The sequence below is a fragment of the Echeneis naucrates genome, chromosome 8 (genome assembly GCF_900963305.1).
Source record: "Echeneis naucrates chromosome 8, fEcheNa1.1, whole genome shotgun sequence".
Taxonomy (NCBI): domain Eukaryota; kingdom Metazoa; phylum Chordata; class Actinopteri; order Carangiformes; family Echeneidae; genus Echeneis; species Echeneis naucrates.
Window position 1 is genome coordinate 14,913,014 of NC_042518.1, and position 132,721 is coordinate 15,045,734.

The 132,721-nt window shown below is 42.0% G+C and overlaps 11 protein-coding genes across 15 annotated transcripts; 3 read left to right on the forward strand and 8 right to left on the reverse strand.

Moving 5' to 3' along the window:
* Nucleotides 1-8,455: 8,455 nt before the first annotated feature.
* On the forward strand, nt 8,456-11,232 carry gadd45gip1 (growth arrest and DNA-damage-inducible, gamma interacting protein 1). Its single transcript, XM_029508328.1, has 2 exons — nt 8,456-8,852; nt 10,250-11,232. Exons 1-2 carry the CDS (start codon nt 8,461-8,463, stop codon nt 10,551-10,553), a joined length of 696 nt encoding a protein of 231 aa, XP_029364188.1. The 5' UTR covers nt 8,456-8,460; the 3' UTR covers nt 10,554-11,232.
* Nucleotides 10,903-21,565, reverse strand: LOC115047396 (tetratricopeptide repeat protein 39A). 3 transcript variants are annotated; one of them, XM_029508302.1, is made up of 18 exons: nt 21,338-21,565; nt 20,613-20,720; nt 19,993-20,124; nt 19,641-19,693; nt 18,749-18,816; nt 18,546-18,610; nt 18,339-18,438; nt 18,186-18,251; nt 17,959-18,070; nt 17,784-17,851; nt 15,883-15,942; nt 15,437-15,598; nt 15,266-15,357; nt 14,157-14,277; nt 13,954-14,065; nt 13,760-13,874; nt 13,110-13,226; nt 10,903-11,692 (listed from the first exon to the last, which is right to left on the reverse strand). In XM_029508302.1, exons 1-18 carry the CDS (start codon nt 21,370-21,372, stop codon nt 11,584-11,586), a joined length of 1,695 nt encoding a protein of 564 aa, XP_029364162.1. In that variant the 5' UTR covers nt 21,373-21,565; the 3' UTR covers nt 10,903-11,583. The 3 variants fall into 3 exon arrangements, with proteins under 3 accessions (XP_029364162.1, XP_029364163.1, XP_029364164.1); XM_029508303.1 differs by having other exon boundaries at nt 11,584-11,692; nt 17,962-18,070; XM_029508304.1 differs by having other exon boundaries at nt 11,584-11,692; nt 20,613-20,717; nt 21,338-21,372.
* A 4,805-nt stretch (nt 21,566-26,370) lies between these two features.
* Nucleotides 26,371-31,180, reverse strand: tspan34b (tetraspanin 34b). The gene is made up of 8 exons (XM_029508325.1): nt 30,955-31,180; nt 29,117-29,194; nt 28,573-28,788; nt 27,611-27,685; nt 27,422-27,529; nt 27,203-27,334; nt 27,015-27,107; nt 26,371-26,925 (listed from the first exon to the last, which is right to left on the reverse strand). The coding sequence occupies exons 2-8, from the start codon at nt 29,171-29,173 to the stop codon at nt 26,866-26,868; spliced, it is 741 nt and encodes a 246-aa protein (XP_029364185.1). The 5' UTR covers nt 29,174-29,194; nt 30,955-31,180; the 3' UTR covers nt 26,371-26,865.
* Nucleotides 31,181-35,484: 4,304 nt separating this feature from the next.
* znf653 (zinc finger protein 653) lies at nt 35,485-40,918 on the reverse strand. Of its 2 annotated transcripts, none has more exons than XM_029508299.1 (10): nt 40,623-40,918; nt 40,473-40,513; nt 39,579-39,713; nt 38,782-39,296; nt 38,500-38,677; nt 36,815-36,899; nt 36,569-36,686; nt 36,348-36,462; nt 36,170-36,269; nt 35,485-36,029 (listed from the first exon to the last, which is right to left on the reverse strand). In XM_029508299.1, exons 1-10 carry the CDS (start codon nt 40,916-40,918, stop codon nt 35,852-35,854), a joined length of 1,761 nt encoding a protein of 586 aa, XP_029364159.1. In that variant the 3' UTR covers nt 35,485-35,851. The 2 variants fall into 2 exon arrangements, with proteins under 2 accessions (XP_029364159.1, XP_029364158.1); XM_029508298.1 differs by having other exon boundaries at nt 39,405-39,713.
* A 145-nt stretch (nt 40,919-41,063) lies between these two features.
* swsap1 (SWIM-type zinc finger 7 associated protein 1) lies at nt 41,064-44,461 on the forward strand. Its single transcript, XM_029508323.1, has 2 exons — nt 41,064-41,516; nt 42,467-44,461. Exons 1-2 carry the CDS (start codon nt 41,253-41,255, stop codon nt 43,034-43,036), a joined length of 834 nt encoding a protein of 277 aa, XP_029364183.1. The 5' UTR covers nt 41,064-41,252; the 3' UTR covers nt 43,037-44,461.
* On the reverse strand, nt 43,346-48,593 carry epor (erythropoietin receptor). Its single transcript, XM_029508308.1, has 8 exons — nt 48,353-48,593; nt 48,050-48,185; nt 47,661-47,827; nt 46,908-47,059; nt 46,642-46,798; nt 46,378-46,465; nt 46,175-46,262; nt 43,346-45,972 (listed from the first exon to the last, which is right to left on the reverse strand). The coding sequence occupies exons 1-8, from the start codon at nt 48,453-48,455 to the stop codon at nt 45,229-45,231; spliced, it is 1,635 nt and encodes a 544-aa protein (XP_029364168.1). The 5' UTR covers nt 48,456-48,593; the 3' UTR covers nt 43,346-45,228.
* A 1,828-nt stretch (nt 48,594-50,421) lies between these two features.
* Nucleotides 50,422-60,921, reverse strand: rab3db (RAB3D, member RAS oncogene family, b). 2 transcript variants are annotated; one of them, XM_029508326.1, is made up of 6 exons: nt 60,549-60,921; nt 58,881-59,007; nt 57,073-57,309; nt 53,223-53,341; nt 52,513-52,637; nt 50,422-52,388 (listed from the first exon to the last, which is right to left on the reverse strand). In XM_029508326.1, exons 2-6 carry the CDS (start codon nt 58,926-58,928, stop codon nt 52,201-52,203), a joined length of 717 nt encoding a protein of 238 aa, XP_029364186.1. In that variant the 5' UTR covers nt 58,929-59,007; nt 60,549-60,921; the 3' UTR covers nt 50,422-52,200. The 2 variants fall into 2 exon arrangements, with proteins under 2 accessions (XP_029364186.1, XP_029364187.1); XM_029508327.1 differs by lacking the exon at nt 58,881-59,007 and having other exon boundaries at nt 60,549-60,916.
* Nucleotides 60,922-64,848: 3,927 nt separating this feature from the next.
* On the reverse strand, nt 64,849-66,865 carry tmem205 (transmembrane protein 205). Its single transcript, XM_029508329.1, has 4 exons — nt 66,769-66,865; nt 66,097-66,210; nt 65,843-66,006; nt 64,849-65,705 (listed from the first exon to the last, which is right to left on the reverse strand). The coding sequence occupies exons 2-4, from the start codon at nt 66,194-66,196 to the stop codon at nt 65,403-65,405; spliced, it is 567 nt and encodes a 188-aa protein (XP_029364189.1). The 5' UTR covers nt 66,197-66,210; nt 66,769-66,865; the 3' UTR covers nt 64,849-65,402.
* Nucleotides 66,866-67,443: 578 nt separating this feature from the next.
* Nucleotides 67,444-68,965, forward strand: elof1 (elongation factor 1). Its single transcript, XM_029508330.1, has 4 exons — nt 67,444-67,663; nt 68,070-68,201; nt 68,301-68,371; nt 68,803-68,965. Exons 2-4 carry the CDS (start codon nt 68,086-68,088, stop codon nt 68,865-68,867), a joined length of 252 nt encoding a protein of 83 aa, XP_029364190.1. The 5' UTR covers nt 67,444-67,663; nt 68,070-68,085; the 3' UTR covers nt 68,868-68,965.
* Nucleotides 68,966-71,632: 2,667 nt separating this feature from the next.
* Nucleotides 71,633-79,798, reverse strand: cnn1b (calponin 1, basic, smooth muscle, b). Its single transcript, XM_029508320.1, has 7 exons — nt 79,780-79,798; nt 74,945-75,066; nt 74,760-74,826; nt 73,735-73,872; nt 73,249-73,365; nt 72,835-72,981; nt 71,633-71,878 (listed from the first exon to the last, which is right to left on the reverse strand). Exons 2-7 carry the CDS (start codon nt 74,992-74,994, stop codon nt 71,633-71,635), a joined length of 765 nt encoding a protein of 254 aa, XP_029364180.1. The 5' UTR covers nt 74,995-75,066; nt 79,780-79,798.
* A 6,642-nt stretch (nt 79,799-86,440) lies between these two features.
* tlcd4b (TLC domain containing 4b) lies at nt 86,441-103,232 on the reverse strand. Its single transcript, XM_029508324.1, has 7 exons — nt 102,939-103,232; nt 99,807-99,959; nt 95,978-96,067; nt 92,674-92,732; nt 91,411-91,505; nt 91,212-91,285; nt 86,441-91,089 (listed from the first exon to the last, which is right to left on the reverse strand). The coding sequence occupies exons 2-7, from the start codon at nt 99,950-99,952 to the stop codon at nt 90,741-90,743; spliced, it is 813 nt and encodes a 270-aa protein (XP_029364184.1). The 5' UTR covers nt 99,953-99,959; nt 102,939-103,232; the 3' UTR covers nt 86,441-90,740.
* Nucleotides 103,233-132,721: the final 29,489 nt, after the last annotated feature.

Consider the following 132,721-nt stretch of genomic DNA (forward strand, 5'->3'; position numbering starts at 1 on the left):
TGTAGTTTCATGCACAAAATCTGGACTCTAATGGCCGACTAGATGACTTATGAAAATGCATAAAAGTGAAAACACATTGTTGGCTCCTCTCTCTGCAGCTTCCCCATGAGAAAAGAAGCCAAGCCTCATTTAAAGTGCGGCGCCTGGGCCGTGTCGCTAGGCTCAGTAATGTGCGGCTTTAACCTGGTAGTTTCTTCCTGGAACGTGGCCGTTGCTAATGAGCCCGCTCGGACAAAGGTGAGTCCTAAATGAGCAGAAAGAAAAGTAAACAAGCCAGGTGACCAACTGCAAATAAGCGAACATCAAGTAGCCTGGATGGTGGATTTGTCTTCAAATCCAAACTTGCTCACAAGAAAAACCAGCAAGTGTCTATGTTGTAAAGAGTCGTTGAGGCTGCAGTTTTTGTTTTTGGGACTCTTATAACACGCAGGTGCTCTTTTCAAAGGCAGCCCACTCCGACAGATGCTTCTTGGCCACTGTTGAATGTTGGGTTCCCGGGGTGTTTGTTTGGGTCCTGTTTTGTATTCTCAGTGTCGATGCATGCTTGATACCTATTCCTCTTTTCTTCTGTTATTTAAGTTTTCCAATACTTACAGCCTGTGCAAAGACAGACGCAGGTCACTTTTTCCATTCACAAAAAGAAAAAGAAAAGAAGCTAAGGGACACGTAAATACTAGTTCACGGACCTTATATAGGCATGCTATGATGTAGGAAAAAAATTCCACAGCACGCAGTTCATTGTTATAAATCTATATGTTAGTGACATCATAGTTGAACTTATTCCTCTACAACCTCGTGAGTTAAGATCCTAATTAAAAAGCAGGTTTTCAGTTTCACACTATATTCAAACCATGTCCGTGCTCTTGGCCCGCAATCTTTCATCGTGTGTGTGTGAATTCATCAGTGTGTCAGATGGAGCCTGTTGTGCCAGGCGGCCGGGCAGCAGCGGTGCCACTCTGTGTGGTCAGGGCACAGTGTGTCCTCTCAGCTGCTGTTTCGAATTCACAACTAACTCGACGGCAGCAGCATCCTCACTCATTCACTGCAGCAGATGGTGGCGAGCTCGCTTGTTCGTGTGTGCGCGCCGAGAGGCAGCCGTGGGGGAGCAAAGCTGCCGTGTCCAGCTTCATGTGCAGGCAACAAAGAAGGAAGGACAATTGAAATGAAACTCTCGAGTCAGAGGGATCAAAGAACCTACAAAAAATAAAAAAATAAAAAAATAAATAAATAAAATAAGTCAAAGACAGGATGCTTGTAGCCTGGGTTTGTGTAAAATCTCCCATATCACTGTGTATCCTCCAGAGAGGCTGCGGTCAATTTCATCAGAGAGTAATCCTTCAGATTATATCCCTGCATAGTGGACAATGAGCATATTGTTGTGATCGTGTTGCTGTAATCCAGCTCAGCACCATATGCAATCAACTGCAACGCTCTCTGGAGAGCTGCAGCAGTGAATAACACACTGTCCAGTCTTAACACTGCAATCCATCTGCCACCGACTCTCTGTGGCTGAAAATATCTCCACTAGAATCAAAGGAGAGAGCGCCCATTATGGCGTTTTCTTCAAAAACATTATGCTGTTTTCAGAGAACAATCCCAGTCTGTTTTTTGTTCATTTATTATTCAAGGTGATGCCAGAATGCAACTGCAGATTCTGCGCCAGAAAGGACCTCAACATGGTGCAGCCACTCAAGCCTCCTGGAGTCTAATGCAAACATGATTTCAATTTTGGTTGTAACCTCCAGTGCACAGAGAGGAGATAGATTAAAAATGAGGATGGGGTGAAGCCATCTGTTTTGCGGTAGAACCAGAGAGACAGAGGAAGGAATCTGGAGGAGCCGGGGCTCATAAAGAAAAGGCAGACTCAGGCCAAATTGTCAGTCAGTTGGTGGATGAGATGTCATGCTAGCCAGACATGCTAGACAGGCGGGCCGTGTAGCCTGAGGAGGAATCCGACCATTTAATGTGCCTCTGCAACCCAGCTGATTCACCACTACACCATCCAGTCTAATAGGTTTTGTTCTGGTGAATCACTCCAGGTTTCCTTAATGGAAAAGCCAAACATACTGCTCTAACATTGGGTGACAAGGGCACCTTGGGTTTGCAGATGTTCACGCAGATGACAGATGGCGCCGGCGCAGCTAAGGGAGCAATGGGAACGATGTCGGCGCCAGGCTGGTGCCACATGTACCGCCCCTCCCTCTTAAATTCCCCCCTCTGTACTGCAGAGCTCCCCATCCCAAAAAATCTCCAAAATGAGGGGTGTATCTGTGTCTGAGTGTCTGGACCAGTGCATGAACGTCCATCTCCATGTGACTCAGTACCCTGCATTTAGTGCTCAAGGGACTGTCCAGCTAGAACACATGTGCATCACAGGTGAGCGGGTGATCATGACCGTGAATAAACCAGCTTGGACCTCAAATAATCACTAACATCACGACATCGAAGAGGAAAATACTTTACTGGTCTTAGGTGCATGAGAATGCGTAAAAAGGTTCTTGAAGTTGTACACGTTAACAGGCTGAAGGCTTCATTTACAGAAAAGTTGTTCAGTTGTGCTAACAACAACTGAAGCATCTTGTCTGCTTGCTGTAGCAAGACACTTACTTTATCACTTCAGCTCAGTCACCACATCTGCCCTAGTTCAACAAACAACACACATACGGACATGAATCCATGATGTCGTCAGCAAAAACACGTGTGACATATTTCCAACTTAGACTCGCAGAATGCTGATCAGCTCCTACATTAGGGACTTTCGGCAGTGATGTCTGAAGAGACGAGCACGGCGTGATGTCAAAATTTACGTTCAATGTCAACACTTCCTACAGGCCAGCTGTCTGCTTCAGACAGACTTGTTTGGCATTTCCCATCATCCAGGCGAAAAGGTATGCACGGTTGATGTGGCAAATCCAATTTGCTGGACTTGTTTCTGTGATAGAATAATAAACAAACTCCTCTAAAGCATATATGCTCTCAGGCCATTTTAAGAGGGATATTGCAGCATATGTGCAGAGCGACCACATTGAAGTAGCTGTTTGCAAAATGTTGCTTTGTAAGTTTGATTTTCACTACTATAGCAACATATTAGAATATGTACAGGCACCATAGCTGTCGGTGGATATGCTTGTCATCAGGTAACCTATGACGCCACAACATTGGAAGGAACACTTGGTTTTAGTTGTGAGAAGTGAGAAGAGACACCATCCTTCAAATGTTCAAGCTGAGTATCAAGCTGCACACTGAGAGATAAATCCAGAGCTGACAATTCTGCTATGTTGACTTACTAAACTGTGTTTGGATGGTTGTTGTTCAGGGGAAGAGTTTAGCGAACAGTTCGTTTTATTGTGAGACCTGCTGGCCGAACTCTATGGTGGATCTGGAAAATACATGAAACTGCAGCACTGGAGAAAAGTTTTGGTTATACTACACATAACTGCCCTATCACCACCACTGTGGTGGTTTGGCAAAAATAAAGCACATTCAGCGCCTCTGGCAGGAGGTTTCATAGAAACCAGCAATATTTTACAATCATGCCAACTGGAAGTACAAACAGCGAAAACTCTGTTGACCGAGTGACAGCAGTAAAACAGACAGTCTGAGTGTATCGGCAGAGAAAGAGGGTGATTAGATCATCTGATGCCAGAATGAGGCATTCAGACATGTTGTGTCAGACAAGAGCATCAACAGTGCTGCAGTGGTATGAATTGAAACGGTTTTCCAACATCAGACTGTGTTTCGAGCCATCAGGAAAAAAAAAAAAAAAAAAGAAGAGGAATGCGAGTTAAGCACCAGCTCCTCACGCAGAAACACAAGCAGCCCTGGAACCCCAGGAAGCCGCAGAGATGAGGAGGATGGCTGTGAACAGGTAGAACTGATAATTGCCCCATTCATCTTCACAGGACCCCGACTCCATCTTATGAAGGTGCTTGAGAACACAGGCCTGCATTTGATGAATCTTCCCTTAAATTAGCAGTCACTGGTGGATCGAGTGCTTCCATCACTCCGTATGCTGCCATTCATCATCTCATTAAGACCCTGCTCTGAGCTGTGCAGGCCTGAGGACTCCCAAAGAGAAAGGAGAAACTGTGAGCTCCATCATAACTGAACATTTCAGGGTTGTTATCACGGTTGTTTACAAATCTGTCAAATTGGGCACATACACAGTTTTTATAAACTACAATCTGTTCAATTCCCAAGCCTGTTTGATCATTTGTTGGAAAAAAAAATCTTAATGTATCAGGGGCAGAGAGTGGCACAGTTGTTTACTACCACGGGAATCCATTGCCATTACAGATCAGCAACAAATGCCAAATCCTTACGTAAACCTAGTGTGTGTATACGTTTATAGGACTGTGTTTCTCTTCAGGTGTTTAGATGAGTGTGCGACATAAAGATTTGTGATGCACGATAATTTTGGTAAAATGTTATAGCCATTATGTGGCAGGAAATGCAGTGGGAGTATGGAGGAGTCCCAGCTCGCCATTTTTACTGCCCTTGTTGCTGCAAAGTGAGCAGAAAAAAAGCTCGCTCGTGGTTACGCAGCCTGCACTCGGCTCGCCACACCACTGCCCTTCTGCCCAGGTGGATGAAGACACAGCTACCTCTGCATTTTTTTCCGAGACTCACAGGACAAAGTGGCAGGCCACTGCTGCCACCCTCCTCCCTACTTGCTCCTTTGTCTACCCCCTCCACCCAATCGCACTCAAAACACATCACTGACTGGATCTCCATGTGGTATATCTATTACCATAAAATACTGTGCTGCTCCCCACTGAAAGCTCACTATCCTCCTCTGCCTTCGGCTTTCCCCTCACACACATCAGCCCCAAACACCACCCGTACTCCACCACCTCCCTCCCACCCCAAGCCCCCTTCCTAAAACCGCTTACGCTGGCAGTTCTGAATTGGGTTAGGTCCAAGTTTAACATTAGGAGGGGGTGGCGGTTGGGGTGTTTAAAAAGCAGCCTGCGGAGAGCTGCAAGAGTGATCACAGCCATGACTTAAGCGCCAGTAAAAAAGAAAAAAAAAAAAAAAAAAAGAAAGAAAAAAATCTGCACACTCCTCATTGCTTTGTTGTGAGCATGATGGTCCTTTTTTCCCTTTTACCACGAATTAAGAAATCAGTAGAATAATGTAACACAGACATGCAGGTTTTATGTTCGAGGAAGAAGCTTAAGTTGTCTATGGGCAATTTACATCCATGTTGCCAAGGACAACATTAGTTACTTTAGGATTATTAATTTCTGCGTGATGTTCCTGCAGAGAGCAGTAATTTATCACCAGTACTGCAGGGACTCGTCTTACCAATGAGCTTTTTTTCATCCTTTTCTCTCCGACTTTGTGCAGTATAGCCAGTGTGCTGCCATTACCAGGAAATGGAGATATTTTGGGGCTCAGCTCTCTTTTATTTGGAATTTGTACTCATCCCTTGTTCTGGGGGAAACGCTGACAAATCTCATTCTTGGTGCCAGATTCGGAGTAAAACCCTGTCATTGTTTAAGGCCAACAAAAGACTGGTTCATTTAGACTCAATTTATTATGATTTCTTCTTTGTGTCAACAAATAGTAACACTGGCTTGGCAAATTGCTTCACAGTAGATACAAAACCAAACCTTGGCTCTCTTGTGTGTGTGTGTGTGTGTGTGTGTGTGTGTGTGTGTGAGAGAGAGAGAGAGAGAAAGAGAGAGACAATATTCTGTTATTTCAAAGTAAATCCCATGATATATTTTAACATGACAACTCAGTAAAATACTCATGACTCTTCTGTGCAATTCATTAAGTTCAGAAAAGTATTTTTCAACATACTGTCTTATGTAAGTATCTAAAGCGCAGCTGCATGTGGGCACCACTTGTGAAATCATGGGGTGCGATAACAGGATTAAATGGGTGCAATGAAGCAAAGGTCACTAACATGAGACTGACGCTCCTGCAAATTTAAACACGGATTTTGCATGTGTTTATGTGAATGTGGAAACAGTTCAAATTTTATTATGTGGGTCACATGGACATGGCCACTGTTGATGCTTTCAGGCATCTTAATCTTAAATTGAAATTATTAAAGAACAGTTAGCTGCAAGGACGGATTGCTGACAAAAAACTGAAAGTTCAAAGAGTAAAACTTGAAAATTTGGGTGAACAAATATTTTCATTTAATTAATCTTTTATTTTAAACATTCATACTAATCATTCGTGAAATGATGAATGATTTATTTCCTGTCAGACACTTCATCAACTTAAAAGACATTTTTTGTCAGTTACATGACACAATAAGTCTTATTTCTATTGCAGTATTATACCAGTAGAATGAAACAATAATTATTTTTATCTGGAAAATCTGTTCAAGTCAAACATCCAAAAAGGTGAACGCAGAGAAATTTTCCTCCTTTGCAGATGAGTATAAAAACAGCCTTTGTGTGCATGTCTTTCTGCACGCTGAAGAAAAATCATCAAAATGAACTAACAACAAGCAGAACGTGTATTAACCTGAAAGGAATAGTCAAAATTGTATTGGTCACCTATTTCTTTAATGTGGAAAAATAACCCCCCCCCCTCTCCCTGGCACCGCAGAACCAAAAGGAACAGGCACTAATGTTGGTATAAAACCTTCATGAGCCCAAGTTGTCAACACCAGCTCAGGGGTGCACGAGTTGAGATCAGACGCTCCTTTGACCACAGTTAAGTTAGAGTTGTAAGGCTCTATTCTTCACGGATGGCGAGATGTGCCATTGGGTTAGAATTCAGAACAAGCCTGACTTCTTCGACTAAAAGATCTGTAGTTCATCTGCCAAAAACAAATGTGGCCTTTCACATTTGACCAACACAGGAGGCTCATGGGCTGGGCTGGACCATCACTGTTACACCTCTGTGAGGTGCAGTTGTACCTCACACAACACAAGCACACTGTTCTACACATGAAGTGCATCTGTTAACAGAAATGCCACTGCTAAGGGGAAGAGTCATAATTCAGTGAACATGTTCTGTGTAACTTCCTCCAACATGTATTAACATACCAACTATCCCTCCTACTCACATACTCACTCAGAAATAGATCTGTCATCTTGCCACCATCCCCTTATCATCTAACTGCTAACAAGCCTGTTTGCCTGTGACTGACGTTGATGTGATCCCTAAAGCCCCGGGCTTGGCACCAGTTCGCTCCTAAGCCAAATTAAGCCTCTGTCATGCCCACCCCCACCTCCAGCCTAGTGCTACCCCTGCCATGGGAACCCTAAATCTTTAATGACGATGGAGAGCTCTGCACGCTCCCACAACACAAAAGCGATGACATCTGTCTCTGTAAGTGCTGCACTCCAGAGCAACCCCATTTGTTCTATCTCTGTGTCTTGAAAAGAAATCAAATATAAAAGTTGAGGGAGGGCGGAGGCTGCTAAAAGAAGAAGCGGGGGTGGGGAGGTGGAGCTCAGGAGGTTAAAACAAAGATCCTTTCTTTAAAAAGGTTTATTCCTCTGCCCACTGGTCCCTAAATGTTCAAAGAAGGTGTTAAAAGACTCTGAGCGTCCCTTCTTGCTCCGGTGTCCTGGCTACAGCCCACCTGCTCACAACTTCTTTCAAGTGACCCGGGATGTTGGGTGAAAAACATGTCCCCAATGACGCAGGCAAACTCCAGGAAACCAGTCCCTGACAGTACTGCTTAAGAGAGCTTGATTCACAAGGCTGAAAACCTTTTGACCTCCGGCCACCACAATCCTCCCACACAACAAACTTAAGAAAACTAATTTCTCTCAAAGCCATTTCAATGGATATTAATGAAACAGCTCCAGGATGCACTGGGAAGGATTATCATCATTATGACCTGGGGTCATAAGTCATTTAAGTGGAAAATGTCTTCAATAAATATGATACAGCACAAAACAAAAATTGAGGTGCGTTTGTTTTAACACAGTGCAAGATGTGTCCCCTCCTCAGCCTCAGGCCTGATTAAAAAACTTTGTCCTCTATTACTCCAGAACCAGCAACAACGACAATATGATAGCAAACGGAATAAAGTAGAAAATACTCACATGCAAGACGCTGGAAATTGATTATGGTAATTCATGGGGGAAAAATACGGGGGAATATTTTTGTGTGTCGGTGTGCTTTTTGTGTGTCATCAATCAATCAATCAATATATTGGCGGGTCCATATTGTTTTCTTCTTCTTTCTTTACCCTTTCGCGGGCAGCTCAGGTGAATTGATTACCGCCACCTGCTGTGTAGGAGTTTTTATCTGCCTCCACAAGGAAAACGAAACCAATCTCTCTACATTACAGTGCGAACATGTATATACATGTTTACATGTATTTTTTTCATGCCGTTTTGATTACTGTAATTTATTTTATGCTTCATTCGCCCTCAGTAAACACATCTTGGTGTCAGAATGACCGGCCTGTCATTGTGAGCAGGCAATGCGGTGGTCACCTATTAGCTCGGTGCGGGTCCTTCCAGTGGACGAAGGAAGATGGCGGCGTCCATACTATACAGGAGGGCGGCGGTGTTATGTAGGACTGTGAAGGGCTTTTCATTTCCAAAACCTGCAAACTTTCCATGTGGGCTTCTATTTCAGGCCGCGTCCTACAACCCCAAACCCCTGAGGCTAAACCTCCGTCAGCCCTATATCCCTGACAAAGACAGCCCGGACACGCCGGAGTGGCAGAAGACGGCCCGGTATGACGGGAAGCTCTACGGGCGCTACGGCTCAGCGTCGGGCATCGACCCCGCGTCACTGTGGCCCAGCCACGAGCAGCTGGACAGGATCATTGCAGAGGAGAATGAGTGGCACCCTCCGTTAGACGTGATGCTGAAGAACATAGAGGCTAAGGAGAAAGAAGAAACGCAGAAAAGATTGGCAAAGTAAGTCATGCTAACGCGGCTAGTGCGTCTATTATTCGGACAGGCACCTACAGTTCGCACCTTTTATTCCGCGCTGAGTTAATGAATGCCGAAATATTTGATCAAAACATAAGAAGACGTTAACCCTTAACTGCCTCGCTACAATGTGCCTCTTCTTCGTTAACATGACATCTGAGTCACCGTGTTAAGAACGAGGATTTGAGTAAAATGACAACAAATCAACCAAAAAATACACAAGGTCGTTCAACAGCACTTTTACCTGTATTCATCTTGCAGTTACCTGAATGAGACCGACGTGTTTCTTGTTTTTACAGTATACCATGTTTTTTAATATCGAACACGCTTCTTATCTCGTTCTTACATTTTTTTTATCATGTCTTTGTAAGTTTTTTTTTTTTGCACAATCTTGCCATAAACCTTAAATTGCTTCATGCCACTTAATATGTGGAATTTGAACTAATCTGTAGTTTATGAAATGCTAAAATCGCTGTAAGTTTTGTGACAGATAGGCCGAGCAGTGCAGAACCATGACGACCTCTCTACCAACTTTATGACATTGTGACCCAAACATCCCAACAAACTAAAACATATAAAGAGTTCATTTCAAACATTTTTCATTTTTCTTGGTCAGGCTGTGTCTTTCACAAACTCTGATTTGAGGCCTTACTTGTGCTGCTGATACCAAAACAAAACCTCAAAACAAAAAACATTCGGCACATTTTCTAGAGTGCAGTAGACCTAATCACTAAATACATGTGTTCAGTATGGGCAGGGACATCAGGTACAGAGGTGCACTGGAAGCACATAGAAAGTATTAGTTAGGGTAATGTGAAAGGAAATGGTCTGAAGATTAACTGCTCTGATCACATTTGTTGGCTTGTTTCTTCATCAAGGAACCACAGACCAGAACAGTGCGGACCTTGTGAATATCATCTGATTACAAATTTGACTGAATATTTTATACCAGCCATACTGACCAGATTAAATAATTACATGTTCCTGGTTTGTGCTAACATGCTAGTCTCTATCAGGCATATTGTTTATTCTGTCCATCCTTGTTTAGCAGATTTGTATATTTATATTTGCTGATACGCAAATGAGCACTAAACACACAGATCAAAGTTTTGTAAGTATTGGCTCATAAACAATGACGTAATCCACATTTCAGAAGTTTGACCTGATGGTGGCAGTAGATGAAAGAGCAGCTCCGCTTATTACAATTCATCCTTAGGGGGAACATAAATGTCTGGAGCAGATTTAACAGCAATCCCTCCATAATCCAGTAGTCATTAAAAAACTTCACCCAAAACCAGAGTGGTGGACTGCCCCATCACACAACTATGCTCCAAGCACTGCCCGAACATCTGGTATACTCATCTTTTCTATTTCCACCACAGAGAACGACTCATAGCAGCAAACATGGCCAAAATGCCCAAGATGATCGCTGACTGGCGGAGAGAAAAGCGTGAAGCCAAACTGAAGCAAAAGGAGGACAAGGCTCGCCGTGACAAGTTGCTGTCTGTGGCCAGAGAGCGATTTGGCTATGCAGTAGACCCCCGCAGCCCCAAGTTTTTGGAAATGGTTGAAGAGATAGAAAAAGAAGAGAAGAAGAAGAAAAAACTAATGAAACGCAGATTGAAAGAAGAGCAAATGACAGCAGCTGGTGTCACACCACCTGCCCCCTCGTCAGCCTCAGACTAAGTCCTTTTAGACATAAATAACTGTTGGGCTTCAGTGTGGCTGCAAATCAGTAGGAAATGTACTTTATAACACACTTCAGTGGGACACTTCTATCTGAGGAAGAGTTTGGTCCTTGTTTTTGTGTTCTAATCCAGGTGACAACAGATGTCAAACATCTGGATCAAACAATATCCTTCCCATTTTTCTATTTAAAAAAATCATCCTGAGTTGCTTGTCTATTTGTTTTGCATATTTGGAATTTTTTGGCTTAGCAAATAATTAAGCTGTAATGAAATAAATTAATTTCACTGTAAATGTCATTTTGCCTAAAATATTTTGAAAGAAAAACCAATAACATTAAGAATTGAATTTTTATGTGATTTATTTTTGTAATAATTTTAGAAGTGACTACACACACTGATCCAGACATGTCTAAACACTGACACATTGTGATGGTGAAAGTGAGGTAAGGCACAGAATTATTAGTCAGTTGATGTCTAAATTAGTCTAAAAAAACCATTTAGTGTAAAATCTTTTAAGCATTTGCGTGAAACATCATGAACATCTTAAAATCAGCTTGAAACAGTATGCAGTATGCTTAGTCAGGTTTTGTATTAATAGAGCTCTTATCAAGTCATTACATTTACTTAAGTCTTAAAATTAATTACATTTAAAATGTAAAGTTTCTATCAATCAACTATAATAAAGATTTATTGGTCTTTAATTTTCCATGGAAGTTATAAAGCATTATAAATGCCCACTCAAGTCTATCTTAAGCTCTGGCAGATAGTGAAATTAGAGGAACTTCTCTTCACCATGTCCGTGCTCACTGAGGGGACGTGACAGCCCACATAAAGATTCAGGTCATACTGTTGTGCAATGAGACAAAATACCATAAAAGGTATCCCAACACACGTAAAATACTCAGTGTGCACCTGGTGACAAATGCACACAAGTTAAAAACTGTGGACCAAATTTAAAATGGCCAACGGTGTGAGGGAAATGAAGAGTCCACTGTGGAGAGCTCCTTCAGTCATGAAGAACTGTGCTGTTACAGATGAGTATCCTCGTCTTCACCAGGGTCAGCCTTGAGTTTGGCCAGAGCAGCGTGCACCCTGAATTGTGTCCGAGACTCCATTGAGTAATCTTTGTAGTTTTGTCTGAAATGAAAAGAAGAAAATGGCAGATGTGTTAGATAGTGGATTTGCTTTATTTGCATGTGCTATAATCTTGATACCTGGTCCAATTTCCAGTGAGAGCCAAGGGCTCGTATTACATAAATGCAGAGACAATGGCACCTTCAATATGAAGTGGACAACATCACCCAGGTGAGCGGAGAAGGCTGAGGACAGACTGTGCAGACCTGTATCAACAGGCAGACAGCGACCTCTAGTGTTTGTGTATGCACATTCACTGTCCAACTGAGCGCTGTCATTCATAACTGGCAGTAATGTTCAGTTCTTGTGTTGGGCCCAGCCTCAACAAACTGAAACAGAAACTGGCAGTTGTGTATTACATGACTAAACTGAAATGTGTATCTTAATCTATACAATCCCAAATTGTATAGAAACTCTAAATTGTGTGTAAGTGTGAGTGTGAGTGGTTGTTGGTCTCTGTCTGTCTCTGTGTGTTGGCCCTGTGATGGACTGGTGAGCTAGGATTGGCTCCAGCACCCCCCACGACCCGGAAATGGACAAACAGTTAAAGATGAATGAATGAATGAATGAATGAATAAATGAATGGAGTTGTTTACACATATTAACCCAAATGTTTCATTACCCCTGTCCTGGTGTTAGTGTTGTCTACCAAAAGCTGAAAATTGACTTGCATCCAGTTTTAAGATATACTTTTGTCATTATTTCAGCCATAGATTTTAAGTGACCTTTGATCTGATGGCTAAAATCTTTATATAAATAATTTTAGTCAGTGGACACCTGGATGTTAAGTTATCAGAGAAAAAAAGAAAAAAAAACCAGAGCAAACAGCTCAGCCCCGAATGTCCAATGAGGAGCGTCAGATCTTTAAAGTGAAACTGTTTTATCTGTTGTTTCTATTGGTTTAAACCTCCTGCATGTCTGGGCCATCAGATAAACAATGGAAACAAACATTAGCAGCAGTCTTAGCTCCCATCCCCTCCCGGAAACTTTGTGACTTTAAATGTGAAGCTTCTCTATTCTGTGATTTGAATGGTTATTATCAGCTGTTTGTTTGGGGGAGGAGGAGGAGGCCTCTGGATAATTCTCTATGTAAAAACCTCCTGATAATCTGGCACTGAAGGAGTCCAACAAATTATTTTTAACGATGGTGGCAAAGACACCGGCTCCCATTATCCCATGGTCATTTATGACGCCGTCTCCTGTTATTGCTTTAACTGACAAGCCCTTCATGCAGAAGTGAGAAACTGTGGGTCCAACTCTTATTAAAAACAGAGCACATCTGTATCAAAAGCTGATAGTGTTTAGACATGAGAGTTAAAAACGACATTCTACTTGGTGATTTTAGTGAAGCTGTGCAGCAGGACTTCAGTTTCTCCGACGGTGCATGCTGCAATGAAGCTGCTGTGGAACAGAAACTTACTTGGCCTTGCGCAGCAGTTTAACAGCTTCCTCCCTCCTGCCCTGGTCTATGTAGAGCAGACTGAGCTCCACCAGAGAGTTGGGCACCAGGTAGTGGTCAAACTTGATCTTCTTTTCACTGAGCACACACAGTCAGAAGGTGAAACACTTAATGGATGCTGTGGCATACGGTCTCATTTAGCTGAAATGTAAATTCAGAGCCATGCACAGTGCTGCATGTGACATGCTCAGTAACACAAACTGTTTTTTGTTTTTTTTTTCTGTGCAAGTCGGTGACTTTGCTTTTGAAATGAATGAGGAAGCAAATGATTCTCACCCGACCAGTTGGAATCATAAACATGTCAGTGTGATTGAAAATCGTGACTGCATTACAAACATTCACTGGTGGTAAGAGGATCATGTAACTACATTCATACAGTTTCCAGCGGCCCTTGGATATTATTTTGAAGCACAGACACGAGGAAGGATTTTCCTCCTGTTCAACTGTGTGCTGAGTTAAGGAATCTTGACATGATATGTCCAGTCAATGGTCCCAACAAAAAAATAGAAGCTCAATTCGCATCAGCTCAAAAACTGACTAGTTTGTTCATAGAGAGCTAGTGTAATTTTTAGATTATATTTTCTATGTGAAGTGAATCTGGTGCAGCTCACCTGGAGCACACTTTGTTGAAGCATTCCTCAGCAGCCTGGAGTAGGCCTTGGTTCTTCAGACAAAGACCCTTCAGCAGCTGGATCACACAGCAGTCATCCACTGAATACTCATTTCCTGTGGAAGACAGAGCACACACTTTTAGCCGTATGGTAAGTGTGTGTGCGTGGTGGTGGTGGTGTATTCATTCTCTCACCGGGAGACTCCAGGAAGGAGCGCTCCGCCTCCAACAGGGTCTGCATTATGCCTTCAGTCAGCTCTGGACGTTTCCTGATCACATTGAATCCGTTCCACATATACATCATTTCCTGAAATGCCAGTTAAATAAAAAATGTTGGACCCGAATCTGTGAATCTCACATACATCCCATTGTGTTAGTTTCTGTGTGTCAAGCTTCACCAGAACTGGCACTGGCAGCTTCACTGGGGAGGGGGCCTTGTAGCGTCTGGCTTTACGAATAGCAAACTTCTCCGTCGGTGGAGACTTCCCTGCAATCTTCTGCTTGAACGTGGGCACTTGTCTAAAGACACAGGAAAGAAAGCATGGACTCTGGACAATTTGCATGCATTTGCTTTTATAAATGTATTTCTTCATGGAATTTCAAGCTTTTGAAAGGAGCCATTTATATGTTCAACATGAATTCTAGTTGTGTGCAGCTGGTCTTTGTTGTTTGATAAGAGCCATTGTTGTGTTTACAGGACACCAACTCTACACTATATCTATAATACACCATCCATGTTATTTCTCCAGGGCACATGGAAGTTTAGCGTGAGCTGCTATCAAAAAGTAACGTGGCTGCCTGGTTTGCATGGTAACTATGGTAACAGAAGAAGAGCTGGAGAGTAGGAGAATGACGTCTGATGCTGAATTCACAACCTTCCTCCTGGAACGGTCAGTAAACAGCTGTTAATGCTAACGTTAGCTATGTGGCAAAATCAAAACTTAGAAAATGCTCATTAAGCATAAATGTGACATCATCATCGCATGTAGAAAATGAGGTGATGATGAGGTCAGTTGCAAACTCAGAAAAGAGACAATTGTTCTGCCATGATCTCAACATCATCATGCTCCTCCACTCAAAAATGATTCAGCTTCTTGTTACTTCACACTGATATTTGACCAGCGTTGCTGTGCCGAATCATGTGTACGCAGAGTGTGATGACAGCCTTTACAGACTCACCTTAGACACACACACACAAACCTCTGTCACACTGCGACATCTCAACTACTTCGGTAGCCAGTCTCCAAGAATTTCAAACAAGCTAATTTAAAAATATGGGAGTGGAAAAATTACAGATGATAGGTGATGTGCAAAACTGTCCCAGATTTCTTTGCAGCATTAGTCCAGGAAGATGTAGCCCTGATTTACCTCCTCAGAGACAATGACTGTCCAATAACACTTGCATATCAGCCACTCTTCTACACACACACACACACACAGGCAGGTAAAAGGTGAGCATACTGTGAGTGTACCGATAACAGCGGAGTGTTTCTGAGACCAAATTCACCTGAAGAGCTGTACCTCGTCCTCCCCAAATGGCCTGGCCTCATCTTTAGGCAGCATGCTGAGGTAGGCAGCTTTCATGTACACATACATTGCCTAACAGAGAAATGTAAAGATGGTATTCACGACCTTTGTTCTTCAGCATTAAAATAAGTTCTCATTGTCAGCTGTGCACCTTGGACCAGCGGCTCTCCTGGCTCAGCAGGTCTGCGTAGAAGTACGCCATCCTCCAGGCTTGTTTGTAGGTGAAGCACCACATCAGCTCCCAGTAGCACATGTGGTGGAACTGCTTCCAGGCCTGCTGGGCCTTGCAGCCATCTTCGAAGAGCGTCACGGCCTGGTAGTGGTGAAACGGACACCATACAGTAGAGCAGGGGATGTTTGACAGTGACACTGCTTTCGAGGTGCATCACGTATCAAATATGACCATTTATGTTGGTCTGTTAGAGCGCGTGTAAGAGAACTGGCTCATGCTTTACTCACAAATAAGCTCTACTACTGATGATTATGCAAGCTTGGCAGAAAAATGCTGTATCAAAAACATTACATGCAAAGGTTTAAAAAAAAAAAAAAGTCTCTGTCAATTCAAACATGTTACTGACACATGACATTGAAACACACCTCCTCAATATTCCCCTTGATCTCTTCAGTCCTGCCTGCAAAGAAGAGGAATATTGCTCCCTGGATAGAAGAGGGGAGAAAAGTGGAAATCAGAAAATGTCATGCCATTCTTTAAATATCATAATTGCCTGTTAACTTACTGTATTAAAATCTCGTCTGTTTGCCTGAGGAGCTACTGTACAACTATTACTCTTGGGAGTGTTTGACAGGATTCTTGTATTTTAGTTTGGTAGGCTCTGTCAGAGCTCTGAGTTTGTTCTCTGGGATGGGCTGGCATGTAGGTAAAAGGTGGAGTAGAAACACGGATTGGGAATGAACAGGAGTGAGTCGAGCACAGTGATAGCATTAAGGTGGGTGCGTCCATATAAATGAAGGAAAGGCGATGTCTGGATTCAGGGCGCATTTGAGTGGAAGGTGAAGTGATGATCAGACCATGTTGCCAAGATGTTAGTGATTTGTGTGTGTGACCATCTGATAGACTGGGTGGAAATAACTTGAGAGGGAGGGATCGGTTGACATACAATAACAAACACGAGGGCATACAAATAGAATGATTGACAGGACAATAATCCAAAGAAGCGTAGGCAGCACTCAGGGAAAAGAGAAGAAAGAATGCACAAGGAAATACAAACCAACAAAAGGAACAATATGCAGTACAAAGACTGGAATACACAGGCATTCAGGTTTCTCACAGACTCAACCACATTTTTAGCGATTACAATTAAATTCCCTCCACTTTTACCTTCCCAAGATGTGTGAACATGATGACACTGCAGGTGTAGCTCCCCCCTCTATCACAGTTCCTGTCTCTCACTACGGCTTAGTAATAAACCTCATTAGACACACACACGGTGACACAGCTAAAACCAAGTTTGAGTAAACCAGAGAATGAGCAGAAGAGCAGAAAGGTTGTCAATACCCACCCAGCTAGCATGAAAAAATGACAGCTAGGGCAAGCATGCTAGGTCAGAGTGATCACAGCTTTTGGCAAGATTGCCACTTTTTAAGATTTTGAGAGGACGTAATCATTAATTAATGACAAGATAAACAAAAGGGGCAGCACAGCATTACTGTGGTTAGCGCTGTTGGCCAATGATAAAAACATTGCAGGTTCGGGTTTGCATGTTCTCCCCGTACTTGCGTGGGTTTCCTCCGGGTACTCCGGTTTCCTCCCACCATCCAAAAACATACATGTTTAGGCTAAGTGGTGCATCCAAAATGTCTGTAGGTCTGAGTGTGAGTGGTTGTTGGTCTCTGTCTGTCTCTGTGTGTTGGCCCTGTGATGGACTGGTGACCTGGGTGACCCGGAAATGGATAAGCATGAAGAACATGAAGGAATGAATGAATAATAACCAAATCTACCTAAATTCAATTAAAAGTTGTGTGAAACAACAACAATCTTGGGATTTGGTGACTTAATTCAATAAATAGTGATTAAAAAGATAAAAACTGTAAGTTTATACAAGCTAGAGAAACTTAATCAACTGGTCTCGTAACTGTCCTGAAGCTGTCCCTCTCAAGTTTGTCCTTGGATAAATAAAACAGGCAGTAAGCTACAACTTCCTCACTTTTGTTCCCTCAAAGGTCAACACTGTCAAGCGTGCCACTGGTTGAAAGTAAACCTGAAAGGAAAAAGTTCATTGTGGATATTTCTAAGAATCTTGGTAATTCCACTGACGTGAACTGATTCCTTCAGTTTTAAATGGTTTTGCCAGCTGCTGTAAATGGAATTTGTTACATAACACCCAAACCAGAACATCCCAAACTTCTCCTGACGTAAAAAAAAAGGGGAAAAAAAAAAAAAAAAGAAGAAGGAAAAAAAGTCATTACCCGACAGAAATCCCCAGGTTTTCCCAAAAAGTAATATAATCTGTTAACAGATTTTCCTTGTTTTTACTCACCCGCGGGTAGCGAAGGCGGAAAGGTTTCAGCAGCTGCTCAGCTTCGGCTATCTCCCCTTCACCAGTCCCTTTTGTGGATGAAACAGTGATATGATGTAACAATGATGAGATTAAATGTGATGATTTGAATACTCTGGATCTCAGATGTATATCATTTTTGGATGCGGTACAGCACTACCTAGTATGAACGTGAGAAAGGTGTAGTAGCAGAGCAGCAGCAGAGCGCACAACATGGACCGTAGATTCGTCCCATTGGCGCCATCACTCAGCAGAGACAGGCCATATTCCTGCAGGACAACACGTGGAGGAAATGTGTGACCACCTCGTCTACATGAACTAACATTAGTGCGTGAGTCATGTAATGAGGACATTCATAGTGAAGGACAACAATAGAAATCAAACCTTATCTCCTGAAAAGCCTGCAAACTCCAAAACTCTGAGTATCCGAGGAGGAAACAGAGAGAGTGTCTGCAAATTGAGAAAAAGAGTCGATAGATATGTGACTACACAGCAGACACGGTCAGCGCAGTGTTGTACGCTACTTTAGTGACATACCAGATTAAAAGCTCCTACTCCAAATGATATTCCTCCTTCTAAATGAATGTGACTGGGTCCTTTCAGACAGTTGTGAGATTTTATGAAGGAATGCAGGTCTCTGGATGGGGAAAGGCAAAAAGGTCACACTCCCAACATCAGACGCCGTTGAATGACTGACATACACCCAACATCTGTCCTGTTTGCCTTGTTTACTTGTTAACTTACTTGTAAATCAGGTAACTGTTACGTACTTTGATGCCTCCCTTGATAAAACTCACCATGTTCTCATCCTGTGAAAAATACATTTATTTTTCAGAGATAAAATAAATGAAACACAGTATTACGTGGAATTCATTGACTGTAGATGTAATGTCGATTAAATCGAAAAAGAATATGGAGGGGTGTGGTGGGCTGTTACTTTACTGCACCTGTAGGAAGGTGAGAGCAGCTCTTTGGAGTTGGCACTCCGCGTAACACACTTCAGCATGAAGCTGCACTGGAAGAACACATCCATGCACAAATAAATCTCACATTGTGATCGACGAGGCAAGGCAGCATAATAATTCAGCCGCAGGTTTATTCTACGCTTCACTGACTGACTTCATCACATTTGATGTGTGGATTGAGTGGAAAACGTACACAAGTAAAAATCCTAACAACAATTAAATCCTCTCCAACAGATGCAGAAAATGTTCCTTTCTTCCTGAGAGGAACTCTGGATGCTGACTGTGTATTCAGTTTCCAGCTTTTCCCACCATCGCTGGCATGCTAACAATGCTGAGGTATCCTTTCTAGCCGCTCTCCCTGCTTTGGTCCAGACTGAGATATCAATAACTTTTGAATGGCAAAGGCATGGTATTTTCTCCAGAAAATCCTCTGGCTTTACAATTGTGGTTTTCAGCTACTTTTTTGATTACTTTCAAGTTTGGCACAGAGATACTTGTTCCCCTGAGGATGAATTGTAGTTGTTTGGGGGATCCCCTGACTTTTCATCTGGCATCACCATCATTTTAAATTATTACTTTGGTTTTTGATCGAATACCTATGGAACTAAAGACATTTCCATCTGCCTTTTTGGTACTCTGATCTGAGTTCATTGGTAATTCTCAGCAGAGAGCATGCTAACATGCTAAATTGAGATGGTGAACAACGTTAAACCTCCTAAACATCACACTGTCAGCACAGTCACCGTGAGCACATCGGCATCCTGATGCTAGGACTTAGCTTAAAGCACCAGGGTGCCCAAGATGTTAAAAAGAAACTCCCCTTTAGATGTAGTGGAAATATACCCTCAGCCAGATTAGACTTGAAGCTTTTTACCTTCAGTAAGGGATTCGGACTTGTTGGTCAAACCTGGAGATTTCTGTCGAAACCTGAAGCAGAGGCAGCATTTCAGTTTCAACACAGGATATTGTGTTAAAAGTCCTGCTCCAATGACCACACCTCTTTCTGACACAGCAAAGATCCATAAATTACACTTCTCCTGTAATGTTATCTTAACCACTTTATTGTGGCTTCTCTCATAAAGACACGCAGTCAAATAAGTCCAGATGAGCCATGTAAATGTTCTCATCTAAATTTGCCTCTTACAGTAAAGTTGGGCATCTCTAATGACAGACAGCTCGTCTCCATTGGAAATAATCCACAGTCGGCTTTGACAAGAAGTGCTGACCTCTGACAGACCTCCTGGGCATTCTTCATGGTATTTCCTGCGTTGCTGATGTCATCATGCTGGAAAGTCATCATAGCCTGCATTTCCAGCACTGTGGCATAGATGAGAGCATGGTACATACTCTCATTTACTCTACATGAGGAAACAAAAAGTTGGAGGATCAATATCACACACGTCAGAGTGACCAAACAGAGCTAATGCCCGGGGGACAGCTACTGTTTGGCCAGCACATTTTACTGTCAAGTAAAGATAAGAGTAAATATCTATCAGCCTTTTTTCTTTCAATCTGCACCACCATCCCTGTCTATCTTGTCCACAGTGTTTATTTTGCGGGGCTGCCATTCTCTTAGCTGTTCAGTCAGTCAAACCTTGGGCGTCAGCCTCGGCAAACACTTCATATCCTGGAGAACTGAACCTTGAAGTCTTGGCTGACAGGAAGCACTCTACTTCACAGTTCACTACACTGAAATCTCTTAACGTTAGCAGAAGCTAAATACTACTGACATCACACTAAAAAAGTGCTCAAGTGGAGAATAGAGTACATGACAACTTAAGCTCAACTAGTAACGGCTGGATCAAACCTCTGGAGAGACAAACATGACTCAGGATTATTCTGTTACCTTGGCTGCAGCCTCTCCAGACTCTCATTGAAGCGGTTGTTCAGGAAGAGATCCAATGCCTCCATACATTCATCCAAGCACTCCTTTAAGGTCATCTGTGAGGAGCTGCTGCACAATAGAAATATGGATTGATAATAACAAAAACAAACCTAGCATGGTCACAGCAGATGCAAATACGCTAACAAACATGCAGGATCCATGAGTGCACTCATGATCACTAAACGTCTGGGTTTCTCTACTGAACACGGTGCTGATGGTCTGTTTGGAACTCAGACTGTCAGAAAGAGACAAGTTAGAAGGGAAATTAGAGTTGTGTCACAGTTGTATCAACAACACAATGTTAGTTGAGTTTTGGAAAAAAAAAAAAAAAAAAAAAAAAATATATATATATATATATAAACCGAAAGCATAAAGAACTACGCTGGGCTCCTTCCTGGTGCACTAGGTCCCCTCCCCAACAACTTCAGGCACTTCAATCCACCTGCAACTCTCAGAAATTCATCTGTCATTGGCGGAAAGCAGAAACAATGGTTTTTTTTATTGACGTTTCCTGCAGCATGTGAAGGTAAATAATAGAATTTTTCTGTCCTGCATAGCTCTTTTTGCTGTTTGTTTTTTTTTATATGCCGAACCCAACACGGTGTGAACAGCTGAGCCAATAAAGAACCAGGATATGATCCTGAGGGTTTCTGAGCTCCAGTGAATTTTCGGCTGTGTGAACTCACTTGACTGCAGCATTTGTGCCTTTCCCATTGGACATGTCTCCTCTCCGGGCGGCTCCGACACCTGTTGGCTTCACCAAAACCAAGACGCATTCAGGACTGGCCCCGTAAAGACAAACACTCAGTGTAAAGCGGCGGCATGGGAGCTGGCATGAAGTGAGAAATACTGTCCTGTAGTCTGAAGTCAGGTAAAGTGCTCAGCTGGGTCGGAAGGAAACGCGTGCACACGTGTGCGTCTGGATCCGACAGTGCGAGAGCGCGCACCGGGAGCTCGCCTGGCTCCTCCTCTGACTCCTCTGACACGCACGGTGTGAACCTGAATTACAGGATCAGCTGTTCAGGGACGGCAGCCGTCTTGAATTCGTGTGTTGTGCCAAGTCCATGTCGGTGGGAACTAACAGACCCCCACAGCGATGTCATCAGATCAACAGACAAACTTCCTAATATCAAATGCACTGGGCTAAAAGTCTAACACTGGCAACTGAGCAAAATAAATCACAAAGAAAAATTAATTAAACATTGTATTTTTAACTGTTCGTGTCTGCAAGCTGACTTTTTTTTTTTTTTTTTTTTTTTGGGGGGGGGGTGATTAGTTCCACAATATGACATATGGATGTAAATATTAAGCTCACTATGAAGGAGATGAGCTCTGCCTGAGGGGAGTGGGAGACAAAATGCCAAGTAGGCTATTATTTCCCTCCGGGGCCCACCAAATGGGCTAAAGGATGAGTTCGTTATTGATAAGAAATGAATGAGTAAAGTGTGTTTTTACACAGCAGACATTTGAGGGCACTATTGTCATATTTATGCCAGTGTAGTGTGAGCAGGAGCATCTGTTCCTGCATTCATCACTGACCCTGCAGGTCTTATTGCTCCATGTTATATTCACTGTTCATAACAAATGTAGTTTATATTCTCTAATTGGATGTTTTATTCCAGTTCATCATCCCTGCAGACTGTCATAGCAATACAGCTTTGGAGTGCAAATCAACTCTTGGTGGCTCATTCACATATTTTTATGTTGTTTATTTCTTTATTTCTATTGCTGGGTGATGTCCCATAACCAGCTTTGGTTGTGGGATCATTTTGGGAAGAGTCAGCTGATGGTAGCAAACATTGTAAGGTTCCTGGGATACTGGGATTTCACATGACCTGGCAAAGGGGAGAACTGTGTCCATATCACAGGTGGGTTTTTCTTTTTTGATGCTGAGAAACAATGAAGCATAACACTTTGTCTACTCCACCTGCATGGAGGATTCAGAATCAGCTTTATTGGCCTAGTATGCATGCACAAACAATGCATTTGTTGAGCTTTCCTGTGAATGTACAGATGTAAACATAGGGTAGTAAAACTAAAATTTAAACCTTGAATATAAGAAGACTGAAAGTGAAAATTGAAACAGAATTGAACAAGACTAAAACATTGAACTAATATATACAAGACTGTGGACAAGTTATTTTTTTAAGTGTAAAGACAGTGTTTACACAAACATTTAGTTTTCTATTAGCACGGAGGGACCAACACTTTACTCTACTCTTACTTCCTGGCTGCTGTATTAGAATGAGATTCATGCATTATGCCATCTGATAATTCCATGTAAGTATGACGGATGTCTGCTTACTTCACATCGCTTTGTAGTCCTTTGAATTATTCATAGTATCATATGCCATTACGTTTATCAGAAGATGAAAAATTGTAAAATTCGTATAAAAGTATTGAACACTTAATGACAAAGAGCTGAGCTCTGGTGTTGGTCAGGTGATGAACGATGTGATGAATGTGGTCTGTTTCTCAAAAAGTCGCCTTTAATATTTTTCACTTTCCCCACACAGACATCCGGTATCATGACGTCAATGTATTTCAGTAACCTGAGTTAACTTCTAATCGGCTTCGAGGGCAAGCAGGGACACACCCCATTTTAGTCAATGACTGTTGATCAGGACTAACTGTCTTTAGCCATTCCATCATCACCTGTCTGATTTCACATACCCAGTCCAATCATGTCGATGAGGTTTATCTGAGAGATCCACTTTTTTTACTGTAAAATCAACAAGAACTCTGCAGAAACCGACCTGATTTCACTGGTATATGAGTGCCAGTGCAATTTACATTTAATCATTGGGAGAAGCGAATAAAGTCTAATTTTACTATTATAAACAATTTTTTGTTTTATTTGTTTATTTTTTCATTGATATGCAACCAGAATAGCATTGAGAAGTTTGTAGGAGCACTGGTGGTCCAGTGGTTTTAGCGTGTGCTGTGTAATCACAGCATCCCTGGTCGGAGTCTGACCAGAAGGGGTCCCATGTTCACTCATCACTGATCCGACTGACTTGCACTTTGTTCTGACCTCATAGGATCCTTTTTTCAAAGCATCAGCTGGCAAACCTCAGTCTTTCCTTTCCACCATCTAGAAATGCTGTAAAATTATTAAAATCCAGAACGTCTAAGTTTTAGTTAAGGGGATGGTTGTAACACTTTTTAAATATACTCCGTGACACGGAAACGGATAAGATGTAGAAGATGGATGAATGGATATGTTGGGCCATCTGAACGTGATATGTCATAATAATACGACCTACATTCCACTTCTTTTCTTGTTCTGAGATTAGCACTGCTTGCACACTCCAACACGACTAATACGAATGATGGCTGAAGATCTTGGAAAGGCTGGTGTGTAAACAACTGTTGATCATAATATTAGTTATTTAGTAATTGCAAAAATTGCTATTGGAAAGTGCTCAAGGCAACCAGACTAGCTGCTTAGCATTGTGATATGTACTTAATGTAGTTGCTGTCATTTAATAAACCGCTCCAGGAGGGGAATTCCACTTTTCACAATTTGGCATTCCTTCATCTCACAATGAGTCCATTTCCTGCGACTAACATATCGAAGCAGCTGTCTGATCCATCTTCATTCAGTTTGTCAAAAGCGGGCTGCCAATAGCTCGCCAAACTCCATGCATACATCATGATCATCAGTGAATCAAGTTCACATTTTCTTGGTAACATACTGTTTTCTTTATCAACAAGATTGCAGCTACAAATTAAAGTTTCACTGAGGAGATTTCACACAACTAGCGGTTGTAAAGTAACTCCTGCAGTTAAAGCATCGTCTGACATCTTGTGGACAGTATTTGTACTTACGTTCTTCACTGCATACAAGTGACAACTACCTCAAAATGTACAAATCAGTTATTGACCCTTGGATTATTTTGAAGTTCATTTTAAGGAGGTCCTTTTATTCATCAGAAAGCCTGTACTTCCTCCTTGGTGTTGGACTTGACATTACACCAGCCAAATCAAGTACGGTACTTATTTTCTATTTTAGCCTGCATGTGAAAAAAACTACGTCAGCAGCTATATTTTATCTTTTAGTTACCAGCAATTGCTCATACATCCGTTATCTATTATCTCTACCCTATATCATTGCTGGGCTCCAAGCCGGGGTTCAAACCTACTTTCTTGTTAACCTCTGTGCCACCATGCCACCCTATCAGCACTTAATATTCCCGTTTGTTCTCGAGTTTCCTTTTTGGTTGTATTTTCTGCTCACTGTTGGAGAGTCATGTAGCTGCACTGGAACTTACTTTCTTTATGAGTCAATGTTCTGTATTTGTTTTATGCCTCCTGCCTCATCCAGAAACAATAGAATGAGTCAGCAGAGAGCCAACTAAACACCTTCACTTTGCATTGTTCAGACAGTAAACTGTGTGTATAATTGCTTATCTCAACCCCAGAATTACTCACTGTCATTCACAGGCAACACATATAATGCACCAGAATGGACAAGACACCCTCCTCTCCTTTCCCCCAATCTTAATGCCTCACACCACATCCAGGGTCACAGGGTCATGGGTCAGGGCAATGCTTCCTCAACGGGGATTGAAAAAGCACAGGAAAACATGGCATGGCTCGGGGGGCCTGGTCTGGGGGCTCGCGCTCTTCTGTGTCCTCGTGGCTGGGCTTCATCTCCTGGCGCTGTGTCGTGATGGGGCCACAGGGCCACAGGCCCCCACCCAGACAAGCTCCCCCCCGGGCATGTGCACACACACCATCAGAAGCCACCCAACTACTACTCACACACACACACACACACTGTTGCTGACACTGTCACAGGAGCTGCCAACTACTCCTAGATGTGTCAGTCATAGCGCAGGGGTACGGATATTATTCTGTGATGAAAAATATCCTCATTCATGAAATTTCATCGAGAGTTTTACATCGAGGCACAGCGCATGTTTACCAGGGCCCCTGACCTGACACTGGGCCCTGGTGATGGTCTCACTCATATTTAGGGAATGCCCACATTCATGTGTGGTGTCACTTGCCAGCTCATGTTGGGTCCCATCATGAAGAATTGGTAATCCTGCTGAAAATGTGCTGAGCTTTTCTTTCATTCTCTCACTGTGCGCCCTATCTTTGACTCGGCTCCTCTGTTGGGACACCCTCACCTACCTGGACTCCCATCTCTCTGGAGATCTACACAGAAACCCTCTGGACTCTTAATCCTGACTGAGGTGGCAGGAAAAGCACAGCAACCATCACTCCACCAGTTCCTACCAGCAGCACCTGCTTCCCTTCCCCTGTCCATCCTTCTGCACCTTCTCTGTCCTTTATCCCCCTGTATTCACTGAGGTGTAGCACTGCCCTCCCTGCCACACAAAGATCATTCCACTCAATGAAGATCAGCAAACTAGCTTGCTAGCAAAAGCCTATTCATCAAAAATAGAATGTGCCCCAAGTGCTGCATTTTTTTAATATTAATAAATACATATTAATATTAAATATTTAAATATTAACTAAATAAAAACAATTCGCTTAATCTTGATGTAAACATACATTGCTATGTATTCTTATCCTTGATGACTTCAAAAATTTAGTGCCACCAAGTGACACTAAAGCACAACTAGGCCATCGTATCTTGCTCAAGCAGGGAGGATTTTGCAGCTTTTTTTTACCCGCTTTTTGTCGCTTTTCCAAATGAAAAAAATCAGTAATGCCGCACAACCGCAAAAAGTCACCAGTGTCCAGAAACATTTTGTACTTTATTTGAAAATAGATCATCATACAACATACATACAAATAATGCATCTCTTTTGTTGCTATTTTACAAGCTGCTTTGTGACAACAATGCTCACAGTATTGGCTCCTGTATCCAACAGACCAGCCTTTGTTTCATTATCACAGTCAACAAGTTATCATGTAATTCCTCGCTGACTGGCCATGTGTCACAGATAAGAGCTATGCTCGACATTGAAAATAATCTCTGATGGAGTGGACAGTGTGTGTAGCATGTTTTATAGTGTGTAGGTAGTATTGGTTCTTATAAAGCATTTATTAGATTTATTTTGTGAAAATAGATGTTAAGTCAGTCAGTAACTGTGATTGCACAAGATCAGACATCAACTGTTTTCACTGATGAGGCATTTTTGTGAGGTGAAGGCGTAGCCCTTCACTCCTCTAGAGATGAAGCAGGAAGCAGAGAGGCTCCAGTGATTAGAATGATCCCACTAAAGTTTTCATCATCTTAAGCGCTCCTGGATTTTATTTGGCAGAATAGGATCATGGAGACCACCATGGCAAATACCTGAGAAAACCAGAGATGATTTGTTTTATCATCCCGCTGATGAATCTCATTCACAGTTAATGAAGGAGCAAGGAGAGGGGAAGTCATACCTCCAGAACTGCGATCCCCAACGCCACCGCCACAACAACCAGTGCGTTGCTGTCAATCAGATTTTTGATCATTGGGAAGCAGCCAGTAACAAACTAAGGAAAAGGAAGAAGAGAGGCAGAAGGGGTAGTTATTTAGTCAAAACGGCTTCGGAACATATTTTACTTCTAATTTTATAGTCCAATAGTACCATGTAAGCTGCTGTCTGATTACATGGCGAGCTGAAGCCTGGACAGCACTGAGGTGGGTATTGATCGCCGTGACTGACATAAAATGGAGATTCCACAAAGTCAGAGGCATTGTAGAATCCGCAGCATTTTAACTGAAATATGGACACAATAACAGAAGTTAAACAACGTGCTGAAAACATGACTTATTGGAAAGAGGACAGTTCTTCTCTGTGCTGTACCGTGGTCATGGTAGTGTTCCACAGGCCTGTAATATCTGAATTCTTCCCATAGTCTGCCTTGATGTTCTGAACTGCTGCTGTGCCGAGCTTCTGGATCAGCTCGTCTGCCTGAAATACACACGCGCACAGTTTGCTTATAATCCAGCTAATACCCTCTGTGTGCAAAGGTCAAAGTCTTTCGTAACTTACCAAGGGTCTAAAAACCAGAATCACTATTGCTCCTGCGACCTCTGCTATGAAGACCAGCATGATGATGATAAAAAACTGCGGAAAAGAGCAGAATGCATTTAAATTGAATTAAAACTAACATTTCCTGTAGCTCCTGTACCTCTGAATGCAACAACAGCTATTTGTGAGTTTGTCTGTCACTGACTGTGGTGTCTTGCTGGGAACAGGTGGTGCTGCTTGTTTGCTGCAACACAACTCGTGGTTGTAACGTTGCTCACAATGCAACTGAAGAAGTTATAATAAGCCCTTTGACCAGTACTTTGTCTTCAGAGCAGATTGGAGGCCACTGTCACTTTCTAACTACCGTGCTAATGTCAGTAAAACAGATGTGACGGAGAGTTAATCTTGATGTTTCTTTCTAGACAGATTTTGGTGGATAAAGGAAAGAAGTTTGATGGTGCTGAATTGCAACATTTCTTCCAGACTAGTAAGTAAACAGCCGTTAATGCTGACACTAGATATGGAGTGTTAGCAAAACTTGTTCCATTAAAGTAGTGGTTTTAAAATTTCTTTTACATCAACAACTCCTAAAGTGACACAAATGAAATACTCCTTTGATACGATATTGCCCCAGAGTCCCTTCTCTGATGAGATTCTTGCTTTTAGGTGTTTAATTGCTGAACGTGTTTGAATCGTATGCCAAAACAGTCATACATTGTGTCACTGCGTTACTTTTGGATGGAATCATACTGAAAGTGAAGATTTTCCTCTCGGCTAAGGACTCCCAGGATTCCCATCAAGGACCCCCAGGGGCTCCTGAACTACACTTTGAGAGCCCCTACTTTAAAAGGAAGTGTTTTGGAAATGCATTATCTATCTTTCTTATAGCAGCTTTGCAATCTGTATGACAGTAACATATTTTTAAACTTTAGACTATTTCTTTAACCAAAGAAACCTTTTTTAACTAATTTGCAGGCACCTACCAACAGTAGCATACACTTGCTCTCTCTGACAGCTCCACAGCAGCCTAGAAAGCCGATGACAACCAGTAGTGCACCTATTGCAATCAACAGGTAGCCCACATGGAGCACTTGACCCAGCTCGGACGGCGCGTTTTCAATTTTCCCGAGGAAGCTGAGGATGGAGCTGCTGTCCACCTTCACCCAAATCCCCACTCCCAGGATGGCAGCGCCCGCCAACTGATGAGATACAAAGCCAAAGTGGGGAAATGGGGTAAATCTTCGACATTTGACATGTGAAGGTCAATTTTTTTGCCATGGGTCCCACTACTCAGCCTGTAAATTCAAACATGTACATGCAGGTGAAAAATAATTTGTTCTAGTTAAAGCATGTTCAGTGTTGCAAATGTCGTAAAAGGCTCCAGCGGTTCATTGCATACCAATGGGGCAATGCATATTTAGATATTTTTTTAAACCGCAACTTACTGTTGTTTAACACAAGGAAAAGGTAAAATGGAAGAAAATTAAATCATGCTTGAATTGTTCCTTATCAGACATTAAAACTTACAAAGATGATGCCGTTGAAAACAAACATCATGACTTTAAGGAATCCAAAACAGCCCATCTTTGCTTCTGATTGTTCAACCTGTAGAGGAAACAGAAACAAATATCAAAAGACTTGGGCAACCAACACTCTTTATCATGCTGCATGTGACATGCCACTTGGGCATACGACATGAATCATCCTGCTGATGTGTTGTCCTGCATGTCACTAAGTCAGTATGTGCAGTGGGACTGTACTGTTACCTGTGTGAGGCGGGAGGCTGAGAAGAAAGAGGAAGAAGACCTTCATCTCCCCCTGATAGCTGAATAACTAATCTCACTCACAACACTCACGTCCCAAGAATCATTCGTTTCCACTCCAAGGACTTTAACTGCACACACGTCACCTTACAAATAGTTTGCGTTAGTGTTTGTTTTGCTTAGTGCTAATGTGATGGGTAACTGTTGAGGAAGTACGCTGCACACCATTTTGTGATTCAAGTGATAGCCAAATTACATGACAGTATGCAAATGAGGACAGACAGTGAAGTGAAGCACATTGTTGTTTTCCTTTACTTCTCTCTTCGTGCATAACAGGTTGTGCTGCAGTATAAATACGAACTCATACACCTAAAGATGATATGGTTGACATAATATGGGCCCAAAGTACAACATAATGAACTCACGAGGTGAGTCCTTATGAAATGAAAACTCAGCGGCTGATACATCACAGGCAGGAAGACACGAAATAATATCCCATGGACCCCCTTTATACATGTGGCTGGAGAACAGAGTTGTTGACATTTGTTGTGCATCTGTTTTCGCACAAATGCATAACATTCATCTTTCTCCTGCTCCTGCTGCAAGAACGTAAATAACACTATTTTACCCCTGAATCATCTCTTCCCACCTCCTTCTTTTATGGCCGATGCTTCAAGATTGCCACTTTCAAATATGCTGTGTGTGTGTCTGTGTTTAGACCTCCCAGAAGGGGGACAGTGTTCTTTGTGTGATGTGACAAAACAGACAAATTGTTATCCCAGAGGACAATGACAGAGCAGAACCCCACTGTGTAGCGAAAGGCTGCTTTCTGAAAGCTGGGATCTCCCTCATTGTCTCTTCTCTCTATTATTTAACTCCAACCTTTGTTGTTGTTTTTCATCCTCTAATGCCTCCCTTAAAAAATCGAATACATCGAATGACCCATAAACAGGAAGTAGCCTGTCAGTTCATTCAGCCAACTCATTATGATACAGTAAAGCTGGCTGTCATCAAGTCAATCATATGTGTGGGGGCGTAGATCCTTTCAGGAAAAAAAAAAACAACAAAACACAGAGCAGTTGCCTTGACTGCCATAAAGTCCCTCTATCCCTCACTCCTTTGAGCTTTCCCCACTTCCTCATGGTCAATGATTGCACTCTGATGCTGAGAAGTCGGCCTGGTGATGTATTAACCAGCCACAGTCACATGCAAAGCGATTTATGAACCACGAGCCATGTAGTTCTTTGTTATGTATTTGGTAGAAGCTCTTCCGATGCTGTATGTATGTGGCACACTTAGTGCCACATGATACATGTTGGCGGATGATGTATAGTTGTCGGTCTTGCATCTTAGCGCAGACTGAATCCTCAACATTTTCTCAGACTGTCCAGCTTCCATCAAAAACACAGAAGAATCTCAGTGGACGGCTTTGAGAGGAATAATTACAGGCAGGTCTCAGGAGACAAAGGATCATTGTTGGATGGAGCCCTCCCTACATTGGCATGGCAGATGAAAAAGGACCGAAGGAGCCAAAGTTCTCAAGAAGATGATGCAAATGTCTAACCTTAAACGACAGCCAGTCTCAGCTTGGTCTTTTCTTACCTTTCACAGGAGAGATCCAAGGATGTGCTGCGAGCCTGGGCCACCCCTCCGTCTCTACCTTCAGTCTGGTGATGGAAGCTGTTCCTGTGGGAGCCAACTGAGATAATAAGGAAAGAGGAGTGTATTATTCTTCTGCTCTCTGAAAATGAGCCACAATACACCCTCTGTCTGCCGCTTCCTGTGGCTCTGTCACTCCGTTGGATAGAAAAAGAGCTTCTAAGTGACTTTTTCCTCTCTCTGCACTTATTTTAGGAGTCCAGGCTGGCTATAAGTACTGAGAAGGGAGGAGGGGAGAGCAGGTGGGTGTGACCTAACAGCTTCTGAGTAATAACACGCATCACCATGGAGTTAGGCTGTTTGGTGCTGTGGGAGGGAGGGAATAAGAGAGGGAGAGCGCTCACCTGTGTGCTCTTGTGTCTCTGAGCAGAACTTCCATCCTAGTTTTGCATTTTGTGTTTGACAAAAGATGAGCTGGCAGCTCAGGACTCTTCATGTTTCCTCAACATAACTCTGTCTCATGGGGTCCTCCTGCATTAGTCTTATGGCCGCTGCATTTTTCATTAACAAAAGCTTCAAAAAAAAAAAAAAAAAAAAAACGCTCTTTAGTTAAATATAAATTGTCACAACAATTCTTAATGGTTTTCCTTCACAACACTCGAACAAATGATCTGGTCTTTCAACTCATGGTCACTTCTGCTATTAAAGCCTGCAACAGCTTTCAGTGTCTACTTCTCTAAAGCATCCAGAGAAAAAAATGTGTTACCCTACGTTTAAACATACCAGCTGAAACTGATGATACGTAATATGACAAAAAGCTCCAGGTCCAAGCTACTAAATGGACTCTTTGAGATTTGAAATGTCCGCTGCGCTCCTCAAGGTCAAAAATGAAGTTGTTCATTGGACAAAATCTTTTTATCCTCAATGCTAATGTGTTCTAATCTGCAGGACAAAAATAGCCCTTATCAAAGCAAACAATTACACTGATACAAAACATATGACTCAATGAGAACTTCTGGTTTAGTTTATCTTAACCGAAGCTACATTGTTTTAAACATTGTTTTATTCCTTTAAGTGTTGGAGGAAACATTTTCTCAGGCGTTCCACGGGAGTCGATCTTGGCTCACTGCCCTTAAACCTCCTCTTGCTCTTGGTTGTTTGAAACACAAAATTATAATACAACAGACAATACAATAAATCACTCACATCTCAGTTCTATAAACAAGCAGCTATACCGTATCTAGATTAGCCAATATTTAGATCTTGCTTTGTGATTAAATGAAGATGATAAGGCGATGTCTTTATAACTATCTATCTCTGAAGGAGCGAACTTTCATTTTAGGTTGTGTTAACCATATAACCATCCATCCATCCATCTTCATCCGCTTATTCGACCATATAACCTAAACTGATTGTTTGTTTCTTTTTCAGAGAAACTAGCTGGTTCATTCATGTCCACTGGTCAGTCTACAACTGCAATGTGGGTTGGGAAAGCGCTTACTAAACAATTTACTCCCAGGCTGGACTACTGTAACTCATTACTATCTGGATGTCCAAACAAATCTGTAAGGCCTTCAGTTGATTCAGAACGCTGCTGCACGAATATTAACAGGAACTAGGAAAAGAGCTGACATCTCTCCTGTGTTAGCTGCTCTTCATTGGCTGCCGGTAAAATTCTGAATAGAATATAAAATCCCTCTGTTAACATATAAAGCTCTTAATGGCCAAGCTCCATCATATCTTAGAGAGCTCATAGTCCCTTACTGTCCTAGCAGGCCACTCCGCTCTCTAGATGGAGGTTTACTTGTGGTTCCTAGAGTATCCAAGAGTAAATCTGGAGGCAGATCGTTCAGTTATCAGGCTCCTCTTCTATGGAACCAACTTCCAGTATCAGTCTGGGGGCGAACTCTTTAGCAATTTTCAAGACCAGGCTTAAAACTTTCCTGTATGACAGAGCTTATAGTTGAAAAGTTCATTTACTCTTTAGCTATGCTGCTTTAAATCATTTTATAAAGAGTTTGGTCTAGACTTACTCTATATGTAAAGTGCCTTCATATAACTTGATAACTATGATTTGGTGCTATTTAAATAAATCTAATTTGATTTGATTTAAACTGTAGCAACAACATGACCCCTAATGCCACACTGGCGCCTTTTTTCCACAAGAGAAGAGAATTTGTTTGCATTGGTGACGTGTTGGAGGTGTGCTGCTTTTCATAAACCTCACACTTCGGTAGAATACTCTCCTTGATCATTATCCTAACGACAAAGAAGCGCTCCAGAAGATTCCATATTCAGCCCTCACATGCACATGCAAAACTGAACATAATACTGCACTAATTTAAGGGTTTTCTTTTGACTGAACAAACAATCGTTTCGAGCTTTTTTTTTTTACATTTCTGACCCGCTCCTCGACTGTGATTTGTTTGTTTTTTAAGGTGTGTATCTGTGTGCAGTTTGTGTTTGTGAGCTAATGGTTCATAATGGTCCATCAGTGCCTGTTGAAGGATACATTTCTTTTATTGCTGTTTCCTTGTAGTTGGTCTATTGTATATTTATACTTACGCTGCATGTAACACTGCCCAGAAAATGGCCAGTGGGAGGAAACTAACTCAGCTGGAAAAACCAGGGATGAAGATGAAGAAAGCATGGTCTGCATGAAGAAGCTGAACAAATCCTCTCATATTCAAATTTATTGTCAAAATCCGTTTCAAATATTTCACCTTTAAATCTAAACTTTCCCTCCTAGTAATGACCCCTCTTAATAATCCCAGAGTCACACAGTATGTTGTCAGAAGTAAAACCTTCTATTTACACACCCATAAACCATTCACAAGAGCAACGTTCAGCTGAGTAAAAGGGTCCAGCATCAATCATATAGCATGAATAGGCGTCATGACACTTAAACCTTTCATGCCTTTTCACTGCCGCTGTGCACCACAATTACACATAACATACGCACACAACATACTCACTCTAGGTGCATTATGCAAGAGGCAAGAACAAATTTCATGTTAATGACTATTTGCGTTACACAGATGTACTTAAAAAAAAAAGATTACAAAAAAAACAAAAAAACAAAACAGTCATGCTTTTTATTTTAGTGATTCATCATTTACAAAACTGACAGAGAGAAAAAGTGCATTTACATGGAGACTAAACTACAGACAGAATGCAGGGGACACGAGGGGACTGATGTGAAGTTTCCTGAGAGATTGTCACATTAAACTAACAGGATTTCTCTTTAGCACCTGTGAGTCAGGACGCTGGGATGATGACAACAGACAAGAGGAAAACGTATCAACACGGCTCTGCCAGCCCATACAGCAGATGCTCAAATTTCAATGGCCAAAATGAAATTACCTATATTTGTGTCACTGCAAGCAGTGCGGGTGGTGCGGCACGCTGTTTCACAGCATTATGTAAATTTTTTTTTAAAGTTGTTTAAAATATGTTTTTAACACATATGCTGTATGTACTAATATCATTACCCGCCACACTGTTTGGTGTCTATAATGTTGTTTATTGGTGTATTAATGGGAAGGGCAGTCATATTTAAAGCACCACAGCATTATTTTGCTGCCGTAAAGAAATTCTAACACTTTTGTCATATTTTTAAATGAACCCTAACCCTTCTGCCATGGTTTTGGTGACAGATTAACTGCTTGAAATGTGTGTTAACTTTAAAGACAATGGATTGTTAAATTTAGACATAAGAAGAAAAAAGCATGGTCCTCTTCTCAGCTGGCAACCTAGATTTTAGTGGCTGACATGACAACTTTGTGTAGTAGATTTTATCCTCTCACTCAAGCATGATAGTTATGCTTTCTGACATGAGTTGCAGGAGTTGCTGAAAGCCCCGCCTCCCTGTTGAACTTATAATGCTTCAATCTGACTTGTTTTCACCCAAGAAGGGTCATATGAACTCAAAGGCGTAAAGCCTCATGAGGGCTGTGGATCCGGAGAGGGGATCCATGGAGTAGTGCTCCATTTGAACATGGGCTGAGGACTGATCACCCCCGGCAGGGTCACCTGGGCAGCGGTGTCTGATGATCAAAGACCCAAAACACCTGCTGACCCCAGGTTCATCACTGAAGAGGTGCCTAAGTAACACCAGAACTCACTGTTACATAATGTAAGCTGCCCAGCTTACACACAGACAAACAAAATAGGAGGTACAATAGCATCATTCATGTTTTTCAATAATGCAAATGTGATGTATAATACTTACTTAATGTTGGCTTCAATATGATAGTCTTTCATTCTGGATGAACTGGGGAGAGTTTAAACAATGGATGTGCTGGTTGTGAATTCTAACTTCTAACCTGTAAGCCCACAGTAACGTACTATGAAAGTCAGCTGCCCTTGTAAATAACTGTGGGTTAATATTATGAATATTAAGCTAGTTATTTGTCCATTCTAACATTTGTAGCTTATTTTGGAGCAGACAAATTTCTCATTTAATGCATTCCTAATACAAACCATGAATTTGGTTTTAGGAAAAAAAAAAAACAAACAAACAAAACCCACAGGCTATAATTTATATGTAAACGAGCATCTCTTTAGCTACAGCCATTCACAATACCTCACCATGTAGAAAAATCCAAAGTCTAGCTATGGTTGTTTAGTTAAGATTTCTGGACCACTGTTCAGGACAGGGGTTTAATGAATGGTCACTTGGACATCATTGATCAGTGAATGTAGCTCTCCTTTCCTGCTGTGGCCAGCACAGCTGTTGGACAGGCTCACTTTGCCTTTACCCATTGCATGTGGGTACACAGGTGAAGCTCATATCATCAATGATACAAGAGGGAAGACAGCCATAGAACAGGAATTCTTCCTTTGGTAACAGAGGGCCGACCCGTATGTGTAAATCTTCCATCAGCAGTGCTGGAGCAGCTCAGGTTGCCTGCTTGTCTGGGTGACTCTTTAGCTTGTGGAATTTTACACTGTCCAGCTTCTCAAACCTTTTGTCACAGAACTCGCAGGTGAAATTATACTGGGCCTCTGGGGTGTGCTTCTTCATGTGCCAGTTCAGGGATGCACGCTGGCGACATTGGTAGCCACAAATTTCACACCTTACAGATGGCGTGGGGCGAGAAGACCAGACAGACGGAACAGGAAGAAAAGAGATGAGTGACGATGAGTTTTACCTCATGTCAAATAAAATCCTGACGTTTGAGAACTATGAGAAATGTTTTCAGTGTTATGAACTCACTGGAGTGGTGTTTCTCCTGTGTGGGTCCGCCTGTGAACCTCCAGATGATTCTTTCGTTTGAATGATTTTCCACACGTCTCACAGATGAAATCTCTCACCCCTGTTAAAAGATCCAGTTGCATTTAAAGTTTAGCGACAATGACATTCTGACATGACAAGTGTGCCTTCGTGAGCGCACCTGAATGAATGATCATATGGCGATGCAGGTGGTTGGATAGGTAGAACTTTTTTCCACACCCTGGATGAGGACAAACCTTGGTCCTCCCTTTCCTGTGGACTAGGTTTACGTGATTCTACAGAGAATGAGAGGAGGAAAAAAACACCCCAACATATTTCAATCTTCTACAAACCAAACTAGCATTAGCAAGCATGAAGACTGAATAAAAGTGGTTGTGGTACCTGAAAGCTGCTAATAGCTACATAGACTTGACTGCAGCCTTCGTATGGACAGTGGAACATCTTCAGCATCCCATCAGCTTCAATGACTGGGCCTCGTCTGTTTCTCTTTGACCTGACGCTGTAGGCGACACGACGGGAGACAGGCGTTCATATCACTGCAGAGCTTCTATCTCTGAAATCCTCCCTAGTCAATCAGTCTGAAAACACTTCACTGTGTGTGTGTGTGTGTGTATGCGGGCCACAAACCTGCTCAGACTCCTCTGCAGTTCTCTGTCGCTGCTCAGCTCCAGAGCGTCAACATTGGGCTGCAGCAGCTGTTTGTCACTCAACCCTGCAGATACACAGCGGAACACCTGATTAGAAGATCGCAATTATGGCAGATATCAGCACAATCTCAACATCTCCTGCTGCATGTGGGCTGGAAGCCTCGCTCAAATCCACATTAGGTCTTAGAGGGGAAAACAACAACAAATAGTACAACAGAACATTGCAATACAGGATTTGAGCACCAATCATTGCTCTGAATCTGGTTAATAGGAACCGTTTGACCCTGTAATTTGTAAATGGCTAGATTTTGGAGTAGAATTCCTTTTAATTAAAATTTAACTGAATTTTTTTGAGGGAATTTTCAGAAAATCATCAAAAGAAAATGTGATCATCGTTGTGTTGCTGATGCCACGCAAACATCAGTAGTCAACCAAACAGCTTGTGGCACTCATCCTTCATTGTAACCATCACAGAGGTAGATGGTACAAGGTGGTAATGATTAAAAGAGCACCAGTGAAAGTTCTTTGTAGAAAACAAGATGGGAATGGGATGACTCTACATGTTTCTTTTGTTAATGTGATGAAGGCAACATTCTGTGAAACAGCACAGCTTCTGGTGTATGGAACCAGATCTGCTCCAGTGTTATTTGTGGAAACAGATTGACAATCTGTGTGTAAATGAATAAATGTGCAAATCAGCAAATAGCTGACTTTCTGCAAATACTATACTATATGGGTAAGATGACAAAAAATATCTTGACAAAGAATATATAGTTTTACAAATGTCTGTTTGAGCGTTGTAAATATCACAACAACATTCACGAATTGATAACATTTATAGATTTTTGTATTGGGGCAATTTGTCTATGTGCAGCCTGTTTTTGAAAGTTTATTACACATTTCCATAACGTAAGTTGAACTGCATGAATAATGTGGAAACAAATCTGGTTCCATACTGGTGCTATTTTTGATCTTCTCACTGCCAAATAATTTCATTATTTAAGCTGTTTTGCTATATTTATAATTAAAGGGGCAGAATTAGTATATAATAAGGTGGTGAGCAGATGTGACTGCTGAACAGCTCTGCATTAAAGACCAGTCTGGTTTCAGGCTTTTTTGTTTCTCAGCATTTAGTCATAACTGTAATCGACAAAGTGCATGTTTTTGACATCTTGATTGTCCTGAGCTGCTACCTCCCCTGGACTTCTGTACTTGTTGTTTAGCTGATGAACTGCGGTGTGGAGTTATTTGAGTGCATTTACATCCATTCACAGTATCCTGGGTATGGAGCTTATCTCATTTCAGGTGAAGTGGCAGGATTTTTGCATAAAGCATAAATGACCACCTGCTTTTTGGTCCAATGATGAATCCTACAGTGTGTTTGACAAGTGAACCCTGAGGGTCACAAAAGTGGTGAAAGATCTTTTCAAGCGATAATATAACATTCAAATCTTGACTTGATGTCTGAACCTGACTTGAAAATGTTAAACAGTAAATTCAGGGACTGAGACTAAGCTTTGCATATCACTGGTACCAACACATGAACACCTTTTTGAAGTCCATGACTCTGTAAGAATGTGGAAATTCAGACACTTCTGTTCAGCCTAGTACTCCAGACATACAAGAATACTAGAGTAAGCAGACTCAGTTCTGAGTGTAGCACACCTGTCATGGAGTCTTCATCCTCTGCTGTTCTGATATTTGAGTCACATGAGCACACCTGGTTGTAGGTGACGCCGCCGATGACAGTGCAGGTGACTTCTTCCACATTTCCTCCACCCATGTTGAGCTGAATACCCTCTGATGCCAGGGCCTCATAGCTGGGGCCAGTAATGATGATTAACTGGGAATGACAAGGAAATGAAGAGACAATAATAACTGACACAAATTCCTTATCATGTACAACTACCTCTTTTAAATATCTCTACAAGATGCTAGTTCGTGTACCTGTGAGCCTTCCAAAGCTGTCCTCTGGTCAGGAATCTCACAGCTGGTCACTACTGTCTGCAGAGTCTGAGGGTCAAACAGCTCACTCTGCTCTTGTACTTGCATGGGTGGTGGGACTGAGACCTGTGCCTCAGCAGCCAGTTGGACAGAGCCACTCAAGCTCTGGGACAGCACCGAGTCCTCATCCATCTTGTCCAGTTTATCAGCTAAAGATGCTGTTACAGTAACACAGTCGAAACTGTGATGCATATTCCTGATTTCTCCTTCTGTGTGTCTCTCAGCTTCATCTCGGCCTTGTCTTAGATCTTCAGCCTCCTCTTCCTCCTGAAATCCTGCAGCTGGGGAGCTTTGCTGTCGCTCCATGACCATCTCCATCTCCCACACAGGCTCCCCCGTCAGTGAAACATCTTTGGAAGAATCCTCTATGCTGGGCTGGTGGTTTAGAGCTGTGGCCTTGCTGATTGGGCTCATTGTTGTCTGCTCAACCTCAGAAACATCCAAGTTTTCTCCAACATCTACAGAAAATTTGATGAAAAATTAGAAGATTTGAATCACCAAAAAACTGAGGTGTCAGCAGCCACTGCTTAAACCTTTTGGATGACTTCAAGTTACAAAGTTGTCACCTTTGAAATGTTTGTGAGCCTCCTTTCTTCTCCTTTTGCTCATGGTTGTTTTAGCCGCCACCATGTCTGTTTTCACTGCACTCTCCTCTCCGTTCTCTCCCTCCTCCTGTTCGGAGTCACTTGCCTCCCTTGGTGGTGAGAAAAGGTATTGCACAAATGAATGGCTAGACTTACATTGCCAAATAGCAGCAGTAGAGAAGTTGGGATGGGGCTCCAGGGCCTTAAGCTGGGGCTCGTGAGGGCAGGAGTGGGAGTGCTCCTGGTACCAAGACACCAGGCTCTGGAGGCTGGACAAACGGTCCTTTTGGCCTAAGAAACAAGGAAAATTGACAGATGAATGTGGAATATAATTCAAAATACTTTGGACAAATCAGATTCTACATGTATATCCACACGCCAGATGTTAATGGGTTGTTAATTTCTCTTGGATAAACATCAGAGTAATTACTGTAGTGCCTGTGTTAGTTCTCTTATATAATTATAAAGAAGCCCATATCTGTCAAGAATAAAAAAAAAAAAAAAAAAAACATAAAAAAGGTAGCGACTGGTTTTTGGTTTAGAGGGTTTCAAAAACTGCTAAGGATCATTATTGATCAAGAGTTTTACTTTATGTCAATTTAGAAGATTATAGAATTTATGGCTCAGGAAAATACTTTTGACTCAGACAACAAAAAGATGTGGAACTTCATGTTTGAGGTTGGAGCTTTGGCTTTCATTTCTCTTTAATATATAAACAAGATCATCAACATGTTTGGAGATTCATTGTATGCCAGTTGGCTAACTGATCCAGACGACTGTGGATCTAATGGCAGGATGTAAATCAAGATTTGCCATCTCCATATATCTGCAGCCCAAGCGAAATCCTTCCACTATCCCACCAGCATGTGAGCAAAAAAAAAAAAAAAAAAAAGCTAAATGCAGTAATGATCAGATTTCGCCCACTGATTAAATATAAACAACCTCAAGATGATACAGTAGTAACAGATGCAGATCACACACCGCCACTTGTGTTAACAAACACAACAACAGTTCAAACATCGCCCTCTCTACAACAACAGCACTGCTCACCTTTTTTCTGTTTTATCGTGACTTCTGGGAAAATCTTCTTCCTGCAAAGCACAATGACAGATTGCTGACACAGTGAAGTGGAGCTGAAACCTCGATCCCGCAGCAGCAGGGGGTAATGTCAGCGGGTAGAGATCCAGTGCGGTGACTCACCCGCAGTATTTCTGCTGGTACTTCTCTCCGTAAGTGGAGTTGAGCAGGATCAGGTACTCCGCCAGACCGGCATCACTGAGACTGGTCCGTCTGCGGAGCTCACTCCACAGCTTGTGCGACTCTCCCAGGTACACCCTCCGCACGTCGTACTTCTTTCGGGATTCAAGGCGCCTCTGAGCTCGGTCAGAGTCTGTGAGTCTGGGCCGTCCCCTGCAACGCCTCAACAGCCCTCTCCCTTGGTCTCCAGCTGGGTCCGAGTCCAGGGGAACCTCCAACTCTGCCAGACTCTGCGCCATCTTGGATGTAACAGCTGATGTGATTACCGGAGGTCCCGGAAGTTGTATCAGACCTCACAGGAAACACCGACAGAGGAGACCCTTGCTATCTCCGGTCATTCACAACGGGGTTGTAAAGTTTGCGGAAAAAGCATCTACACAGTTGTATACACCATGGGTGCATGTTTTTTGAAGTACTGGTAGAAACATCCCGCCGCGGAATACTTTGAGCTGACGGAACCGTTTCCACACGGACCTCAGCAGCAGAGACACCAGCGTGCAGCATTGTGAACTGGACGCGGGAAACGTGAGCAATAGCAGAGAAGTAAAAGTGACGCGCTTCTAAATATTGGACATGGCGGACATCTTAACACTTGTATTTAAGACGCTCATGTGCCAGCAGGCCCCGAAGCAGGAGGCCACCGTCAGCCCGCTTACCGCCTGCAGCGCCGTGCTGGTCGGGGAGCAGAGTGTGAGCCGGTCGGTGCTGCTGCTGGCGGCCGTGACAGCCGCCTCTCACCTGGGCATCAGAGTGACGTTCTTCTCCCAGACACACATCCAGAGCCTCCCCCCGGCGCTGCACAGATGTGTCCCCAGCCTGAGCCCAGACAGTCTGAAGGTAGGACTCACTTTGCCCTCTGTCTCACATAAACCTCTTTAGGACTTTATAAAGCATACGCTTTGAATTCATTCAGCCTTAATAAATCATTTATTAATGCTTTACACGCGGCCAGAGAGAGAAAAAGAGATGGGGACATACACTTCAGTAGAAACATTGCTATGTCCTCTGAACTCATGTCTTTGTGGAGATATAACTAAAAACGGCAATATTTGTTGTTATTATTATTATTATTATTATTATTATTATTATTATTATTATTATTTAATGCTTTTATATTTCTGAAGAATGTGTTGGTGAAGCTTTTATTTATATATAGATATATATAGATGAAGTTAGTGAATAAAACATGATTAGAAGATAGTGAGTAGTGTCCAGCTCATCACTCCAGAGTCCCAAATAACCTTCGATGGCGTGTTTTTGCAACCCAAACAGCTTTAGTGTAGTGAGAGTCTGGAATCAGCACTACTTTACCCAGTTAACAATATAAACAACAAATCATCAGAATGATTGGTTGTTTTTCTCTCAGATGACTGACCATTTAATATTCATCCAGTTGACCATTTACTAATGAAAGATTGATTAATTGATAGAAACTTAATCAGCGGCTGTTTTTAATAAACAATTCATTGCAATTGTCATTATTTTTCCAACAAACATTTAATGTTTCCAGCTTCACAGATGAAGATAGTAAACTGGACAGACATTTTGACTAAACATTTGATGATGCCATCTTGGGGTCAGAGAAATAGGTCACTTCACTTCTACTACTTTATTGTTTACTTTTCTTCATTGGCTTGGACAAATATTTTCTAGTGAAAGAAGCAACAGCAGCCACCCCAGTGGGCAACCTGACCGCTACGGTCGTACAAAAAGATTGCTGGCCAACCTACACTCACTCAAATTTTGTCCATCAATTAAATTTCTTTTTTATGTTTTTGTTATCAAAGAAAATCAGGTTTTCCTATCCCAGGACAGTGGAAGAGCTTCTCCAGCAGGTGGCCAGCCTTCATGAGCCCAACAACACTTCTCCGATGCCTCCCTCACTGATCATAGTCGACAGGATGGAGGGCTTCCTTCATGGCTCTAGAGGTGGTAGCCTCAATGAATTTCACTCAGGAGAGCAGTCGTGTGCTGCCCACATATCTGCCCTTCTGTGTGACACAGCTGCTTTTCTTACACATGTCCTGGAGCAACGGTCCTCAGGCGCTGGGCCGTGCCGGGTCATTGTCTCTTTCCAGTCAGACATAGAAACTGGACAAGTTAGCGGGGCGTCCTCTGTCACAGATCCCTTTCTAGAGACTCTTGATCGCTATTTCCCAGTACGCTGCACTCTGGACCAAGACAGAGGATATGAAGCTGCAGCTGCTGGACTACAGGAGCTTTGGCACATTTACTTTTCTGGGAGCGGCATCACAGAAACCTTAAGTGCCAAAGACTCTGAAGACAGGCTGAATGAAGCCCAGGAGTGGCAGTTGTTGATTTTTCCTGATGGTTTAATGGAGTTTAAGCCAGTTTGAAAAAGTCCAAATCAGACTTAAGCAATGGGGATTTGACAGCAAGCCAATCTTTTGACTTATAGAGACATTTTTCTCAAGACAGATGCTAATTTTCAGCACCACTTGGCTTGTAATTCAACCAATTGTGTGTTTTGAGGAATGTTGTTCAGAATAACAGGATTTGTTCACTGTTGCATTTCTTCTTTCAAGCAAATCAGATCCCTCTTTTTTCCTTCATTTAATAGAGCTGTTCTTGTCTTTTACTTTGATTGCCATGGTTCCTTGAGTACATTGTAATGTATTCTGCTGTTCAAATGCTGGTATTATTTAACTGGACCAGAGTGAATGGAAATGTGAAACATTTAATGTTTAAATGGCATACAAATTTTCAGACATATGAATCCAAGTTTACACAATAAAAAAGGGATATAGACATATAGAGGTCAGTTATAAACTTAACAGTGTTTACCAACAAACACTGTGACCGCCACAATCCTGGAGCAATTAACATGATTGAGATAAGGAATTCAAGTGGCTTATATCACAGTTAAAGTATTTTACATATCAGAAAAAGTATAGAAAAACATCTTTTAAAAAACAAACACTATCATTGTTATGAGGAAATTCTTTTAATTAGTTGAAAATGAAAAAATATGGAAGACTATTACTATTATTTTAAGTAAAATCATATTTTTATATTTATCCTATAAAGGAGACATTCTCAGATCTAGTGTGACAAGGATTGCATCCTCTTAAATTATATGTTGTACAATAGTAAAATTTATATTTTATACATTTTTAATCTGGTTTGTGAAAAACTTTTATGTATGTAATGTATAGAAATGTAGTCATACAATTTAAGAGTTAATGTAATTTTGGTTAAAACATACATATTTGAAGAGAGAAAAGCAAACAACCACAAAAAAAAGATTGAAATCATTCAGTTTGGCTATTGTGGTGAGTTGAAATGTCATGTTGCGTAGATGGCATGTATACTTTGCTCTTTAGATGGCAGTAGTGACTAAAAAAATGTGACAGGAAGGAGAATGAACTAACAACTACAGTTACCTGCCTTCAACTGTCCTGCATAGCCTACAGTAATAATATTCTGTTTATGTGTTTGAGGAAAGCAACATTTCACTAATTTCATCATCGTGATAGAAGAGAAAAAGTAATGAAATTTACATATACAGTTAGGTTTGTCAGGAAATGATGCTGCTGAGCTCAAGTGAAAGCTGTGTATTTTTAATTTGAAGATATAAAGTAATACTTCAATTCTTTATTGTGAAATCAATTCCACAAAATAAACAAAGTAGCATTATTCTTATACCTTTTTAAATTATTTGAACCAAATATAAAATTTTTTAGGTTTTTAAAACAGGTTCAGAATTTAAAAAAAAAATAGCTGGGTGTTGACTATTGGGGGCTATTTTCCACTGTGGATCACCACCCATTAGGTGGTTTTAACAAGTATTTACAAAAATGGTTTGTCTCAAAATAAACCACGTCCACCATCATTATAATGGAGGGACAGGTCACAATGTAATGGTTGACTGACAGAGCTAACAGTATGACATTTTGTGGATGGACTGCAACTAAACCAAATTAATACATTCACCCCCCTAAGCCTAAACTGTAATAACTTTGTTCATACCTTAACTTTTAATCCAACATCATCATCAAGTCCAGTTTTAGTTTGTCCAGTAGTTGGAGTCATTCCCTCCAAAACAGGAAAAATTCTGGTGCCTGATAGACCTGGAAATTGCTTTAAATTTTCTGCCTCGTTTGACAAAATCGATGGAAAACAATGGAAACAATCGGCCAGTTCATTCAGCTTGGCTTTTGGTGAATTTATAAAACTATCCTGCCCTCCAGAATAGCATACTAAGAAACCAGCATACCACCCTTTACAATTAATATCAGTATTTGGCATTAACGACAGCTGCCATTTCCATGTAATAGCCTTGTCCTGTACAGATCAGAGATGATTTAGCTGAAGTAGAAATGATGTATGTACATCCAGTGGACTCAAGTGCTTCAGCTTACGCTTTACGATGAGTCAGCTCCTTTCTTTGCTCAGAGCCCAAATCCTTGATACAACTTCGTCAATAGCTTATATGAGGCTCTTCAGTTTTGGGTCTGTATCCAGAGCCCATTAACTTAGTTTGTCTCAAGTCTCAGTCCATGTGCAGCCTGTCCAGCTGAGCTCCTCCTCAGCAATCATCATGGACAAAGTGCTGCCTCGCCAGGAATGGTTTTTTGTGAGCAGGGAGCTCATTCTTATACTCGTTGGCATAGCTGACAACTTTGCCAATGTCATCTACTCTTCTCATGGGGCTGTAATCCATAGAGACCCCAGAGTCTGCCACGGCCATGTAGGTGTATCCGAGGCCTTTGGATGTCCATGAGTGTTTAGGATATTCAAAGCTGGACTGAGACGAAAGTCGACCTGAACCAGAGCTCTGCTGCACTGATCCCAAGTCAGAGTGGGATTCACCCAGCACTGTCTTTCTGGAGGCAAAAAGTACTTCAAGTGGTAAAGTCTCTTCGAGAGTATCATCAGGGTGCTCATCTTTGTTGTGGTTGTTGGTGCTGAGGGTGACATAGGTGTCTTGAGACTCCAGCAGAGATGACTGGGAGCAGGGCACGGGGTGCTGCTGAAGTGCCCGTAAACGGTCCATCAGCCACTGGTCATGTGGCGTGGCCCTCCATCCCTCTGTCAGTACTGCAGTGACCCTTTCAGAAGGCTCCCTCTCATTGAGCCCTTTCTTCACATCGTTGTCCTCCCCACCTTGTGCAGTCCAAGCCCTAGTAGAGGCCTTTGATGGCAGAGATGGCGAGGGCAGCGGGTGGCAAAGGCTGAGCTCGGAGAGTACCTCCAGAGAAGAAGGGTATTCCTCTGAGTAGAAGAGAGCTGGAGTCAACCACAGGCCTCCACTGGTCTGCCCTAACCACTCCTGTACAAGAAGAACATCATGAAAACCTTTGCTGTCACACCAAAAGCAATTATTGAACATCCTTATGTTAGCCTCCTGATGAGTTAAACGAAGAATGAACATGGTAAACATTTTATTTGTAAAACAGCATTCTTGTGTGTCATACTAATGTTAACCTGTAGCCACCATTGAGCTTGCTATAGACTGCTAGTCTTGTTCCTACCTGAAAGTCCCCACCATAGACTGTGAAAAGTCCTTGGAACTTGTTTTCAGGAGTTGGAATAGAAGGCCAGATCTTCTTTGTAAGAAAACTAAAAAAAAAAAAAAAAAAAAAAGCACACATACTGGGAATTCGATTCTCAATATTAGAACTTCTTGCAAAGCCATGAATGTTTATGGGGTTTGAAAAATAGTGCTATGACCAACCTGCGCTGGGACAGGAGCATTGTGAGAGACAGCACAATGAAGATGAAAGAGATGATCAGAGTCAAGGAGATGATGAGGGGATCAAATTCTGGAGGAGGAATAGATTGATCCCAAATCATTAACACTGGGAACAAACTCGGCAGAACAAATGAAACCAATCCACACTTTGTAAAAGTGAAGATATTCCCTTTCCAGGGACTCTTCTGCTGCCCTGGGACATTTGTGTATTGTGTGTGAGAATGGGGGAAAAAAAAGAAAACTCACCTGCAGGCAGTGTTTCTATCAACACTGGGTCACTCCAGGCACTCCAAAAGCCATTGTAGCTAATCCCATCCAGTTTCACACGGACTTGGACCTTGTACTTCGTACCTGGTTCCAGACCTGTCAGGATCAACTCTGAAGTAGCTCTTGCCACCTCAACCTGGAAAACAGTCACGGACCCATCAGTGAAGTCCTCGTGGAGCGCTGCATGTGACCTGCTGCTCAGCTTTCAGCTCCAAACGTACCAGGGAGGTCACTGAAACACCTACCTGCTCCACGGGGCTGTCCGGCATGGCGTAGCTGACCTCGTACATCATGCTGTCATCCATGTACTTGAGAGGAGGAGGCACCCAGCTGACCTTCAGCTGGCCTTGCTCGCCCCTGGTGCTCACTGTCACATTAACAAGGGGGTCAAGAAGAACTGCAATACAGATTGACAGGAGGAAGCTTGTTAGGGAGGATTACTCACTGCAGCATAACCTTTATGTCACATACTTGCTTGACAAGTGTGCAGACATAACAGTGTTGTTTAAAAGGCACTCGGGAGCAGAAGAAAACAACTGACACATGATCGCCTCTGAAGTTGATATGGTGCTAATGTTGACCTTGTTGGCTGTAAATCCAGTATTCACTTGCTTTTTCTTATCAAACTCCTGTGAATCTGAGGCTGCTGTTTCATGTTTTCACACCTAATGTATAGTTGCTTTTATTTGTTTCTTACAGCTTTTTCATGGAAAAGGGCAGCTGCCAAAATGATGTTATGCTGTGGGCCTGAAAATTTAAACAGTGAGCAGAAACAGCTGTTGGGAACCTCAACTTAAGGTTTCAAGTTTTTCAATTTACCTCTACACACACCAGCTTTCCTATGCTCTTAGTCATGTGATCAACTGTCGATTAAAATAATTGCGACTATAGCAACATTGAGCTTTGAGAAAATTTAGAAACAAAGAAAGATTAATCTCCTCTGTCATTCCCACACAAAATGCCAATTGCGTTCTACTAATGGGAGTAAAATAACTTACGGAGAAGCTCGATGAGGAGGCTGCGATTGTGGATCAGCATCCCCTCCCGATACACTTGGACGTCCATTTGGACAAACATCTGGGTTTGGTTCAGATGACAGAAGAACAGCCTTTTCCCACCTGCTGCAGGGAGGACTCTCAGTGGACACCTGCTACTGTTTTCTTTCCTGCTCAGGAGAGAGGGAGACAGAAGCTCAGTGGGTTCCCACTAAAGCTAAAAACCACCGTGACCTGGTGCTGAGTGCTCCTATTTTTTATGCATCTCGATCAATATTTTGGCCTTTTTTTATATCAGACTTGTGGAGCAGTCTGTTGGTTGTAATAGGAAAAAAAAAAGTATGTGGCCATTTTGGACACATTGTGCCTTGTTATTTTACTGAAGGACTTACTGATAGCTGTACATGAAGGAGTACTGATCCACAGAGCCAGCTGTTTCCTCATCTTCCTCCCAGAAACATGTTAAGTCCTTCCTGCCTTCAGCAAAGCATTTGGGGTCCTTTGGCTCTTGCTTTAGCATCATAGATACTATGGGAGACATTACCAAGTAGGGGGCATGTGAGCCAGCAGATGGTGATGATGATATGATCAGTCAAAACCTTTTCTGAGTCACCAAAATCATAAGGGCCTAGTTGTTGTTTTTTAATCGTACGACCAACACCTCTACTTGTCCTGACTAATTGTTGTTGCCTTACCTTTCTTTTCGAAGTGTCGCTCAGACTGGACGGTGGAAGCGGTTGGCATGGCGCTGAGCACCAAGAAAAGTGCCAACACTCGGCTCAGATAATCACATGTCATCCTTTTGTCTTCTCTGGGAACTGGAAAAACTGCGGCCTTCCGTTGTCCACCTGCATCCCTGGAGGATACTACCTCGCCACGACCTGATCCGGATCTGCTGGGGGGGGGGGGGGGCGTGTTGTTTCTCCAGATACTACGGATAGCGCAGTGCAGTTGTGCGCCTGCTGGTGAGTGATAAGGTGTTTTGGACTGAGCTGTTTACGTTCTCCCAAAGTCACTGGAGGAGAGGAGGGGCAAGACGTACAAAACATTTCACTCCCCCGACGAGCCAACCTGACCAGAACCGTGCGTAAAAGCGCACAGAGAGCGAGAAAGAGCGCGATAGATATTATTATTATTAATTATGTCCATTCTAAATGGATTGATCTAATCATTTAGAATGATTGGCTCAGGGCCGGTGTAATCCCTGCATGTGTCCAAGTGGCCGTGCAGTACGAATACACCTAATACACCAAAACGGTTTCTTATCAACTTTTTGCACCCGCATGTTTTCTCTGTTTAAACAGCATTATCAGAGCTGCAGACAGTCCAGTTTCTGCACCCATGATAAGTGGCCTGGGTGCGTAGCGGCCCATCCCCGTTCGTTTGAATGCCATTTAGCGCTTCTTTGCAGCACTCGGAGTAGGTGACGCTCTGATCCCATCGCGAAATGGGTGCTGATGTAATTAAAAACCTACATTCAATCACATGACTTTGACGACGATGATGATGATGATGATGACAGGCTGGACCCATCTGAGTTAAATACACTTCACAGTAGGCTTTTTCAGTAGCAGAGTATCGGTTAGGTCCTCCAGAGGCCCACACAGGGAAGGTAGGTTCATTCTGACTGTGCAGGAAGAGAAGGATGAGGAAACCTGCATTGTACTCTGGCAGAGTGCGGTTTCTCTGGTTCTTCAGATAAAACAGGAAAAAAGCCCTGACCTGATGGTTTGGGGTCAGTTTAGGATGGATGGTCATAAATTACATTTAAGATGCTGCTGTCACCACAAAGACTGAATGAACAGAGATAAGATAAGATGGCACTTTACTTCAACTGAAATCAATTATTAGTAACTACACTCTCCCCTTTTCAATGAATATATTCTCTATTTTCATTTACACATTTCAACATGTTTGATTTACTTGTTTATTAGATGCAATTTTTCCACAATGGTTCCATCCAGCATATCCAGAACATACAGTGATCTGATCTAATTAAAAAAAAAAACAAAAAAAAAAAAAAAACAGTCAGAAACATAGAGACCAGAAACACAAAAGAAAGAACAGATACCAGACTAACTGTAGATGCTACAAACCTATGTCTTCAGCATCAGTCAGTAGAACATAGATCCAGCAGATTAGGACAGTTGTGCCAGGTACAACCGAAGCACTTTTCCAGTGTGCACAATCAGCAGCCAATGTGGTGAAAGTCACATTTGATACTGCTCCGATGCTTCCATAAATAGACTGCAATACAACACGGTGCTTTTACACAAATATTGTTACACAAAAGTAGTGTTATGATTCAGCGCCAGCCTGCTTATGTGAAACACCTGCATCCAATTGCAGATGAGGTAACAGCCACCATCTGTGAAACTGGTCCCTCTCCAGCAACACACACTGGCAGGGAGATAACTGTCCGCAGGCTAACACAATGGGAGGGAGTGGACTGGCCACTCATTGTAACCCCCCCCCAGCCCATCCCACGTCTGTGCAGCGTGACAATGAGCTTTGGCATGGCAACGTGAGGCTGCTATCACGGTGTAGAAGTTGTGGTTGATACTAACTGACAGTCAGTAGTCAGCATGTGGAATGACACAGCTAATGACAATTAATGGACCAAGGCAAAACAGAGGTCCTTCTCTAGATTTTTCCCTTTCCAGAAATTTTAAATCTCCTCAATCCAAACTCGCACAATAATAAATGATTTCAATAACAATAACAATATAAGTGATTAGCTGCACCATTTAACAAGTGGCAAATGTACGATGGAGAGAAAAAAAAACATGGCTTTATTCATTTTAACCAAGCAATGATTTTACAGTCATGGGATATAAAGTGACAGAATCCTCAAAGTAACATTTTGGACAAGCACTTTGCTTTTCCTGGTTGTGGCCACAGCAAAATTGAGGCATGAACCTATCAGAGATCCCCGTTCCTCACAAACACCTTGCTTGCATTTGCACAAAATGGTTATGCCAGTAAGAAACAAAAGAGAAATCACTGCTTTGTAAATACTTATAAAATACTTATAAAACATAATATTTTGCTATTCCATCCGTTTTGCCGTGTTAGGAGTTAGGAGAACTATATGAATGGTTGTGTGTTTAATTACAAAAGCATGCATGTGTGAGAAAGAAAGTGCTGAAGAAAGAGTGGGGAGCAAGGGCAAGCTACCAGACAGGTCATGTGACAAACATGCTGCGCTTGTCATAAGTGTTATACGACTTCCTCATGCAAGCAAGTGAACACTGTGCAGGGGACAGAGCCAACGTTTCACATTTACAATCAACCACAAGCTGAGACAAAGAGGCAAAGAGCAGCGTGAGGGTGGCATTAGGATTCAAAATATAAAGTGATTTTTTTTTTTTTTTTTCATTATCAAGATGATTTCAACATAAGAGGTGGATGAGGACACCATCATTCAGAATATCACAGCATAGAATTCATCTGGGTTATTATTTCAAGACTTGAGTGAATTCATATTTTATTTACTATTTATTTAACGTTTAATAAACAAAATGTTTTTAAGAAACATTTCATCATTTTGGGAATGAGATGAACAACAACTGTTTTACGCCAGTATGGTACATATGAAACAATAGTGAGCAGATGGAAACAGAGGGTTGGCATGGCTCAGTCCAAAGTTAACTAAATGCTAAAATGATGTGTCATTGGATTTGCCAAAGAAAAAAAAAGAAAGAAAGAAAGACAAAAAGCAAATGCTAAGGTATTACCTCTAGTTTCACATGCAATATGCAGAAATTAGATTGGTGTTAAACTTCTCATCATCAAGTCTCGATAAAGTGAATAATCATTTCCCAAAATGTAAATTTTTAAGATTTGCAACGCCCAGTAGGACTTTGATAAAGATCTGACTTGATCAGTTCCAGTCATGCTCCTCTCCTTCAGTCTTTTATGACGCATAAAACATTTGTCTGAAATTAGGGGCAAGAAAAGACCTTTGGTTTCAGGTCAGGAAATAAATGTTATCATCATTGTAAAACTGAGTTAGGCTGAATGGAAAGTGAAAGGTAAGCACATGATATGCATACATCTCCCACAAAATTACCCATACACGGTCTGTGACGCCATCATTCTTAACACTACTGGCTTCAATCTGTCTGCACAAATATCTGACAAGTATTTTAAATGCAGTAAGTTCATAATGCTAAGTGTTCAAGGCGGTTAACAGACAGAGCGTGGGCCAGGTTTTGTTGAACTATCAGCTCATCACAGACCTGATGGGCCCACAGAGATAGAGAGAGGCAGATTGGACCTCTGTGAGGGAAAAGACAGAAGGCCAGGCATGGGGAGCAGAGAGGGGGTCTGACAGCACTGTAGACCATTATCTCAGCTAACTGTACTTTGGTTTGTCCTGTGATGAGCAGACAAGGCAGAGCTGGCAGTGGATGGAGTGAAGAGAGAGGAAGAGGTGTGGCACTTTTCATGGTTCAAGCACAGAAGAAGAGAAAGAGTTGATCTTCTTCACACAGGACTGTCAGTGTGTGTGTGTGTGTGTGTGTGTGGTAAGAGGAGAGATTTAGCAAGCACAACCCCCTTGGTTTTCTGCTTGCGAGTCTTTAAGGCCCTGGCTCCTATGATTAGATACGAGGTTGACATCTCCTTCCATGCTCTCGTTCATCTTGTCACAGATGATGTCCACTAGGCGCTCAAACACTTGCTTCACATTGATGTTGTCCTTTGCGCTGGTCTCGAAGAACTGGAAACCTTAGAGCAGGCAGGAGCACAGAGGTGGTTTAATGCTATTTCGGTTAATTTACTGTGGACAAACAGACACGTTGAAAAATACATGAACACAATAAAAACAACAGATAATTCTGTGAGTTTTTACCAAGCTCCTCAGCCAATCGCTGGCCATCCTCTGTGGGTATAAGCCTGTCATCCTCCAGGTCACACTTGTTCCCCACAAGGATCACCTGAGCATTGTCCCATGAGTAGGTCTTGATCTGTGTCGCCCTGCAACACAGACACAGAGGTGTACGGTTTATATTGCTTTCGATGATGATGAATGAACGGGGCAATCGTTAAAAAAAATTTGTATTGAAGACTTGAAACTAAAGGCTGTGAGCATATTTACTGAAGTAATACATCAAGTGAGAAGTAGGATCATTTTCTCATTGTCTTCAATACTATAGGACTTTTTACTAATGAATTCATTTAAATTAAAATTTTTATTTATTTATTTTTACAACCAGTGGCATCACCTCCTGATTGTCATTATTTAGAATATAGATTTAATGGTCTTCGGCATCGTCTTTACGTCTCAGCCCTGGAGTCAGTGTTGATTTTTATATACAGTCTAAGTGCCATGATCATAAAATACTGGTGGAAAAAGTCTAGAAATAAATTATCCATGTAGATGAGAGGCCAAAGAATCAATTCATGTGCCAGCCCTACATAACTGAACACACAGTGGGCCTATCCAGATGAGAAGATAATTACCTTTTTGAGATATCCTAAATAAGAATCACAGTGAGTTCTCAAACATAAACTGTCGATGTTGATGTGGACAGATCAAACTTTTTAAAGAGGACAACTCACCAGTCCTGCACTGCATTGAACGAGTCCTGGTTAGTGATATCATACATGAGCAGGAAGCCCATGGCTCCTCTGTAGTAGGCCGTGGTGATGGTACGGTAGCGCTCTTGCCCTGCTGTATCCTGCATTCACACACACACACACACACACACACACACACACACACTTTATACACTTTATACAATATTCCAATATCTTATATAATGAAACAAACAAATAATCCCCATATGGTCATTCATACATGATTTGTGGAGCAATAACTTACCACAAGGGGGGAGTATTGCTTTAGCTTTGGACTATTTCTGCAACTCAGAACATGTCAGGCAAAGCCATCATTTAGGTTCTTCCAGTTATAGGGAACTCCAATGCTCCAAGTGTCATTCAGAGACATCTTTGCATCAGACTAAACTACAGAGTGGTTATATTACCTAAGCTAATGCTATTATGATTAAAAAGTTAGTAAGGATTTCAAGAGTAGTCAAAAGCATTGACAGATTTATCTCAAGTTTTATGTCCGGTTTCATTTGTAATGGGCCGAAAACATAAAAACATAGATCCTGGACACTGTGTAGTGTATAGGGATTATTTCTGACAACATAGAGCAGGTGGCTTCACTGCCACGTCAAAGTACCACTTGCTCCTCTCTACACAGTCCAGGAGAAGATGGCATTCAGATGAGTTCCTGCCACAGTCATTTCTCATCAAATGGGATTTCTGGGTTGCATCATGTAACGAGCCAGCAAGTCGAAACACACAGATAACAAAAGGTGTGGCCACAGTTTGTTCTTGAACCCCGCCCCTGATCCAAATGTAGGCTGTGTGCGATGTCAAAGTCAGCCGCTCAAGACAGTGCAGAAGATGCTCAAAACAGAAAGATCAAACAGGTAGTCTGAGTCCTTCATCTGCATTGTGTTTCTGTGTTTGGCTGATGTTTCACTCACAGTGAAGAGGAGGAGGAGGAGTGAGTTGCCCGGGTAACCAGAGGCCATTGAAGGTTATGAATGTTCCATTACAGCCTGGACTGCTCTGGGTGGTCAGCCTAAACGATCCATCTCACTTTACAAAATGGACAAGACAGAGGCAGTGTGCTCCAGAGCACCTTTTATCAGAGAAAAAGAAATTGCTCAGCCTCTGTGTGCGCGTGCGTGTATATATATTATTTGTTCCAATGCCACTGTCAGACTCTGCTTTTTGTCTTTGTTGGCTTTGTTTAAGTGTGAAATATTCCAGGTCCATCTTTATCTCATCCGTGCAGAGATGATCAAATATTTAGCAGTGTAATGGGACATCTAACCAAATAGAATGTCTCCAGGGCTGCTATAATCAATCCAGCCAGTAAACAAAAGCTGCTCCCTCATGTGTATATGTATGGTGATGGACGTGGAGGGGTTTAAATTAGGATCAGGCCCCTGCACGGTCACACAGTCTGACGTCACTGGAACCATGAGCACTAAACATGTGTCACCTGTATTTAAGATAGCTGCTAACACAAAGCAGGAAGAGAGAGACACACGCACACACACAGGATATGAGCCCGTGCCATACACTGCCTGTGTAGATGTCTTTATGTGAAGTGTGTTAAAGGTGTGTTTGTTTGATCAGGACATATTTCCACCCAACAAAAGCAATGGAGGTAAACAATATGTGTACATAGAGTGAACACATTGCACATATGCTCTATGCATCATTCGCTGTATAAGGGCCATGTGGTTTGTTATCAGGCTAGCCTGTTTCCATGACACAAAAAGGGAGGCTCGCAGCTGGAATGGGATCATCAGCTATACTCCTTGTCTGAAGACCAGGTCAAATCTCTCACTTGGCTAACTTGGTTTTAACCGCCAGGACATGCCCACTGTTCCCACACCCTTTAAATACACTTCTGCAGTAGCACTGCAGTATATCTTCATTATGTCTCTGTCAGACGCTGATAGGGAACTTCCTCTATTTCCTGGCCTAAGGAAATACCAGGTCTCTTTGTAGTCCAACAGAACTATGAGTAGGTGAGTCAAGAGCAGGCACACACGGTGTGCCCACCCTCTGAAAGCCCTGATGAATCACACACATTACACAGTGATTACAGTACACCACTAACGCTGAGGTCATCTAATGGAGACACATGTTTGGTCAGGTAAGTGAGTGTGTGTTTTGGTGTGGGCTTCTCTGCTGCTGATTCATCTCGATCACCGTTTGTGTATCACACAGTGGCTCGCACATTGTTGGTTCAAATGAATCATCTGTTTGAGTGGACTTAATATGTAGTGGTAGGATGTGAGTGCATTGGTGGAGAATTAAGGCTCCACCTTTTGATGCTGCAACGAACACCTGCGGACAGTTTGTAATTGAGTCTGTCACAAGTATTGATTTGGTTCAATCTAAATCCGTCTTGAGCCACATCTAAACAGCTGCTGCTCCTTATAGTGTCCTGGTACTCGACCCTAAACCTCGGCAAAGCTGATGTTTCAAAGATCCTCTCTTGTAGAAAGCAACACTTCAATGTCAATCTTACAGGCAATACAATGTATTGCAGGTAATTACCATAGTAACACTGTGAATCGATTTAAAGGTTCAATCGAGTGCAGTAACTTTGTGATGTCACAACAAACACAGACCCACCAGACAAGCTGTGAAGCAACTGTGTTCTCTGTCATTGATAAACACTGCAAATAAAACACTGGAAAAATGTGTCTGTGCTTTTTCACTACACTCCCTCCCTTTGGTTTTTTTTTGTTTTGTTTTTTTTTTTTTAACAGCAGGCATAATAGTAAATAAGTCCCAAAGCCAGAGCTGAGACAAACCTGTAATTTGTGACGTTCCATTTTAATAATCAATAATAATGGTGATGATTTAACGCTGACTGCCAATCAGCATTCGCTATGCTTGTGTAGTTGCCATTTGAATGGTTGTATGGCTGTTACTGTGCTAATTCATGCCTGCTTCTGTCTTCAAAGTTGCTTTTAGCCAAAAAAAAGGAAGAAAATATTCCAAAACGCACCGTGGACTAGCTGCACAGGACCAAACAAGACAGAAACAATTAGTGACTTGAAAACACAATGGATCATTTAACAGCTGAAGAGCACAGTGTTTCCCTCAGGAGTTAATGCACACAGAACACACAGATAAAATAAGTGTGAGTATTAGAGCCAGTTTCATTAGCTAATGAAGATCTGATGCAAGACCGGTTCTCACTGTCTCTTGCATAGAACATTAACACTTCGTAGGCCCACCTCAAATGCTTTTTACAAAGAGAAATTAGAGAACACTTTTCACTTCATCAAATAGAATCAATCATCCATTGATCTCTGTGTGCTTTGTGGAATCAAATAGAAACCAAACTCTAGAAACCTGCTGCAGACAACTTTGCTCCTTTACTCAGGCTAGGGTGTCTTGTGTTACATGTATGTCATCACACGACAGAGCCAGATATGAGCAAAGAAAACCATGAGGAAGTCGTGCTTTTTACACTTGCACAATTAAGCGGCCGAACTTACACAATGGCCAAACCTACAGTCCAGGCTGAGACTATTTGAAGGTCTTGTGCTGAGTCCTCTATCAGATGAAGCACTGACTGAAAGGGATGTCCTGGTGCCGACAATTATTCCACATGGCCTTTATTTGCCTTCTCTCTACTGCACCGTTCCTCTTTAAGAGCTAAAGCAAAGTGCCTGAAGCATCCACTTTCTTGAACAACACCACATTAAAATTCACACAGGGTTGTAGAGCAGACATAGACAGAGACAGTAAATAATCAACAGAAACTGTGGCTGCAGTTTGGCAGTAAGAAAAAGCTGTTGTTTTTGATTTTACAAAAGACACTTTAGGGAACCGCAACGCGTCACATCTTAAATCCACTCACCCAGATCTGCAGCTTGATCCTCTTGTCATTGCGGAAGACAGTTTTGACCTTGAAGTCGATGCCCACGGTGCTAACGAAGGCAGAGGTGAAGGAGTCGTCAGCGTAGCGGAACAGGAAGGAGGTTTTTCCCACGCTGCTGTTGCCGATGATCAGCAGTTTGAACATGTAATCAAAGTTCTGGTCGGCAGCATCCTTCTGAGAGGGCTGCTGCTGGAGCCGCGAGTCATTTGATGCCATCTGGAGAGCGACAAGTGGAGAAAATGCCAGATAGAATAAATAAGGGCTCAACCAATCCGGACTCAAAAGTCCACTAACTATCTGCGGAAGCTTTACACAGCATCTCACAGCACCTTCATATAACCTCAATAGTAAGTTTCAGTGAGGTGATGCCTATTATTTGTATGCATGGCATGTAGATACAAGCCAAACATTTAGCTCCCCTCCAGCATGATGGGTAGAGAAAGGCCAAAGAGCCACTGGTTACTAAGTGTCTCACTCAGGGCTGCATGATGTGCCAAATGTCTGCTGTGAGGAAACTGAATTACCACCATGCACATAAAAGTGTTATATCCGGTAAAAAGGTGGCATAGGTAAGAAATGGTTATATTAGCGGCCTTTAGTTCCAACAGTCTCATCAAACTGCAACATGAAACAATCACGTTCTATGTGGATTAGCTGCACTTTATGGGATTCCCATGACCCTGGATGATGAGTTGATTCCATCTCATGGATGATGTATGAAACACTATATAATTTTTAAGATAAACATAAAGATAGTACTCTTGGGAGTGGTGCAAGTTTTTTATGGCGCAGTTTTGTTTTTTCATTTTACAGCCTGTTAATGTAAACTGTATGTCCTGATGTGTCTGGCCAGGTGTGGTGTAAAACCTTACATATTCAGTTAGCAGTGACAGGAAAGAGAGAAGAAGCAAATCCACACTGTAGAAACTGCAACATACTTTTTTTTTTTTTTTTTAATATTTCAAGATCAGCAGCTAATTTGTTATCATTAAGCCAGCACTGGTGTGATTATGAAATTATAGGTTTATCTGATGAACAGTTATAAATTGAAACATGCAGCAGATGTTTCATTTGGAGTCATGTTTATGAAGAGTCTAAGACATCATCGTTTTAGGCTGTGCTTTAGTTTCCACCAGCTTCTGAGGAAGATCTCTTTCTCCTTAACTGCTAAATGTTTTAAACTCTTTTGTGCTACAATCTAAAATTAAAAAACTTCAAAGCGGTAACAGTAAACTAAAACAATGTCCAGTGATTATATAGACACATTGATTACAGCAGCTTTCCAGCAATTTCTTTAATTTGACAGAAAGAGGAAAGACATAAGAGATGATGAGAGAGGAACATGGAGAAATGCTACCTAGCCTGATGTTATGATCAGTGTTTGGCTCACTGATCCCATATGGAACAAGGGTCTACTGATTAATAATGTCATGGCTCTCACCCATTTATCAAACTGTTTCAGATACAGAATCAATCAGTCAGTACAAGCTTGGCTTGATGTTGGTGAAATCCAACTCTAATCTATTAAAAGGTTTTTAATCGAGATGAGAAAAGGTAGCTCTGAGTTGAGGTTTAGAGCTGCTCACAAATTATGGGAAGCTGTTCTCTCTGCTTCACTTTAAGTATCCATCTTATCTGTCCTGGGGACAGGTATGAGATTACATGCTATCAAGCCTTTTAGTGTCAGTCATCCAAACAGTGGGAGGAGAGAGGACAGACACATAGCTTTGGGTGTGAAAAGGAGAGCAGAGAGCTGTCCATGTTTATCCCTCTAAACACACACACACCTGATCAATCTGTGCAGCTCTGCCCTCCCTCTCTCTGCTGAGACTCATCTCCGTGGAGATGGGACTTGGACTCAGCTGCCAGCAAGACCCATTAGTGGTGAAGGCAGTCAGTTCTCTCAGTTTTTAACTAGGCAGATGAAGGTTTCCACAGCAGGACGGGGTGGGGTGGAGGAGAGGAGGATTATTGAGAAATTAGAGAAGCTTGGTTGTATAATTTACTGTGTATTTTCATGTTTACATTCACCTTAGTTAAGTTAAGGTGCTAGTGTGTGATAACCCCTGCTCCCCAGCTGTACAGTGATAGGGTGGTTATATATATATAAATAAATAAATAAATAAATGTGTGTGTGTTGTGATGACAACGCAGTAAGACACTTGTTGAAAACCGAACAATGATGAAAACCTTTAAAACTCCCAACCCAGCAGCTGCCAGCTGCAGGCTTTGTGCGATGAGTGGTGTCGCAATGAAACTCCAGGTTACAGACATTGGGAAAATAACACAACACTCTTTCACAACTTAATATTACCACTGAACGTGAAGCCTAGTGCATACACTACAATCACAATACCACCCACAAAACTGTTCTCTGGCGTTACATAAAAACCCAGATTCAAATGGAAACTTTCAGGTCTATTAATCTTTCCAAACTGGTTGAATTGGCTGCGAAATCCAAAGTCACATGATGCCTGTGTTCCATTTGGGCTCCGAGGTACATCTTAGTGCACATATAGATCTCATAGTGTGGACCCACCCACAAAAAAAGTAATTTTTTTCCCCCGTCAGATTAGCTTTAAGGCTGAAATAAAGCCAGTCACATGCCTTCATGTTTACTGTGCGGCTCAGGATGTCTGCAGGCAAACTGGCCTTGTTTAGTGAGAGGAACATTTACCAAATTATCTTCCACTCTCTCTGAATGGTACAGAGCCTCGTAGCTTCATTCTGTGGTGTCAGCTTCTCTCACAGTATGTAAATTCCTGAAAAAGGCACGAGATATATTCAAATATTCAAATCAGCACAACTGACTCTACTAATAATGCTGGGCGGCCCATTCAAACATCTCAGTCTAACAAACAAAACAGCCTGGACAGATCAGACTGTGACTGATAAGGAAGCCTGCAGAGCGGAGGAGCTCCTTTATGACACCCAGGAGCACCATTATCTCCTCTAAAACAAATACAGGCCATAGTGGTGAGCGGGTTTGATGCCGGCCAGCTGGCACTGTTTGCTGAGCCAGGAGCTGCAGGTCTGCCTGACCCACAGGAGACGACCGGCATTGATTGGCGGGCAGCTGTCAGGCTGTTGCTTTTGTTTTTGTTTGTTTGTGTGTTTGTTTGTTTGCTGTTTTCATATTCGATGCCAAAAAAACACATGTTTTAGCAGTGGGACGAAGAGGAGCAGATTCCGATTCAGAAAACTTTATTTGCCTCCAGCAGTTCATCTGTAGATTGTCCATATTTATCCACACACACAGATAATACCCCAGTTAAAGGAAACATATTAGGGCAGTAGAAGGGGGCAGCTTACAACACAACCATGAAGATACACCTGCGAGAACAGCTGTGATGGACCCGGGCTGACGGTGTCCATGAACAGAAAGGAAATGTGGGCCAGGAAAAGCAACTAACAAAACCAAAACAAACACTGCATTCAAACTTGGAGTAACTTACCTCCTTGCGGAAGAGAGCAAACGTCCCACTCGGTTCCCTTTTGACTCTGGGATCTTCCGTCCGACACCGAGATGGCCGCGAAACGGTGCTGAGCTGGAATATCCTTCCTGCTCCGGCAGCAGCAGCAGCAGCAGCCGACGGGCTTTCCTTCCTCTGCAGCTCCTCCTGCCTGTTTGGGCAGTCCGGACTGGAACGGCTCCCTGATCCGGTAAAGGTGTGTCGGTGCAGACTGAGGCCGGAGCTTCCCCTACACTGAGTAAAGCTTTCTCTAGTTAAAGCTCCCCCTATCACTGAGTAAAGCTTTCTGTAGTTAAAGCTCCCCCTACACTGAGTAAAGCTTTCTCTAGTTAAAGCCCCCCCCCCATCACAGAGTAAAGCTTTCTCTAGTTAAAGCTCCCCCTACACTGAGTAAAGCTTTCTCTAGTTAAAGCTCCCCCTACACTGAGTAAAGCTTTCTCTAGTTAAAGCTCCCCCTATCACTGAGTAAAGCTTTCTGTAGTTAAAGCTCCCCCCCCCATCACAGAGTAAAGCTTTCTCTAGTTAAAGCTCCCCCTACACTGAGTAAAGCTTTCTCTAGTTAAAGCTCCCCCCCCATCACAGAGTAAAGCTTTCTCTAGTTAAAGCTCCCCCCCCATCACAGAGTAAAGCTTTCTCTAGTTAAAGCTCCCCCTACACAGAGTAAAGCTTTCTCTAGTTAAAGCCCCCCCCCCCATCACAGAGTAAAGCTTTCTCTAGTTAAAGCCCCCCCCCCCATCACAGAGTAAAGCTTTCTCTAGTTAAAGCTCCCCCTACACAGAGTAAAGCCTTCTCTAGTTAAAGCCCCCCCCCCATCACAGAGTAAAGCTTTCTCTAGTTAAAGCCCCCCCCATCACAGAGTAAAGCTTTCTCTAGTTAAAGCTCCCCCCCCCCATCACAGAGTAAAGCTTTCTCTAGTTAAACCCCCCCCCCCCATCACAGAGTAAAGCTTTCTCTAGTTAAAGCTCCCCCTACACGGAGTTAAACTCCACCTTTGAAACCTTTTGTTCAAAGCTTGAGGGCAGATGGCTGGGCACTGAGCGTTTACAATCATCATATTTCTTTGTACAATATCCACACATTATCATATTGGGCTTTGACCGGAGGTAACATGAGGTCAACCTGGTTTGTCCCCCTGCAGATACTCTACAGGGGACCTGAGCTTGTTGTAGCAAACTTATGATATTCCTTTTTATTTTTGTATTTCTGCAAAACTTTGGAAAACACACTGGAAGAACTCTGAGTGTCAATGGTACCAAAGTACTGATGTCCAAGCAATACAGACAACTAAAATCAATTCAGAGGCCACCAGAAGAAGGTCTATATCACCGGACAGACTTAAAAAACACTGCATGATCATAACAACTGATAAAAAAACCAAAAAACAAAAATTCACTGACAGTTATAATAAATATAAGTCGATCAGCAACCTGGAAATTAACTGATGATGTAATAAGGTAAACTTTAAAGGTCTCATATTGCACAGAGTGTCGCCTGCGTGCCTTCTCTGATTATAAAGTAGGCCTAGTATAAAATACTTTTAAGTATCAAAGCACGCTGTCCTTAGAGACATTAAACCCTTGGCTGTCAGGACCAACTTTATGATGTCACAACTTGACGGTCACTATTCAGGTCCTCTCTTCTGATTGCTCACCAACCTGTTGTTGCCAGAGCAGTATTCCTAACTCTGCAGCTTTTGTAAAATAGCCCTATGAATAATTAAGAATAAATGTTAGTTCCTCCTCAGTTATAGAGCAGGCCCATTTTTGTTAAAATACAGCAAATTCCGCAGCTATCTCCGGTGATGAATCTTAACTCAGAGCGATACACTGAATCTGGCAACTTGAATGTGGAACTGTCTGCCGACCTGTGAACGTCATCTCTGTAATCCAATACAGGGAAGGAAACTGCACCAACAATTCGAGTTCTTGTAAACAAAGAAAAAGAAGATTTCTTTCTGAAAAGAAAAAAAAAAAAAAACCCAATTCCAACCTCTGATTGTACAAAAACATTTTGATGGTGACGAGCAAGCTTTTCCTCAAGCCAAATGTTCAGATTGCAACCAGTTGCACTCTTGCTATTGGGGTGTCATTAGCAGAACAAATTTAACAAATTTGAAGAACAAATTGAAAGAACAAATTTATTATTTCTTAGATTTCAAAACAACAACCGTTTTGTTTGTCTTTTGCACATTTTAAAAGCTGTTTCAAGATAAGAAGCTGACGGTTCGTGACAGTTGTAGAATTCACAACGGGCTTTGCCATGTGAAAGCACAATGCAACTGCACAATGAAGGGGTTCGATGACTTATGTATATGGTGAATCTGATTGGAGACATAACCTAGGGCATTGTCTGAGAGATAGTTCTGAAATCCCAGAGTCAGCATTGTCAAAAATCATAGAGATAAATTGTTAGGACAGGGCAGAGAATGATCAGAATCTTGACTCTTCTTCAGTATGGTGAAATTCCTAGAATGTCCCAGTCAGCAGAGCAGGATTAACCTGATAAGGTGTTGGCGCAAAAAAAAGGCTGCCTTTGTTGTCAGTTGTCAGTTATGTTCACATTATGTTCAGGTTTATTGTCATATGTGTACCGCATAGTCACAAGCAACTCTATCAGCACAGTGACTTAGATGTAACACTTAACGTTAAATCGCTGGCAGAAGTCTTATATTTAATCCGCATACACAAGAGTAGCATTGATCCTTTAATTTACCTCCCAACGAAATTAACAAATAAATCAGTGTTAAACTGTTCTTTTGCTTCAAATCCCCAGTAACACAGTCACACAAAAACATAATAAACCACAAAACTACAATCACAACTCAGAATCACTATTGGCACTTTCAAGTACATACAGCTATAGTGTGTTTTCTTTTGTCCTTTCACAATGTCTCTGGGACTCATAGTGAGGCTATGATACCTTCAGTGCTCCCCTTTGTATCGTAAGTTTTAATAAGTTTTTTTTTTTTTTTTTTGGATATGCACAATAGATAGCATCATGGTCATTACCTATAGTATATCGTGTGATTGTGCTGTGGTTAATGTGTGTATCAGTCTATGCCTCTAGTAAATTACACATTCTATCAGGATTCCAATATTTTAATGTTGCGTAGGTGTGTATCCATCACTGAGATCAGACAGCTGCAAATTAGGTCTGCATTTCCACATTAAAGATGATTGAATAAAGCCGTTTGCACGGACTCATAAATAATTTAACACACTGTATTATTGGTGGGCTATTTTGCAGTATCGTAACACATCCAAATAATGGCAGTCTACATTTAGGGCATGTTGATGCAGTGACTTTCTCGACCACACAAACGCAAACATTCATTTCCTTGTGTGGGTCAGGAATGAGGGAGGATGGTGAAACTTGTCTGCTGTTTCCTTTTATTTCCCTACTTCCTCATGTTTTCTTTTGAGCTGCCAAAGATGAGGAATTTTTTACAGCATAGATTTTCTGTTCTTCGTGTGTTTTTGGCATGCGTTCGATGCAGATGTTCGTGATGATGTATGTAAGAGTTATTCTTACTGTCCTGTATTTATTGAGCTCTATCAGTCTTTCTTCCATGCCATGAAAAGATGAGTGAATTAACTTGTTCTGTTTAGACAACAATCATTTCCTAATGGCACAGCAGGACAACAAAAGCACTAACATTCCTCAGAACTTGTAGTCAATGTTTTTTTCTGAAGTCAGACTTCCACCTTGGCTAACTTGCTGGCATATTCTCCCAATTGAAAACATGGTACCTTAACACAATGTGAGCCAGCTGGAGTAATCACACGTGCTCATTATTCTACTGTGTTTGTATTAGACAGAAAACTAGAAAATTACAAATGTGTTTGCAACTGTCGAGCCAGCATCTGAACAAAGGGCATGATTTGCACTGAGCAAGCATCATCCCTGTGCTTTCAGTCCCTCCAGTTTATATTCAAATGACTCCATTATAATCCATTAGTGCTGGCATAGAAGCTGTAATAAGGACAGTGCCTCTCTCATTCTGAAACTGGCTAGCAAAGCACTGCTCTCTGCATTCAAGGCTGCTCCTCTCAAAATCCATTGTGCGTCACTGATAATTAAATTAAAAACCTGCTTTTACCAAATCCAAACGCTGACTGTTGGGTCTTCATTTACTCAACTGTGCATTTATTTCTAAACTAGTCCAATAAAAGTAGAGTTTGACTTTACAGCGTAAAAGCACATGATGTGACAAACCTGAAAGACTTGTGGTACCAGATTTAAAGAGCTATCAGCCCAAGAATAAAGCAGCACACTGTTGACATTCACAGTCATCGTTTTAATTTCATGGTTGTTAGCAAAATTAAAAAACATTTTCATTACAATATCTGGAAACACAACATTTAAAATGCAAATGAAATGCTGCACTTTACACTCTGCTCAGCATCAGTTACACCACCATGATAAACTAGTGCCAAAGCATCGCCCCCTGCTGGGGATACACACAGAACCTGAGGTTTGCTGAGTCCATTTTTGTGTTTTAATAAGTAGCAGTTTTAAACACGGGGCAACGTCATCAGTAATAAAGGCAATATCAAAAACCACATACAAAAATGAAAAGATTTAATCTGATCCTGATTGACAAGATGCAAAATGCTTAACTGACAGATTCAAATTGAGGCTCAGTAGCAGAAAAAGCCTTCACTCTTAAGGACACTTGGTAGAGCTGCATGTTTATATGTGGGCAAATTCAACTCAAGCCCAAAATATCTTTCCAGACTCCTCAAACATCAGTTCTGTTTTCTTGTATGAATTACGGATGAAGGCGGATGAAAAAGACAGTGAGATCATAATCTGAAGTCTAAAAGCTGCTCTTCTCTAAATAGTGGATAAATTCAGAGCTGTGTAGATCAAATTAATCGTAGTGCAGATGAACCCCATCAGGTTGCAGAGGTTGGACAAACCGTGGTAGCGGCTGAACGTACTCTTGTAGGCTTTGTATTTGGGGTCCTGCTCTTTAAGCTTGGCATATGCTTCTTTCTGGCTGCGAAAGCCTATCTGGTTCCCCAGGCCATGCTCCTTCTCCACCTTCCTCATCTGGAACATGATCTCTATGGCTGTTGGGCCAAACCACTGGGCGTTCAGACCTGCCATGAGCAATGCAACGAAGTAAAGAACCATCTGCAAGACAATAAAAGATAAAGAATCCTATTAGAGCACCACTTGATGATGATTTACTTTTCAATATTGTGATGTGCGAGCTTAGAGCTCTGACTCTGAAATGTATTTGTATCTTTATATCAGATATGATATTTGACCTGCACACTTTCATGCCAGTCCAGCAGCTCTCTGGGGTGATACACGGCATAAACAGCCAGACTAACAAAATTGCAACCCAGCAGACAATAGAAGTACACAGGAAAGAGTTTACTCTGCACCAGGCCAAAGGTGTGCAGAGTTACCTGCCACACCAACGCAAAACCTGGAAGCATAAAAGTCAAGGTCAGCAGAAGGACAAAGGATATTGAATGCAGCACTGAAGAATGTGCTTGGTATGTTCCAATCATCTTACCTGCAATGAAGGAAACCCAGACCTGCATGCCCCAGGAAAAAGAGAGCACCAGGAGGTGTAAAACTTTGATCAAGTCTGTTGGCTCCCCCTCTGTTGCCATGATGTCACTGCAAACTATGACAGACATGCACAATAACTATTGACCTTTGTGTTTCTGCGTGTGTCAATTAGCTTCAAATATCAGCCATTTCTCTTTGAACATGTTAATCTTGTGTTCTGAGTGATCAAAAATCACCTGGATTCTCTGAGACCTCAACAAGTGATAATAATAATAATAACAATAATAATAATAATAATAATAAAAAAACAGTAAAAGAAGCCTATGCTTTTTGGCTTTTGTCACTGAGAGGTCAACAGAGTACAGTGGTCTGCACAAGCCAAGAGAGAACATTAGTGTCACAGATAAGGGTGTTGTGTGTGGTGCTCAAATGATGTGCAGCAGACCTGATAAAGTCCCCATCGAGAGATAAGAGTGCAGAAGCAAAGCAGAGAAAATGTTACATTTCGGACTATTAGAGTCCACGGCGTGTCGAAATACTGCGATAAAGGCACCAGGTAACAGACTGACAGGCTAGCCAGCGTTAGCCTGTGGGCTAAGACAGAGTTACACAAGTCTCTCCTCGACAGCACTGCTGAAGTCATTTTAGACGAATTGCCAGAGGTTGCACTTACTCTGTCTCTCTGTCTTGTTTCTTCGGGGAGTTATTAGCGGAGCGGAATAGAAGTGAATAACGTTGGTGTGATCAAAAGTCCAACTGAGATACTTCCTCTGTCATATTATTATTTAAACAGGCCCCGCCCCCCGTGGCACAGGCGGACCAATCATATTCCTCCAAAATGAGTGTTTTTATAATAATAATTAAATATTCATACAGCGATATCCAGCTTTCTCTCCCGGAGCCTCCAATTGGAGTTAATATGTCGTAAGGAAGTAAATAATACGCACAATGTATGCAACATGCTGATTGCACTTACACCAGAAAACAAACTGTAAAAAGTCTGACACATTTCCCTATGGTTTTCACTCCAGGAAATATTTCAATAAATTGCATTCTTATTTTTTGTTTTGTATGTGTGTATCCTGCTTTGTATCGAAGACCCCAGCATAACAGAAGGACTGAATAAAGATTTTATCTATCTATCTATCTTCACCTCTTTGTAGGACAGAGGAGGCGGGGCTTCTTTTACAAGAAGAGATTTTCACTGGATACTCACAGCTGTCACTCCTCAGCTTTGAGCCAATCTTAGCTCGGAAAAAAAAATTCAACTAACCAATCAGAAGCGAGCATGGAGGGACCCTGTATCCGGAGGGACTTGAACACACAAAGCATCCCTGGCGGAGAAGCATCACTCCGGCAAGGCAACATCCCCATCGCTAAACTGCAGGCAGCCACTGCAGCCCACAACAGAAGAAACCTGCTCTGTAACGTCGCGTTTTACCAACAAACTCGATATTGATTTTCCCACCGGCTAACAGCCAGCGAGCTAGCTCGTCATCGCACAGCGGTGATTTATTTATTTGTTTTTGGCGCTTAGCGGGTCGTGGATCTGTTCCTGCAGACGGACAGTGAGTATGGCTGGAGTTAAACACAACAAGACATCTCATACATCCACAATATCCACAATATCCACAATGTAAAGGGCGGTCAAGATGAAAACAGGAGTCAGCCCACGTTCGTGTCCGTCCCATTGGCCTAAAACACCTTACTGTGATCTAAAAAATGATTTGATCATTACTGTATATATTTCCATACGCAGAGGTAAATCGGACTGTGGCTGAAAACTATTCATTAGGTGGATGCAAAACCATGAAAAGTGATGACTCGGTGGAAAACTTGCAAGTGAAATGATATAAAACATTCGCATAGCTGCTCTGGTTTAAAATTTTTTTTTAAAGGAAGTGCAGATTGAATGAAGTTTTCTGTGTCTGATGAAACAAAGTTAAAGCTTCAATGCTGTGAACTTCCCTGCAGGGATACAAGCTCACCAATGGGGCGCAGAAAGTCCAAGCGAAAACCGCCTCCTAAGAAGAAAATGACAGGAAACCTGGACACCCAGTTCACCTGCCCGTTCTGTAACCACGAGAAATCCTGTGACGTCAAAATGTGAGTTAAGGGGTCACTGTGACCTCAAAGTGCTTTAAAAAGATGTGGCGAAATGCACAGGCAATAATCTGACTAACTATCTAACTATCTGTTTTCCAGGGAACGGACTCGCAACACAGGAATTATATCATGCAGTGTTTGTCTGGAGGAGTTTCAGACTCCAATAACCTGTATCCTTTTAACCACCCAAGGAAGACAGCCTTACTGTCACCTGCCAGCTAAATTAGAGTTGGTCCTGGATCTGTGTATTTTAGGTTTAGGAGGGAAAGTCGTTTGAAATTGAGCCAAGCAACGATGATTTGTTTCTGGTTTGAATCCAGGAATTTTATCAGGCCCTTCTTAATATTGCCAGATGGTGAATTTTGGATCGTTTTCACTCTTTTCCTGTGAATCACTGCACTAACTCAGATAAAAACACTGTGCACATGGATGACAGCATCATCTATCAGTAGCTGTACTTAAATGCAGCTACAGGTGCATAACTGCAGATGAAAACATTTAACACTTGAAGTTACTGAAGTAAGAAATGTAATCGTTTTAGCATTACTGTGTGTGTGTCTTGCATGTACATGGGGAATTTCCTTTAACCTCTTCTGACCAGATCTGTCAGAGCCAGTGGACGTGTACAGTGACTGGATCGATGCCTGTGAAGCAGCTAATCAGTAGTGCTGTTTTTCTGTGACTCACCTTTTCTCCATCCTCACTCATGTTTCACTCTGTGATTCGTCTGATTATTCTCATTCTGTTTAGCAATGTGAAGTAAAAATCATGGTGTTTTCGTTCGTTTTTTTTTTTTTTTTTTTACACGGTACACGGTTTCATTTTGCTACAATGTGGCTTGCTGAGCATGACACATTTGTCTGGCTGGGCCAGAACGTCATCATGTTGCATAGTACAGTAGATGAATATTTTCTCTCCGGACCAAACTAATATATTAAGTTGAAAATGTATGTACTGACAGATAACATATTTCTAGTACAATAAAAACATTTACATACACTTGATCACAAATGACACAGTTTCCCCCACGGGATCAATAAAGTAATTTTGATTCTGAAATATATTTGATTTATGGCAGAGAAGCTTTCTTTTCTTTTGACTGTATGCCAATTATGAGACATTTTAATGAGATATCACCTTATAATGGACAGAAACAGGCCATTGATGCATGAAAACATTGTGGTGGGTGAGTTTTTTACTTTTTGAACTGCCATAATCTTTCATTTTTGGACCAGTATAAATATCTGTACTACCATTTTTTTTTTTTTTTAAACATCACTACTTCAGTGTATTTCACATTTTCTGTGTAATTTGATGTGATGAATGAGAAAACTAAAGCAGAAGAATATTTTTTAAGTGTTTTTATTGCACAAATGTCATGTTTAGTGAAAGGCATATTAAAAAAAAAAAAAAAAAAAAAAAAATGGTTAGCAACAATGTATAGTTTGAACAATGTTGAAAGCCAACACATGAGGGTGAAACATTACTATACATTTATTCAGCATTATTGCCCATCTGGATATCACAGGGGGGGGAAATTATCAATAAATTAGCTACAGTCTTATATTTGATCAAATAAAGGTAACTGGTCGTTTTAAGAATTGAGACTACAGTAAATAGACAAGAACTTTTCCCCCACTAGATGGCGTCCCAAATTCATAGCTGTGATGCTTCAGCTCAGTGTTAATGTGCTGGTCCACTTACTTTTGACACTAATTCAAAGCCAATGCTTTACAAAGAAATGCAGAGGGGTTGATGTTTAACACCACAAGTGTGTGAGTGTAAATTGTAAGTGTTTGTTTCTTCACTCTAATGTGTTGAGAATGAATCCTGTGACAGCTAGTGGCACCTCTAACATTACATTCAAGACATACGGTGGGTTAACAGCACGATGCAGAAAAAAAAAAAAAAAAAAAAAAAAGTTCATCTGTATATTTGGCATCATTCACATCAGTAACTATCAGCAAGCAGCTTAGTCTGCTTTGATACTGCCGTTTATTGCCAGTGGTGGACAAAGCTCTCAGACAAATTGCCTAAGCAAAGTAGCAATACCACAATGTAAAAATACTCCTTTTGTATGATCAGCAAAATGTACTCCAAGTGTAAAAAGTCAAAGTATTGAAATATTGTTACCTGTACTTGGAGAACATTTTAATAATGTAATTTGTTTTCTGTGTAAAAATCACATTTGGTAAAGTTATTATACTGACAAATAGAGTGGAGTATGAGTAAAAAGTGGCATCAAGTGGAAACTCAAGGATAATTCAAGTAGCCCAAATTTGTATCTCAGTACAGTATCCGGGTAACTGCTTGGTTACATCCTCCTACTGCACACAAAGTGAAGCCAGGTAAAGTGCAAATGGAGCAACAGCACTAAAACCAAAGCTCACTGAGGCAAAAGGGAAGCAGCAAATGTTCCCTGAAGTATGGAAGCAAAAGGACAACACCTTCATTTTCAGTACATGACCTACTGGTGACCTAGTTTATCTACCACACGTTAAAATGGATATTACAACACCTACATTAACTCTTAGTTTATCAATGCATTGTCCCACAGAGCTCTGCTAGCTTTTCCTAAAACTTTCTAAAAAAAAATAAAATAAAATAAATAAACAAAACAAAACAAAACCAAAGACTCCTACTGCACACAAGCCGTGTAAATCAGCCCCAGAAAATTGACAAGATGGGTAATTTGGCAGGCTTGAGAACACAACTATTTTTTAGCGCAGGTGCTCACAAAACAAAGAGACATCCACACAAAGCTACAAGTCCTGCGTTGCTCTGTCTTGGGTCAACCTGAGGACCCGGAGCTTTTGTATCATCCCGAGTGGTGGAATCCCACAGAGCCTGTGGAGCTCCAACACGGATTCTGTTCCAACTGGGTTAAGGTTCAATAGCACCAATCACAAACCGGTCACTTATTTCCTTTCAGACTCTGCTTTGTCAGTCAGTGTTCAAACTGGACAGGGAGGGTAGGGCAGTGAGACGAGGGATACAAAACAAACAAAAAAAGAATTCTCTAATTACAATGAAATATAAAAAGCAGAAAAAAAAAAAAAAATCTAAATCGCAGAGATCATTAAATTGCAACTTCTAAGTGTTGTCTGGGTGCGTTAGCAGAAATAAAACTCATCAGCGCAATGAGATACAGACGTTGGCCACTAAGCAAAATTTTTTGTTGGAAGTCAGTGTAAACATTTTTAGTTTTACTCATGGAAAGAAAAACAAGTCCTAAGAGTAAAAATATGTTTAGGCGGGAAAAGGGGCAATAAAGACAACAGTGACGTCAATCAGCGTTAAATAACAGTCTGGGAGGTTTGCTCATCACAAAGACAGTTGTGGTTGGTTGTCTGAAGTTAAAGCACAGAGGAGGGGTGGGTGGGGGGGGGGGGGGGGGGACTGAGGCTGTCCATTTTTTCTCTCTCTTTAATTTAATCTGAGTACTGGTTGTAGCCGTCAAACTCCACCTCACTGCCGTTGTTATAGTAGATCTCGGTGGGGTTGGTGCAGTACTTGTTGTCATAGACCTGGCGGGGAAGGCCGTAGGTGGTCATGCCCTGCTGGGAGGCCACTTTGTTGGTGCCCATCTGCAGAGAGATGGTGCTGGTGTCACAGTTACCCAGCTCTAATTTCTTGTCAAAGATGTGCCTTCTGGTTCCTGGAGCGGTCATGCCAGCCTGGACAGAGAGAGACAGAGAGAAAATGAAGTGAGGTGTAGGGGGGGGGGGGGGGGGGGGGGGTCATACAGCTCCACTGTAGGATTGTACGATTAAAAACAGAGTGAAAGCATGTTGACTGGCATGTTCTTTCATTATGCTGGAGATGGGTACTGTAGTTTTTTTAGTATAACCATGCACTCTGCTGCCTCAAATACCTGTTATTATCATACATCCCAGCCTTTTCCAATGCGATGCAAATACCAGAGCTCTGTTAGATGAACTCTGTGAACTGCTGTATGGTTTCAAACACGTTATGTGTCATGCTTCAGCCGTCCTCACGCAAACTGGATGTTATTGATGTAATGTAATATCGTATCAGCTCGGCTGCGAGTGCTTGGTTTGGTTGCCCTGTTACTTCCTTGCAGGAGTCTGATGTTTCAGCCATTAATCCGTCACTTTCAGCTCTTTTAGCCATCACATTTATTCATTCATTTTAACCATAAGAGAGCATTATTTCAACATTTCATTCAACTACTTAGAGCTAATAGTTAAGCTCAACTTTAATATGGAGCTTGAAGTGATTACAAAATGTTTTTTTTTTTTTTTTTTTTGCATTCCACTTAGATGTTTTATCTCACCCATTTATGGACAACTTTTATCTTTACTTACATTACTTACTTTATTTATCTGAACCATTAAGTTCCTTCATTTTGGCAAAATCGTCAGACCTCTGTTTTGTCTTCTTATTTTACGCGCAGTCTTTCTTATATATTTTATTTCAATTTATGCTTCCACTATTAGTAAAGCCACAATTTTTCCCGTCTATTGCAGAATATCTTTGTTGTCAACAAGAAATAAGAGAATAACACTTCCCCTTTCCTTACCCTTTAGACCAATTCATCTTCATGCTCAGACTTGATATGCTAAGAGCACTGCATAAAAACATTTTATCATTTTAGCGTACAGACTCTCACCTGACTGGCTCCCTTGTTGGTACCCATCTGTAGGCTTATGGTGGACTGGTCCAACGGGTTGTCCATGCCCATCTTGGCATCATACAGGTGCCGTCGCGTGCCATAAGATGTCATACCCTTTTGGCTGGCAAGCTTGTTGGTGCCCATCTAGAGATACAGCAACAGGGAATATGGGAAATAACGTGGGAGCTGGTTTCGTTTTGGGACATAGCTGACAGTTTGGACAGTATCTGTGCGATCAAACATGAATGATGGTCACACTAATGTGTTCTGTTCTCCCTTCATTATTGATGAAGACCAGTTGAGACTCATTCACTGGCAGAACATCTTCAGACGCATGAATTCACAATCTCGATTTAACAATGCGACCAGGGGTGGTGAAGTGTTTCAGTGCAGTGCTCCTGCTGTTCTGACCTGCAGGCCTATAATGTTGCGTCCCTCTCTGAGCTTCTCTGGAGCGAAGCGGCGCTGTTGCTTCTCAGCATACTTCACTCCAAAGTCGTACTTGGAGTGGAAACCTTTGGACTTGGCCTGAGAGAGATAGAGAGAGAGAGAGAGAGAGAGATAGAGAGAGAGAGAGAGAGAGAGAGGTGGCAGAGACAGAAGGGAAAATGGTGGTAATATAGTATTTTTTTCATAACCATATTGTTTTTATTATCCTGGTGCTGTTGCCATTTTGTTCTAATCCACGCAACACTAAGCACAGACACACACATAGGTGAAGTAATGTGTGCAATGCAACCGTAACAATATGCTTAAGTATTACTTATAGTGTCTGTGAGCTAATAGTTATAGTTTTTCTAATTATTGCTGGTTACACCTGATTCTCCAGATTACACTTTCCTACAACAGATATGACAGGAGTGTGGGAGTGTGTGTGTGTGTGTGCACAGAACTCACCATTCCAACCAGAGCAATGAGCGTGGACTGGACCTGAGTGTGGTTGACATTCTCAAACAGATCGTTGGCCTCAAAGATGTCATGTGGCCTCAGGCCATAGTCTGTGATCGCACGGACAAAATTACCGATGTTTTCCAGCTGAGCACAAGGGCAAAAAAATTCTGACGTGAGAGAAGAGCATCTATCTGACATCTTGACAAGTTTTGTCCACCTTGAATTACAGCTTTACAGTCAAAAATATTTTAAACTTCCACACTTCTAAATTTTACTCGATGAGAATAGAGACCCCTCATGTGTCTGTACAATAAATATGACGCGTCTGCTAGCAGTTGGTTAGCTTAACTTAATGAAGAGATTGAAAAAAAAAAGCATGAAATATAGCATATTAACTTATGAAGCACTCATTGTTTTGTTTAGTTATTTTTTCAAAAAGATTATTTTTTTTATTTTTATTCCTTGTGCTAAGCTAACTAGCTGCTACCAGTAACTTCATATTTATATACAGTAAATGTACCTAAACACTTCCCACTAGAAAGTGGCTGAGCATTTTTCCCCAAAATGTGGAACTCCTCCTCCCATACTGATAGCAGTTTAGTGTTGGCAGCAAAAAGAATAAATAAGATGCTTTTAAAAATGCACAGACACAAACTAACTGTCAACTGCTCAATAGTGGATCTCGAGGCTTTCCCTGCATCTGTATGATGTATGAGCCCATTTGAAAGCCTGACTGTGTAGTACATCCGATTGCAGCAAAGGTAATATCAACAGAAGAATATCTGAAAAGGGATTCAATTAATCCTTAGAAGTAACATTTGTCTTTTCAAGCCTGTATAAGGCTAATAAATGCCACATCGAGATGGGCTTCATTTGATATGGCAGCTACTTTATGGAATGTAAATAGGCTCTGTGTTGTCAATGCCAATATGGCAGACTGACCAAATTCCACATGCTCTGGAAAACATCTTTGACTTTGAGACCAGCAGGACAAATAAGGCCTTTTTTCCACCATTGAGCTGGTGCATTACCTGGTGCCAGTTTTGACTGGAGTGGTTGATCTTTTTCACAGAACCTGGCTGAAGAACATTAATGAGCCTACAAAGAAAGAGACACAGAATTCAAGAAAGCCTTTAGAGGGGGATGTTATATCATCGTGGGACAGTCACTGAAACGATTACAAAGAAATATCTGAGGTTGTTGTGGAGTTTCTCACTCGCACAACAGGACTCCATCCTTCAGACTCTCCATGAAGTTGTCCCCCATCCTCTTGCCAGTCACATCCTGAATCCACAGCCTTAACTCCTCCTCCTTATGGGGGTCGTACTTCCCTGCAAGCTAAGAGAATGGGGAAGAGGTCAAAGGTCAAATATAGGTCTTGGCTTTTGCTTTATGTTCACATTTGTTCCAAAAAGACAGTTGATTTCAGCCCAACAGCTCTTCAGTCCAAGCTTTCAGTTTGTTGTTTTAAGCACTTTGGGAGGTGTTTCTGTCCACATGATGGTATGACAAGTTAGAGCCACAATAGTAAATATGAATAGGTACTTACTAAACATTTTATTCTCAAAATCCAACCCCTGTTACATTTTTAACAACCAGCTCTCCAGCAATTGTTGGATTAATAGCAGATGCGGGATATTTGAAAGTTGCCAATTTTACCTGTTAAAAAGTCAATGGCTTCTTTCAGGAAATTTCTTTGAAAATTGCATATGCATTAAATCGGGCTCTCGCCTGTTGGCTTTGAATGGAAATGATACAATGAAATCCTCTGAGGGACGGAATAAAAGCAGAGGAGATTAGATAATGTCATAATGTCTTAAAATGTTTAAAATACGCAGACACAAAGTTTAACACATGTTTCCTTCACATCTGAGTTCAAGTCTTTTGTTCCTGTAATAACTCTGGTCTCTGCCTTCACTTTCTTGTAAAGCACATTAAAACTGTAATGTCAGTGAAAGTCTTACTGCATAATAAGAAGCACTTTGAGATGAAGGGCTTAAAAAGAACAGGAATGAAAATGAAAATGAAAAAGGCCTGTGGACATTCCTGCTTAGAGAAACACTCTGGCCTCTGTCCTTCTTCTCTCCCTGTATTTCCTTATTGGCTCAAACACATTGCCTTAATACTTTGAATTCTGGCGTCGGGTTTAAGGCTGCTCCCCCTTGTGTGCATGCATGCGCATGCGCGCGCACACACACACACATCCCCTTTTCTTGAATGTTCTGCAGATAAGTCTGGGATCCCCAGCCAACACAAACAAGTATTTCATAGCAACAGGGATAGCGGAGCTTCCAGTCCATCACACCAAACTTGGGAGAAACAGCTTTCCCAAACGCTCCTCCCTCTCCCTCTGCCTCCAATCGCTCTCTGTCTGTGATTGGCCTGGTTCATATTTCTCTCTCTCTCTCTCTCCCTTTGGGTTTTCCAGAATCTGCCCTTTTACAGTGAGTTGACTACTCAGGCAAACCACGTCTGATAAAGACAGGCCAAGATCGACAGGTCCTGCCTCCAGCTGAGGTACTTGAGCTCAGTCTGATTTAGCTGTGTTGGTCTTTTCATAGTAGAGCTCAGGAATGTAGTCTGAACTGGTTTTTTCTGAACATTTGTTTTGTTTTTTACTCAGAAACATGAATCACAAAAAGAAAACTAGAATGGAGCGTGAACACTGAGGAATAACTCATTACATTTTTTTCAAGAAATAGTGATGCTGGATATCAAACATTTCTTTACCAATGGTTAGATAGTCTTGCGTTATCTAGAGGAAGGTCACCTTGGACACAAATGACAATGTAGAACAGAGGTAAACACTGAATTTAACACATAAAGAGAGGAGTCAGGAAGTTAGGTATACAGAAATGTCTATCTATAATTAACAGGCATAAGCACGCACAAGCCACACTAAGCTACTGGTCACACCAGACCAAGTAAGGCGGCAGTGACACATCTCCTGACGTACTGAAATGAGTGACACGGCATTTTACCGTCTGGAAATTTAAGCTTCTTTTTGTTGACGGAGGATTCTGTCAATTCTTCAAATTAGTACAACAGTGTAAAAAAACTACAACAGTCCTCCATTTAAAACCTTCAAGTTAAAGTGAACATGATATGGTAAATATAATTAAAGCAATGGAAAATAACTAATTGAGCATTTAGTTGTTAGTGTTTAGGTTAATAACTACTCTTTCGTCTTTGGTTGCCGACTGGGGGGTTGTGAGATGAATAATGGGAAAGAAAAAAGAAAACAAAGTTCTGCTGCATAAATTTGTATTTATGTTTTACATACTTCCTTAATTGTGGCTTTTTTGTTTAATTGTGGACTAACTTGACCTTGCTCAGCTGCAAACAATTATTTAAATGAAACCATCTGTTTCTCTGCTAACAGCTTAAGTGAAACGTGACAAAACACCCAAAATAAAACAACTTTTTTCGGAATGGGTCAGAAGCCAAAAAGCTTGTGAAGCATTGATTAAATCTTTATGCATGTATTATATTTTTTAAGCTTCAAATATGATTTTATGTGCAAAAAAAAAATCTGTCAGTAAGCTAAAGGTTGTGGAGAAGAAAGTACAATATAGAACTTTGAAATGTGGTGTAGTAGAAAACATAAGTATCTCCAAACTGTGCTTAAGATGTGTGTAAATGTAAAATTTCTTCTTGCACATCTGAGACGTGTTACTTCGTTGGATGGTGAAAAAAGTTTTATTTGAAAAAAAAAAAACAAAAACAAAAAACAAAACTCTATTTCTTTAATAAGGGTGTCAAATTAAGTTTTAGCAAAACTCAGCACTGTAGCCGGATATTTTAAATGATGTGGTTATAAAAAAACAAAACAAAACAGGAGAAACGCTAAAACACAATGTAATCTCAGCACGGTATTCTAATGCCTTCTAATGTCAGCCTGATCTCAACTTTGCCAAACATTCACCACTATAAGCTACTTCTCATGGACAACAGACAAAAATCAGGCTCCAGCAGCAAAAACTCTGATTGTAGTGAGAAATGTATGTTTGGGTCAATCTATAATCATCATCATCATCATCATCATCCACCAACATTACTATGTGCAGTCCAACAAAAGAGAGCAGGTCATCAGTGTAAATGTATCAGATCTTTGTAACTGCTGAGTAGAAAGCTAACAGTTGCGCTGAAGTCATTTCTTTGTGAGCGTACAGTGGATTCACTGGTATGAATCTGTCCCCTCCATCCATCTCGGTTCTGCCAGGACAGTGTTTTGTCATGCTCGACTTCACTGTAAATTGTTTAGACTAAAGACACTTTCTCAAGTTCCAAGTCACAGCGCGGCCACTCCTTAAAAGGCCATTGGATGATGGCGATGTACCTGTCAGTCTCCTCGCAGCATCTCTGCTCCTCTCTGATGTCATGCTACTGGAACCTGCCCGCTGGAAGGAGAACTTCATCTCCTGGCTGACGTTGTTTCTGTTGTACAGAAACTATGGTGCACGTCTTTACCGCTCTACCTGGCCCTTGTGCATATAGTCGACTTGGAAAGGGTACAAAGATGGCCGCAAAAATAACAGCCACACTAGTGCCAAAATCTCAAACTTTCATTCCTGACTAAAGCGCCCGCTTACTGCTTTGGAGCACTAACGGAAGGAATGTGGCTTTCATCGGGTGCAGTGCACCTCAGTGTGAGATTAAAGTAATGATGAGAGATGGTACTATTCAGGGAAGAGGCCACGTCCCTCCAGGACAATAACAACGGCAACGATGATGATTTGGGTGTTGGAACAGTCACAGGCTGACCTTTCTCAAACTGTCAGCGGCTCTGACTCACCCCAGCGTACCGAGCCACTGCTGTCATTACGCTGCCGCGAAAAAACAAAACGCATCTCAGCTTTGTCAGGATCCTGATGGCTCAAACTGGAAGAATATGCATGTTGAAGGTTCGCTGTGTTCAGCCTCAATATGTGAGATCATGTAAATCTCATGTTGTCACACTTTAGCATCTATCAATGCTAACAACCCTCAACTTGACAATACTCTGGAGAGAATTCAGTCCTTCACTCTTCACCACATCCCCTCCACAGGTAACTTATCAGATTATGAACTCTGCTTCAGTTAGATTATCATAACATATTTAAAGTAGCTGGAAATACATCAAAATGCTGCTCAGAGAGTAACACACTAAAAATAATGACCAAATCTACTACTGATCATTTTCCCTTTTCATATTTACTCATTATTTTGACATCAGTGACATGTGAGAGCTGGACAAGTTGTAGTATTTCTACTACCAACTACTTCTTATTTACTAAGCAACTCCAAATTAAATGTTCTCATAATCATTTACAGCATGCGCTTTTATTTTGGCAAATGAGGCTTTCACCATCAGAGAGGGTCAGACATTCCTGTTTACTCATCAGTCTGTCAGAAACCTGAAGGCTCGTAGTCACACACCTTTCGAAATCATTCATTTCACTCAGTTTGGAGACAAATGAGCTAATAACACAATGCTTCACAGCACAAGTCAGCACCCTGCCGTCTTTGTGCTGCTCTCTGCCCTGACCCCTCATAATCCCACAAATAATTTGTCAACCAAGACTTACTTTCAGCTCCAAAACAATCAGCACCCGCGCTGTGGGATCTGTCCTCAAAAGGCCAAAGACTGCGTTTCCCACGCACACAACAGCGAGCTCACAGCATAATGTCGATTAGTCAGCGTGAACATCTGCTCTGGTTATGGGCAGCTTGTGTGTCTTTATTTAGTGTGGAAGGATGAAACATACGGTTAACAGGCTGCCCAGGTAAACATGGATGACTGCAACGTCCTAAAATTCGTCGATCTAAGGACTCAATATATAAACAAGTGTCTAACCACAAAACCTGCTGATGGTTCAGTTTGAAGCAACCTGCAGTTAGTAATGATTCAGGAGGACATTCAAACAGGGCCAAGGAGGAAATTATTCATATTATCCGCCATGCTGTCTGGGAGGGCCTGCGGGCCCTCTGTCGACCCCTGCCCCCCCGCCACCACCACAAACAACAACAACACACAGAGAGAGAGACAGGTGCTGATGCACAAACACTTACCTTACTCTTGACCTCTGCAGAGAGTCCGAAAGCTGGGCCACTCCTGAAATGTGTTGTCATTGTGTAGTTTGGTCTATTTACAGTGGAGCCGAGCTGGGCTTTAAAAATGGAGAAGCAGGCTACAGACACACACACACGCACGCATACACGCAGACTCACACATGCACACACACGCACACATACACACACAGTCCGGAGCAGACCCCTGGGTACCTGCGCCCTGCTCTTCAGATGGTCGGAAGGACTTTGGACAACTTTCCGTCTCTGAAGCTCGGATCTGAATCTTTTTTAAACGCGTCCCATGTGTGCGCGCTCTGATTGGCCGCCGCCGCCGACCAATCGGAGGGGGCAGCCTCCTCATCCGGGGTGGCGGCGGCGGGGTGATGTCACCGCTCGGGTATTACACTCAACGAGTGTCACTTTTTCCACCTCCAGGCCGCCCAGGGGTGCGTTCCGCTCCCACCGTCAGGCTCCGTGACGAAGTTATGTCACCGACGTGTTTGTTTGCGGTCAGAGCCTGAAAACATCAGCCAGCCTACCTGAGAAACTGCAATGATGGGAGACCTCAAGGCGGCCGAGGTGTAGACTGAATGAAACAGCTGGGAAAAAATGTCAACACAGTAAGAGCAAAAAAAAAAAAAAAAAAAAGATGGTGATGATAATATGAGTTAAACAACAACTTCTACGATAAAACTCTCCCTTTTTCTCAGCACATTATGAGTTCGTACTCCGTGATTTTGGAAAATATCTGCTGTGTTTCACAGCCTCCTTCTCCTTCTCCTCTCATTTCCTTTCCTCGACTCACATTAAGTTTAAAATGTATTTGTACACAAAAAAGGAAATTCAAGGGAGCAAAATCACTGGAAGGCATTCCGAGAGGCTTTTTAATGAGCTTTAACAAGAGACATAATGTTACCAAGCAAAACATTAACAAAGTGTACAAACCACAGCCTCAATTCACCCCTAGGTACATTTAGTGGCTACTGAGGAGCTTTCAGTTGTAATCCACAGTCTTTCTCAGCTTTCTGTACTCCATTGTGATGTAGATTTTATTATTATTCTTATTATTATCTCAAGGACTCTGTCTGTGTTGGCTGAAAAGATTGAGATTAGAAGTGCGTCCCTGACCTTACAGACAGTGGCTGACAGTGATCATGACTGATTCAGTCCTTGTCAGTAGAAAGGATTGTTTCACGTTCAGTTTTTAAGACAACACGGGCAGGAAAGCTTTAAAAAGCTCGGCGCACTTGGTGTATATCTATATGGTGCTGTGGGACTGATAGCAGCATATTTGACGTGTGTTTGGCTGTGCATGCTTGCTACCGTAGAGCCTCTGACGTCGCTCTGGTAGCAATGAGGTGGTTTTCCTGTTTTACTCCAGTGTGTAACACCTCCTTCCCCAAATAGCTGAGTGGATGACAAGGAAAGGAATGCAGCAGATTCAGGGGGGTCTGTGGAGGGACTGACGATGATTCACCCTCCACTGTATCATTTGTGTGTGTGTGTGTGTGTGTGTCACTAACAGACCCGTGGCAGGTGTGCTGATGGAGCAGCAGAAGAACATCCTGGAAAGGCCAGGGACGATGACAGAGAGGTGGGTTACACTATGAGACATGTGGCATCGCTGGTGCTGGTACACAACGAAGGCACGCTAATGCAAGATTACTGGAGGTACGCTGTGAGCAAGCAACAATGCAAAGGGCTTTGGTCAGTCAGTCAGTGCTGGATTTATACACACAGCTGACAATAATTGCTGCAGAACAATAGCCTGCATGAGCACACAACCCTTTAGCTATCTTCACAATGCAACACACTGCAACTGTGCTGTTAAACTCTGGCATGAAAACATCAGGTGACCAAAGAATGGTGTCAACACAAACCACATCAGCTTTTCTGCAGTTCAGGATCCTGAACCTTATTAATATTGATCCTGCAGTAAAAAAAAAAAAAAAAAAAAAAAAAAATGCTCTTCGGAACATGTGGTGTGATGGATAAATGTGATACAGGAGGCATCATGGCTCGAATAGCAAGATGATTTATCCATGAATGAATCTGAGAGGATACAGAAGGAGCCTGTGTGGCAATTACAGGGAGTCATAAAACTGCAAACAGCCAAAGCTCCACTGGGCTCCAGTGTAATGGATGTCAGTGAGGACGCCATGTCACGTTTAATGCAATGTTTCTGGGAATTTGTGTGTTTTGACCTTGGAGGGGGTTGTTTTTCTGTACTTACACATGAAGGGATTAGAAGAGACATTATCAAATAGTATTTTCAGATTTCAATGTTCCTGGTCAGATATATTAAATTTGATATGCCATAAAAGAGTTTAGTATTTCTCTAGGCACAGGCTCAGCCCCCCACCCCCACAGCCTCACTGGCAAACTGTCACTCAACAAGGTTCACGTTCTGATAATACAGGAATCCAAAGAGATACAAAAAGATGCGGATAGAAAAATAATATACAACAGGCAGAACAATTACAAAGATTCAATAATAGCAAAGAGAAAACAACTACCAGGAGACTGAAAATGATTCTAAAGGGAAGCAAACAGACACACAAGAACTAAAGGATGACACACTGTAAACAGATATAAAGTGAAGACAAAGAGATGTAAAATATCAACACCAATGAGAAATAAACCCCAAAGAGACACAAAACAAACACAAAGATACGTAAATGACTACAAAAACACATTAAACTATATATATATATATATATATATATATAATCTGGAGAATTGCAGTAGAAATGGATAAACTTAAAGCAGTTGTTAGAGAGGAAGATGCAAATAAAGAAAAAGTGCTAATTGCTGAGAATACCTGGTTTCCAGTTAATGCCCTGTAGGTGGCTGAATGAACAGTTTGGAAGTGAACACTGAAATTAGCTAAAGTAACGACAGAAAAGTCAGAACTGAAACAGTTCAAGTGTCATCTGAAGAGTACAAGCTGAAAGTGCTGACTGAAAGCACTTGAAAGGTAAAATAAATGACAGTGGAAAGTTAAAAGTCAGTTGAAGCGGCGGAGACACTCCGGGTGTGTGCACTGATAACACTCGACGACACGAGTTCAATTGCCATTGGATCAGTCAGCCCGCACTGAAAGCAGCTGATTGTCATTTAATGGCTCACAGATTTTTTTTGAATCCGACACACAATGAAAAATGTTTGAAATTTCAGCCGAAGTTGAAGTGCATGGGTTGATAAAGGTGATTGAATGAAAATGTCTGTCGTGCTGTGAGCAGTGTTAGAAATGAAAGCACCTCCATCATCAGATGAAAACAGTTGAAATTCTCACCACAGTATTGAGGCGTGTGTGTGTAATCTCACATGACCGGGTCTGGATAGTTTCATATGACGTATCATTCAATTTGACAACTTTCATCATGAATATTAAGACTATATTAAATATATAATAGCATTCAATAAAGAGAGTTAGAGTTTCTCCTTTGGAACTGGCCCCCAGTGCTTTGTAACCCTAACTTTCTATAATGATTACAAGAAAACAAAAAAGAAAATGAATTATTAAATGTATAGATTGAACTTCTCCTTTTGCTCATACTGTTCCAAAGGTGGAATCTGATTTCAGTATTTAATGAAGTCCTGGCTATGGCTCTGATGAGCTCAGTGCATTAATAACTTCTACTTTACTAATCATGCTTTGTTTTAATAACAGGGTACAGAATCATAATGGACATCATGAACTGGTTGACCCTTTACCTCATGCTATTAAAATTGTGGACTTTTTAAAATTTTTGCATTTTGTAATGTTTCTAAGATGAACCAACGCTGCAGTATCAAAATGATCAAACAACAGGTTACCTGAAACAGCCGGTTGGAATACAGAGGTCTGCACATGCATATACACACGCACAGTCACCCTCTGTGTTACAAACACACACACACACACACACACACACACACACAGCAAGGGTCGTATAAACATTTCGCTGAGAGAAGAAGAAGCATACACATGGAATTCGGACACTTTATTTGGGCATGATGGGAGAAGGGAAGGGCCTGGGCTGAGACGGATACAGATGTAATGTCTTGTGAAAGAGGAATCCCTCATACTAAAAATATAAAATAAACTGTAGTCTGATAATTACTGTGAGATGGGATTTACTGTTAACATTCAGTCTAAGATCACCTGACACTTGAGCTAATTGTCTACCTCTGGGCACATTTACTGTGTGGGGAAAAAGTCACGTGGATAGTGGCTGATGAGTAGAGAGGCCTCATTTCACTGGAAAGAGAAATCCTGCGATAATATGCTTTGTATTTACTGTGTTGACTTGAAATGGATGAGGGCTGGAGTTTGCGGCCAACCAAACAAGGGAGCAGTTTAACTGTCTGATGATTTACAATTTCAAATTTCTGCCCGGACTGAAATATCCTGTACGCACAGAGAGAATTATGACTCGAGAGTAACACCAACAGTGAATACGTTCACATGGGATGGCAACAGAGCTGTTCTGTATGGAGGCAGGAGGTGGAAGACAAGTCATGAGTCATGAAAAGGGCCAAAAAGTACACAGAGCATTTCAAGGTCATTAAGGGTTCAAGGCAGAGAGATGCAGAAGCACAGAAAGGGAAGGCGATGAGGGGGTAGAGAGGGAGATTAGTGAAGTTTCAGGAACTCAGAAGGGCATTTCTACAGTAAGCTGCCTCTCCCTCCACCCACCGAGCCCTCTCCTCACTCCACTCCGTCTGGCTATTTATGGTAGAAGGCCTGAAGATCCTGTGCAGTGCAGAGAAGTTCTGAGGGCTGAGTTCATGGCATCATAATTCCAACCTGTCGCTACAGCAGGACAGGAAGCTTCAAACAAACCTGGATTTGGTCACCAAAACGGCAGCGCACCAACTCAGGGCCACGAAGATATATAGATTTGTTTTATTTATTTTTGTTGCTCTCCTCGATCCTTCTTGTCCTTCAGCTCATTCAACACGATTTCATGTAGAAATTCAAACTTGAGATCATGTATGTAAGATCTGACCTTAGATTAGACTGTCCGTATAAAAATGATTTCACTCCCAGCAGAAATACTACATCAGGACTGTAGCAGTAGCAAAGAAGCTAAACTTTGAATGAATGAATATTGGTTTGGTGTGTCTGACTGATACATTATTGTAAATGATTAGACGTTTAATACTAAAGAGTATCAGCAGGATGCTGAAGCTGCTGTGGGTGGAACCACCCTCTTCCTTAATATCTATATTTAAACCAAAGAGCAGAGCTCAGATTCATAAATCTGTTTTCAACCTCCACTTCACTTGATTTCAGTATTTCATATCTTACAATGTTCTGTTTCCGTTTCCTATGATTTAATCCTGCAGGAAGTATGGTCTTTTCTCTTGAAGACGTCCCTTTTCCATGTTCCACCTGAGCAGTGGTGACACAGCACCACAGCACGTACCGGACTGTCCAACTTTTCAGTTGTCTTCACAGGCTGGTGACATCTTTGGCACAGGAAGGTGGGGACATTTGGCTGCTGCCTGGCTTGCTCACCTCTGGGCAGAAGGTTTAAGCACCTTATAAAATCGGCTCTGTTTGTGGACACTCCAAAGTCTGGAATGCTGATTTTTTTTTCTATTCTTTTCATTTTACATGTTTTTGTTTCCCCATGTCTGGGAAAGGTCTTCACCATAAATTCCTCCTGAAATAGCCATATCCCTATAATCTATTTATTTTTACATAATTATAACTTGCCCAGAATGATGGCTGGCTTGTGCTGCTCACAAGGAACAAACTTAAAAACACATATTTGTGCCTTTAAGAGAGGAAAACAGGGGTTTCGACATTTACAGACATCAATTCTTTGATTCCAAACATCACACAGTAGGTGAGGCTGCTTCTCTGCAGTAGATTCATAAATGAAATCACCCCAAACACTGACATGCACGACAACGATTCTTTGAGTTAGCTGTGTGATAATGCGTGTTGAATCCGGTGTCGACAGGCGGTGCATTATGGGAACATGCAGGTGTTTTTCTCTGTGTACACAACAGGCAGGTGATGATTTTCACCCAGCGTGTGAGTCAAGTCCACGGGATGGATGTGTGCTGTAGTAGCAGGAGAAATTTTTCAGTGAGCCTCTGTTATGTGACCATGTTTGGTAAAGCTCCTCAAGCACAGTCTCTGACCAAGCCCCTTGACCGATTGGTGTGTGTGTGTGTGTGTGTGTGTGTGTGTGCGCGTGCGTGTGTGTGTGCGCGCATGTGTGCGCGGGAGATGGTTTCAATCACAGTCCAACTGTGGCTCAGACACCCCCACCCTCCCCTAACCCCTTCAACATTTTCATTTTCCTTGCTCCCTCATACCTTCCCTTCATCCATATTTCAGCCAAACTTTCATTCTGAATGTCTCTGTGCTTCAGCCTTCCATTTTGTTGAATATCTCCATCACTCTCTCACACGCACGCACTTTAAAAGAAAGGAGAAACATGGAGCAATGGTGCCAACTACCAGTAGCGTGCCGTGATACACAGCTGGTGAATGACTGGTTCAGTTCACTATGCTGCCATCTGGATGCACTAAAGTCAGTCCAAGAAGGTATTCCCATGATAACATCACTGTTCAATAACCAACTCTTTAGTGCGAATGTTATGAGAAAACTTGGCACATTAAAAATGGGGGAGAAAAAGGTTCACAGACTGTTTTCATTTTGCCTTCAGCTTTATTGAAGAACAACAATGTCAAGTAAGTCTCAGCTTTCAGCTCTACAATTACGTGATCATTAGTAGTGGTCATTGTAGGCGACAACAATCCCGAGTCACAAGGTAATGCTCAGACAGGGACCCCTAAGGCCAGTGTGTAGTGTAGGCTGCTTCACATTAAAATCTCCAGAGAAAACACAGAATAAAAACAAACTGCATTGCTTTGAGAGGCAAAATAAAAAGAGACGAAAAGGGAAGGACAAGAAAGCCACACTGGCAAGTCTTTCAGAGAAAGAAAAAGAAACTGGCAAATCATTTGATTGAAGGGTTTCTAGTCACTGTTAACCACTACACAAATCCTGTCCTCTTTGTAATACTGAGGCTCAACTCATTCTATATCATCCTATGTTGTACATCCCGGATCAAACTTGAAATTACAGATTTAAGAGCAAATGTGAGACGGAGTTGTGTAGGTATCAAGTGTAACCTGGATAGAACCAGATAAATATACTGTTTTAGTACCAATTTCAATGCAGCTTTGTCATAATGCATTCAAGAGATCACTGGATCTCAGAAGATTAATTTCAGGTAATTGTTATGTACCTTTTCTGATAATGTACATATTTATTATATAATATAATGGGCATTGGCCTCCCCAGAGAAACAATGGCAACTGGGTTGTCCTCAGCTGACGGAATACTTGGGACAGACAATGGCCTTTCAGTAGCAGCTTTATCAAATACATCAACTGTTAACTCATTCTGTCAATTTCCAAACAGTCCCAGGGTGTTGAGATACAGCACAAATATCAGGTCTCGAAATATATTTTGTAGAAAATCCTGAAAGTACAAAAACTCAGTCCAACAGTTTGTCTAAAGAATAAATCCAAACTTAAAGACATTCAAAAAGCAAATGATGCTGCAACATTAAGTGCATCAGCATCACTGCTCAGCCAGTCTGAGTAAAATCTCCCTCCCCAATGCAATCAAAGCATTTTTGTTTCTTGACTAAACAATATTAGTTGTATTCTACAGCTATTCACAGTTTTGAAGACCAGAGAAGTGAGACATCAGCCTTCCTATTACCTACCTGTATATCCCAGAGAGCTTATGTCAAAAATAGAGTGATTCCCACTGCGAGCTCACCTTAATGCCACTTAATGACCCATTAGAACATTCACCAAGAGACTTAGCCCTGTGTTCAGGAGAGCACAAAACACTAAACACAAAACATGCTCCCAAGAAAGGGATCAGTTTTGGATTATAATACTTGGCCGGATTAATCATTGTGCAGGCAGATTAGAAAAATATATACATAGAGTATACATATGGAACAGAGAGGAGATAATCACTGGATATTACATTAGAAGGATCATGCTAATTCAAATCTGACCACATCACATCCACCGTTTGTGTAAAGGCACAAGTTACTGTAGCCCCTCCTCTGTGGTGACAGACAGAAATACAGGAGATCACTGAGTTATTGCTCCATAGGGAGTGTGCTTTATAGTTCCACAGTGAAAACACCACCAGACTTTCTCAGAATATTAGAACTACAGATAATCGAGACTTAGATGGGAACGCCACCAATTTCACAGGTTAAAGTTTGTTCACAGATGTTGGGGTGCACTATATATATTGTATAAAGCCTTCTGTGGCTCCAAGAAGGAGCTGTGCAAAGTTCAATATATTGCCTCAACTGCTTGAGTCACTTGAGTTAGAGTCAGATGGGGCCAAAAATAAGTTGGAAATGAAAAGACTGGCAGGTTAAGATTTAGGAGGAAGTGAGTTCCATCCCTCACATGTGCTCGAGGCTGTATTAGCTGCTAACAGCACAATGCACCCTAACGTGGCGTTAACTTGCACTGTGGATAATATCAGTAAATAGTTTCAATTTGCAAACTGCTCCATTGGTGAAACAAACTTGAGCAGCAGGTGACTGTCAAATTAATGCATGGAAAAAAAATGCCACATTTCCATTGTTTGTTTTCCAATTGTTCCGATGATTGATTGGTGCTTCATAACTACATCATCTTGTTGCAACTGTACTGAATTAATGTCTCCTGACTTTAGAATTAAGAACTTCATTAGAATTTTCTTGTTTGTTTTAAAAAATGTTTAATATTCGCTCCACTCCAGTGAAGGCCAGGCTATAATGTCTTGTTCTATATCTTGTTATTTGGATCCTAAAAAAAATAAAATAAAAAAAAGCTGTCAACAATCTGAATTTGACAATGATAGGAGTGCAATGTTTTTTTGTGTGGCAATTGTCAAGTCTGAAACATCCTCTTGTGTTTCTGTCTGTTGTGATATCAACTATGTTGTTATTAGTGTCTGCTGAGAGCAGACTGTCCATTTAAAGAAGAAATGAATTAGTAAAAGTAAACTAACTAACAAAAAACTGTTATACAGAGAGCGTGGTACGGATTAGTGAGTTAGACATACAGTATGCATTTACTGTACATGTATTTGTGTTCAGACATGCAGGGAGGGGGAAAGCCATAAAGATACATGCATTCAGTATGCTCTGAGAGGAAGAAACATCAGCTTTTGGAAGACAAACCCTCCTCAGCATTAGATTAATGCTATTCATTTTTAGATGTCACTCATCAATCTTACTATTCACTAAGGCATCACAGAAATATGCCGATCTTACCATGCTTTACAGTGAGGATTTATAGTTTACACACACACACACACACACACACACACACCAAGAAAACAAACAAACAAACAAACAAACAAACAAAACAAAACCCAAAACAAACATGCAGATTGCTTTCAAAAGCATATTGTCATCACAGGTTAGTACATCCAAATAAATCAGATTATTATCTGATGGAGGATTTTGAAAAATGCCATATTGCCAACATTCAGCAAAAGGAAGAGCACCATGTATGTGTTTTAGAAGGGCACCAAATACAGTGTATGATTTGCATGCGCAAACTGGTGGATGTGTGTGGTGTGGCGTTTGTGTGTGCACATAACTCTCTTCTATTAAGTACTCAGAGCCACTGAGAACAGAAGAGAAAATGGCCTATAAAAGCCTCCTGGGGTGAGGAAGTGATGCCACTGTGCTTCCCTGCACTGCCGGCGATAAGCCCTGAAGACAGTCAGCAGAGGAAGAGGACCCCAGACCCAGTGATATCACAAAAAGGAAATATCTTTAAGGCTACATACAGTACGACACAAAGAAAAATAAATGCTGATTAACTCATGAGGAAGGAATTGACAAAGTCTCTGTAAGGCAGGGGGAGAGGTAGAACAAAACCAAAAGTCTGAGCTGGATAGAGATCTATCCAGTGAGGCAGAGGGTTGCAACAGAAGTATAGTGAGTTAGACATGTTACTATGACTGCTTGGGAATTGACGCTACATGAAACGAAAGATTAAACACAGCAGTGATGCCAGGACGATAGAAACTGAATAGGCAAAAATCGTCCTATGAGAAGCTAAGGGTGTTAGTGTGTGTGGTTCTCTCTTCTACATGCATACTCTGTTTTTTAATATAATCCAAATTAATTAGGAGGTTGGAGGGGCATGGCTGGTGATATAGGCAGGCGCCACTTGCAGAGAGGCCACAGCAGGTGATACTGTAGAAGAGGCATTATGGTGTTTTTCTGTCTCTGTGCGAGGTCTGATGAGTAGTAATACAAGAGCCCTGTAGATTCACAAACACCGTATAAGTCCGATGGGAGAGCTCTTCACTCTGCAGGCCTCGTCTCTTCGAGTATGGACGGAATATGAACAACAGAAGAGGCCTCCAGCTGTTCAGGAGCGAGATTGAGCAAGAGATGGTTAGCATCTGAAGGGGCTGAGCTTTGTTAAACTTTGTGAGCTTATTCCTCCAATATTATTGCTTTCCTGTCATTCACAGGCACTTCAGAGGATTGGGCTTTGGCTGAAGTTGAGCGTGAGAGGAGACAAGAGGGATGATGGTAGTGATGAAAGAGGCAAGTGACAGACCGAGTTAAAAGTGTGCTCGTGAAGCTCTGTCTTGTTGTCTGCGACCAAAAGCTGTCACCCAGCAGGATACTAATCTGTCAGTGAACACACACTGAGGCTACAAAGGCTTGTGCTTGGGTGAGACAAGAGCAATCCACTTGTTGTGTGTCAGGGTCACCTGAGGACTCTTAGCCCAGTCCACTAGCCAACTACAACCAGATTAAGGACTAACACTGGGGATTCAAGGGTGGGGTGGGGACGCTGGGAATGGTGCTGAGGCTCTAGCAAAGGAGAGAAGCTGTGAGATTCCTGGGTGTCCAGCCTCTCTACCTGCTTATGTCTGTTTACAAATAATCTACATCTCTTTAGTCTTTGTGGTTGTTGACATACTTCTTGTTTGAGGAAGATGAAGCCTCTCCTCCTTCATTAACCTTGCGTCCTCCTCTCCCGGTCAGTACTTTATAGCAGCCTCGGGTGATCTTGTACATCCAAATAGTGTTCAAGATATCCAGGGTGATGCAAGAGGTGATCCAGGCTACCTGGGCACCCAAACCAAGCCGCTCAAAGGCTGGGGTGCCAAAAGTGGCAAAAACACTGGCCCAGTAAGATGGCATGACGGCAATGCGCACCAGGAAGAACACCACTGCCATGGCAACGCCGTTTAACACCACCATCCGGTGTGAGCGAGGGTACTTTAAAACCTCAAAGAACCACCTGGAGGGCATTGAGGATCAAGAAACATCAGTATGAAACATGCATTCAGACGGTAAGCAAAAGAAATGAACCCTGGGAACTGTTGACATAATGGTGATTGTTCTCTAGTAGGCCTGACTCACCGTTGGTTTACAAATGGCGTGGATAACTCTGAAATGAGACGAAAGTTGGCAAAGTAGGGAAGCACTCCCCGAGTCTGCAATGACCAAACACACAGGTTATTAAATATGCACGAGCACAATAACACAGCCCCAGCACAACAATTCCATGGTGAGATTAGAATTTTAGTTTTTGAGTCTTGGTCGAGAGGGGGTGACTCACCAGCACGTAACCATATGCATAGAGCGCCGCCAAGTGGTGACAAACAAAAAAGCTGTCCCCCATTGTGCTCCAGTTACAGGCAAGCAGCACAAGATCTGGAGAAAAAAAACAAAACAAAAAAACACAAGTTTATCAAAAGCTGGCCCATACCTATTTGACCAACACTGTGAACAACATAACTGCTGTTAAAAAAAAACAAAAACAAAAACAAAAACCCAAAACAGCCAAAAACACACCAGTATTTTCTGTAGCAGCAAGAACGACTCGTCATATATATATATATATATATATAAAAAGGCATTTCAGAATAAAAAGAAAGAAAATTTAATCTAAATTGTGGTCATGACCTTGATTTTCTAAAACCATCTGAGTTAAGTGGAGTGGAAGAAACAAAGGAGCTGTTTCCTCTGACATATTAAATAATATTGCACATTTTTTGATCAATGCTTCTGTTAATTGAGCTATCAAACTGTAGATTGCTTGACCTCTGTTACACATGACAATGGATTTAATCTAAAATGCCAGGCAACTGCACTGCCAGTTATAATTGAGCAAATGCATAGGGCAGCAACTGCACCAGGTGAATCTCAGAGCAAGACTCTTTTAAAGGACATTATATTACATATTTATGGCTGAAAAACCTCAAGAGGTCTAACTGTATCCGTAGATGCTGCTTGAAGTTGTTCCATTTATGGCAATGAAGACTTTGTTTTATTGAATTACCTGCAAAAAAAAAAATCACATATATAAATAGAGATTTGCAGGAACTCTCACATTTCATTCACACTTAAATCTGCAATGATCGGTTCTTGTGTTATAAAACCTGACTCAAAATATGTGAGCTGGTTCATACATGGCATGCTAAGCAGTTTTACTCTGGAAAAACCTAAAATCATTATCAATTTGATGTTCAAAAACAGAGAGACAAAGGCAGGATGGAATTCAGTCTTAAAACATACTATATTTGACAAAATATGAAGTTTAAAAAAGGGACTAGGAGGATTACATTACAATAAACTGTAGTAATTAATACAAAAGTATAATTATTATAGTCCATGGTTATTTGATGTGTTTCTAAGTTGATTCTCTTATGACCATTATGTGTTGCATACATTTTGATGAATACTGTGAATGCGTATGATTGCATTAAAACTCTACAGCCCCACTTTGAGAATAACTGCAACACCAGGGAAGCACAGTCAGTCATTTTCCTTTGTGCTTTATGACATCCATGTTACATTGATAAAAAAATAATATGCTCACCATAAAGAAGGTAACCGCAGGTTATGGCTACATTGAGTTTGACAAGACTTGGGTCACCCCTGTGGAACAACAACAAACAGAGTGTAAAGGTACTTTCCACATGCTCTGCCACCACCACCCTGAAGGTAAACAAGCCAGGAGCTGGAAGCTACTCAGACTGCGCTCTCTGATCAATAATCAACTTCTGCAAAGAGGACATAATGCAACGTTGCAAACTAATTAATGTAACAATGTTAACACACTCATCATGAATCATCCAGAAAGGTCATTCAAGGTTGATTGCCTGATGCTGATGAGCTTGCTGTGATACCCTTGTACATGGTTAGGTCTTGATTAAAAACAGCAGCATGCTGACAAGGCTGGGGAGAGAGTATAACTATTTGTGGTGAATCTATGACATGACAAAAAGCAGAGGAACATTCACGCCACTGACTCGTGATGTCCCTCCTCTGACAAAACGTCTGAATAACAGTAGTTAGTTAAGTCCACATACCTATGACCTGTTCCAGTGGCTATTTGGTGTCTTTGCAAATAACATTTGTTGAAAATAATGACGGTGCCTCTGCTTCAACAGACACCTGATCATGGTATCGGCCACAGGTATTGCATGGCAAATGACAGGCTGAACACGTCTGTAACAGAACCTCATGGCGTTACTGTACACACAGACACACAAACTGACCTACTGTATGTACACTCAGTGGCAGAGAGTTCAGATTTTACTCTGCAAATTTCATCCGAGGTTGTTCAACACATTATCTACATCTGAAATAAGCAAGACACAAGTAATATATTCAGTGTAGTAAATATGCTAAATAGACACAAACTATTTTCTGACGTCCCTGACAGCAAGTGACACTTCACAACTTTCTACAGTCAACCAAGAACTTCTCACCAGCTGGGTTAAACAGTTAATGAAGCATTGTTTCTCTCTAATTATGTATCTAATCTAATGTCTGTGTGATGAGAGCGTGCTCCCCCTGTTAACTGATCAGCTGTATCACTTTACCACTGCACTCAGACAAGCATTGCCTTGAAGGCTGGATAAGACCCAACCTAAGTGACACTGTGATAGTCAGAGAGTCTGCGAGTCCAAGAGCTCCTTGATAATCACATCAATGTGATCCAGCTTTAGTTAACTAAATATACAGCATACCCAAGCTCCTCTCTCAATGTGCAGCTAACTGAGAAGAATTTGACCTAGAAAATGAACTGCAGCCTTTAATACAGCAATGCTTTATAACTTTATAACTTGAGGGAACATTTACTAAATTTTATGGTTCATACCTCTAGTATACACACAAGTTGTGCAGTTATGTCTTCATCTGATTAAGAGTTAAGGGATGTTGCCAAAATTTACAAAAACACAAATTCTTCTTCTTTTTTTTTTTTTTAAATCAAGTTGATATTCAGTAAATTAATAAGGTTTCATGTGTATGATACTTTCTCAATTTATTGTCACAGACAACAACATCTTTGGGGGAATGACAAGGACGTCAACATGTGGAAGATTCTTAAGCAGTAAATAAAGTGTAAAAGCACCTGGAATAATGCATTTATATCAATCACAGTTTAGATAGTGGGTTTAAAATGTCAGCTTGGAAGCCAATGTAATGTGTTCCATAAAACATTACTACCAGACTGCCCGTTTCAACTAAGCACCACCCTGAATTATGGTCTGCCGTTCCTTTGACAGCCCTGCACGTGTGAAGTTCAAGTTTAGATAAGCCAATCAACAAACGCAAGTAGAGGCATGGCGGGCAGACATGCTGCTTGTTAAATGAATGGATTATGATAACAGGCGAGGCTGTGCCGCCAGCCAGAGTGACACGCTGAAAAAGCCAGAGCAGCCGCTATAAACAATGCCGGTTTCTAACAGTCTGGCTCTCACCACTCCAGCCATATTGAGAACAGCGGGGAGAACAATGCTGCTGTGTGACAGGTCTTAGCGATGCAGTAACACAATCAGATTGACTGGAGAATTAATGCTTGCACCACTCGAATGTTGCAATGACAAGAGCTTTAAGGCATTAAGATACTGCTGGGGATCAGCTAGGTGCTGCAGGGTGTTGTGATTAAAGACAGACATTCAACAAGGGATGTAAAGAAAGCTGGAGTATTCAAACAGAAATAGATTCAATAAAGAGATAACCCTTTCCCTTCTGTTCCTGCTAAATTCTGTCTAAAAATGTACATAAAGAGTAAGGTGCCTGGATAGAGAGCTGAGATAAGAACCTGAAAACTCAGCAGATGAAGATTGTAGCAGAAGGAGGGAGAGGGTCCCTCTTGACCTCCCCCCTCTTTTTCGCTCCATCAGAGATGCAGGCCGGGGCCAAGACAGAGACAATAAGAGCAAAGGAGCTGTGCTGCATTGATTCAACTGCCTGAGATGTGGGGTGCTGCTACAATGGAAAGCAAGAGGCTGTAGGACTCATGGAGGGATGATGGGGGCATGGGGTCCACATGAAGAAAAGCAGAGGGAGGCGGGGTGGAGATCTAGGCTGCTGTTGTTTGTATGGAAAACAGTCTTGTTGGTGGGATTCTAGCCTGTCGCTAAAGCCAAAGGAAAACGGAGAAAATAGAGGAGGAGGAAAGAAGGAGTGATGAAAGAATAGTGAAATGTGAGTGACAGATAGAGAGAGAACCAAAGAGACAAGTTTTAAATGGCTGATTAAAATATTGGTAAGGAGAAAGAAAATGGAGGGGATTACCATTTTTCTTTTCAAGGGCTCATTGATGGAAATAACAGAGTCAGCAGTAGTAGAGCAGGTGAAAGACTGAGACAGAAAAGGCAATAATCAAAGGCTAAATCCACTGAATCTACAACTCCCTGGAGACTCCACTGACAAGTTAGATCCACTCTCTCCTTTCTGCTTTTCATTCTGATGAATGGGACACAGTTGTCATTTCTCCAAAGGCTTTAAGTACTATCCCTGATGATCTTTCACTACTCCACACCTCCCATCTTCACCTTTCATCTGTTTCCTAACTCCCCTGTGAGCAAGCTGTCTGAAAAGACAGCTGTGAGAAGACAGGTTACTCTTAAAAACACTTAATGCAATAATTTTTTTTTTTTTTTTTTTTTTAAGCCTGGCCAGATGATGTGGCACACTGTGTCGTGTTTTTGCCTTTTTTGTTGGCTAAATGGCAGGATTTCCCTTCTTTCTTTTTTTATATAAATAAATAAATACGTTCTTCTTGATGGTATCTTGTTATTTGCATGTCACAGATCCTTCCATTTCATTACATCACAATGTTGTTGGAAAACGTGCTTATGATTTAGCTTTGTTTCTTTTCCTCTTACCAGACGGGATCAGCGTTGACTGCATCGTCAAACCACAGGATGTAGAGACAGAACAAGCCGACAATTAGAGCATGCACAGTCGACACCAACCTGAATAAGGAAACAAACACACAAAGCCAGATTAATAATTTTGATAGCAGATTATAGAGACTTTACAGACAGGAAATGTAACAAATGGTTAATGATTAGCAAAGGGAAGGTATAGCTCTTCTGTCTTACTACATTTATTTCATGTTTGTATAAAATAATAATTTACAACTACATTTCCCCCTGTCCACAAATGTCTTTTTCACCAGGACTGATACAGAGTAACCCCTGATTTTCAGAGTAGTTATCTGGGCCCCTGAAGAGATACTCCAGAGGTCCAGTGGCTCTTCTCCCTTCTTGCACTGTCACAGTGAAACCTCTGCAGCATGGTGGCTCCTATAGACACACGCATACAGAAACTGTTGGCGTGAGCCTGAGCTAAGACTGGCTCTACAGAAGGGCCAGAGTCGACAAGTCCACTATTACTGCTGGATCAGAGTCAAGTGTCTAAGGGTCAAGGTCAATTTTAACAGCGCTGCATCAAAGACACACAAGGTCGGTTTTGTCAGGATTACATGACTTTGTATTACACAACAACGGTTTTCTAAGGTAGTGTGTCCCAGTGAATCTGTGCTGCAACTTCTATTCACATTCATACTTCATGGGTAAAGTTTGAATATTTTCTGTTCAAGGAGAAAAACTAAGGCGGGTATGCCTCAATTCAAATCTGTCCTGTCATAACACTATGTGGGAAAATGTCAAATACAGTGGGTCTGCATTTATTTTCAGATAAACACCTCATTTAGCTTTTCAGTTTTGACACTCAAAAGATTAAGCATTCACATGAACCCCCCCCCTTTTCTCCCTTCCTTACATAATTTTTTTAGCTATTCCCTATTTGGGGTTGCCACAGCAAGTCAGCTCTGTGACTTGCATGATTGAATTGGCTACAGTTTTTACCGTCCTGTTGCAACCCTCCCCATTTATCCAGGCGTGAAACCGGCACAAGCTTACCCCTGATTTGCATTGTAGCTGGGGTTGAAACCGGCGCCTCCCTCCTCCTGGAGTCAGATTTATTACTTTGAATCCCAAAATTCCAGGGAAATTTCTCTGACATCAATTTCCAAAAAAACATAAAATAGTATATTGTGTCCAAACTGGCAATAATATCTTGAATAAAAGCCATCTCCTGAAATGTTTGAGAGCAAAGGCCACATCAACTGTAACAAAAAAGACCTAGACCACGACCACAAGACAAAAGGAAAAAAAATAGAGCTATAATTTCATCCGACATGAGTCATATTTCACCAGGGTGGCTACAGTTTTATTTTGCCAACATCTACTGGCTTAACTGATCATATTAGACTCGCCAGAATCTGGGTGGCTTAACAATTATGTGTTCGGTGGTACTTAAAAATCTTGACCAGGAATTAATATACAGCATTTTTTCAGACACCTGTTTCCCCAGAAACACAAGATTAGGTGAATAAACATAATGATGGGAATTGTAACATATGGTTGACCAACAAACAGAGTGAGTACGACTTTGCTGTTGTGCTACATGTCGATGCTTATGTACAGTAGAAAATCTGTATTATCCCCTATACACATGAATGTGACTTCTTTTTCATCAGGACTGATACAGAGTGACCACTAACCTCTGGAGTAGTTATCTGGCCCTCTAAAGAGATACTCCAAAGGTCCAGTGGCTCTTATCTATGCCCCATCAGAAACACAGATTGTCACATTGCAGCCTCTGAGCACAGTGCTGGCCTGTGCCTAGACCAGCTGTACATATGGGCCAGACTGCCATTACAGAGAGCAGAACAGACATGGAGGAACTTGACTTTAGGACTTGGTAAAAATCTGTGTCCAGATCACTGTCTGTGTAGATCATGTTGTGACTCTATTTATATTAGTAGAGAAGAAAGTAGCCAAAGTTAAAATGAAAAGGAAATACACAAGGAAAATACATGACCCGGATCTTTCTTTGGAAACGCTCCCTCTTCTACTTGCACTTAAGTTGTGGTTACATAAACAGCACACTGATACACAGAGCAGGCACTTATGCAACAGTAGGTCACTCTAAGAGAAGCATCAGTGCCTTGCCTTTGACATTCTTGGTCAATATTCCCTGTACTTTCAATTATAAAGAGACAGACTAGCGTAAAGTACAGTTGCTGCTTGAAACTTAAACCCTTTCTGTGTGGAGCTGTTGTGTGGAATGATCGTGAGGTGGCCCAAGCCACACCAGTGTCCCTCTCAACAGAGCTGCATCACCAACTGATGTATCACAATGTTGCCTCAGTGGGGCTGGGGTACAAATATCCTCAATAAAGTTTGAATTCAAGTATCAAAGAAACAGTAAAAAAAAAAAAAAAACAAGGAAAAAAAAACCCCCACAAACAACAACAACAAAAAACAAATTCTGTTGGGTGTGCTTCTATTCAAGTCTGTTCCATCATTAAACTATGAGGAAAACTGTCCTTTGAGTTAGAGCTGGGTAGTATGACCAAAATTCTTTATCCCGGTATTTTTTAGAATTACTGAAGTTTCAGTTTTTGACAGTTTTTTGGGGGGGGTTTTCATTTCATGCATGATTTGGTGGTGACCAGATTTTCCACTGATTGGGAGAAGATTTACTGCATTTTGAAAAACATGCAAACTCTGCACACCCTGGGGACCAAACCCACAACCTTCTTATTGTGGGGCAATAGTGCTAACCACTATACTGCCATGCTGCCCTATGGGCAGGGTCACAGCTGCTAAATATCTTACTGCATAGGAGTTGAGGTGGTATTTAGTAATACCAAATAGGTATCAATATATTTGGTATTTAGTTTCAGCCATGACAGATTATATGAAACAGGTGGCAGCTCCACATAGAGAGTTTGTCTTCATAGAATCAGACTGCTGTTTGCTAGATGTCTGTCAGCCACAACAGCAATCCTTTGATGGTGAGAGCTAGTAACAATAAGACATTTTACTCTTTATGACAGCGGTCCCCAACCTTTTTTGCACCACGTACCGGTTTAATGTCAGACAATATTTCCTTTAAGGTTTGGCCGATAAATGCAACAAAATAAAATGATACGATTGGCAAAAAAAAAAAAAGATCTATTTTCTAAATATCATATAAACGTGAATCCATTGTGCACTTGTATGGAACTTTATCAGCAGGATAACGGAGAGAATCCGGTCATTTTCCAAAATTAAACATAGTTCAGCTTCAGATAATAAATAAAACATAAATAATGTAAGTTATTAATTTTTTCTGTGCGGCCCGGTTCAAAAGACCCACGGACCGGTACCGGTCCGCGGCCTGGGGGTTGGGGACTGCTGCTTTATGAAATATGCTCATTTGTTCTTGTCCAGAGTTAAATGAGAAGATCAAGACTATGACTTATTTATGAGAAGAAATGACACTGGAGAAAATTAGATACTGTATGAGGTGATAACTCGTGAGTTTTAAAAGGTGACCCTGAATATTATTACATTCAGAGAGAGCCAGACAAGAACCCCAGGAAGTGTATTTATTTTCCAGTTTAAACTGACTGATTTTGCTGGCTAAAGTTCATTTGATAATACATAATCCAATCTTTAGTGTGATACATCCTTGCATAAAAACACGATAACCTTTTGTGCAGAATAACAGTGGAACTTATTAGGTCCAGGGCTGATATACACTGCGAACCTGAGTCCAGCTATGCATTCCATATCATAGCAAGGTCAAACCACCAGATTGTTAGCATCTCATAAAGGCGTGCATATAGAGCTTGGGTAGTGGGACCCTTTGACACACCTGGAGTTCCACTCAGTGAGTTTGGTGGAATGCAGCCGTCCATAACCTGGTGCGAAGGTGGAGGAGAGCCGTGGGCTGGCCACTGAGAAGAATAGCTGGAAACCCACAAAGCTGCCAGCGACCACAGTCAACTCTCTCGTCTCCATCACTCACCTAAACACAACAGGGAGGGAGTTGGGGGGGGGGGGGACAGAGAAAAAGAGGGTGATCCACATGGACAGGTTCAATGGATGACTGTCAGTCATCCTGGGCAGTGTTTCAAGATTCACTTAGGTGGTGGTGAGAGGGTGAGGCAGCACCCTGTGTGGTTCATCCAGTCCACAAAAGAAGGAAAAGCGACAGAGGAGGAGAAAAAAAAGATGAAGACATGGGCAGCCTGATGCAAGCAACATAAGAGCTTTAGACTGGCAGGGCAATCCACAGAGGGAGAGGAGCGAATAAAACACAGGAGAGCCACTGGAGTTAGGGGCAACGGTGGGGGGGTGAAAACAAAAACAGAGTGGTAGAAGCAGAAAAAAAGTGAGTCTTGTGAATATAGTATGCCACACAGCCTTTAGATTTGGAGGAGAAAGTCTCCATTATTATGCATATTTTGCAAGGGGGATTACAGAGAGTTGTTTAGGACACACCAAAAATCCATGAGAAGAAAACAAAGGCTGAGTGAGAAAAGAAAAGAGGATTGTGACGATGAAGTAACTGGCTCAGCTCATGAGACAGACAGTGGAAGACTGCATTGTTGTGTTAGCTTGTATTTCACTTCATTAATGCACTGTATAATTCCTTAAAAATCATTTCTGTATTTGAACTTTTACATAACTTCTCATTGCATAGTATTACTTGGTTTAGGTCAACACAAATTATAATCAGAGGAAACACAGACTCAGGATGCAGACTTGCAAATTACTGACAATAAAAACACATGCAGATATGCGGTGCACTAAGTGCAGAGATTTGTTTACTTATATTCAGGTCAACAATCTAGTAGCCTTTCCTTTCATATCAGTCAATAAGCAGAGTTGATATGAAAGATCATCATGTTTGCAAAAGCAGCAAAAAACAGATCTTTAATTAGCCTTTCCCTTGTCATGGTTAAATGAGGACAGAGGGGAAATAAAATATTTGCAAAAACCAAGTTGTTTTTCCAATCACTTTTAATTGATGTTGACGCTAAAATTGTTATCTTTTTGACTTTGCAGAGTTGCTTACATTCAAGAAAAAACAAAAAACAAAAACAAAATAACAACCTCATATTGTGTTGAACAACCATGTCTCAAGGTCAGGATGCAGCATTAACCCCCTAACTCTTGCTTACCTCCATTTTCATACATAGACAAAATAAATGACTATGTAGTCCAACTAATTGAGTTCCTAACTCTGTTGCTGCGGCTATTATACCTGCATTTAAAGCAAAACTGTCCCAATATCAATATCCACATAAGAGCATTTATTAATCTGCAACAACCACAGATAAATGTGCATCCTCATCATGACCTCTCATCTGTGAGTCTCATTTGTGAGTAATGGTCAGCTGTTGCAACACACTGTAACTGTGCTGATGTGGACTCTGGACTGAAAATGCACTGGAATTCTGATTAAACTACAGAAATTATGCAAGTCATTTAAAACCACATTCTCATTCCAGGAGAGCTGATGATTAGACTTGTAAATATTACATATACAAATACTAGGTAAATATTACAACTGACTGGCACAGAAAAAGGTATGAAGCTTTATACATATATTAGCTGTATATTACATAAAGGCATTGTGATTGCAAAAGCAACCTCAGCAGTTTAACTGCAGGACAGCAGGTGACACTTAAAGCGTGAAGCCAAATTTAAATTCTATTTTTAAAATGTCATATGCCATGCATGCAAACTGTACAACAAGATATAAGGAAACAAACAACAACAAGCACACCAAGACAAAGTGCCATGGCAAAACTAATCTAGCTCAGTCACCAGAGGCAACACTCAAGTTCTACAGAATAAACTTCACAATGAAACATTGGGACTTTTGACAACTTCATGATACAGATTTCCCGAAAATCAGATCCACTGCAAGAAATACTCAACTCCTATTCAAATGATCTTTGCAGTTCCCTTTTCTCAAGTAACTGGCAAGTTTAAACGGGAAACTGAGGGTTTTTTTTCTCGGAGGAGCCAACCACCCTGAGAGTCTCTTATTGTCTCCGGCAGCGGCAGTGCACATTCCTGGGTCACGTTGATCATATGCAGCATGCGTCTGAATAATTCATCGGTGTTCTTCACCTGGCAGGCTGGTTCATGCTGTCCCATGGGATGGAGAAGCACACAGAGCCTCCTCACTGCGGCTGACAGCCCGGACAGGAGAGGGGCTCCGCTGTCCACGTTTGACCTTGTTCCGCTGCACTATCCTGCTGCTGTCAGCAAACCATGACCCCGTGACATATCGACCAAACATAAATAATAGCGGTTCAATTTCCCCTGTACCTTTGGAAATCTAAACCGGCCCCTGTCTACCGCATTGCTACACCAGACCCAAGGGTTGGTCTGGCTCTGGAGCCCTGAAGACACAATCCCTTGCCGGCCTGATCTTTACAAATCCTTGCAGGCAGGTCGGATCATGGCATGAATACTGATAAATAACGGAACAATATAGCTATTTTTAAGATGATAGGAAGCCTTCGCGTTCGGCCCAAAGACTGCAACAATAAACCAAACACTCCTCTGGGAGTCAGAGCTTTGTGCAGGCAGCATGTAGCAGATGCTTTGGGCTATTCAAAGTGAAAAGGTAAATGTACCCAACAGCGAGCGGGCTGCCTTCACTTGACGGGTTCTAACACGCTTTGCAGGTGGTGCAGATACACAACACAGCGATGCAGACGAGCGATCGGGACCGACTAGAGACGTTTCAGGTGCAATTACCAACGAACACAATCTCCACAAAGCCATGCAGCGTCACAACACAAGGAGAGCAGGTGTTGAACGAGTTGGAAAAAGCAGCCGATCGGCGGCCGAGCCTGCCGCCCGTCAACCTGGCGGAGCAAAGTTGTCGTCCAACGCTGCTGAGGGGCAGCCCGCTGTGGTCAGAAAATACATAAATACAAATACAGCTTGGTTCGGTGGAAGGGGCACAGCGAGGCCCGGTTACCTGCTATCCGTCGCATAGGTCTGTGTAGGCGGACAAACCCCCGTTCAAGTTACCGTCTTCCCCACTTTCTTACAACTTGACGTTAGCTAGCAAGTCTGCTCCGCCGACACAGCCCGCTGGCTCCGCTCTCCGGCCCCGGGAAACAGAAGGAAAGGGCTGCCCTGCTCCTCCGCCAAAGTCCGGAGGAAGACGGCTCTCCTTACGGCCCCCTTTGCTCGTTACCATGTGTTTTTACTTTAGAGCCGGACAGGAAAAGTTTTTCCAGCCCGTTTTATTTTCGCGTTGACATTAAGATCCGAGTGGTGACGTCGGCACGAACACGCCCCCCACCCCCCTTCAGACCACACCCACAGGAACAAAGGCCACGAGTGTGGCAGTGCTGACAGCAGAGAGCGGAGCCTCCACGGAGCAGACCGTGGACTGCCACAGGGGCCAGTCACTGCAGAGCGCTGGAGTTCGTTATTTTCTGTTGAGCTCACAGGCTACTGCTGTTTCCAAGACGAAAATCTGTTGCCATCCTTGAAAGACATTGTTTTAATGTCGCTTAATCATTGTGAAGGGGCCGTATGTTGGCATAGTGGTTAGTGCTGATGCCCCGCAATAAGAAGGTCGTGAGTTTGATTCCCGGGCCTGGGGAACTTTCTAGGCAGAGTTTCCATGTTCTCCCCGTGCTTGTGTGGGTTTCCTCCAACCGTCCAAAGACATCATGTTTGGGTGAGTTGGTGACTCTAAATTGTCCGTAGGTCTGAGTGTCTGAGACTCTGTCTGTCTGCGTGTGTTGGCCCTGTGATGGACTGGTGACCCGTCCAGGGTGACCCTGCCCTAACACAGAGTGAGCTGGGATTGGTTCCAGCACCACCCATGACCCAGAAACAGATAAATGGTAGAAGATGAATGAAAGAATAAATCAATAATCACTATGAGGAAATAGGGCCATAGTCTAAACTTCTTAACTCAATCTGCATTCATGAAGTATTCATATTTTTAAACCATGACCCCACATTGACTTATTAACCACTATCTACCTGGTGAAGGTAAAAAAGAAAAAATCCAAACTCCTGAAACTGTACAAAGCATGAAAACTATTTGGAAAATGTTAAGTGCAGGTTAGTTCATTGATGAACTAAGTGACTTATATGCAAAAAATATACCGTCCATAAATGAGGCGTACATGCATTGTATATTGATCTCAGTGTTCAGTCCATTATTGATGATTTGGCAATATGCCTTTTTTAAAACACTCACACTAAAAACACACCCGTGAATTTGAATTAGCTTTCTGATGATTGGTAACAAGGCACCTTATACTTTCATATTTTCTCTTGGTTTGAAAGCCAGACACAGAGATAATGCTTGAACAAGTTGAAACCAGCACGCTATGTAGATGTTAAAGAAACAAGTTTATCCACCAGTCGAAAATGAAAGGTGTATCGACATGGACCTGTCATGCAGAACCTGAATTCTTCATTCATTTAGAGCAAATGCACTAACCTTCTCTATGCTGGACTGTCAGAATAATGACAGCACTGACTTGGGTCAAAGCACATTTGTAATAGCCTTTTATTATTTTTATTTTTTAAATCTTTTTATTACTGGCAACTGTCTGACTTCTTTGTTCATCAGCATTTGAGTGTAAAAGTCAAAGTTGTCTATCTGGTCCCACCAAACTCAGATAGTCACACATTCTTTTCCTTATCTGTCGCCTTGGACTTACATTGTATGACATTAAAAGCTTTACAGAAAAAAGGGGAATAAATTAAGTAAGATAGGTTTGGTAGTTACTAAGTTTTAAGTTTCACCAAATTTTTTTGAAGGTGAATCTTCTGTCTGAGTGAGTTCTTATATGTGGACTGTATCCTCTGTCCGTCAGAAACAGTTGTAGAGGAGGAAACATTTTGAAAATGGATTGCATGTTGTCTGTTAGGGACAGATATATGGGGGTGGTAATGCTCTGTCAATGTACGACTGTACCTAGTATAACAGCAGATAGAAAATACTGCAGGATGCATTTTTATGTTATGGTTCAATTACAACCAGAGAGCACTTTTAAATTAGATTGTAGCAACAATCCAATACAAATTTAAACAGAATTAGATTTTACTGTGAAAATTCAAATTTGTTCAGTATTTCCTCCTAATCTGGCAGAGAGGAACTAAAGGGCAGACTGACTGACTGAGTGTGTGCGAAAGCACACAGAGATGGATAAATGATATTTGTGTCGACTGAAAGAGTACCGAGACAGGATGAATCTAATCCTTTTCCAAACAATGAAGAGCCTTACTGATTTACTAAACATTGGCTTCTAATTAAAGCAGATCAGATGCCCATAATAGGAGTGGCACCATGAAACAAGGAGGTGTGACATAATAATGCATTTTGATAAGGTCAGGTGAAATGACAGGAAGAGGAATGGAAGCCATAGTTAGTTAGTGCTATCACTTAGTTCCACGGCAGGCTAGTTCTAGATGTTGGCTTGTACTTCATTTGGGAAATATGCACAATTTGGAGGAACTGACCTCTTAAAAGGGCTATTTCAAATTTTTCTCCACAGCTAAATGAGTTTTCTTCACTTCACAGTGAGTCGCTGTTGCAAAGGTGTGGAGATGGCTGGAATAGGTTGGGACCAGCTGGGGTTAGCATACTAACTTCAGAGGAAGAGAAGAACCGATAGAAACAAACACTAACAGTCATGTTGTTTCTCACCACTGCAGACTGACTGAAGGAATCAACTTGAATATCAAACTCATAATGTTTCGACTGGACTGATAAGGAACAGTTAATGTTGGCTATGTAGCTAAAACTTACCATAGCTTCTGTAAAATCCCGACATTTTGACATTGAGGGAACTCTGCTTATTTGCTTTACTTCTTAAGACTTTTAAAGATGAAGATATACATGTATATAAAGCTTTATATTATTATTATTTTTTTTTTTTATTTGATGCATGAGCTGAAGTGCTTTGCACAAAGATACAACCCACCTCACCATCACTTCTCAAACTCATCAACTTCAGCTCAGCAAATGTTTGAGCTGTTTAATTAGTAGAAAAATATCAAATGGAAAAAGCAAGAGATTGTAGTTTTGTTTGGACTCTGCGCTGCCGTCAGCGGGTATCATATTCCTGGTCCTGTCACCATCAACACAGAAAAAGAAATAAGACAGAATGTGTTCATTTCTGAACTTCACATGTGCTTGTTGGTGGGCTTTGTTACCTTTAGATGGAGCCAAGCAAACAGTTTCTGGGGTTTGTGCTAAGCTAACTATACTAACAGCTGTAGTCTCATGTAAAATGCATCGGCATAAGAATGGTGAGCTCTAAAACCTGTCTCAAAATTCATTGGATAGTACAGGAATGTCACATTTTTCTTCTGCGTCCTTTAGTTTTGTCCTTTGTCATGAATTTTGAACGACAAAAGCAAAGGACACAGAAGAAACAACGAATAAAAAAAAAATTAATACAATTTTAAATATTGCAGGAACACAGGCACAAAATGATAATTACAGGCTTTACACTGAATTCATAAAATCCTCAAAAGAGATTCTGAAAGCTTTTGTTATCCCATTGATATAATTAAGTTTGTCAGTCTCACTAAACAAATCCTTAATTTCCATTTTCTAAGCACGAAAATTTCATGTCCCTGATGACTTGCAGTAATTAACATGTAATGATGATGATAATGAGAACAACAGTGACACTGTTTATTATATTAGGAGAACAATTTAATACACCCGGCTACTTCACCTCACCACAGGCCAAAAGGCTGCTCTCATCAAGGTGTGAGACAGGATGAAGGGCCGGTCGCAGCAGGGCAGTGTAAAAATCTGCAGGCTGGCTGAGTCTTTGGGTCAGTGCCATCTCTGTTCAGGCTGTTTAGATGAAGCATAAAGTCTGTGTGAAGAGGACCTTGAAGACATTTGCAGGAGGAGAAATGTGGCTGGCTGCAAGCCCGGGATGTAGAGGTGATTGGTTTTATAGTGGCCCTGCAGTAGGTGTCCATATGCTGAGCAAGTATTATACTGTGTGTGTGTGTATATATATATATATAAACTTAAATCAATTATGGTTTGGATGTTTGGTCATGGTGAGGTTTGCTAGCTAGTAAAACACTTGTTTGAGCTGGAGGAGAGACGTGCTGTGAAATGAACAAAATTTCTTTCTTTTCACTGGGAGCTGACAGTTTTTTAAACCACTGACTTAAACAACAAATGTCCAGGCAGATGTTAACAGTAAATACGGAGCACAGTTGATTGTGTTTCAGATTCCTCCACATACTGAAGTGCATGTCAAACCTGTATCTGCATGAAAAGAGTTTGAATGCCATTTTTTGTTCTTATTTCTTTTCTTTTTTTTTTCTTTCGGTAAACTAAATAATTGCTGCAAAAATTGTCCACTATGTGCTGATCTTCTTTCTGCTACCAACCCTTGTGACACGGCTTAACATTATTTCCAGTCAATAATACTCATGGTGGGTATTTGAAGACAAGATTTCAAGTTCATTTTGAGTTGAAGTGAGAGTTGAGCCTATCAGATATTTTGTTCATGCTATTACAGAATAAAAAACCAACAATTTCCTACCAAGATATAATATGAAATAATATGAAATATATATATAAAAAAAAAATCAACAACAACAACAAAAACAACAAAAAAATACATTTTAGAGGTCTTTCTGTCTTTGCTTTGGAGGAAGTGAATTTAATATTTCCAGAATGCTAAGTCTCTGGAGCTTACACACAAACACTCTTAACACTGTGACTTTCATACAGAGGGGTATTTGAGATTGACATCCTCTTTCTTATGTACCAGGATTAAAAAGGCTTTGCTTGTTTGGTTCAATAGAAATTGACATAAAGGCAAAAGCAGAACAGCAGTTGTTCTCTTTTTTTTTAGACGCAGTCATGAGACAGAGCACCAGATGCACAGGAAATGTCACCGGCTCTGCCCTGAGGTCAGGGGCATTTGGAGCCTTGATTGGATCTTTTCTCAGGTAACCTATAAAACACAATCAGACACAGGGAGAAGGCAACAAAGGATAATGACATTACCTGGATGGCACACATAAAACTCTAGTGGAAAACAAAGAGGTGACAAAGGTTTTCTGAAAAATACGTTTGACAAAGCTGAATACGGATAATGATAAAATATTGGACAATCGGTCCACAAAAAAAAAAAAAAAAAATCATTTATTCAACAGCAGGAAATACAGTGTAAAATCCCTTAGAATAAACTAAATAACTTTATATAGAATTTGTTGTATTATATCATATAATATTTGCCCTCAAGTTTTGGTCCTCTGTGCAGACAGAATGAATGCAAACTCGCCATACACTACTTGCACATATGCCTATTCATGAGCATACAGTGCATGCAGGACATGCATATATGGACAGTTTGCAATTGGGCCTTTATAAGACAATAGCATTTGTAGTAATCCTAAGAAAAGACAGAATAAGCCAATATGTTGCAGTCCTAAGTCAATTACAGTAAATCTTAACATCCCTTAGGCCCTCTGAGCAATGTTTGAACTTACCAAGGCTCAAAATATTTAATTATCTCAGGAGGAGGCTAATTAGCACTGTATTGCAGGTAGTGAGTCAAATACAGCTATTATTTCAACAAATAAACATGCAATTTAAATTTGTGTCTCAGCTGTAGGAGAAGGTTGAGATGAAGCAGCCAGAAGGATTGGAAGAGCCCCTTGTGTGCTTTCCAACGCCATACATATGATAACAAATTTAATGTGGAAATTTTTTGAACAAATGGTCTGCTACGGCATCTTTGTTAGCAGCCTCTAATTAACTGAAATAAAGAGCATTCTGGAGGAAATGTGTGCAATTGCTGGCAGCTACTGCTGCTTGGAGAACAGCTGTTGACACGTATAGCAGGTAAATGAGACCCTTCATAGGTAAAAGAAGGAAAGACAAACCATTTTTTCGAATTTTGAATTACAATTTTAACTGCACCACCCACAGTTTCTCACAGATATTACACATTAAGGCTCATTTGACTATGACATCCGGTGGATTGGAGATTAAAATGGAAACATTGTAAATGGTGGAGAATCTAGGTGTGATAAACTCATTTTCGTAAAAAAAAAAAAAAAAAAAAAAAATACTAATAAAAAAAATCTGGGAGTCAAAGTACCTCTGCGCTTAATGGTGCATGGGTAATGTAAAGTGGTTTATAATTGTGCAAACAGAGGTGTTATTGATAACACTGAATGTGAGGAGTAGATGCCCAGTGAAGAAACAGTGTGCCAAGTCAGTGCAGGCGGAGACCATTTTAACATCTGTTTTATACCCCAGCTGAAAGCCTGTGGAATCGACACTGACAAAACAATTGTTTGAACAACCTCTGTACACCAGCACAGACCTGGGAACTGGTTCTTTGAAGGTGCTAGTCACAGTGCACAGTGTTTCCTCTGACAAACCTCAGAACTGAGCTAGACAGCCCCCATTGAAACATGTCATTACCTGACTATATATATATGTATATGTATATACATATATATATATATATATATATATATATATATATATATATATATATATATAGGATATATAGGAAGCTGAGGTTTATTTTTTGTGATCTATTCATAATGTCAAATCTAAGAGCTGAGCTCAGGTGACCCCACACACTGTGGAAGCAAAACCATGACAGAAAACCTCTCTTGCTTTTGGGCTGCACAAGCGAATATAATTAAAGTGACCAGTCACCATCATATGATGCCCCCAAACCTGTCCTTTGTTAACAGTTACTACATTTTTCTTTTTCTTCTATTTCCTTGTTTTATATGGGGGAGACAGGTCTAAAAAAAATCTGCAATACTTGGTTAAATGTAGGAGACAAAAAAAAAAACTTCAAAGGAGGATGAAAGAATTCTTGCCCTTGCTTTACAAAACTTCCTTGCTATGTTTGTTTTCTCGCTGCTTATGAGGTGATGGGACTAATGTGATTTCAGAGAGTGACAACAATTTTCCATCAGTAATATGTTGTTATTTTGAAAATGAACACAAGATGGCATACTCGATGCTGCATCCTGATTACTTTACTTAAGGGGGCTTGGAGTAGAGTATTATTTCTTGTTATTGAGTGGCCATTACATCAGTGCAATACTCTAAACAGCAGCCTGAATTTATTAGAAAGTAGAAAGTACAAGCAGAAAATAATCTTAAAACTTCCAAATCTCACAGGACAGAACCAATATCCTGTAAGGCCAAATTTTAACATTTAGCTTCATACCACATTACATAATTTTGTTGGTACTAATGTAAAGCAGTTAGATTCGAATGGGTAGCAGCGCAGCCCATGCCAGGTTCCAGTATGTGTGTGGGGGTGTACATGGAGGCGTCAGAAAGGGAGGAGAAGGGGGGGGGGTCCCATAAATTTGTGCGGTGCCATGCACAATCTATTCCATTCTACACCCACGCAACTAAACTACTGTAATAACTAAGCAAATGCTGAAGAAAAGCTTTTCATGAGTAAAACAAACAAATGAAGAAAAAACATGTGCAGACACACAAAGCCACATACACTCACACAAATTCAAATGCACCTGTCATTTTTTACCCAGACTGGCACCTATTGTCAGAATGATTTAACCCCACTTGTCCTCCATCCTAGGAAGTTTGACAAGCGCCATCACACAAGGAGAGCTGCTTCTCCTTTTTTCTTGAGATGCGAACAGCTGTGGCCTTCTGTGTTATGACTCCTGCTGCCACATCTGGTGTGTGTGAGTGTGTGTTTATGGGTGTGTGTCTGATGAATCCTGCCACATCTGGGAGGCAGTCCAGCTGTCCCACTCCTCACACGTCTGGACAGCGTGCTGCAGACACCTAGCTGTCACTCCAGGTTACCTGGAGCCCACCTCACTGTTAGGGGCAGGACACCGACTACATGTGCATCCACACTGCCACATCTGCTGTGTGTGTGTGTGTGACTGAGAGAGAGAGGGAGAGAGACTGTGTATGCTTATCGGAGCGTGTGTGCAAGTGAGAGTGTGTTTGTGGGTGTGTGACACAGGGTACATGTATGTCCTCAGGGCTGAAGCTCCAGTCTTCACACCTCTCAGTTAAAAACACACCCAGAAAGACACACTAGGCACTGTAGCCAAATAGTGTATGTGGGTCAAAGACTAGAAGAGACAGTTTAAAGCTCACCCTCCAAAATGCTTTAAATTTAAAGAAAACATGAAAGACCAGCCAATTAAAAGATGTGTATTTAAGGCACCTGTTTTAAACTAGAGGCCCGCATTAGCACAAATATATCCTCTAATTGTTTCACAGAGTCTCAGCTTCCACCTTGTGCAAAAAGTTCATTTTCCTCCCTTACATTACATTCTCAGTGTATAGTCTGAACCGCCTTGTTCCTGTGTATCACTGAACATATTTCACATTAAGTTGAATATTTGAAATTGCAAACACAAGACATCACGTCCTCATGGCTGTGACACGACATCAAACACTTGCTAGATATGTTAATCAACAATATAATATGTCTCCAGTTAGTTAATAGAATATGTCATTTGGCCTAGGGACACGTTTAAAACACGTTGATTGTGGTGGATGACTTGAAAACAATGTGATTTCTCAGCGACAGGGGTCTCATGGGGTGTCATTTCGGTTGGGAAAACAATGGATGAATAACCAACTAATAAAATAAAATGTTCACAAAATCTGATTCATAAAGTGTGAACTCATTTTAATAATGCACATATAAATTAGTCAAAAATGATTAATTCTGGATTAAAAATGCAGAGCCCAGAGCTGAGACTTAAATATTTTGATCAAGTCATTCTTAAAGCAAAACTGTGGAAAACTGTGAAATTTTAAAACTGACTTGTTCCATCTTCTCAAATGAGAATATTTGCAGCCCCTTTAAATCCTGTTTTATATAAAATTAAATTTCTTTGAATTGGCTCACAAAACAAAACCTTTGAGCGTACTCCTGTGGGCTCTGGGACTTATTTTTTTGCTTTTTTCAAAAATGTTGTACCAAACAGGGTATAAATCGATTATGAAAATTGGTTTGGCAGTAGAAATGACTTTGAAAAACAAAGAAAATACAATACAGACAAAACAAAATGCAGCGTATTAAATGAATGTTGTGTGGACGCGGCATCTTAAATGGATCGACCTGTCCACTATGTCTAAAGGCATACGTGTGAATGCCTTGGTGCAAATGGCAGCCTGTACTGTACTACACTGAGTACATCTTTTTCTCTGTCCACGTGGAGTGTTGCCAGCACTGTACCTCCAAATCAGTGCAACATGCATCTCTCCCTGAGCACTCCACCACTGAAGAATCTCCACTCTAATTAACTGAGATTACAGCAATTAGCAGACCATTAATCACACCCTTATTAGTTTAGCCAGGCAGAGAGAAGGGAAGAGTGAGGCGAGGGATGGAAAGATGGAAAATGCAACCGGATGGGAACAAGAGAAGGAGAAGAGATCGAGAGAGGCTCTCCTCATGGCACTGGAGCTGGCGCAGGCTTCCCACTGCCTTCTGTTTCACATAGTACACTGTAGCTTCAGGAGCAAACAATGCCTCCCTGATTCATACGTATCTCCGCTGCACACTGTGTGTAGGTTATGTTTGCACTTAATGGTGTTGAATTAATGTCACGAAGCAAACACACACTATCACAGACACACTTCTGTGCAAATTCACACACACCCTGTGCACATTTCACATGTGATAGGAAAAGTGTAGATATGGTGTAACGTGCTGGCTCTAGAATACAACTGTGCCTCTAAGTGTGTGTGTGTGTGTGTGTGTGTGTGTGTGTGTGTGTGTGTGTGTGTGTGTGTGTGCGTGCTATGGTGGTGGGTGGCAGAGTGTGAGTTTGAGCTGGCATGAGTACTGGTATGTTAAAGCATCGAGAGTGTGTGTATGTGTGTGTGTCTATGTGCGTGTGAGCCTGAGAAGGGAGGTTGTGTGTTGAGGAAGGAGTGAGAGTAAAGCGTTTCAGACGATGAATTTCTAAATATGCTCATATCTGATACTATCTTCTATCTACTGGCCTCTCTACACCCTCCCTCCCTCCCCACCTCCACCAAAGCCCTCCATCCCCCCAGCCCAACTTGCCTCCCCTCGTCAGCAAGCGGGGTCAAATGTTATTCCCTCCTCGTTGTCACGGTTGCCAATCACCTCACATTCTGTAGCAACTGTTTCCAAGGCAACGGAGAGATCCGGTTGCCAGGCACCGAGAGCAATGCATGTGATTGTTACTTATTTATTTAATTCTATCTTTATCTATTTGTTCATTCTAAAAGCGTACGCACTTGCATTCACTTGCGCCCCCCCCCCTCCATACACCAGAAATACACACACGCGCGCACGCAAAGTGTTATCACTGTTCCAGTCGCACACTCTGTCTTGCTCTCACATGCACGCAGACATGAACTGCAATGTGTTCTTCTCTTCTAAACACACAGATGTATACACACTCATGTGCCCCGCACACACAGACACTCACGCGCTCACCCAATGATATGACCCTGGTGCTAACTAACTAACCCATCTGCATTTACCACAGGTGTGAAATGCGCACACTGGATGACAAACAGTGATTATCATAGCAATAAGGATCCTAATCTGAGCTCTGCTCTCCTCCTGGCCTTCTGTTCCCTCCTCTCATCTGCCACGTCTCATAGGAGCTGCACAGTGATAAAGACAGGCCCTAATGAGAGGGCTCTTATTGCACTGCGATTTCCTCCCTCCTGCCCCTCCTCCCCCTCTCCATATCCATCCTTCTATACCTGCAGCACCCTTCCTCTCTTCATCCTTCCATCCACCCATCAGATCCCTACAGCCACTCCTGCATGCATCAGGCCCTTTGTTTGTCTGGATAAACATTACTGGGTAATTGTAATGGGGTGACTCATTGAGGGGGAAATTACCACTGTCGCTGCATGGCCAAATCCACAGCGCACTTATTCTTTCAGAGTCTACTATGTGTGTTTGTTTTAGAGCTTGGATGGCGGAGAAGCAGAAAGAAGAAAGAGGAGGGCAAAGGAAGAGGATGGTGGGTCAGAGATGAGGAGGAGAGGCTTCGGCTGACCGGGCTGTTTCTGACGGGGGGGGGGGGGGGGTTGCTTTGATGTCAGCTCACTCACAGATGCAATGTACTGGGCAGTCTGTTGTTGATGGGAAGCTTGCAATTGTACAGGAAAACCAATAGATTAAGCACATTGGTTCTCATCAGTCCTACGGGATGTGAAGAACAAAGTACTGTAGGTGATTTGAGTGTAGGCAGTGTTACTGAATATACACTACCATAGATGTACAGTGTAGGCAGTTTAATTGTCCATTTAAAACTACATTTTATTCTATGGCAAGCTGAATTATGAATACTTTCAACAGATCATTACCTAGAGTATATACAAAATGTTAGGATGTTTTTTTTAGCCATTTTAGTGAAATGGCTTTCGGTTTGTTGATCAGCCTATCACTTTAGTCCAGACTGAAATATCTCACCCTTTACTGAGGGATAAAGATTATATTCTGTCAATAGCACTGTATAGTATTTCATTGCATTGTATTTATGGTCCCCAGAGAGTGAATACCACCGACTGACTGATTGTTCCTCTTCTACCACTGGCAGGCTGGCCCTTTTTGCAGTCTAATAAAATATGTTAATAGCTATTGATATGGATTTTCATGAAATCCATGGGGCCAAGAAGAAGAACCTAAGAAAGGGGGTTGTGGTCTATTATGCCGATGGTTACAGATTAGGGTTAGGGTTAGGGTGAAAAGCTTTTCTAACCTTGCCTTTTGTGCCATGAGCAGGTAAAAGTTTTAACTTATCACGTGAAAAGAACTGGCACCTAGTTCAGGCATGAAGGGTTGCACAGGATGAATATTAACTTTGGTGATCTCCTTTTGCACCATCATCAGGTCAAAGTTTAGATGTATCCGATACCTTTATGACGAAGGCCTGGAAAGTTACGAGTACTCCCCACAATCTCAGCTGTAGTTTGTATTTAGTACTACTTATCAATTTTTAGCACGCCAACACGCTAAACTAAAACATGCCAGCGTTTAGATCAAAGCTCTGGCTGGATTCTTTGCCAGCTCTGTGTTATGGCTGTACACTCTAAGTTATTATTCAACAGCAAATACTAAAATGTCTTCCTGACTGAAAGAAACAATGATGCTTTAAGAAAAAAGTAATGCTTTGTGCAATACCAGGTATTCAGTTTGAAAGAAAAGCAAGAAAGCAAATTCTTAGCATATGCCATGAAAAACATACTTTAACAGCTGATTATCCAATTGTTCTGCCAATTACAAACCAATTTAAGAAATAAACCATCAACTATATAAATACTTGTTTTCAGGCCATTGCTGTAATATAATATCACGTTTCCATGCGTTACCTCCTTGTATATATTCCCAGTATTAATCAGATATCATAGAAAAACCAAACTAGTGAAGCAGGTAATCAGTGTAGGCAGGGAAATCAATTGGATCTTTAATTGCTGTATGGAAGAAGAAACAGAAAAATTGCACACACACACACACACACACACACACACACATGCACAATGACGGAGAGACAGTGGCGCTGATGTGAGTGGAGTCTCTGGGGAGTGGCGTGGAGAATCCTCTTGGCTGGGAATTTCCAGGGTTTAGCACACAGACACAGTTTCTGTCAAAGGGCCCTTTTACATGGATGAGCCTCAGCATCACATTCGCCTACTGTGAAATAGAGGGATTTGAATAATCTTATTACACCCCATTACAATAACACTAATATGATCCAATTCCCTGAAAACTACAGTATATCAGAGTGGGGTAATTGACCATTTTGACCACCCCAGAGGGTATCACAGATGAGGCCAACAAATGGCAAACATAAAAAATAATATCAAGGGGAAAGTGTTTTTATGTGTGTAACACTTCAGCTCTAAAACATGTCTCGTGATTTGTTTATGACACAGTGAAAGAAGTTATCCGATGCTTTAGTTTAGTAAAAAATTACAACGTGACACTCCATTACAAAGCAGTTCCATCAGCAAAATCAGTAATAAAAATAAATAGTTATTTTTATTATTAATGTTGCATTTATGTGTATCATCTTACTGTTTAGCAGTTGTGGGAGAGCTAATTTTGCCTACTTAATTAACAATAAATAAATGCTTTATCAGTAAATATTAAATGCTTATTTTTTATTTATTCATTATTTATTTCAATTAAGTTGAAATGAATGTGTTTAAATTGAATGAAGGTGATTTTCTTTATAATACCGACTGTAAACAATGCTGGTTAAACTAGTTGGGAATGCTCACTCAATCCAGCTGGCAGCCTCTCAGTTTATACTAAATGTGATTGTATTAAAATGCAGAGCTGCTTTTTAAAAGAATACCTGACAGCTCTTGCTGGAGGCAACCTACTCGTGTTTAATTTGTGATGTTTTCATGTAGTGTGATGACGGGGGCCCTTTTTGATTAATTCATTGTTTAAATATATAAATTTGATATTCCATATTTCATATTTATGACTGGCAAACATTTTTCTTTTTTTTTTTCTGTACTGCACTATTGTGTGTTTGCGCTGTGATCCAGAAGCATCTAACCCTTTGTGGGGTTTCTTATATTTTAGCGTGCTCTTCTAAAATTCATTTTCAGGAGTTGATGTGATTTCATGGGGGGGGGGGGGATTCCTGTAATTAGTTTTTTAAATAAAAACATTGCCATGAAATGAAAACTAAAAGCTTGGATTGCTGCTGCGGTTGACTCAAGATGTTTTCCACCCAACATATTTTACAACCTTTTGATATTTCTTTTTGAATGAAAATATCACTCTTTATATGGATCAACTGTGTCTGTCAGATAAATGTTGAGAAATTACATGAACTGTTAAGACAATATTAAAATATAATTACTCTTAAATCCAGTATAGGAGTATATGTCCTCGTAGATATTGTTCTCGTCTGCTGCCTCCTGTTTGTTTCTTTTTGTCCCTGTCTCTGTTTCTCCTCTTGCCCCTCCTCCAGGCAGCCTGGAGAACAGCTGAGAGAAGACTGAGATTTATCTCTTACTTACTAAATGTGTTCCTGCCTGTGCCCCTACCTGCCCGCCAGCCTGTTTGCCTGCCTGTCTGCCCGCCAGCCTGTCTGGATATTGGATTTGCTCTTTCACTGTGACCTTATGCACGGCAAGCCACAGGAGCTAGCGCGGCTGCTGGACCTTCTGTCCTGTCGTGCAGAGTTGTGTCTTCCTGCCATTGGGAGCCCAGCCTCCAAGCCCCCCCCCCCCCACTCAACCCTGCCCAGTAAACCCTCAGCCTCCCCATCCCTGCACCATGTGCACTTATTGGATTCCCCTCTTCAGCGGGCTCTGTGATAAGGGCATCTGTCAAGCGGATGAACAATCAGAGGTAAAAAGGTGTGTGATGCACGCTTGGAAGGATCTTACTTCCTGCAGAGACCGAGAGGATGGTGTGTGGAGGAACGGGGGCTGAGTCTGAGGACCACAAGCAGAACTTAAGGAGAAGATTGCCATCACCACGACCACCCGTCACATCAGCTGGAGAAATGTTTGTTTTATTGAAGACGATGGCTTCCGCTCAGCTACGCGTATTCTCAAGCAATAACATCGACATCTGTATTATCAACCCAAGAATACCCGTGGTCGAGACGGGAGCAAACAGTCATGCCACCTCGCTCCCCTCCACCTTCTCTCTCTCCTCTCTTTCTTGCGCTTGTCTCACATCCCCTCCCACTTTTCATTCTCTGTGAGACGCAATCCACACGGAGAGAGCTGGAGGGAAGGGTGGTGATTTCATAAGCTGCTGCCACTGTCCAAGTCCTGCAAGACAAGAAAAGGGAAAAGAGAGCGTAACTCCTCTGGGGCTGATTTTTAAAATAATTAGAACAGCAACTGGTGATTTTTCTGTCTTATTGATTATTCTGTAAATTATTTTTCCCATCAATCACCTAATCATCCAAAAATAATTAAAAAAATGTCTGATGTTGTTAAATGTTTTGTTTTGGACTAATAGCCCAGAACACAGAGATAATCAGTTTACAGTGATCTATGACAAACAAGAGCAACAAATCCATCTGAGAGGATGGAACTAGAGTAGCTTGTTTTTTTTTTTTTTTTGAGAAGTTTTTTTGGTTTGTTTGGATGTTTGGTTTTTTAAATCACCGGAACGATAAATCAATTAACTAAGTACTTTGTGATTATTTGTCTGTCAGTCAACCAATTTATTAACTGCCTAAACGTTCAGCTTAAAGCAAGTACCACCGTCTCCTCATAGCTGAGCTTTGTCTGCAGATGCCACAAAGACATATTAGCGCTTCATGAAAATTAAATATGAATACTGAGCAATTAGTCAAAGAAACAGGGACTAATTGTTTGTGTATTAGTTTTGTCCATCCGAATGGGGGACTGGATCCTTTGTTCAGGCTACCCTTCCTGTTTTGTGGAGAAATCAACTCTAATTGAGTAAATATCTCTTTTAATAGTATCAGCAACAATGCGATAATGAAACCAGTGCTGTAAATATTCTTCACTCACTATTTCGTCTCCCACAACAATGGTATCTGCAGTCAGCAGCAGGCAAGTGAAGAAAGAAAGAGGAGAGAGACTGTGATGGACTACCATGCTTAAACGAATAGTCATTTTGTCACTGCACGCTAGGGTGCAAAAAAGTTTTTTTTTTTTTTATGCTTTGGGACCCTTGACTGAGTGCGAGTAAGAAAGTGGGAGATGTGAGCTTTGCCATGCCCGTCCCTATAAGTGCCACAGTCGCACACATACATCTGAAGGAGTGAGGGCAGCCCCTGCAGTGCTGCGAGTGCAAACCCCCATGCTGCACACATGAGAGAAATCAGGAGAAAAAGAGGGAGAAAAAAAAAAAACAGAGAGAAGACAGAGTGAATGAGAGGAATAGGCAGACTTGGAGGTGGAGTGTGTGTTTTTTTGTGTACGAGAGAAATGGGAAAAGGACAGAAGAAGGCCATGTAACAAGCAAGGAGAAGAAAAGGTGGCTAATAGAGACAGAAATGAGGAAAATGTCAGAGAAGAAAAAAAAAAAAAGGAAGAGTGTGGGTAATTTCAAGAGATGAGAGAGAAGGGATGGATAGAAGCGGTAGGGAGTGTGTGTTAGAGAGAAGGAGAGATGGGAGATGGGTGGGGGTGGGGGGGTGGGGAGGGGGGTATATCAGCTGGACTGTCATTCTACGACATGATTGGCTGTGTCAGGAAGAGATAAGCAGTCTTCACATCCCTCTGCCCTCGCATCTTCAAGGCCCTGGAATCAAACGGTGGAGAACACCACCGCGCGCTCCTCTGCACTGAAAAGAGACTACATGAAAGGAGTGATTCCTGCTATTATTCTAAACACCTCTGCATGTGAAATACCACACTTTTTTCAAAGGGGGGGGGGGTGAAACGGCAGAAAAACAGAAAAGGGCTGGTTTAAAAATGTTAGGATTCTTCATAGGAGGTTGTAGCCTGATAGTACCCTTGTGGTTCCAAGGCCCTGAGATCTCAAATCCCTGTGTCTTTACAACTCTTTCTTCCTCTCAGGATAAGCTCTCACATTAGACAGTATTAGTGAGGGAGATGGAACGAAGAACAGCAACCGCTTGACGTCTCAGCTCCTGCGGGACTTAACATCTTAGCTCTTAACTGTCCTGGTGGCCTGTCCAGCCCCTCTCCTCTGACAAAGTCTGCCCCTTTCCATGTGTCATGTAAGACAAATCCCCATATGAATCCTTCAGTCATTACTATAAGCTCTGACACTTTTGTATAGATCTGCAGGATTATAGAATAGGCAGGTATTATAAGGTATTACTAGGAATTAGTTTTTTTTAAATAGCAGCTTAAGCCCTCTCGTCTGATGATGGAGAGGTCCAGTGAAAGGAGTTTTAAACATTTATTCTGTTGATACAAGTGGTTTCTTGTAGAGAAGAGACTTAGAAGATGATGTAAAAATTCAGATCACAAACCCTTTATAAACCCAAAGCTTGGGCCCACCCATTGAGGATTGATTGTGCAGATCTGAGCGCACATCAGGATAAGAGTAAGTCTTGTAATGTTTAGACCCAGTGAGGATAGAACACACACACCAGGCTGGTCTAAAACAGACAGACTGTCTGTGAGGCTGCAAAGGCATCACCGGCAATCTCTAGTGTGCTCCCAAACAGCTCCCCACTATGCGCCGCATCAATTATTCAACATATTTATCTATGCAATTTGACGGCCTCTCCCCTCAAAAGCTCTGAACAAATTGCAGAAGCAGCTAATATTGCTTCTGGGTCTGTGGCTCAAATCACTGTACTTGCAAACCCCAGAGGCTGAGCACAAGAGGCTATAAACAATCGCTTGACACTTAGCACTTATATTTTTTGATCTGTTGGGCTAAATGCAGGATGTGAACTCGCGCACACCTCCACTCTGAGTTGTGCACACTGAGGGTAGGAGCTTCTTTTATGAAAGAGACAATGGTGGTAAATGTGCACACGAGACCTGTGGAGCTTTTACAACAGCAACAAATCTAAGCATCCCTTCCCCCCTTGGCATATAGATACACACAAATGCGCAAATGCATGTGTACATACCCCCCCCCCCCCCCCCCCCATTTCTTTCTCTTCCTCTCCAAACCAGCATTTAGCATGACACACACCGCGGAGCAAGGGTAGCCAATTATCAAACAGATGTCAATGTATGCGTTACAATACTAAGGGGAGCCCAATTACCACACAGATGTTTTGTTTTTCCTCCTCTCACTCCTTTTTTTTTTTTTACCCAGCATCCTCTCTGCTCAAGGCCCTCTGAGAATGGCCCAGTCCCTCCCCCGCTCCACCCGAAAAAAAAAAAAAAAAAAACACCGTCCACCAGTCACACTAACTGTGGTGCACACATGTACACACACACTTGCAGCCTTTGGTGAGCCAAGTGGAGAGCATGTGGATGTCAATCAACAGGATTGAGGGGTGGGGGGGCTGGAAGGGAATGATTTTGTGGGGGGGGGGGGGCTGTATGTGTGCCGGTAACGGGTGGCGTGTAGCTAAAGGACTATAGGGCCACGGATCAGAACCAAGGACAGCTCCCAGCGGAGCGATATGTGCCGCTTTGCTGCGTTACTAAATGGAGGTCTTCCTTGTACAAACACACACACACACACACACACACACACAAAGTGCACTCGCAAATGCATGCATGTGCATTGCACTTAATCACAAATACACAAATAAATGCCAGACAAATGCAAATATGTGCAAATGTACACGCACGCACACACACACACAAAGGCATCTTGTCCAAGCACTAACTACAATTCAGTAATCAACTGTTAGCTCATTCCCACTTCCCCTCTTCATCCATCTCTCCTAATGGATTCCCAAGGCTTCAACGGCTCTTTCTTTCCTTTCCTCCTCTTCCTCCCTTCTTCGACTCTGTTTTTCCTCCTTCTCCTCCTTACAGGGGGTAGAGAGCTTAAAAGCCAAGCCCACATGAAACCGAGGAGATGGAACTTTATGTCTCTCTCTGCTGCTTGATCAATAGGAATTTAATGGACAAGGATTGAGTTCAGAGAGTTCATGCTTGCCAACGTGCCTGAGGGGCTGAGCACATGCACACTGAGAGGCAGGCGGGGAGGCTCACACACACACACACACACACTCATTCCAATTGATGTTCTTTCTCTATGACACACACATGCACATTGCGCTGCCTCATGCTCCCTCCAACACACACACACACACACACACACACACACACAGACACACACAAGCTGCCAATAGCAGTCAGTAGTATGCTATGAATTCAATTGATTATAGGCTATGGGCAATATTTGCTTCGATACAGAAATAATGAAATCATAATTAACTGATTATTAAATTACACAACTGGAGGGGCGGGGGGCTTTAGGAGAAAGCTTGAATATTTCATTGAAGTGAAACTGAAGCCAATCAATTTAAGAGCACATCACATTATGAGCAAGAGCAGCTCCGTCCTCACAGCTATGGAGTGTAAAGTGTTTAGGCCACAGACACACTGACATGAAACTTACACTATATTTGCAGCGAGATATGAAAGAGAATTTCAAATGAAGGCCCGAGAGCCTGAAGTAGATGATGGTACATCCACAAACACACAAGCAACGTCTGGTGTTAGTGTGGCAACATCAATTCAGGCTTACATTCACTGACACACACACACACACACACACACACACATACAACTCCTGGCGAAAAGCCACAAAGGATGTGAACATCCAATGGTGTTAAATTCTGAAACAAACCAGCTCCCCTCTGTTTCTACTTTTCCAAGTGTTTTTGATTTTCTGTTTTTCTTAAGGGAAATGAAGCGGTTGAGGTCTGAAGGAGAGGCTTTGAACACGATAAGTCATTGTGAATGTAAGCAACAAGCGAAGTCACGTCCAAGTCTTTTATCTTAGTTCAGTCTTGCGGAGACGGACTGACGGTGTGTGTGTGTGTGTGTGCGTGAGGGGGGGTGGTGGTGGTGGGGGGGGTGGAAAAGCTCCGGTGCAAGTTGGAGAAGACAACGGGATGAAGAGAAAGACGGGAAGAAATGAAGGGGGGGGGGGGGGGGGGGGTGAGAGAAAAGGGAGGGAAGGTGAGATCTGACAAGGTTATGCCGTGACACCGGTGTTGGCTTCGTGAAGCGCCTCTCCCTCTCCCCTCCGCCCCGAGCTCCCTCCGCACGGACAGGCGGCTTCTCTGCGATCAGACAGCTGAGTGAGTCCACCTGACCAACCTGACAGCTCCTCCAACTGTGGCCATATTGGCCGCACGCTCCCGCCTCACTTACGCTTGTGCATGAAATCTATCACACAGCATTTAAAGTCAACGGGATTGTGGAAAGGATGGCAGCGGCAGCACCTCTGGAGGATTTGTTCCTATACTCACCCCATTGTTGGAAGTCTGTCAATTCCTTCTCATGCACTCAAGTCGACGACAGCGTAGTGGCAATATGTGGAAATCACACTGAAGGGGGGGGTGGGGGGTGGGGGGGAGGAGGAGGGAGGGAGGGAAACGCCCCCTCTCTAACTCTCTTTTACCCTTTCTCCCCCCATCTTCATAAAAAGCCTCTCCCTTGGAAGAAAAAAAAAATGAAGGTGTAAGAGGAGGAAAAATCCGAGAGGCAGACACTCTGCACCCTTTATCCTCCCTTTAGATCCTGGAATCTCTGGCTATGCTTCTGCCCTCATCTCTCTCTCCCTCTCTCTCTCTCTCTCTCTCTCTCTCTCTCTCTCTCTATCTCTCCCCCCTCTCTCTCTCCCTCTCTCCTGTCCTCCCATTGTTGCGAATCAAGCGTGGTCAAAGGGGCGCGGCGAAGGCGACTCAACGTTTCGGGATTCACAGAGAAGAGGCGGATTGAGGCTCGCACGCCTTGATGATGGTGGTGCACACTGATGGGGATATAGTGACACTTCACATACTAAGGGGGGTTTAGCTGGAAGCCCAATACATAAACACAAAAAGAAGTAACTAAATGCACGACCGCAGGAATGGGATTCCAAAATGTGCTAACTTGGCTCCATTTTTCTTGGTCACTGGACTTTGCTTAGCCTCAGTTTGTCTCCTTTGTGTCAATGTCTTAATTCCATTAGGCTATAATAAGCACATTAGACAATAGTCTCTAACTAAGGCTTGGAAATTATTCAAATGTAACCTTCACCAAAGTGTTCAAATGATAAACCTGCACACCAGGAGACACTCATTAGGCCTTGGCAGGCTGCCTGGAGAGCTCTACTTTGGAGCCGTTTGCCCTGAACATGACCGTGTTGCACGTTAGGCTAATTAACTTTTCACAATTACAGATGGTCCTGCATTTATATTCTGGGTGGAATGATGGACATTTTCTGTTATTAATTCTGGGCCCCGCCTGCCTTGCTACAAAATTATCATTGCGCATAAAATTGGGCCCATCTACCTCCCCCCAACTCCCCACCTTTTTCCTTTAAAATAGTCTTTTTCATCAGCAGCACATAATAGGAGCTGATGGACTGACGGAAAGTGCATTACTGCCTGATGCACAAGTACAGGAAGTCTCACTGCCTGCCTATTCAAGAACACAATCTGTGTACGTGTGTATACTGTGGCCCACTGTGAGCATTGCAGCTCCCTGACAGCAACTTCTCAGTGACTGGCTCTATATCCATCCTAATCCAATCCCATGGGATATCTAGCCGTTGAATTTCCACAGCAAGAGGACTGGCAGATCTCTGCTTCCCAAATCTCTCCAAACCTCAACTTATCCGCCGGGGATTACACAGCTCAGGTCCCTGAGTAGCAGAGGAAGTAGAGGTAGTATACTCCAGTTGCTGTCGTAGAGGTGCCAGTGGTGGTGGTAATAGTATGGAAGTAGCTATTGCTCCATCATGGTGTAATAGTTGAGTATATCGGGCAAGGTGGGCATATCGTGGGACTGCACCACCATTCATCATGGTTTTATTATTTGTCAGATAGTATCAGGACGCGGGGTTCTACTGGGCTGACGTCGAGGGTGGATTTACTTTATACCTTAAAAAGAGCACGCACACACACACACACACACACACATCATATCTGACCATCTACCACGCTGTGGCTGATAGAGCTGTAGCATTACATAATACTGCTGCATGCTGCCTGTCAATCACTCAATGGCTCAATTTTCCATCACATGCACTCTGTATGTGCAGGCAACTTGTGTAAGGGGGCCTTTGAACGGCTCCTTTGGGATTTGAATCCAAATGTTTTTGAACTTTCTCCCAGTCAGACTTGATTCTCCACCAATGTATCCCACCACTGAGGCCATATTTGACCCAATATGGCCCCCGGGGGCAGGGAGGTGGTGTTGAGATCAGTCAAGGACTAAGTGAAGAGTTCAGAGAGGACAGCTGAGTTGTAAGTCCTGTGCCTGTCCTGCTTCCTGCCTGTTTTGGCTCTTTCATTCTCTAATTTCTTCTCTCTGTCTTCCTCTGTCTCTCACCCTCTTTTGCAGTCTGCTCAGATCCCTGTGGCATGAGCAAATTTCTCATTCCCTCTCCTTCTCTCCCTCACCCTCGCTCCCTCAAGATTGCTGCTTTATTAAACAGACTCTCCCTATCTTTCATTTGCCACTCTACCCACCATGCTCCCCACTCTCAGACTCAGTGTTTTTTATTTATTCTCTCTTTTGCCCTCCTCCTCAACACACACATCAGACCGGCTTTGCATACGTCAGTGCATTGCTCAACAGTCATATCTGTATATATTTGCGTCTGCATTCTTGATATGAGTTTTCTGGTGGAGAAAGAAAGAAAGGCTTCTCATTTCTCTACTCCATATGTTCCATGCACTCTTCTCTCGTTACTCAACCTCATCCCTCCCTTTGTTCACTCTCTACATTGCTCCGGCCCTATGTGGTCTATGTGCATATCTTATGTGCATCTCTCTCTCTCTGTGCTCCCTGCATCTCTTTCAGACCCAGGGCAGCTATATTTAGCGGCAGGTTAACTGCTCCTGTCAAAGGTCTGATTTGTATTCTCTGCATGCAAGTCTGACTCGGGCCTCGCAGCAACACAAACAAAAGGCCCTAGTTTGAATATGCACTGAGCCCACTGGCTTAGGAATCAAAGCCCTCTCTCTGCCCCGCTGCCAGTGGCGCCACCTGCTATGGAAGGGGAGGGTGGGAGCGTGGGTGAGGAGGAGGAGGTGGTAGTGATGGTGGGGTGGGGGGTCGTAAGGACTCAAAGTCAAGCTCAATTTACTCCAAACACACACATTCATGCAGGGAGAAGCTCAATGGGCCCACTTCACTCTGTTGCACCACACAGTCTGAATGTTCAATGTTTGAGTAAGAAAGGGGAATAAGGAAGGGGTCGCGCCCCTGTACCTTCCTCTCTTGGTGAAAAGAATATGGGATGGCAGGAGGGAGGGACAGGACAGAAGGATATAAAAGAAGCCCTAGTACAGGAGAGGAATTGAGAGTAGAAATCTCCTTTTCCTCAGATCGGCCCCAGGCTGAAGTGACAGGGCAGATTAAAGTGAACGGCACATACATTACATGCTACTGTACATATAGGGACACATGGGGAGTTCGTGGAGTTGAGCTGGTGGAGAGGTGTGATACACCCTGCTGCTTTCTCCTCACTTCCGCTGCCTGGTCTCATCTGGTCCGGCAGCAGGCTGTGGGTGACAGGCTGAAATGGCACCCTGCTACATCAAGAGATACAGTCACTCTGACCAGAGGCTGTGAGCTCCACGTAGCCCACATCACAAAGCAACGCCAACCTCAGCTGACTGTATTCTCAGCCTTGCCCTGCCAAGCTCCCGTTGCTACGCCTGTCAATTTCTCTTCTCAAGGGCAGTTGACAGTGATGATGGTGGTAGAATCACCCCTCAACACTGTGAAAAATGATTGACAGGGGTAGACTAAAAGAGGTTCCTCGGTCTTAATGGCTGAAATGATGACTGCTGCTAGCAGAGTTCATTAGCTGCAGCTAGGTGGCTAATTAAGCTGATATTAGCTGGTTAAAAAGAGAAGCTGTGTCAAAGAATGGTCTGCATCCTTTGAAGGCTGTAGGTGTCTCAGTGGTGGGACTTTTTCGACATGTTTCAAAGGGTACAGACACTCCCCAACTTACGAACAAGGACGTATCTTAATTTTTTTTTAAAGTTTTTAGGTCCCAACAGAGCTCATCTGAGCACTGTTGGGACATAAAAAAACTAACACAAGTACAGAGAACTATGATGTTGGGGTGGCGTAGATTACGGTAGCAGCGAAATTAGTACAAGGCAGAAGAGGCGCGCAAACAGGATTTGAGCTCACGGTTGAATTCCGAACACAATTTCAACTTGCGGCTCTGTCTGTTCGTTTGTAAAACTAATGTTCGTAAGTAGAGTAGTGACTGTACTGGGTTTCAGCTCAGTTCAGGCTCATGCTAACAGCATGTGCTTAAACCAAAGGCCTTGAAACTTTGCGTTTTTGTAGCAAGAAGAAAAGTTACCTGGAAACGGAAAAGTGGTAGAAGATGGATGGATGCAAAAAAAAAAAAGTTATGGGTTGTCAAAGTTGCTAAGTGAGAGAAATCACACATTGGCAACGGGGTGCACAGATGGTAAGGAAAAGTGAAAAAGCCTCATGAACCACACCATCTCTATTTGTTTTAGCCCTCACAGTCCATGACAACAACAAAGCTTACGAAGGCCACATCTTTATAGTCTACAAAAGCCTGAACAACAGTTGAATGGATAAGTTATGGAAAAGTCGGACTGAAACAGCTTCATGAAGGAATTATTGTAGCTGTATGCTTCCCATACACCAAGAGACTCTGAAAAGGTTTGGGAGAGGCTTTTGCAAGGCTGATGTGTCACACCTCCTAGAGCTTTTAGTCACAGGCTAGTCTCAGATGATGATTTCCCAAAGACTGTGAATCTTACGGGGTCAATATTTACAAGACTTCAACGGGATTCTTTTTTCGAATTTTCCCCACCATGCTCCTGGCGACAATTTACAAGACGGAGGAAAACACAAAGAACTTTTGGCTATAGCTGCCCTCGTGTGCACAGTGGTTCCTGAAGAAAAAAAAAAAAAAGAGTAAAAATGACAAATGTAAATTTATGTAATTTATGTAAATATGTAAATTCTTCACTCTATTACGATAGAGTGGAGAATTTACAATGACTGTGTAAGGTCAGGATAAGAGACCAAAATCATTCAGACCATAAACAGCTTTATTTTAACATATGAGTTTTTGGGGTATTCACTAACTTGAATTTTGAATGAATGGGGGACTCAGTCACATGAGACTGGTCTGAGTGGTGGCGGTATAAACCCCTGTGGTGGTTTCATTTATTTACTTTTCGAGCGTTGCAACCAATGAGTGAAATTAACACTCCGATGTCCCATAACAAAATTCACTGGGTTGTCTGGAGCCCAAAATCCAATACAGGGACGCAGTAATGCTCACTACTGTCGATAATAAGCTAGTTAGCCATGCTAATGAGCTTATTAAAGAGCAAGCACAATGTTTAATTCATTCCCCTGCTTTCTGGTGTAGCAGGAAAAAAAGGGGGGGTGTAGCCCAACCTACAGCAGCAGGCACAAGGTTTTGGAATAACAGGACCAGTTATTGTTGGGAAGGGTTTAATGGAGACGGAGGCTGCCTTCATTTTAGTGATGTCACACATTAAGCTCGTTTGGATCAAAAATCACCAGGATCATTCTCTGTCCAACCACCTAATATCCTTTTCAGGCTGTCAGCTGGTCACACGAGTTTCAAACACAGACCACCATCCTCACTCACGGCTACAGTTTCCACTTCAACTAACCTGCATCACCTTGATCATCTGAAATTAATTGAATCAATTGGTCAATTGAGCCAGTTTGGGCAGTGAAATGAGAAGTGGATTGACTCAGAGGCTGTCACATCACATCAACGCAAATTTTAACGGTGCCCACTCTTTGCTACGGCTGTGCCAAACAGTAAGAAAAATCCTAAAAGGGAAGGAAGAAAAAGTTAATGACAAGTTGCCTAAAGGTATAATAATGGGTATTAATTTGAGCTGCATTTTTGTCCGAATGCATTTTGATCAAAGCCTATGTTTTATGGCCATATGGTTGATGAATATTTAGAATGCAGAAACAGTTGGTGTCCAGTCTGCTCAGTCCATTACTAACATATCCAAACAATATCAACAAACATGACCAATGACTGCTTGATTCCAAAAGCGACAAATAAAACACACACAAAAAAAACACAAACAAAAAACTAAACCAAAACAAAAAAGAAAAAAAACAAAAAAAAAAACTATTTTTACACAACTGTTTTTTAATTGTCCATTACATCCACATGGCATCACAGAGAGGTGAATTATTGTTTGCAAAAATCACAGACAGACATGGCAGAAACATATTTGACCATAATTTTAAATGAGCTGAGGGAAATTTGCCCACTGAAATAGCTTTCAAAGTGAATGAATTACCTGCTAAATAAATCAACATATTTTTATTGTGTCTATCGACCAGCTAGAAAGTTCCAATGGACTCTGTATGACTGAACAGCCGGCAATCTATCAGTCAAATTAGACATTGTGTGCTTCCTCCTGAAGAGCCAGCTCACTCTGACTTTACAGTTTCTCCTTCAGTGGGGAAATAAACCTTTTAGTCTAGTCATCTTTCTTTCCTGCTATAGATTAAAATTAGATAATCATAGTGTCATTACTGAGTAAATGGTACCGATGAAGTACTCTCTAGATAACCGTACAAGAACAGGTATATAAGTTGGAGGAAAAGAGGAAGAAGGCCATTCCAAAACATGCCATTTTTTTTTAAATTGGTGTAAATATCTACTTATTGATAATACTGGATGGCAATCCAATGAAAAACTGTGAAAATCGAAAAAGGATAATATTGAAATAAAACAAGTAAATTATGATTTTATTAGATTTTTTTAACCATTGTAAAGTAAAAAAAAAAAAAACAAAAAAACAACTAAGCTTGGAATGGAGCCTCATCCTTTAGATAAATGACAAGTTTAGCGTTCAGGGCATCAGGCTTGGCAGACAAATGCTCTCATATGTACAGCGGTTTTCAGATCTTTCTATTCTATTTAAGAAATAAGTTGTTTCTTGCCCTCTCTGCCCCGGCCCTCCCTCTTCCCTGTCTTCCTGTTTCAAATGTCCATCTGTCTGAGTGAAACGTATTTGGGAGCCGCCAAACATAAACACTGGGTGATTTCCCTGTTTCTCAGCTGTCTTAAACAGACTGGGGGTGTTCTCAGCTTCATAGATACTGTCTCCACCTGTGCTCTTTGATCCTGGCTGTGCAGCTTCAGACAAGTAGCACCGACATAAAAGTGCACGTGTGTCTGTTGGCCAGGCAGAGTCGGACAATAAGCAGGCCAGTCAGTGAAATGAAGTCACTCAAATGTGCAGAGAGTTATGGTGACATCTCGGGCTTGATCTCATGCAGTCAGGATTAAGCTCTACTTGTTTTTCATTTGTCCCGATGAGTAGGGTGAAACAATGCAAATATGACAGCTGCAGTGCGGTTTACCGGTCTTAGAGTGGGGTGCTCTGTCTTGACTGCACTTACACCCATCTGCCTGGCCTCCTCCCAACAGCTCACTTGAGGGAAATGTCCTCATTGTCTATTAGCATGGTCTGTGTCCACGTGTTTAGAGGTCCTGGGCCTGTCATCAGTCAAATGTACTACAGCAGCAGCGGCAGTGTTGGCAGGAGGGCAGTGGTTACATGGGTTTGGCTGGGACGTGAGAGAAATTCAGCTTGGCTCAGTCCCTCCAGCCCTAATGTACCTCTGTGGGTTTCTGATTGTGCGCGCGCGCATGTGTGTTTCTCAGGTCGGCACCTCGCCCACAGCCCACTGATGATGTCCACGCCTGATGATGTCATGGTATCGATCAGCAGGGTGTCTGTTGTGGCATTTGGTGTCAGTGTCTGGAGAGTGGAAGAGAGAGGAAGGCAGGGTGGGGTTTATGGGGTTGGATGGATAGAGACAACCAACAGAGCTGCATGGATGGATAGGTAGATGGATAGATGGGGAGGAGGAAGGGATGGAGAGAAGAAGGGGATGAAGATGCCCTCTCCCTTAGTGACTTACTGTGAAGTGAATCAAGCCGTTACCATCTAGTAGACACAGGGGACTTGTATAGGGGAGGATTACAAACCTTCCTCCCAGCTCCAGCCATCATTTAAACCTACTTCAACATCTCATGCAGTTTTGATCGATATGTTGCCAAGCATTAGAGTCACATTAACTGTATGAATATATGGACCTATGAGCTGTCCTTATAAACATTCATGGCTGTCACCTCACCGGATGGCCCTTCATCCTGCCAGTAATTACTTTAATGAACATCCTCCTATGTGGCGGTGGGGGTTTTTATGAAGTAGGAAGAATCATAAAACATACACCGGGCTGTTTTTATGGATTTGTGTCCTCTGGGTTTCCCTCCAATGCCTTGGTGTAGTGCAGCATCTCCATCACGTTGACAGCCAGTCAGTGGGCTGAGCCGGAGCTGTGCTGTGTGTAGGCTTGTACAGTGCACTTTAGCTCCAGCTACTACATTTGGGTGCACAGGCTCTGCTGAGGAAGAAGAGGGAAGAAGAAAGGGGGCGGGGCGGGGGCTTTTTTTTTTTTTTTTCACCTCCTCCTCTTACTCATGTATCGCTCACAATCCGCTTCCTGGAACCTGCCCATGCAATTGGATTTAGTGTCTGTCTGTGTGCCTGGCTTGTCTCAGCCCTCTCTCTCCGTCTCTCTGCCGCTCGACTCCACTCCCCTCTTTACTGTCCTCCTTGGCTCGTCTCTGCATTCTAATTGGACCATAATACAGCCAGTGTGGTCCACAACTACACACTACTTGACAGTGCAACAACAATAGTGCTCCTCCGATAGGCTCACTAGTGGCTGCGTATCGAGTTGCTGCTGTGTGTAGTTTAAACTGTCTGTTTACATATTTGTACGCGCCGAGTGTGATACCCAGGTCTGGTGTTACAGTTGCTGTTTGTGTTTAGATAAGGGGCCAAAAGAGGGAGCAGGGATGGGGGATGGAGAGATAGACAGTTCATGGTTTACCTTTATCGATTGCACTCCCTTCTCCTTTCTCCTCTCTCTCTCTTACATTGTTATCTTTTCTACTGCATTCATTCATCCTTATTCCTCCTCCCGTCCATCTGTCCATCATCCATCCACTCCTGAAAAATCCTCCTTTACACCTGACCCTCTGCAAACTTATCACTGGACCCACTACTCCTTCTGCATCTGCTCCATGTTCAGCTGGGGGTTGTGGTGTTGGATGGGGGGAGGGTGGGGGGGGGGGGTAATGGCTGTAGAAACAGCCTAATAACATTACAGCTGCCATAAGGGTTGGGAGGGGTCAGGGAGGGTGTAGGAAGTGAGAAGAACGGGTGGTGAAGCGGGAGCGATGTATGAAGGGTGAGGCTTGGTGGGGTTCTAGAGGGGTGGTTGCTGTGAGGGGTGGGGGAGTTGGGGGGCTGGGAGAGATGGGGGAGATGGGGGAGGGGCAGGTGCATCACTAATGGCTTTTTAAAAAGGTTACAGCATGTCGCTCCCTCTTCATAATGGAGCCCTGGCTGTGCTGGAAATGCAATTTCCGGGAAAGATAATGCAAGGAGTGAAGGGCTGTGTGTGTGCGCGCGCGGGGCGGGGTGGGGGGGGGGGGGCGTTGTATACCTCACGCTTATGTTTGAGAGACGGAGAGCGTGAGAAAGAGAGGACAAATGAGATGAACGAAAAGGAAAAGTGGAGTTTGAGAGGAGGAGGAGAGGATAGTACAGGCGTGGAAAAAAAAAAAAAAGCAGCAGTGCCTGGATTTCCAGACTCTGTTGGATAGAAGATAAAGCAGAGGAGGCAGAGAGAAGGAGTGCAGGGAATGCAGCATAAAGCTGGAGGAGATACGGAGTGTGTGAGCACATCAATAGTTAATGAAGACATTATCGGAGGACACTGCACCCATGTATCTAAACAAACATTATCCTTCAACACTTCAACATCCTGCACGGTTGGTTAAAGTCAAGTATACTAATTAACCCTGCTCCACCACTGGATAGAAGTCTCAACTGTGCCTGATTGAATCTCCCTGCTTTTCAACGGCCATCTGTAATTGCGAGTCATGTTAGAGGGACGATTTAAATGTATACATTATGGTCTTGTCGGCACTGCGCACTTTGCTTGATGCTATTGTAATACTTTCAATTTATTTCACACACTCTGCACATGACACATAATCAATAACTCACGCTCATGTGTAATTTCATTGTGTCAGCCTGCAGTTCTGCCTGAACAATTAT

Coding starts and splice junctions, on each gene's coding strand:
- elof1 (XM_029508330.1), top strand. CDS start 68,086: ATGGGGCGCAGAAAGTCCAAGCGAAAACCGCCTCCTAAGAAGAAAATG. Junction 68,202..68,300: donor AAATCCTGTGACGTCAAAAT/GTGAGTTAAGGG, acceptor TCTGTTTTCCAG/GGAACGGACTCGCAACACAG. Junction 68,372..68,802: donor GTTTCAGACTCCAATAACCT/GTATCCTTTTAA, acceptor TCTTCTGACCAG/ATCTGTCAGAGCCAGTGGAC.
- tspan34b (XM_029508325.1), bottom strand. CDS start 29,173: ATGGGCTGTTTTGGATTCCTTAAAGTCATGATGTTTGTTTTCAACGGC. Junction 27,686..28,572: donor GCAAGTGTATGCTACTGTTG/GTAGGTGCCTGC, acceptor TCTTTTCCGCAG/TTTTTTATCATCATCATGCT. Junction 27,108..27,202: donor ATCAGACAGCAGCTTACATG/GTACTATTGGAC, acceptor CCTTTTCCTTAG/TTTGTTACTGGCTGCTTCCC.
- znf653 (XM_029508298.1), bottom strand. CDS start 40,918: ATGGCGCAGAGTCTGGCAGAGTTGGAGGTTCCCCTGGACTCGGACCCA. Junction 40,514..40,622: donor TACCAGCAGAAATACTGCGG/GTGAGTCACCGC, acceptor TGTGCTTTGCAG/GAAGAAGATTTTCCCAGAAG. Junction 36,900..38,499: donor GGATGAAGACTCCATGACAG/GTGTGCTACACT, acceptor GTGTATCTGCAG/GGTTGAGTGACAAACAGCTG.
- epor (XM_029508308.1), bottom strand. CDS start 48,455: ATGACATGTGATTATCTGAGCCGAGTGTTGGCACTTTTCTTGGTGCTC. Junction 47,828..48,049: donor TCCTTCATGTACAGCTATCA/GTAAGTCCTTCA, acceptor TCTCCTGAGCAG/GAAAGAAAACAGTAGCAGGT. Junction 45,973..46,174: donor TCTATGGTGGGGACTTTCAG/GTAGGAACAAGA, acceptor CTTCTTGTACAG/GAGTGGTTAGGGCAGACCAG.
- tlcd4b (XM_029508324.1), bottom strand. CDS start 99,952: ATGGAGACGAGAGAGTTGACTGTGGTCGCTGGCAGCTTTGTGGGTTTC. Junction 96,068..99,806: donor CTCACTGAGTGGAACTCCAG/GTGTGTCAAAGG, acceptor TTCCTTATTCAG/GTTGGTGTCGACTGTGCATG. Junction 92,733..95,977: donor GTCAACGCTGATCCCGTCTG/GTAAGAGGAAAA, acceptor GTTGTTCCACAG/GGGTGACCCAAGTCTTGTCA.
- swsap1 (XM_029508323.1), top strand. CDS start 41,253: ATGGCGGACATCTTAACACTTGTATTTAAGACGCTCATGTGCCAGCAG. Junction 41,517..42,466: donor TGAGCCCAGACAGTCTGAAG/GTAGGACTCACT, acceptor TTGTTATCAAAG/AAAATCAGGTTTTCCTATCC.
- tmem205 (XM_029508329.1), bottom strand. CDS start 66,196: ATGGCAACAGAGGGGGAGCCAACAGACTTGATCAAAGTTTTACACCTC. Junction 66,007..66,096: donor CTGGGTTTCCTTCATTGCAG/GTAAGATGATTG, acceptor TTATGCTTCCAG/GTTTTGCGTTGGTGTGGCAG. Junction 65,706..65,842: donor ACTGGCATGAAAGTGTGCAG/GTCAAATATCAT, acceptor ATTGTCTTGCAG/ATGGTTCTTTACTTCGTTGC.
- gadd45gip1 (XM_029508328.1), top strand. CDS start 8,461: ATGGCGGCGTCCATACTATACAGGAGGGCGGCGGTGTTATGTAGGACT. Junction 8,853..10,249: donor ACGCAGAAAAGATTGGCAAA/GTAAGTCATGCT, acceptor TTTCCACCACAG/AGAACGACTCATAGCAGCAA.
- cnn1b (XM_029508320.1), bottom strand. CDS start 74,994: ATGGGGGACAACTTCATGGAGAGTCTGAAGGATGGAGTCCTGTTGTGC. Junction 73,873..74,759: donor CCAGTCAAAACTGGCACCAG/GTAATGCACCAG, acceptor CCTTGTGCTCAG/CTGGAAAACATCGGTAATTT. Junction 72,982..73,248: donor GCAACATTATAGGCCTGCAG/GTCAGAACAGCA, acceptor CTGTATCTCTAG/ATGGGCACCAACAAGCTTGC.
- rab3db (XM_029508326.1), bottom strand. CDS start 58,928: ATGAGTCTCAGCAGAGAGAGGGAGGGCAGAGCTGCACAGATTGATCAG. Junction 57,310..58,880: donor GAGCTGCACAGATTGATCAG/GTGTGTGTGTGT, acceptor GTCGCTCTCCAG/ATGGCATCAAATGACTCGCG. Junction 53,342..57,072: donor GGATCAAGCTGCAGATCTGG/GTGAGTGGATTT, acceptor GTGTGAATGCAG/GATACAGCAGGGCAAGAGCG.
- LOC115047396 (XM_029508302.1), bottom strand. CDS start 21,372: ATGTCCAATGGGAAAGGCACAAATGCTGCAGTCAA. Junction 18,611..18,748: donor CTGCTCTCACCTTCCTACAG/GTGCAGTAAAGT, acceptor TATTTTTCACAG/GATGAGAACATGGTGAGTTT. Junction 11,693..13,109: donor AAACTGCTGCGCAAGGCCAA/GTAAGTTTCTGT, acceptor TTTTCATTTCAG/ACAAAACTACAAAGATTACT.